This window comes from Coregonus lavaretus, assembly GCF_964263955.1.
Source record: "Coregonus lavaretus genome assembly, chromosome: 5".
NCBI classification, from domain to species: Eukaryota; Metazoa; Chordata; class Actinopteri; order Salmoniformes; family Salmonidae; genus Coregonus; species Coregonus lavaretus.
The window spans coordinates 8,820,305-8,964,483 of record NC_139992.1 but is presented as its reverse complement, the minus strand read 5'-3'; the positions used below and the strand labels follow the sequence as shown (position 1 = coordinate 8,964,483).

The 144,179-nt window shown below is 43.8% G+C and overlaps 3 protein-coding genes across 4 annotated transcripts; all 3 read right to left on the bottom strand.

Annotated features, from left to right (window-relative positions):
• Window positions 1–29,758: 29,758 nt before the first annotated feature.
• On the bottom strand, window positions 29,759–38,751 carry LOC311128854 (enhancer of polycomb homolog 2-like). Its single transcript, XM_084161074.1, has 14 exons — window positions 38,339–38,751; window positions 35,328–35,487; window positions 34,824–34,969; window positions 34,447–34,653; window positions 33,954–34,102; window positions 33,438–33,573; window positions 32,979–33,191; window positions 32,769–32,852; window positions 32,425–32,573; window positions 31,894–32,219; window positions 31,159–31,295; window positions 30,813–30,963; window positions 30,334–30,622; window positions 29,759–30,209 (listed from the first exon to the last, which is right to left on the bottom strand). The coding sequence occupies exons 1-14, from the start codon at window positions 38,489–38,491 to the stop codon at window positions 30,137–30,139; spliced, it is 2,373 nt and encodes a 790-aa protein (XP_084017200.1). The 5' UTR covers window positions 38,492–38,751; the 3' UTR covers window positions 29,759–30,136.
• A 462-nt stretch (window positions 38,752–39,213) lies between these two features.
• On the bottom strand, window positions 39,214–85,867 carry LOC311128881 (methyl-CpG-binding domain protein 5-like). 2 transcript variants are annotated; one of them, XM_084161101.1, is made up of 10 exons: window positions 85,528–85,867; window positions 69,742–70,418; window positions 59,893–59,995; window positions 59,515–59,689; window positions 56,539–58,683; window positions 52,182–52,438; window positions 50,990–52,048; window positions 49,877–49,953; window positions 43,702–43,777; window positions 39,214–43,537 (listed from the first exon to the last, which is right to left on the bottom strand). In XM_084161101.1, exons 2-10 carry the CDS (start codon window positions 69,852–69,854, stop codon window positions 43,475–43,477), a joined length of 4,068 nt encoding a protein of 1,355 aa, XP_084017227.1. In that variant the 5' UTR covers window positions 69,855–70,418; window positions 85,528–85,867; the 3' UTR covers window positions 39,214–43,474. The 2 variants fall into 2 exon arrangements, with proteins under 2 accessions (XP_084017227.1, XP_084017228.1); XM_084161102.1 differs by lacking the exons at window positions 39,214–43,537; window positions 43,702–43,777 and having other exon boundaries at window positions 49,884–49,953; window positions 51,222–52,048.
• A 1,812-nt stretch (window positions 85,868–87,679) lies between these two features.
• LOC311129733 (activin receptor type-2A-like) lies at window positions 87,680–133,510 on the bottom strand. The gene is made up of 11 exons (XM_084162150.1): window positions 132,303–133,510; window positions 113,705–113,921; window positions 111,581–111,693; window positions 109,541–109,695; window positions 94,770–94,913; window positions 94,213–94,356; window positions 93,700–93,845; window positions 93,326–93,440; window positions 92,922–93,060; window positions 92,120–92,250; window positions 87,680–91,040 (listed from the first exon to the last, which is right to left on the bottom strand). The coding sequence occupies exons 1-11, from the start codon at window positions 132,355–132,357 to the stop codon at window positions 90,846–90,848; spliced, it is 1,554 nt and encodes a 517-aa protein (XP_084018276.1). The 5' UTR covers window positions 132,358–133,510; the 3' UTR covers window positions 87,680–90,845.
• Between the last annotated feature and the right edge of the window lie 10,669 nt (window positions 133,511–144,179).

The following is a 144,179-nucleotide window of genomic DNA, read 5'->3' as shown; positions in this document are numbered from 1 at the left end:
TGATAACCCCTCTTTTTTCAAAAGAGTCCTTGCCCTGATTCCAGATATCTCCCATACTAATCTGGTCATTGGAGGGGACCGTAACTGTGTACTAGACCAATATTTGGATAGATCCTCTACCCGGCGAACCCCTACCTCCTATTCAAGCGAATTCTTGAATACCTACATAAAAAATTTGAACTTATTTGATATATGGAGGATCTCTAACCCTACGGGTAGGGAATACTCCTTTTACTCTCATGTTCACAATGTATATACTCGAATTGACTACTTTTTGGTTGATGCTAAACTACTCCCCTATACATGTAATGTGAGATATCATGATATTATAATCTCTGACCACAGTCCACTCACCTTCTCCCTGAGATTGGGTGACATCGTACCAAACGAGAGGGTCTGGAGGTTGAATCCTCAGCTCCTCACAGAACCAACATTCTGTGAACATCTTAAAGACCAAATTACATTTTTCTTTGATACCAACGACAACACAGATACTTCCCCAGCATTATTGTGGGAAACGCTGAAGGCGTATTTGAGAGGCTGTATCATCTCCTTTCAGACTGCCAGGAGTAGGCAAAACAGAAGAAAATTGGTAGAACTGGAGAGACAAATTCACTTACTGGATAGGGAGAATGCTAGACATCCATCTATGGAGAAACATAAAAAAAATTATGTCTTTAAAATTTAAATACAATCAGATCCTCTCGGCTAAAATTGCTAAATCTTTTCTCTATGCCAAGCAAAAATATTTTGAGTTTGGTGACAAACCACACAAATTACTCGCCAGACAACTTCGAAAAAATGTGAGTGACCGAATGATTCACAAAGTAAAATCTGCATCTGGGGAATTACTCTCCTCCCCCAAAGACATCAATGACAGATTCCGTCAGTTTTATAATAATAATAATAATAATATGAGACTCTATATACATCTAAAGCGGATCCTAACCCCTTAATTATGCAAAACATTTTGGAGGACTGTAATCTTCCGGCCCTGAACCAGGAAGACTCTAACTTCCTGAATAAGGAAATATCTCTTGGAAGAAATTAGAGAAACAATTAAATCTCTAAAGAGTGGCAAGACCCCGGGCCCAGATGGATACCCTGGTGAATTCTATAAAACATTCAGCAACATGCTCTCTCCCTACCTGCACAAAATGTTGGTCCGGGCCAATGAGGATGGAGCTCTCCCATCTACTTTGGATGAGGCGTTTATTACAGTTATACATAAGAAGGGTAAATATCTGGAAGAGGTAGGGTCATACAGACCAATATCCCTCCTTAATACAGACCAAAAGATTTTAGCAAAAACTCTGGCTAACAGGCTTAGCACATTAATTGGCAAATTGGTCCATTCGGACCAGACCGGCTTTCTCCCTAACAGAAACTCATTCTTCAATCTCAGGCGCCTCTTCAACATGATGTATTCTCAGAGGTTACATAACGTGGACCTTGCCGTTATATCTCTTGACACCGAAAAGGCCTTTGACCAAGTTGAGTGGCCCTATCTATTCAAGGTCCTACAGAAATGTAATATTGGAGATGGGTTCATAAATTGGATCCAGATTTTATATAGGAACCCCTGTGCGAGAATACTCACTAACCAATCACTGTCTCCCCAATTTAACCTTTACAGAGGGACAAGGCAGGGTTGTGCACTGTCGCCTATGCTCTTCGCCCTAATTATTGAACCTCTCACTCAAGCGATCAGATCTCATTCAGCAATACACGGCTATAATACTAAAGATACTCTAAATAAGATTTCCCTATACGCAGATGATATTCTCCTCTATGTAACAGAACCCCAAGCTAGTATTCCAGCTATTCTTGAGGTGATTAATTAGTTTGGTACCTTCTCGGGATACAGAATAAATTGGAACAAGAGTGAATTAATGCCCATACGGTTGCAAAACACCTCCTGGCTAGAACATCTTCCAGTTAAGTTATCTTCAGAAAAATGTATCTACCTTGGAATTGTAGTTACCAAACAATACTCCTTACTATTTAAAGAGAATTTCCCCTCTCTGATGCAAAATCTCAAGGCAAACATACAATTTTGGAGAACTCTCCCAATTTCTCTGCTCAGAAGAATTAATGCCATTAAAATGGTCTTCCTCCCACAACTGCTCTACCTATACCAGAACATCCCAGTATTCATACCTAAATCCTTTCATAAACAACAGGACTCTATTATCAATCCTTTCATCTGGGATTATAAAACACACAGGATAGGTAAAAAACACCTATGTAAATCCAAGATGGAAGGAGGATTGTCTCTCCCAAATTGTATATTTTACTATTGGGCCGCTAACCTCCGCGCTGTTACGTTTTTGCTGGATGACGCACCCCCGCCATGGAGCGTGAGGAGTGTCACCCCTTCTATATTGGTGCTGTGATTTTGTCACCTGTCAATCTGGAGATGTCACTTTACCGTAACAATCCAATTATACATAGCACAGTCCGAATCTGGAAGCAAATTAAAGTCCACTTTGAGCTTAGACCAATATCATTCATGCTCCTTGTTGCCAGGAATCCCTCCTTTGCCCCCTCTAACCTTGATAACACCTTTGAGCGATGGGGAGAGTTGGGGATAAGTACCATAGGGAATTTATATATAGGAGGGACCTTTGCTTCCTTTGAATTGCTGAGGGAAACTTATAACCTTCCCAGAAGTAACTTTTTCAGATACCTACAAATTAGAGACTATGTTAGAAAACACCTCCCAACATTTGGGAATGCTAAACCTTCCATGTTTGACGGATGCATAAAAATATGCCCCACCTCAGACAAACTGATATCTCGTCTATATGACGCTTTTCAATCTGTTAGCGCACCCTCTACTGATGCCATTAAGGCAAAATGGGAGGAAGAACTAGGGACTGACATTTCGGTGGCAGACTGGGAGGATAGCTTGGAGTATATCCATACCTGCTCCATTAACTCCAGACATCGTCTCATACAATTTAAGGTATTACACAGATTACACTATTCCAAAACTAAACTGCATAGGATATTTCCTGATACATCCCCTATGTGTGATACATGTCAGGCTGAGCAGGGTACACTACTCCACTGCTTTGCCCTATGCTCTAGCCTGTATGGTTATTGGTGTGGAATTTTTGGGGTCCTCTCTGAAGTTCTGGAGACTTCAATAGACCCAGACCCGCTTCTGATAATCCTGGGAGTGTCCGATTCCCTAAACAGATTAACCAACTCCCAAAAACAACTAATCTCTTACAGTCTCATTTCGGCAAATAAATTAATCTTGTTGTTTTGGAAAAGAAGGGAAGCGCCCTCTACCAAATTATGGCTCAGCGAATTGGCAAACACTGTACACTTAGAAAGAATTAGATATATTCTGAACAATAAATTATCAACATTTGATCAAATCTGGCAGCCTTTCCTCTCTTACTTGGACCAGTCGGCGCTGTGAATTTGTACTTTTTAACGCACTCTCAATTGTCATATTGTAATCTACCTTTGGGCAGCGTGTGCTGGCCCCGCCACCCGAGCAGTCGGGAGGGGAATAGGGTGGAATAAGGGGGGGGGGGGGGGGATAAAGGGGGGTATAAGTGGGGGGGTTACATCTACCCTTTTTCTTTATACCTGTCCCTGTTCTGTATGTCTTGTTTTGTAATATTTGTTTTGTGCCCAGAACTCTGGGTCTTGTTGTTCATGTCTGTTCTCTTATGTTTAGATAAGAACTGTACACGTGTCTTTCATACCTATACACCATTCTTGTGTGTGTTCAATAAAAAATATTTGAACAGAAGAGCTCAGTGACTTTCAACGTGGCACTGTCATAGGATGCCACCTTTCCAACAAGTCAGTTCGTCAAATTTCTGCGCTGCTAGAGCTGTCCCGGTCAACTGTAAGTGCTGTTATTGTGAAGTGGAAACGTCTAGGAGCAACAACAGCTCAGCAGCAAAGTGGTAGGCCACACAAGCTCACAGAACAGGACCACCCAGTGGTGAAGTGCATAAAAATCGTCTGTCCTCGGTTGCAAAACTCACTACAGAGTTCCAAACTGGCTCTAGAAGCAACGTCAGCACAAGAACTGTTCATCGGGAGCTTCATGAAATGGGTTTCCATGGCCGAGCAGCCACACACAAGCCTAAGATCACCATGCGCAATGCCAAGCGTCGGCTGGAGTGGTGTAAAGCTCGCCGCCATTGGACTCTGGAGCGGTGGAAACATATTCTCTGGAGTGATGAATCACGCTTCACCATCTGGCAGTCCGATGGACGAATCTAGGTTTGGCAGATGCCAGGAGAACGCTACCTGCCCGAATGAATAGTGCCAACTGTAAAGTTTGGTGGAGGAGGAATAATGGTCTGGGGCTGTTTTTCATGGTTCGGGATAGGTCCCTTAGTTCCAGTGAAGAGAAATCTTAACGCTACAGCATACAGTGGCATTCTAGACGATTCTGTGCTTCCATCTTTGTGGCAACAGTTTGGGGAAGGCCCTTTCCTGTTTCAGCATGACAATGCCCCCGTGCACAAAGCGAGTTCCATACAGAAATGGTTTGTCGAGATCGGTGTGGAAGAACTTGACTGGCCTGACCTCAACCCCATCGAATACCTTTGGGATGAATTGGAACGCCGACTGTGAGTCCCCGCAGCAATGTTCCAACATCTAGTGGAAAGGCTTCCCAGAAGAGTGGAGGCTTTCATAGCAGCAAAGGGGGGGACCAACTCCATATTAATGCCCATGATTTTGGAATTAGATGTTCGACGAGCAGGTGTCCACATACTTTTGGTCATGTAGTGCACATCACACACAGCATATAAACAAACCATTAATCAACAGGAATATGACAGCATTACCCCTGTGCCAGTCTTGTCCTTGGTGAAGGACCCACTATTCTAACAGATGAGCACTCGGGTTCTTACTCTTTTGTGTTGAGACCTTCCATTTGAGCTACTAGAGGACCACACAGCCACCAGTTGGATGTGTCACAGCAGTGACCATATGGTACATGTAGCCGACCCCAGCGAAGCTGGCACCATAGCGGACACCTAGCTCTGTGGGTTCTGTCACTAACACTAACACAGCAAAGAGCACTGGACTAACCCTCAGCCACCACGGCACCTGTTCCATTCACATTTAATATGGTACACAGAATACACTGCTCATACACCATCATAACATCTTAACATACATTCCCATATATTGACAAATCCTGCAAAATGATATCTTAACATAGACTATTTGCTCTGAAGGCAAGCTAACCTAAATGACATGGACAGTGAGCACCTAGTCCAGGGTTCAGAGGGGCCATGGTGTGTATTTTACCTTGATGTGGAACTCCAGGTTCTCGTCCATGGAGTAGATGTGATCCAAGATGTCCCTGGTGATACGGGTAATGATACCCATCTGCTTGGAGTCATGTGGCTTGCCCTGGGAAAAAGACACACTCCTGATCAAAAAACAAGATAGTCCCAAAAGTTGAAATGGCAAGTGGCAATACAGGTTCATTACACAGGGCAAAAGCATTCAACCAGTTCTCCTCACACACAAAGGTCTTAACCCTCTTAGCCTTCATAAGGCCTGGGTCCTCATATTAATATGAAATATACATGCTACCTCAAGGGGGTTTCATTACAAGCTCCATTGCCAGCCTGAACTTCCTTTACTTTAGTCCCCTCATCCCCACCCCAATTTCATTCAGTTTTACCCCTCCATATCCAGCCCAAACATAATAAAACTGATATTGACTTGACAATCAAAATGTAATGGACTATCATAGTCTGCCATTCGCCTCAGGGTTGATGTCCTTCATATGGTAATATGATGCTGGCTAGGTAGACGAGGATAGGGAGATGTATAATAGCATTACAGATTAAGCACATAACAAGGATAGTTTTACATTCTGGTCAGGCTGGCAGCGTGGAAGCTAATCATACTGCCACCACCACTTCCCCGCCCTTCCATTAGCTGCGGAGGAAACGTGGATCTGAAAGATGGAATAAATGTTTTTCCGATGTTATCCTGAGGCTTGCTGAAGGCTCTCTGGGCTGTTTCCAGGGCAACGGCTGCAGATGAATAGGAGGCTGTACTGTGTGTCTGTGTAATCACATGGTGGTACATCATGTGAACCGTGGCCGTCTGGCATAGGCAGTCAGCCTAAATAAAGGTATGCCAGGAAGGAAGACGCAGCAGGAGGGAAGGACTGTTGGGAATGTTCGCATTCAAGGAGAACCAGGAATTACCTTCCGCAACACAAGCATGAGAGAGATTTCTGCTGAAAAGTCTGTTGTTGTTTTTTTATTGTACATGCATGCTGCCTGACTGGCACCTCCCTTAAATGATGCAAACATGTTTGACAATCTCAAGTGTCTGCCGCCTGAGTAACCGCAGCACAATTTCAATCCGCCTGTAAAAAAACGTGTTTCTGCAACTCTCTCTGTTAAATCGTCTAAAACTCGCTTTTGAAACCATGTTACCATTATGACTGAGGTAAACAGCTTAAAGGGATAGTTCATGTAAAATATATGTGTTAAATTACCCTTACCTTGAGTTGTGTCTGAAGGCCCATGATGACAGAATCCACATTAATCCATGATTTACTTCTGGCTACAGCCTGGATCGTCAGATTTCATGAATGGAAACAGCCGAACCGATGTTAGCAAACCTGCACTGCAAGCTGAAACTTCTTTAAAAATGCTTCAAACTAAGTTTGGTTGAGTCGATACTCGCGAAGAACCTGTCCACGTTTTCTTCCACATGATGTTGTTATTTTGCAATAAAATTCAAATTTTTACCGGTTCCTATGTTTATCTGGAAAGCAATCTGCGTCTAAGTGCCTGCCCCAGGAGGACGACATCATCACTGGAAGACGCATACACATGCCCTGTGCATTGGCTATGTGTGTTAATAGTTCCAGTTCTGAGGAACCAAATTCCAGCGATTATTCTAGCAGTATGCACGTTAAAAAAAAGCCCTGCTAACTCCAGTAACTACCAAACTTAGTTTGAAGTGTTTTTGATGAAGTCTTGGCTTGCCATTCATGAAATCTGACTATGCTAACTCCAGGCTGTAGCCAGAAGTAAATAATGGATTATTGTGGATTATGTCACCATGGGCCTTCAGACACAAATCAAGGTAAGGGTAATTTAACCCAAATATAGATTTTGCATGAACTATTCCTTTAAACTCCAATTACTGCCAGCTCAGCCAATGGGTCACTAGACCACCTACAGATGATGCAGGCAGTGAGGCCAAAAATTAAACCTGATTATAGTCTGCACCTCTGGCTCCTCTTTATACGGTTTTACATTCCATGAGCCTCTCCTTTGTGCTGCTTGTAAAGCTCCATAAAATTAGCTGCTAATGGTCATACTTGCACAGTAGCTTCACTGAAGCCTAATGTCTGCTATCCTTAATCTAGTCTCTGAAATAACCTCTTTGGTTCTAGTGCAAATCCCAGTGAGGAATCCAAATGTCCTTCAGATGTACCTCCATGGTGTGGGTCTTTCCTGATGAGGTCTGGCCATAGGCAAAGATGGTTCCATTGTACCCGCCCAGCACATCTACAAAACGCAAACACTGGGGTTAACTCTTTCATAATAGGTCTGGAGCTGAGTTGATATGATGATGATGATGATGATGATGATGATGATGATGATGACGAGGTCAGATAAAGAGACTGTAGGACAGTTTGACGATCTGCTTGGCCCAGGCATCGTAGACTTGCTCCTGGGCTGTGTTGGGTGGCAGGACTCGGTCAAACACATAGGGCTTGCCCTGCAAGGGACAAAATAAAGAAACTGTCAAGAGTCTAATTTCACCGTTTGTCCATTCCTGAGGAACCGTTGTGAGTTATTTTCATCAACAAAACTGAATGTAAGAACGTGAATTAGGCCTAAACATTTTCAGTCTCAGACATTTCTCACTGTTAAATATTTTGACTGCAAGCAGGGTCTGACAATCTGACAAGGTAAGAAAATCGAGTCCGTATTACATCAAGCAAGGTGCCGTGACAGTGGTGACCTTGTTCCCTCCAGATCTCTTTCAGAGTCAGTGTGTCTAGAAGGTGTCACACTAAACCAGTGTCCTCCTGCTCTGAGGTACAGCCGGGGCAACTCTAAACTGATCTCAGATCAGTTATCCTGTCACAACAGTACGCCTGTCTGATTATTCACTTAATACAGGACAGATCACCTGTCTCATCCTTACACTGTGGGCCTGGAGGTTACTACATTACTTTGGAGACAGAGACAACCACAGATTTTTCTGTTAATCAAATACTTTTATGGATCAATGTTGTGGATCAGTGACCATAAATAAACAACTTCGTACAACAATGCCCCAGAAACCCTGGTACATAAAGAGCTATTGCCCAACATTAACAGACAGTAATATGAAGTTGAGGGCCAGCACTAAATACTTGGGTCTGAGAATTTTGAATTCCAAGTAGTACTGTTCAACTGTATGGAACATTGGCCTCCCCAGAAAGTAGGTAGACGGGAAGAGAGCGTTCTGAACTCATTAACATGTTTTACTCTCCTAGCTAGGTAGCGTGACATTAGTAGTGTTTCATCACAAAATCAAATCAAATCAAATTGTATTTGTCACATGCGCCGAATACAACAGGTGTAGACCTTACCGTGAAATGCTTACTTACAAGCCCTTAACCAACAATGCAGAGTTAAGAAAATATTTACTAAATAAACGAACGTTTAAAAAAAAAAAAACAGTTACACACTAAAATAACAACAATGAGGCTATATACAGGGGGAACCCTGACATTCCTATCGGCTTCCTGGCTGTAGCCGGCCACAGGGGAATTAGAGGTAGTGAAGTCTTCATCAACTACTGGGACACACAGTGGAGAATGTGAAAGCCAGCTCAACAGCTCATCTCTCCCTATGGGCCCAAGTTATTCTGTGGAATTCTACTGTATTTAATTTCAGTCAGATTTTAGGGCGAGTTGTCTCTAGTTGTCCAACATGTAATTTGTTTGTCATTCTGTTTACCAACTTTCTATTAATTTCAACTACAATGCTGACAAACCAATATAAACTAGACTACAGTATGTTAGCATTCTAGCTACATGGTCGTCTGCTGGACTCTCTGAAACTCAGTTGTTGTTGTGGTATATATCTATTCAAGGGCTTTGATGAACCTGGGGACTCTGGAGGATAGCTAGAAACCATGTTGCTTGATGAAACTGGGGACTCCTATCTATCTATCTATCTATCTATCTATCTATCTATCTATCTATCTATCTATCTATCTATCTATCTATCTATCTATCTATCTATCTATCTATCTATCTATCTATCTATCTATCTATCTATCTATCTATCTATCTATCTATCTATCTATCTATCTATCTATCTATCTATCTATCTACAGTGGGGAGAACAAGTATTTGAGACACTGCGATTTTGCATGTAGAGGTCTGTAATTTTTATCATAGGTACACTTCAACTGTGAGAGACGGAATCTAAAATTATGTCATGCAATAAAATGCAAATTAATTACTTAAAAATCATACAATGTGATTTTCTGGATTTTTGTTTTAGATTCCGTCTCTCACAGTTGAAGTGTACCTATGATAAAATTACAGACCTCTACATGCTTTGTAAGTAGGAAAACCTGCAAAATCGGCAGTGTATCAAATACTTGTTCTCCCCACTGTATCTATCTACCACCTGTGTAACTGTATGTGGGCCTGCCACATTCAAGCCCATCCTAGGATGCTCTTAAGACTGTTTTATCTCTGCCTCTCTTTGTTCTGGACCAGCTTTCTGACAGAAGAGCGACTTCTCTTTTATAGCGCAAGCAGGGGGTCAAGGACCCCAACAGTGGGAGAGAGAGAGCTGTTGTTCTAACATGGACCCGGTCGCCACGGAAACTGACTCCCACAGGGAGAGGCCTGTGCTGATTGGATGTCGGCCAGCTCCAGGTGTCCCTCAGCGAATGGAAGAGGATGGAAAAATGATCGCTGTTGAGTGATGCAGACTTCTCTCTCTCTTCCCCTCTCTCCCCCTCCCATTCCCCATCGTTCTCTCTCTCTCTCTCTCTCTCTCTCTCTCTCTCTCTCTCTCTCTCTCTCTCTCTCTCTCTCTCTCTCTCTCTCTCTCAATTCAATTGAAGGGCTTTATTGGCATGGGAAACATATGTTTACATTGCCAAAGCAAGTGAAATAGATAATAAACAAAAGTTCCAAAAGAATAAAGACATTTCAAATGTCATATTATGGCTATATACAGTGTTGTAACGATGTGCAAAAGTACAAAAAGGAAAATAAATCATCATAAATATGGGTTGTATTTACAATGGTGTTTGTTCTTCACTGGTTTCCCTTTTCATGTGGCAACAGGTCACAAATCTTGCTGCTGTGATGGCACACTGTGGTATTTCACCCAGTAGATATGGGAGTTTATCAAAATTGGGTTTGTTTTCGAATTCTTTGTGGGTCTGTGTAATCTGAGGGAAATATGTGTCTCTAATATGGTCATACATTTGGCAGGAAGTTAGGAATTGCAGCTCAGTTTCCATCTCTCTCTCTCTCTCTCTCTCTCTCTCTCTCTCTCTCTCTCTCTCTCTCTATCTTCCTCTGTTTCCCTTGCTCTCTCACTCTTCCCCCCTCTACCCCCTCCCCATCACTCTCTCTCTCTCTTAATTCAAGTTAAAGTACTTACATTGTCAAAGTATACATATAACAAAAATGGTGGGACCAACAGCAATAATAATAGTGGTAGTCTCTCTCTCTCTCTCTCTCTCTCTCTCTCTCTCTCTCTCTCTCTCTCTCTCTCTCTCTCTCTCTCTCTCCCTCTTTCAGTGACAGGAAGGCTGTGTGCTGTGTCTCAATCTCATGTTCAGTCAAGACCAAGATCCTCTCAGCATTGTTAAGGTACTGCTTTGTGTCCTATGAAGGTTCTAATGCCACAAAAACTGTCAAAGAGACAAGGTTGCCACTCTCAACCATTCCAATGTCTTTCTAAGATAACGTTTTCAATATATAATTAAATTGTAACATGTCTCCTATAAAGTCAATACACCCCATGTGTTCTAACTGACATATAAGCATTACTTCAGCGTAGCTTGAAAGACAAATGGGAAACTCATTGCAATATGGCAGCAATATGCAAGATTTACAAATGTGACCACACATACACTATATCCCACAATCTCAATAAATGATGCGTGGACACACACACACACACACACACACACACACACACACATACACACTTACACGGTCTAAATGCAATTTTTTCAATAATATATGTGTTGTCCCAAAGGAAAGCCAACACTCTTGCTCTGCTGGAGTGCATAATGTTTCCATCCCTGATGAAGGATTCAGTTCAGGCATGATTAAATCAACATGCTCTCATTGTGTGCTGTGGACATCACAATGGTGTAGGACCGCCTGACTAGGAATGTCTTTAGCAGAATATACCTTGCTTCTCTGTGTTACCTAGGGAAAGTAAAGGCAACATGCTCCTTTGGCAAACCTGATGCAGAGAGGGAGAGTTCATGTGCTGCTGTGGGAGAAAACAGCGTCAGATGTACACCTGTACAGCATACACTCTTCTGCTCTTTGTCAGGGTTTGCTTGTGTAAGAGCATGTGCAGCAACTGTTTGTCTGTATGTTTGTAATTGTTGATGATGATTCCAGCCAGTGACCTTCTGCTCCCCTGTCAATCATCTAATGACCTCCAGCCTCCAAACTGTGCTTCAATGCATTGATCCTGCCCTTGTTAGAGGGAACATGTATCAATACTAAAGAAAGAAACAGCACTATTTCACCCCTATAAAACACACAGACAGGAACAGAACTGAAACAAAGCTGAACTTAATACTGTAGAAAGCCTAATAACATATACATTGTAGTCTCATGTCATTGTTTACAACAATGTATTTTAAACTATAACACACACACAAATGAATCATTCATTAAATTCAATATAATTTAGTATATCCTCTGTATCTGTTTAATCATTCATGTTATTTTTATTTCCGCATTTAATTTGTGACCAGTGTGAGGCTGTTTGAGGCTTTGTAATTATATGAATGAAATCATCAGCTTCTTTCTGATAAGCAATTAGACTACTGCAAATCAATACCTCTAAATGTCAGGGCAGGAATAAGAGGATTACATGGTGCATTGCTTTATTTTACTTGATACTCTAGACTTCTAGTAAATATGTAATTTATTTCTTAATCTATCTATCTGATATAGTGGAACAGACAGTACAAACAAGACTAGGTCTAAATGTGTGTGTGTGTGTGTGTGTGTGTGTGTGTGTGTGTGTGTGTGTGTGTGTGTGTGTGTGTGTGTGTGTGTGTGTGTGTTTTAGTGGGTTACCTAACACTTCCCCCTTCCCCCCTTTACAAATGATCCATGCATTAATGTTCCTCTGTCTGGTCAGGCCATATGCAACCATACCCCCACACGTTCCCCTGGGTTAAGGCAAACACTGGTCAGGCCATATGCAACCATACCCCCACACCTTCCCCTGGGCTAAGGCAAACACTGGTCAGGCCATATGCAACCATACCCCCACACGTTCCCCTGGGCTAAGGCAAACACTGGTCAGGCCATATGCAACCATACCCCCACACGTTCCCCTGGGCTAAGGCAAACACTGGTCAGGCCATATGCAACCATACCCCCACACCTTCCCCTGGGCTAAGGCAAACACTGACAGCAGACTTAAGAGCAAAGAGAACCTGCCTTACAACCCATATTGAGGCAGATTGAGTTAAATGCAGTCACAACAGGCCTATAATACATGTGAATGCATTAGGATACTGTGTCCAGATCAACCCTGTGGCTCATCCATTGGATCTTCCAGCTAAAACCATGTGATGACTAACCCAACAAGTTGGAACAATAGCAGGGTCCATTTAAATAGCTATTCTAACCTATAGGCTAGACAAAACACTTTGACAGATCAGCAAAAACCTCAAGATATGGGTTATAAAAGCGCCAGTATTTGAATGAGCATATTCGTATCATTCGCAATGTATTTTGGTATTTGGTATTTTATTAGGATCCCATTAGTTGTTGCAAAAGCAGCAGCTACTCTTCCTGGGGTCCACACAAAACATGAAACATGACATATTACAGAACATTAATAGACAAGGACAGAACTACATCCATTTTTTTTAAAGGCACACATAGGCTATATATTAATACACACAAAATATCTAGGTTAAATAGGGGAGAGGCGTTGTGCCGTGAGGTGTTGCTTTATCTGTTTTTTTAAACCAGGTTTGCTGATCATTTGAGCAATATGAGATGGAAGGGAGTTCCAAGCAATAATGGCTCTATATAATACTGTACGCTTTCTTGAATTTGTTCTGGATTTGGGGACTGTGAAACGACCCCTGGTGGCATGTCTGGTGGGGTAAGTGTCTCTAAAACACACATGCACAGGTGTTGCAATGTTTGGGATTATAACCCTATGTGGTAGTGGGTGAAACCCTCACACGGTGGGCCCAACCCTATCGTCATTTCCTTTTCACTGACCACCTGTTCAGATGACCACATACAGTGTGTGAGTGAGCCCCAATGGCCCCAATGTAAGTCATCCATCTCTACAGTCAAATCCATAACATTACACCATGGCTGTTTTACTGCTGTCATCTTTCAGCCTAAGATGAGCTAGAGATCAGTGAGCCTGCCCTGGCACTGATCCTTGTATACTGTGTAGATCACCACCAGGCAGAGGATCTCTGGAGGAGGAGGAGGAGGTGGAGGAGGTGGAGGAGGAGGAGGAGAAGGAGGTGGGGGCAGGAGGAGGAGGCATGAGGAGGAGGTGGAGGAGGAGGCAGGAGGTGGAGGTGGAGGCAGGAGGAGGTGGAGGCAGAAGGAGGTGGAAGAAGTGGAGGTAGGAGGAGGTGGAGGGGCACAGCAGGGATGCTGCTAGCATATGGGAGAGGAGAGGGTATTTTGTATTTGGATCTCCATTAGCTGTTGCAGAAACAGCAGCTACTATTCCTGGGCTGGTGGCAGGGAAGAAAGATCTGGTTTGATGGCTTTGTGGACTTTACAGCACAGCTTAGCCTGAGAGAATTCAGACACTGGTAAACCTATCATCTGTATCCAGACATGTTTTCTTCTGCCATCCCTCCCTGGCAGGACATAGGTTTTCCATCGGTCAATGATGATGTCTCCATGGGTTTAGACAGGCCAAACTAAGACAAACTGGAGTGTTCCCCCTTTAATAGGCTCCACTCATGCAGCAGTAGTCTCATGCTGGGGTGTCAAGGTGCAGTACCTCAAATAGAATCAAACCTTGATATAAGGTGGCCACTAGGGCCTTTTCATTCAGATTTTAAACATGAAACAGCCAATCAAATTCTATTTATAAAGCCCTTTTTACATCAGCAGATGTCACAAAGTGCTATACAGAAACCCAGCCTAAAACCCCAAACATCAAGAAATGCAGATGTAGAAGCACGGTAGAAGGCAATTTTCCTTTTCTTTCATGTACTGACAATATAAGACTTCTCTTTGCTCTTCCAGTGAGCTTGTTTTACGATTCACTATAAAGTTTATATGAGATGAAGGGGACAGTCAGGACCTCTTCTTCTTCCTCTGTATGAGACCTGGGCCCGTATCCACAAAGCATCTCAGAAAAGGTCCTAGGAATCCTGTTAAAACCTGTTTTAAGACTAAAAAAACTCCCAGCTCAGAGTAGGTTTTAGGATGATATTAAGACACTGCCCTGATAAACTCTGAGCCATGAGTAAAATCAACTCATAAAAGTTTATCTCAGATGGTAACCAGGACAATTTGAGGTACCGCAAAGGAAAGATAGTGATGACGCTCAGTGACATTGTTGCAAATTATGGGGAATTACCAATCGCAATGAGGCATCACCAGCTGTGAACTCTATAGCTTGCTTCAGACAACCACGGTGAAAGTGACTAAAATGTTGCAATGTAAAAACGTTTGATATAATTTTCACCTGACACGATCACTTTGCCTTGTCTTAATTATCGCCTAATATGTTGGCATGCATAACCTTTTTTAAATTTTTTTGTACCAATTCTGATGGTTGTTAAAAGCATAATTTTGACAATATTACCATTACTGACAATAGTCCCCTGTAGCTCAGTTGGTAGAGCATGGCGCTTGCAACGCCAGGGTTGTGGGTTCGTTTCCCACGGGGGGCCAGTATGAAAATGTATGCACTCACTAACTGTAAGTCACTCTGGATAAGAGCGTCTGCTAAATGACTAAAATGTAAAAATTTACTGTATATCAACACACTTGTCACTCCCGTTTAACAACTCTAAATCACTTTGGCACAGTAGGTATCAAGTCACCTGCAGATAGTGTTGCATACAGGTTTGAAAGGTCTATAATTTTAATTGAACACAATCAAAATTAACATAATCCCTAGATACCTTCAATTGCCTAATAAATAGAGATGCCCAATTTAGGCATATTTTTCAACAACGTGATATTGCACTCCAAAGGGATAACTTCAAATATAATGTAGGTAATTAAACTATCAAAAGAAAAACATGTTTATTTATTAGCGTAGTGGTTATAAGTATTTAGGCATGTCATGTGAAGTAGGCCTCGTGTGAAATCATTGTCTAAAGCACAAGAGATACTGTTGCATGTAGGTGTAGATTATTTATGGATTGATCATGTAGAAATCTCAAAACATTCTTTGAACAACTCCAAAGCAATTGCATGTGGCGCAGGAACCACTGTCTCACTGCCTTTTTCTATAATCAAGACACTCTTAACTGGTCAGGATAGCTCATGAGGTGTCCTAAACATCTGTCGACTAGGTGGGACTCTTATGACTAAAGAGGCTTCATGCATAGTTTTTATTTGTACCCATAATAATAGGAGTAAAATATTTCTATTCTTAGCAATTCTGTCAAATATTCTACTCTGAGACACTTTGTGGATACAAGCCCAGAGTTTTTTCATCAGGATGGACTCTTGATGAGATTGAAATGACTAACCTTCTAAGAGACAAGCAACTTTCTTGAAAGTTAATGTTCCTCTACAGCGGAAGATGGTTATTGTGTAATTTAATTCAAATGAATGTGACTGATGTAGGAGGTTGGTAAAACCATTGATGAAAGCACACACTGACATCTCCAGAACGTTGGGGAAATGGTGCGTATTCTACCTAGTGACCACTAGGCAGTGTTTGGGAGTAGTGAACTACATGTAGTTTAACCTTTTACTGCAGTGGGCTAAATCAGGGTCACACAGACTGATTCTTGGTAGTCTTAAACACATCTACTTTGAAACAAAAGTATACACCTCACACACATGGTTATGGGCTTTAAAAAATGAAGACGCGTACCATGTCAGATATAGAGTTGAAATGTATTCCATTTTGAGTTTGCATCCAAATATTACACTTTATACACATCACAGAGGACTGAAATATAACAAAACTGTTTGATATAGAAACAACCGATTTTTGTCGTAAAAATATATTTGAATATATATTCTGATTTTTCAGGGGGTGCCTCAGCACTCCTACTTCTCGCTGCTATGCACACATCAATTCTCTGTAGCCTCTTGCATGGCGTTCGTTTCAATATTTGCCCCTTGGAACTGTCCCTAACCTTAACCTCTCCCGTCTCTCTATCTCCCTCTCCCTTACAGGGTTCCCAGGGGAACTATGAAACACAGGCACAGGAGAGAAGGGTAAAGGGATAACCTAGTCAGTGGCACAACTGAATGCATTCAACCGAAATGTGTCTTCCGCGTTTAACCCCACCCCCTCTGAATCAGAGAGGCGTGAGGCAGATGACAGGAGAAAAGAGAGAGAGAGAGGGGCTAGAGGGGAGGACAAACAGAAAAGAGGTGTTGCCCAGGGGATGAAGACGCATGCCTAAACCAGCCCCCACTCCTGATCTGAGGACACACACACATACACACGCTTAGTCTAAGCGGCTTAGAGCCAGCTATACCCTCCTGTAATTGTATATGCTTGCTTTCTACAGACTCGTGTAAGAGAGAAGATATATACGGTGTGTGAATATGATATAATATATATTTTTATGACTGACTTAATTTCAATCTTTGTTGAAATTGTTGATGTTATAGCTTGAAAAACATCAAACCCCGTGGTGCTGTACAGTAGGAGGTGGAGGTGGAAAACATCAAACCCCGTGGTGCTGTACAGTAGGAGAGGGAGGTGGAGGTGGAAAACATCAAACCCCGTGGTGCTGTACAGTAGGAGGTGGAGGTGGAGGTGGAAAACATCAAACCCCGTGGTGCTGTACAGTAGGAGGTGGAGGTGGAAAACATCAAACCCCGTGGTGCTGTACAGTAGGAGGTGGAGGTGGAAAACATCAAACCCCGTGGTGCTGTACAGTAGAAGGTGGAGGTGGAAAACATCAAACCCCGTGGTGCTGTACAGTAGGAGAGGGAGGTGGAGGTGGAAAACATCAAACCCCGTGGTGCTGTACAGTAGGAGTAGGAGGTGGAGGTGGAAAACATCAAACCCCGTGGTGCTGTACAGTAGGAGTAGGAGGTGGAGGTGGAAAACATCAAACCCCGTGGTGCTGTACAGTAGGAGAGGGAGGTGGAAAACATCAAACCCCGTGGTGCTGTACAGTAGGAGGTGGAGGTGGAAAACATCAAACCCCGTGGTGCTGTACAGTAGGAGGTGGAGGTGGAAAACATCAAACCCCGTGGTGCTGTACAGTAGAAGGTGGAGGTGGAAAACATCAAACCCCGTGGTGCTGTACAGCAGGAGGTGGAGGTGGAAAACATCAAACCCCGTGGTGCTGTACAGTAGGAGAGGGAGGTGGAAAAGACGTCTGTTTTTGCACCAGAAATTAGTATTTCATAGGGGATTTCAAAAGGCTTCTGATGTTATTTTGCCTATATTTGTATAAGTCAGTGAATTATTGCAGAAAAAATATATTTTAACTTTGTACTTGGAGAAGTGCTTAAAACCATGAATGACTCTTGCTCTATTCCAAATGGACACCTACCCCTAGGCACTTAAAGTAGATCCTCTCTAATCCAATCTTAGTCGCCTCTGAAATTATTGGCACCCATGATAAAGCAGTGATTAATTGAGAAAAAATCTACATTTTGCAATGGCCATCTTAGTCTTCCGACTTTACCCCCATCTCAAACCAGTGAATGTAATAGTCCGCAGCAATAGGATAAAACAAGTATTTTCCCCATCTTGTAGCTGGCATAATATGGGCATGTTATTCTTTGCAATGTTAATGACAATGGATTATTGATCTACACGTGTCATAAAACATCTTTAAACTGGCATAATATGGGCACCCTCAAAGTTAACTGTAATATAGAATAACCAATTATTCTACCCTATCTTTTAAGATGGCATAATATGGGCATCATATGGTATGCAATGGTCATCACACTGGATTAATGATCTACTAGTGGCACGCATCTCAAAGAAAGTCTACCAGCCTTTTTTACAGTGAATTCTTTTTTTTACGTAGCGGTCATCAAAGTTCACTGTAATATAACTACTTTTAAAATATACACTACCGTTCAAACGTTTGGGGTCACTTAGAAATGTCCTTGTTTTCCATGAAAACATACAGTTGTGGTCAAAAGTTTTGAGAATGACACAAATACTAATTTTCACAAAGTATGCTGCCTCAGTTTTGATGATGGCAATTTGCAAATACTCCAGAATGTCATGAAGAGTGATCAGATGAATTGCAATTAATTGCAAAGTCCCTCTTTGCCATGAGGGACTTTGCAGGTAGCTTAGTGGTTAAGAGCAATGTGCCAGTAACCGAAAGGTCGCTGGTTCTAATCCCCAAGCCGACTAGGTGAGAAATCTGTCGATGTGCCCTTGAGCAAGGCACTTAACCCTAATTGCTCATGTAAGTCGCTCTGGATAAGAGCGTCTGCTAAATGACAAAAATAAAATAATAAAAATAATGAAAAGGAACTTAATCCCAAAAAAACATTTCCACTGCATTTCAGCCCTGCCACAAAAGGACCAGCTGCCATCATGTCAGTGATTCCCTCGTTAACACAGGTGAAAGCCTTGACAAGGCTGGAGATCACTCTGTCATGCTGATTGAGTTAGAATAACAGACTGGAAGCTTTAAAAGGAGGGTGGTTCTTGAAATCATTGTTCTTCCTCTGTTAACCATGGTTACCTGCAAGGAAACACATGCTGTCATCATTGCTTTGCACAAAAAGGGCTTCACAGGCAAGGATATTACTGCTAGTAAGATTGCAACTAAATCAACCATTTATCGGATCATCAAGAACTTCAAGGAGAGAGGTTCAATTGTTGTGAAGAAGGCGTCAGGGCGCCCAAAAAAGTCTAGCAAGCGCCAGGACCGTCTCCTAAAGTTGATTCAGCTGCGGGATCGGGGCACCACCAGTGCAGAGCTTGCTCAGGAATGGCAGCAGGCAGGTGTGAGTGCATCTGCACGCATAGTGAGGCAAAGACTTTTGGAGGATGGCCTGGTGTCAAGAAGGGCAGCAAAGAAGCCACTTCTCTCCAGGAAAAACATCAGGGACAGACTGATATTCTGCAAAAGGTACATGGATTGGACTGCTGAGGACTGGGGTAAAGTCATTTTCTCTGATGAATCCCCATTCCAATTGTTTGGGGCATCCAGAAAACACCTTGTCCGGAGAAGACAAGGTGAGCGCTACCATCAGTCCTGTGTCATGCCAACAGTAAAGCATCCTGAGACCATTCATGTGTGGGGTTGCTTCTCAGCCAAGGGAGTGGACTCACTCACAATTTTGCCTAAGAACACAGCCATGAATAAAGAATGGTACCAACACATCCTCCGAGAGCAATTTCTCCCAACCATCCAAGAACAGTTTGGTGACGACCAATGCCTTTTCCAGCATGATGGAGCACCTTGCCATAAGGCAAAAGTGATAACTAAGTGGCTCGGGGAACAAAACATCGACATTTTGGGTCCATGGCCAGGAAACTCCCCAGACCTTAATCCCATTGAGAACTTGTGGTCGATCCTCAAGAGGCGGGTGGACAAACAAAAACCCACAAATTCTGACAAACTCCAAGCATTGATTATGCAAGAATGGGCTGTCATCAGTCAGGATGTGGCCCAGAAGTTAATTGACAGCATGCCAGGGCGGATTGCAGAGGTCTTGAAAAAGAAGGGTCAACACTGCAAATATTGACTCTTTGCATAAACTTAATGTAATTGTCAATAAAAGCCTTTGACACTTATGGAATGCTTGTAATTATACATCAGTATACCATAGTAACATCTGACAAACATATCTCATAACACTGAAGCAGCGAACTTTGTGAAGACCAATACTTGTGTCATTCTCAAATCTTTTGACCACGACTGTACATGAAATGAGTTTGAATAGGAAATATAGCAAAATGAATAGGAAATGTAGTTATTGACAAGGTTAGAAATAATTATTTTTAATAGAAATAATAATTGTGTCCTTCAAACTTTGCTTTTGTCAAATAATCCTCCATTTGCAGCAATTACAGCCTTGCAGACCTTTGGCATTCTAGTTGTCAATTTGTTGAGGTAATCTGAAGAGATTTCACCCCATGCTTCCTGAAGCACCTCCCACAAATTGGTTTGGCTTGATGGGCCCTTCTTACATACCATACGGTCAAGCTGCTCCCACAACAGCTCAATAGGGTTGAGATCCAGTGACTATGCTGGCCACTCCATTATAGACAGAATACCAGCTGACTGCTTCTTCCCTAAATATTCCTTGCATAGTTTGGAGCTGTGCTTTGGGTCATTGTCCTGTTGTAGGAGGAAATTGGCTCCAATCAAGCGCCGTCCAAAGGGTATGGCATGGCGTTGCAAAATGGAGTGATAGCCTTCTTTCTTCAAGATCCCTTTTACCCTGTACAAATCTCCCACTTTACCACCACCAAAGCACCCCCAGACCATCGCATTGCCCCCACCATGCTTGACAGATGGCATCAAGCACTCCTCCAGCATCTTTTCATTTGGTCTGGGTCTCACAAATGTTCTTCTTTGTGATCCGAACACCTCAAACTTCGATTTGTCTGTCCATAACACTTTTTTCCAATCTTCCTCTGTCCAGTGTCTGTGTTCTTTTGCCCATCTTAATATTTAATTTTTATTGGCCAGTCTGAGATATGGCTTTTTCTTTGCAACTCTGCCTAGAAGGTCAGCATCCCGGAGTCGCCTCTTCACTATTGTCATTGAGACTGGTGTTTTGCGGGTACTATTTCATGAAGCTGCCAGTTGAGGACCTGTGAGGCATCTGTTTCTCAAACTAGACACTAATGTTTTTGTCCTCTTGCTCAGTTGTGCACCGGGGCCTCCCACTCCTCTTTCTATTCTGGTCAGAGCCAGTTTGCGCTGTTCTGTGAAGGGAGTAGTACACAGCGTTGTACGAGATCTTCAGTTTCTTGGCAATTTCTCGCATGGAATAGCCTTCATTTCTCAGAACTAGAATAGACTGACGAGTTTCAGAAGAAAGTTATTTGTTTCTGGCCATTTTGATTCTGTAATCGAACCCACAATTGTTGATGCTCCAGATACTCAACTAGTCTCAAGAAGGCCCGTTTTATTGCTTCTTTAATCAGCACAACAGTTTTCAGCTGTGCTAACATAATTGAAAAAGGGTTTTCTAATGATCAATTAGCCTTTTAAAATGATAAACATGGATTAGCAAACACAACGTGCCATTGGAACACAGGACTGATGGTTGCTGATAATGGGCCTCTGTACGCCTAGGTAGATATTCCATAAAAAATCTGCTGTTTCCAGCTACAATAGCCATTTACAACATTAACAATGTCTACACTGTATTTCTGATCAATTTGATGTTATTTTAATGGACTAGAAAATTGCTTTTCTTTCAAAAACATGGACATTTCTAAGTGACCCCAAACTTTTGAATGGTAGTGTATATAAAGAAAAAGAATGTGGGGATAAACCAAGAAAATGTAGTTATTTAATACTTTTAAAAATGTATAATCTCTCTTTAATGAAATACAAAAAAAATACAAAAACATAAAGTTTCAAGTTTTAATGTCAAGTACAGTGAAATGCTTTCATTTTCCAAACCCAACAATGCAGTAATCAATGTCAATGTAGCACTAAAAATAACATAAGGTAGAACAAAGAAATAAGAATAACACCAGAAAATAAAAAGGGTCAGTTCCAATACCATATTTCCAATGTGCAGTGATACTGGAGTGATAGAGGTAGATATGTATAGGGGTAAGGTGACTAGGCATCAGGATATATGATAAACAGATTAGGAGCAGCGTAAACGCTGATTGTATGTGAGTGTGTGTGCGTGTGTGTGTGTGTAGAGTCAGTATAAATGTGTATGCATATGTGTGTGTGAGCAAATGATGAAGTGTGTGTTTGTGTGTGTGTTGGAATGTCACTGTGTGTGAGTGTGTAGAGTCCTGTGAGTGTGCATACAGTGTAAAAATAAAGTACAAGAGTCAACTCAAGCTCACTTAAATCTTTGCTGTGAAGTTGTGTGTGTGTGTGTGTGTTTGTATGTCATGACAGTAAACACATCTTGCTTTAACAATTGAACATTTGCTAAACACCACCCCTGCTAGGCTACCACATCATCTGCAGCCTCACTCTTCCCATGATCTCAAAGTAATTTCTGAGAAGGTGCGAAAATGAAATAAATGATTTGGTACAATTTTGATTATGGAAGATTGAATAAGCGTGCTTCAAACTGTTTGCTTGGAATTATTTGTAGCTATCTTTATCTGTGCATGAGAGTGCATCCAACTCAGTTTCCCTACCAGAAAACACGAGATACCATATAGTGTTGTGTATTCGAGCGCGCATTACATTTCAGGAGGAAACAAGCGCGGATGTGTGTCGGCTCACTTGACTTCAGTAAATTACTGGAGATGCTTTCATTGATAGCAGAGTTCAGGAATTATTTATAAAAATGTAGGTCCCTTTTGGCATTCAAACCATTATTCTTACGAACAAATTCCCATTAAGGGCCCAATGAATCACCACCCATGTTCATGATCAACTTGCACATCACGGTTTCTTTTGACAAACGGAATTTGTGAGTGAATTTAAGCACCTGTGCACCGTGGCTTTGTTTGTAGACTACATAACAATGAACATTAGGTCTATAATATATATCAAATTGTTTTGCTCACCGTTAATAATACCGTGTCTTCGCACTTGAATTTCGGGATGTATTTGTCTCTGTTGGTTTCAGAATAATTCAAGGTCCTGAATAGGCACATCACTTTTACACCACACTCAGCAGCGTCCGCCATGTCCACATCACTAGGTTATATACAACCAGATACCCCAAATAACTCTCTCTACTTATCGTGAAGTTTACACCAGTTTTCTTCGAAGAGGTGACGTTAACCACTCCTTTCCATTGTGGTTCGCTGAAATTCAATCTCGAGCGTCCATTCCAGTCAATTAAACAATTGGTGGTAGGCTGAATTCAAGTTTTTTTTTTTAAGAGCTTGATGAATGGTCTGTCTGTTATGGATTTCAGTTCCCCAATTCGTGGTGAAATATTAGCTTCAGACTTCCAGTATTCCCGTATCCACCGACGCGCCTTGCATCAGAACCAGCATCCACCAATGTGAAACTCGTCGCGCTGATGCTGTCCAGTCAATCCCACCTAGGTCCACCCAAGTGATGGGGATGCTGATGTTTCAGCCTATCACGTGCTTGTGTAACCGGTGCTGTACTGCACCACTGTAGCTATGCGTTGTGTGTGATTGCTAGTAACCACATGTTGAATTCAGAATGTTAATATCATCCTAAAAAGTACAATTACAATAGCATCTTAACAATACCATCCACTTATGAGTAAACTCCAAATATACAACATTATTCATGAACAAAACACTGTGTGTATGACTTTGTGCTTAAAGGAATCTAACATTTCTGAAGATGACAGAAAAAGCGTGCCTACCTCTCATAGCGCATCAACATTATTTGAGCAGGAGCACGCAGGGCAAAACGTTAAGTACACTCTCCTATTCCCAGGATGCAGGCATGCATAATAACAAATCAACATGCTATATTAATATATAAACCTGGTGAAATTCACAAAGTACTTTTAACATCTGTTACATTCACCCCTCCTGAATTTCACCAACCTTGTAAAACGAAACAAAATAATCTACCAAACTCAAGGCATAATTCTGAATTCAGCTCAAAACTGACCATAGGGTTCAGGGCAAGTGAAATCTGGTCAGGCCTTCAACTGCCCCTAGATGCATAGTGCCTCTTACACAATATCTACCTTCTTAGCCGTAAAAAAACGGTAATTCTGTACTATGTTAAACTTGCACCTTCTGGGGGATTGACTCAATTAGTCTCTTGACTGGTTTAACTACCCTCCCCGCCCTGTGCGACCCGCCACTGGGCTAGGGGCCATGGTGACTAACAGTGGTTCTGGCCTTAGATCATTGATCAGAGGAGGGTTTGAAGGAATCAGCTCCAGGATCTCAGAGGTGCTTCCCAAGTCATTTTCCTCAGGCAGGCGAGGTTCTTCTGGTTCTGTCTTTCCATCCGATGTCCAGAGCTCGGAGTAATCGCTTGAATCCTCCGCCATCCAAGATGCACTTTCCCCAGAGTCCTCCATGTCTTCCTTGTCCAGTCCATCGCCAGAGTGCGTGGCCTCTCCTGCATCTACATTGATCGAAGGTCCTGCAGCCTCACTGTCATTGAAGTACTCTGAATCATCAATTTCAAATGGCAGGAAGTTCACCTGCAGCAGTAGATTTCTGTGAACCACCTTCTCTCTGCCATCGCGGTCTTGGATTATGTACGTGTGAGTTTGTGGATGGACTGAAGTCACTGTGAAAATCTCGGGATTCCACTTGTCAGCCAACTTGCGGCGGCCCCTTTCACCCTTGTTGGCGATGAGGACACGATCCCCCATGGACAAACTGATGCCTTTAACCCGCTTGTCATACTCCCGACCTTGTCGTCTCTGTTGCTTGTCAGTGTGCCTTTGGGCAACACTCATAACTTCCTTCAGCCCAGTGATCAGAGTCTCGACATACTTGTTGCAATCCACAACACTGGAGTCGTCCAATACATTGTGGAACATCACATCCACTGGTAGCCGAGGGACCCTACCAAACATGAGAAAGAATGGAGCATAGCCTGCAGTCTCATGAACAGTGGCATTGTAGGCAAATATCAATGACTGGATTTGTTCAGGCCAATGTTCCTTGGTTTTCAGGGGTAGACTCCTGAGCATGCTGCCTAAAGTCCTGTTGAAGCGTTCAGTCTCTCCATTCCCCATTGGGTGATATGCCGTGGTTCTTGACTTTTGGACACCAGAGAGCTTAAGCAGTTCTGCTATTAACTCGCTCTCGAAATTTACACCCTGATAAGTATGGATCCTTGCAGCAAATCCGTAGACACAGAAGACATGATCCCACAGTTTACGAGCTACTTGCTTGGCTGTCTGGTTTCTGCATGGCCATGCATGGGCAAGTTTAGTGAACTGGTCAGTCACCACCAGAACGTCAACTGAGTTCTTCTTACTGTCTTCCGCTGTCCAAAAATCCAAACACACCAACTCCATGGGAGAGCAGGTTTTGATGCTCTCTAACGGGGCTCTAGCCGCTGGCTCTGGAGTCTTTGCTAGAACGCATCTCTGGCAGCAGCGTACATACTCCTTGATGTCTCTCTCCATTGCAGGCCAGAAAAACCTCTGTCTTGCCAGGGCTAGAGTTGTAGCCTGGCCTTGATGTCCTGCAAGGTCGTGAACGCCGGTCATCCTCTGTAGCTCGGCTGGTAGAGCACGGCGCTTGTAACGCCAGGGTAGTGGGTTCGATCCCCGGGACCACCCATACACAAAGAAAATGTATGCACGCATGACTGTAAGTCGCTTTGGATAAAAGTGTCTGCTAAATGGCATATTATTATTATTATTGCTTTGAGTCGCAACACCTCTGGTAAGACATACTGGAACTTTCTCTGGTTTGTGTGACTCTCCATAATGACACGATACAGAACTCCCTCTCTTAGGATCAAGCGGTCCGACTGCTTCATCAGCAACAACACTTTAGAAGAAACATATTGGTCTCGTCTGGTGGGCCGTTTCTTATTGAAGACGAAAGGGATGACCTTGGAAATCACAGAGTTTGCAGCTGGAGACCTCAAAGTTGCAGCTGTTGAATGTTGGAACCAAGCTGGATTGCTTGCATCTCCGTTGAACATTCCCAGTCGATATGGAACTGACATATAGCTTTCACTTCAGCAGTGGTCAAGGAGGTTATCTCCTGGGGATAAGAAGCCCACCGGAAGGCATCTTGGACATCATCATTCAGCGTCCCAACAGCCTCAGACAGAAGTGCTAGGTAGGACTCCCTCATCAGTCTCTGCACGACAGTCACTGCAAAGGGGTCGCGGCTCAGTGCATCTGCTACTGTATTCTTGCCGCCTGGGAAACGCTTCAAATCGAAGTTGTATGGTGCAAGCTTGGCAACCCATATTTGCTCGCAAGCATTCATCTTGGGTTTTGTCATGATGTACGTTAACGGGTTACTATCTGTCCAGACAGTGAACTCGTGCCCCTTAAGCCAGTGACTGGAGTTCTCACACACGCTCCATTTCAGTGCTAGAAATTCAAGTCTGTGTGCCGGATACCTTCTCTGCGACTTACTCAGGGTCTTGCTCGAGAATGCTATGGGCCTTGCTTTATCTTCACCTTCAGGCACTTGACAAAGCACAGCCCCGAGACCATCCAAAAATTGATGGTCCAATATGATCCTTGAAGGCACAGTGATGCCGAAACGTTGGTGTTCTACCCAGTAATTAATATATATAGTGTGCGACTTTTTTATAGCTTGCAATTTATTTGCCCTTAATCAGCACCTCTACAATAAATACTTTTCTCTGAGTGTGCGCCAGCTCATGCTTTTCATTAGACTGTTATGATCCTTTGAAAGCTAATCACTCAACCCAATGCTTCCCTCTAGTGGGTTTCCTATGAATGAGGGGGCCTCTGATGTTCCCAATGATGGTGATGGGTCCATTCAACCTGGCAGCCTGGGCTCATAGACGTAAAATAGCTGGGTTAGGGTTTAAGGTTAAGTTAAAGGGTTAAGGTTAGGGGAAGGGTTAGCTAACCTGCTAAGTAGTTGCAAAGTAGCTAAAAGTCGTTGCAAAGTTGCTAATTAGCTGTAATTGTCCATGATGATATTCAAACACGCAACCTTTTGGTTGCTAGATATTAGAATTGTACACCCGACCAACCACCCTAATTTCGTTTTTTGCCTCAAGTAACCTTGTCTTATGTAAACATACGGTGGGGGGGGGAAAGTATTTAGTCAGCCACCAATTGTGCAAGTTCTCCCACTTAAAAAGATGAGAGAGGCCTGTAATTTCATCATAGGTACACATCAACTATGACAGACAAATTGAGATTTTTTCCCCCAGAAATTCACATTGTAGGATTTTAATGAATTTATTTGCAAATTATGGTGGAAAATAAGTATTTGGTCACCTACAAACAAGCAAGATTTCTGGCTCTCACAGACCTGTAACTTCTTCTTTAAGAGGCTCCTCTGTCCTCCACTCGTTACCTGTATTAATGGCACCTGTTTGAACTTATCAGTATAAAAGACACCTGTCCACAACCTCACAGTCACACTCCAAACTCCACTATGGCCAAGACCAACGAGCTGTCAAAGGACATCAGAAACAAAATTGTAGACCTGCACCAGGCTGGGAAGACTGAATGTGCAATAGGTAAGCAGCTTGGTTTGAAGAAATCAACTGTGGGAGCAATTATTAGGAAATGGAAGACATACAAGACCACTGATAATCTCCCTCGATCTGGGGCTCCACGCAAGATCTCACCCTGTGGGGTCAAAATGATCACAAGAACGGTGAGCAAAAATCCCAGAACCACACGGGGGGACCTAGTGAATGACCTGCAGAGAGCTGGGACCAAAGTAACAAAGCCTACCATCAGTAACACACTAGGCCGCCAGGGACTCAAATCCTGCAGTGCCAGACGTGTCCCCCTGCTTAAGCCAGTACATGTCCAGGCCCGTCTGAAGTTTGCTAGAGTGCATTTGGATGATCCAGAAGAGGATTGGGAGAATGTCATATGGTCAGATGAAACCAAAATATAACTTTTTGGTAAAAGCTCAACTTGTCGTGTTTGGAGGACAAAGAATGCTGAGTTGCATCCAAAGAACACCATACCTACTGTGAAGCATGGGGGTGGAAACATCATGCTTTGCTGCTCTAGAGGAGATCCGCATGGAGGAATGGGCCAAAATACCAGCAACAGTGTGTGAAAACCTTGTGAAGACTTACAGAAAACGTTTGACCTGTGTCATTGCCAACAAAGGGTATATAACAAAGTATTGAGAAACTTTTGTTATTGACCAAATACTTATTTTCCACCATAATTTGCAAATAAATTCATTAAAAATCCTAAAATGTGATTTTCTGGATTTTTCTCCTCATTTTGTCTGTCATAGTTGACGTGTACCTATGATGAAAATTACAGGCCTCTCATCTTTTTAAGTGGGAGAACTTGCACAATTGGTGGCTGACTAAATACTTTTTTTCCCCACTGTACCAAACGTAACATATACTAATTTGAGTATCCAGAATTCACCTTTACTATGTTACGTCTAGTCTATGAGACCAGGCTGGTCCATTTGTCTTTAGTTGGCCTACACCACATAACTTAAACCTCACTATTGATCTTGTTCTGAATACATTTCAGACTACAGTGAAGGATAACTACTAAGCACAGTATACAATATTCTGAAGACTAAAACATAGCAACAGATGTAGCATACAATCACTTTCTTGAGACACAAGTAAAACTTCACTTAAGGCTAAATACATAACTCACTTTGGTGAAGAAATGGCAAACAAGAGGAAAGAGTTAGTATACTGATATGAATAGATATGTTTATTTCCCAGCATTTTTTCCGAAACCCTCCAAGAACAAGTAACAGGGAAACACGTATGTCTGAAGAAATAGTGCATGAACACTAGATAATAATTATTACCTAAACATATTTCTAATACCTGTACAGGAATCACTACATCAACTATACTAATCTACAGGAGAGGTCAAGCACTGACCATCAGACATCGTTTCAACATGTTTCTTGCCCCTTCACCAAGGGGAAAAAAAGAAAAAATCCCAAAAATATTGATGTGCACCCCCCAATCCAAAGGGGTAGTCGTTCAACAGAGTTGCCAAGTCACCTGCACGATTATACAGCGCAATACATTACAGATAGAATGGTAAGATTCCTATGTACTGTTCATTGACTCCCTACCCGTTTAAAAAGACAAATATATTATTTAAAAAAAAAAAAATGTTTTAATAATAATAAATAATAATAATATGTTTTCCTGCTTTACATCTGCAGATAGATTATATGATGCATTTATTTATTTGTCATTTCAACGTCAATTTAAATAAATAGGTTCGTATCGCGAATGGCACATTTGTAAGATTTCTTCACTGTTTTTGAAAAATTCTGCATCGAATGAAAAAAGAAAAAAAAGAAAAAAAAATTAAAAAGACAAATTCCTGTTACAACTGACAAAGTAACAGAAAATAATTGTCTGAAGGGGAAAATACCATTACTAATCTAACGTTACTTACAAAAAGACCATATCTATTCAATTTGTGAAACCAAATAAAAAAATCTGGATAATTTTTCCATCTTCAGAAAAAAAGCACAAGAATAAAATATGCTAGCAACATCGATGTCCACATTTTGCGGATTCGTTTCCTCTTTAGAGATACAAAAATGTAAACATTGCAAAATAAATAGTGAAAACGAGTGATACAGGATCTGTGGTTCATGCTCATGATCCCAACACAAACGTTTTATTTTTGCTTTTTTACATGTACTATTTTGTTTGCATTTTCAAGTGCAAAAGCATGATGACAAATTCGCTAGAATTCAAGTAACAGAAAAAAATAAACATACTAATGATACAAATATACTATTTTACAAGTTAGTGATATTCCCAATTTACAAAATGTACATTTATAATAGACAAATTTGTTATAATATTTTGATATGCTCGATTCTGTATAGGTCCTTGTATATGCTTGCCCTCTGGTGGCTGGGGCTTGCATTCTTCCTAGCGGAGGCGAGTCAGTTTGTCACATTCACCGGTCTGCGCAGAACGGGGATAAGGGGAGGAGGAAGGGAGCGGGTTATGTCACCTCCATTGGTACTGTGGTCTCTGATATACCGTTCAACGCAAGTCTCTCAGGTTCGTGATTATCCCTGAAAAAAAGAAGAAACATAGTCATTCATTATTCAAATACAAAGCAAATTAGTTTGCCTGGAAAATTAAAAGTTATGTATATCAGCCATTCTAAATGAAAGAACAAGAAATTAAAGGTCTTACCTGGCCATGCTGCCGATGGCGGGCGTCACCTTGGGCACGCGGTCCAGGCTGCTTGCGGCCATGGTGGCCAGCTTCAAGGCAGACGGCGAGGGGGCCGAGGGCCGGGAGTTGTGGTGGTGATGGGCAGGGGAGACAGCGCTGCCGTGGCCCCAGTGGTTGGGCAGAGACTGGGGAGTGGTGGAGTGGGAAGCAGGGAGCAGAGGGCCGCCGCAGGACGTGGTCCGACCTGACCTGTCCAACCCTGTGCCGCCCTGGGATGTGCTGGTGGAGTGAGGAGGTCTGGAGGTCCCTGCAGGAGAGGTGATATGACACCGTCAAACCAGAGTAGGCCTATTCCCTGAATAAGCACATATCTTAAATGTCAATTAATGAGGTGGGCTGGTCGTTTAGCAATGACTCAATTCCACTACGGAACCCAACAACAAAATAATATCTGAGAGTAGTCCATATTAAAATGTATGATATATTCTGAAGAGGACCTGAAGGCTGGACGACCCCGTTGACGCTGGTGTTGTCTGGTTTGTTCTCATTGTTGACCTGGCCTGGAGCACTGATCACAGCTGACGCAGCAAAATGGGCGCTGGCCGAGTCCAGAGTCTTTGATATGATGCAGTCAGTGGAGCCAGCAGTCTACAACACAATATAATGACAGTCTACAGAACGTAACACTGCCATAGCAGTCATCGAAACATACGCGGAGCTGTTTGAAGACTATCAACATATTAATGGAAATGAAGATGCATTCTGCCCCACCGACTGGACTGAAGCCATTAGGAATGCTGTGTATATAGTTCTCTTTGAAGGGGTGAAAGACAGTGTGTGTACCTGTGTGTGTTGTCGCTCAGGCAGTGAGAAATGCTGCTGGGGAGGAGGAGCTTTCAGCTGCAGTTGAGCCAGCTGCTGTTTCTGCATCTGGGCCAGAGCCTGCTGATGAGTCTGGTACTGCTCCTCTGTGATGCCACCTGCCGATACAGGAGATCAAGGGAAAGGCCATCAGAGAGGGAACGACAGAGATAAAAGAGAGACGAATACATATACTAAGGTGGAGTACATAGCAAAGAGGGAGGGAAGACAAGCAGATTGGAAATTGTAATAGTGCATCCTTGAAGGGAGGTAGGATATGGCGAGGAGATGAAGACTGCCTGCGGTGCCACTCCTTAACACTAGGGGTCATAGAGAAGCGGTCAAGGAAATTGCACACCATGTCAGGAGAGAGGCCAGTTCCTCAATATGCAAGCCCCTAACAATTTAAGTTACTCATGTTCAGTGGCAGTCTTTCCACTTCCCTGAACAAATCATTTCTGACTGGGAGTTGTGAATCAACCCTTCCTGGCAGTTCTGAGAACAGTTTCTGAAGAGAAATGTGAGGAAGACCAGGGGGGCTGACATGGGAAAACAAAGCCACAATGTGAAAACTAACAACAGAAAAAACAAATGTGTTCCACAAGCAGTACTATCACAATATAGCCAAGATAGAAACTGTATACAGTTAAATTATGTTTGGTAGTGGCTTGGAAAGTGGAAGATGGACTTTCACTACAGTGTTGAGGATGAGCTCACCTGAGCCACTGTTCTTGGTGTGGACAAACAGCCCCCCAGACAACCTGTTGTCCATGGAAGGTCTACCCGTCCTCCCTTCCCCACTGCCGTCACACTGTGTGGGCCTAGGTCTGAAACAGCGCCACCTCAGGGCCTGGATGTTGCTCAGGATGTCTGCCAGCGAGGAGGCAGAGCCAGGCATAGTTCTGTGGTTCTGTGAGGGGACCTGGGGATCAGAGAACTCTGGAGCCGCAGACAGGCCCCTGGGGAAGGAGGAGCTGAAGACTGCTGAGTCTAGCTGCTTCAATACTCCGTCCAGGTCTGATGACGCCCGATCCAACAGGACCCTGAGAGAAGAAGACAAACATTCATTCTGATAAATCATAATGCGAGTTAACATTTATCAATAGACTTAAATCAAAGTCACGATAAAAACATAACCTACAATATACCTAACCTATAACACAACCATCTGAACAGAAGACAGCCAAGTCAAATATTTCACAAGAGAACAAATGGACGGCAGAGTGAGAGAGGTATGCTGTGACGTACCTGCCACCTCGGCCCACCCTCCTGCGGGCCAGTCCCACACAGCGTTGGGGTACAGAGAGAGCGGTGAGGGACTGACGATGCCGCAGAGCATCCAGCCCTGCCAACTCAGGGTGATCCCACAGGAGCCCAGAGCTCTGGTCCACACAGGGCTGCAGAGACAGGCAAAGGAAACAGTTACTCGTTTAGGCTAGCTACCAGTGTCATACAGACAGGACCAAATACCATCTTACCCACAGACTAGACCCAATACCACAATATTACCACTGATACTAATAATGTGTGGAATTGCAAATGAATGTGAGAGAATATACTTTAATTGCACTTGTGATTGCAGCGAGACTCACAGCGAGGTAATGGCATCCTGCTTTCCTTCTGAAGGCAAACGTTCCATCTGGATCATTTTCCTCGTCCGGTTCTGATGGGGGAGACTGAAGGAGAAGACAAAACCAACACTATAAAATACACACTTGCACACAAACATAATGCTACATAACATATTAACTTCTTCATTATGATATTGTCATCATCAGGGCCCTGTTCTCAGAGGTACTGACCAGTGGGTAGTCCTCCTCTCCAGAGCTGTGGAAGTCATACTGTTTGATATCGGCCTTGTTGACGATGTGCTGGCGCTTGGCGGGCCTGCCGGGGCGGCACAGGGGTTCCCGCCTGGTGTACTTCTTCTTTGGTCTGATAAAGTCAAAGGGATCCTCGTCCTTCACCGAGACGTGGTGGTACCCATGGTGCTGGAGACAGCCTGACTTGTGCGTCTGAAAGAGAAAGACAGTGGAGTTAGAGGTCGTTAAGTGTCAGAGCCGGACAGACAAGATTTCTTCATAGTCAAATGATCAGAGTGAGAAGAGTTCATTGCTGCACTCCATTTCTTGAAATGTAATCAGTGTGCTGCAGGTTCATCCTACAGCATTCCCTATTCTGAACTGCTTGATTGTCAAATGTAAAACCCCCAGGTAAAACAAAAGAGGTAATGTTATGGTTGATAGAAGCCCTAATATTACCTTGATTTTGATCTCAGCTTTATGGTTATGGCGGTTCCCGTTGGTTAGAGTGATTGGAGCAGTGTAGACGGGCTTCTCAGCCAGAGGGGCCGTCACCTCACTGAGGACTTCACCCGTAAAGTCACCCATCTGATATCTACATGGAAACAACAGATAAATAATAAAGAAAACATTAATTCAATATACGACAGATAAAATAAAAAGCCAGCAGTAACTTCACCATCATTCATATTGACTGACAGTATTCACCATCAACATGTAAGAACAGGCTGAGAAAAGCTGTTCTCTTTTAGCACCGGGACTAGTAGTGTGTTAGTGTTAGAAACGACGTGAGAACTGCAATGACCACTCAGCATGAGCTGTAGCCTGCTCTGACCCAGGAAGCCCTGCTGGGCTACACCATGCACCACTAACAGGACACGGGCTACAGTCACACGCGCATTGTGAGAAACAGGGCACCAATAAGGCACAGACTACAATCTCACAACACCCCCCTCCAACGGTTTTAAGGCTCACCTTTTCTCCACCACCTCCAGGGTGAGGTGCAGCAGCTCTCTCTTGCTCTTCTCCCTCCTCTTGATCATCTCCAGGATGGTGACCGTCCGGCTGAACTCCCTCCTCAGCTTCAACATCTTCTCATAGGACGCCTCGTCATTCTTACGGTTCTGAACATTGAGAGACACGGTCAAACAACTACACTAACCCTCAGGATCATCAAGCCTACACAGGGGTCCTGACTGATTAAGGGTACAGAGAGACATGAAAATGTTTGGAGAGCACATTACAGGGGCGACAACATACTGTAGCTAACATGAAACAAATCACTTGCAACATCATTCAAATATTAATTAAATTGTGCGAGGCTCCAAGCCTTGATAGAATAGAAACAATGTTTTAACGTTTTCCTTTGCAATGCGAGTTGCTATGATGGAAGGTCATCACAGACTGAACGAGCAGCAAATTATTGCTTGATACTGAAACTCCATATAATCTAAGTGTGAGGAGACACCTTCCTGGTCTGCATCTTCTCTGTGCGTCGTCTGAAGGCCACGTAGGCGTCGTTGTTGGTGGAGCCATCCCTCTTCTCAGACCTGATGAGGGGGATGAGCGACGGGCCCCGGCAGTTCTTCCTCTTCCTCACCCAGTAGTCGTACACTGACTTCAGGAGGTAGTCATCCTCGTTCAGCAGCAGCTTGGCCTCTGTGATAGTGACCAGCTGTGAGCAGACAGAGATGGAAGTTTAGTTTATTACAACGTTTCCCTTGATTATTTTCCAGAGCGAAGCCTCTTCAAGCAACATTACACCCAGGTCAATCTTCTATTAACACAGAGAACCTTTTTTGATAACACAATTGCTGCTGGTCCAGACGGAGGGTGTTATGTTACCTGGTTTGCGCTGGCTTTCTCCAACCTGTCCACCATGGTCTCAAACTGTATGGGTTTGATCTCCATCTTGCGGTTGAGTCTGTTGAGGAGGGTCTCATCCTCTGAGTCCATGTCATAGTCTGGCTGCTCATTGTCCAGACCCAGGGCTGTGAGAAGAGGAAGAGAGGATAAGGTGAAGTCAGCAAAGGCCTTCTTGGTGCAAATGCAAGAGTGTAGGGCCTCTTTAACTGATTACAGTTGGTCGGCTGCTGGACAGATTTCATCTTGTGAAAGTGATGTGGTAACAACTGACATCAATTGCTCTATAACCTTGGCTAAAAGACAGACAGCCAAAGATGTGCTAGCTAGCTGGTCAAAGAGTCCCTATTCAGATTTGGCACGCAACATTTCAGAAACTATTTGATAGCTTGTCGACATTTGTCCTCTGAGTGAATATGCATGTGTGAGAGTTGGATGGGAGGGAGTCTAGCCTACAGAGGCTGGTTCCAAGAAAATGATACTGACGCTGGATGTGGAAGAGTTGTTTGGGGATCCTGAGCTCTCCTTTGTAGAGGCGGTCGTAGTAAGTGATGTTGCTTTCCGCCTCAGGCACCGGGATGACCATGTTCTCCTTCTTCTCCCTGAAAACCGACTGAGCAGAGATGGCCCTCTGGAGATGGTGCTCCTGAGAGAGGGAGAGAAAGATGTTAAAAGTTTTGTAACCGTGTTGCTTCCGTCCCTCTCCTCGCCCCTACCTGGGCTTGAACCAGGGACCCTCCGCACACATCGAAAACAGTGCCCCTTGAAGCACCGTTACCTGTCGCTCCACAAAAGCTTTTGTGAAACCCTATATTGGCACAATTCAGACAGAAAGCGAGAGACAAATCAAATCAAATTTTATTGGCCACATGCGCCGAATACAACAGGTGCAGACATTACAGTGAAATGCTTACTTACAGCCCTTAACCAACAGTGCATTTATTTATTTTTATTAAAAAGTAAAATAAAACAACAAAAAAGTTTAAAGAAAAAAAGAGCAGAGGTAAAATAAAATAACAGTAGGGAGGCTATACATACAGGGGGGGTACCGGTGCAGAGTCAATGTGCGGGGGCACCGGCTAGTTGAGGTAGTTGAAGTAATATGTACGTGGGTATAGTTAAAGTGACTATTCATAAATAATTAACAGAGTAGCAGCAGCGTAAAAAGATGGGGTGGGGGGGCAGTGCAAATAGTCCGGGTAGTCATTAGCTGTTCAGGAGTCTTATGGCTTGGGGGTAGAAGCTGTTGAGAAGTCTTTTGGACCTAGACTTGACACTCCGGTACCGCTTGCCGTGCGGAAGCAGAGAGAACAGTCTATGACTAGGGTGGCTGGAGTCTTTGACAATTTTGAGGGCCTTCCTCTGACACCGCCTGGTATAGAGGTCCTGGATGGCAGGAAGCTTGGCCCCAGTGATGTACTGGGCCGTACGCACTACCAGGCGGTGATGCAACCAGTCAGGATGCTCTCGATGGTGCAGCTGTATAATTTTTTAAGGATCTGAGGACCCATGCCAAATCTTTTCAGTCTCCTGGGGGGGAATAGGCTTTGTCGTGCCCTCTTCACGACTGTCTTGGTGTGTTTGGACCATGATAGTTTGTTGGTGATGTGGACACCAAGGAACTTGAAGCTCTCAACCTGTTCCACTACAGGCCCGTCTATGAGAATGGGGGCGTGCTCAGTCCTCTTTTTTTTCCTGCAGTCCACAATCATCTCCTTTGTCTTGGTCACGTTGAGGGAGAGGTTGTTATCCTGGCACCAGACGGCCAGGTCTCTGACCTCCTCCCTATAGGCTGTCTCATCGTTGTCGGTGATCAGGCCTACCACTGTTGTGTCGTCGGCAAACTTAATGATGGTGTTGGAGTCGTGCCTGGCAATGCAGTCATGGGTGAACAGGGAGTACAGGAGGGGACTGAGCACGCACCCCTGAGGGGCCCCCGTGTTGGATCAGTGTGGCAGATGTGTTGTTACCTACCCTTACCACCTGGGGGCGGCCCATCAGAAAATCCAGGATCCAGTTGCAGAGGGAGGTGTTTAGTCCCAGGATCCGTAGCTTAGTGATGAGCTTTGAGGGCACTATGGTGTTGAATGCTGAGCTGTAGTCAATGAATAGCATTCTCACGTAGGTGTTCCTCTTGTCCAGGTGGGAAAGGGCAGTGTGGAGTGCAATAGAGATTGCATCATCTGTGGTCTGTTGGGGCGGTATGCAAATTGGAGTGGGTCTAGGGTTTCTGGGATAATGGTGTTGATGTGAGCCATGACCAGCCTTTCAAAGCACTTCATGGCTACAGACGTCAGTGCTACAGGTCGGTAGTCATTTAGGCATGAGGCGTCACTACAGACTCCCTGGTTCGATTCCAGGCTGTATCACAACCGGCCGTGATTGGGCGTCCCATAGGGCGGCGCACAATTGGCCCAGCGTCGTCCGGATTTGGCCGGTGTAGGCCGTCATTGAATTTGTTCTTAACTGACTTGCCTAGTTAAATAAAAGGTAAAATAAAAATAAATAAAATAAATAGGCAGGTTATCTTAGGCAGGTTACAGAGGAAGAGAGAGAGAGGGAACCAGAGACAGTGAGTAAGGGAGCGAAAGACAATGATGCGATTGTAAATAACCTTTTTTTACTCCCATGTTTACATTTGCATGTTTGTATATCATGACTGCAAGGGGCTGCCTTTCATATAATGTACAAACGGTGAGCAGACAAGACGGTTTTGTCTGCAAATAACACTCTGTATGGCCTGGGTTCATAGGCGTCACAGCTGCACAGGCAAACCAACAGGTGATGAAACCTCACTGTCAAACCAGCATGGTGATGAAACCTCATGCAACAACTTGAAAGGTGTAGGACTCCTTTCATTGCTGTTTGACTGCAGGCAATACTACATCTTCACTGATGTAACAAGAATACCGATCAAAGACAGAAGTAGCTAGCTACACTACTAGTCTACAAGTGTGTCATGGTTATTTTATGGCGCCTTCATAGCCATTTGCCACCCACACATCTCCTGTTAGTTACTTTCTTATTAAAAAGACAGCTAGCTTGAGGCCAATGAATGAGAACCTAAGTTAACAAACCGTTAGCCAACCACTACTTTAGTTACTTTCTTTAGTTACCTACTTCAGACGTATATACAGTTGGATAAGAACCTCATTGCAAGTTAGTTAGCTAATGTTAGCTTCGCTAACTTGTGTTACGACAACGCACGCCTGTTTATTATCAATCACATCCAAGAAAATGTACGTAAAATCATTCACGTCACTAGTCGAAGAAAGCGCTACCAATCATACAAAAAACTCGTTCTTTACGCTATTTGAGTATATATTTGCGTAAAGACCACGATTTACTACGCAAAGAGCGTGAAATGAAGGACTCTCAGCATAGACAAAGAACTACGTACGCACAAAACGTTGCGTAAACGCATCAAGAATACAATCGCCCTGCTGTACACCTGAAATATTTTTTAAAGATATCTCAATATTAAAACGTTTTCTTACCGATTCTTCTTCTTTTTCCATCCCCGTAGGCATCTGTGGCACAGCCCGGTTGATCGAAACGCAGTCATTTAGGTCCGGAAGGTCTTTGTTGCGGTATATGGGGAGAGGTTTGGCGGCGTCTAGCGCTCGCGCTCGGAACGATAGTTTACTCATTGTTGGCCCCTTTCGCAATCACATTGAATGCGAAGAAAACATGTATCCCGCCAGAATTCGCTCAAAAACTCGGTATAAATCCACAAGGGACTCTGTTGTTTCCACAATAGTAGGATTCATTGGTTCCCATTCGGTCGAAATCCAGTGCGAAAAGCCATTTCTGGTCGAGTTCAACTGGATTTAGAAGCTATTTTTCTCGGGTGATTCTCTCCCAGTGCCATGGGAAACATGGCGGACATGTCCACAGCGCCTGAACAATCCCGACAGCCAGCGCGACACATCCGAAAAACATGGGCCCTGGTGTTGCGCGCGCATCTCATACAACATGCATGAAGAAAGCGTGTAACCTGGTTTTAATGTCTATGCACGCAAACACCACACTTATACATTTTGCCTAGTTAAGTATTACTTTTCAGTTGTGTTGGAAAAACGTATAACATGGGGATTGTTCACTTATCCCAAACACTCAGCCCAGTATGATCAATAACATTTTCAAAGGTTGTAGAGAGGGTCGTTGAACAATTTACAGATCACTTAAGTGTCCTTGTAGATACAACATATAATAAAATATATTTTGCCTTTAACTTGCACTGGCAATATAAAACACAGATGTGTTTGGATTTGCAGTGAATTAGGGTAGGTGGGTTGTAGTTAGTAGTTTGAAGGAGAAAATCTGATACATGGACTGGAAGAGACTATAAAATGACAAACCACAGTTGATAGAATACATTTTATTGCAAAACGAATGCAATACTTTGTCAAATTTGTACATCCCTTTGGAACAAACACAATGGAAAGATTTTGAACAAAGCATAATAGCCACCTTTCACTGCCTATAATTTCAGGCACACTTTTTTTAAATTGAAAAAACGTCTGCTGGAGAAACAGAAAGGGGAAATGCTACAGCTGTTATGTTTGCAGAAAGATGTATTAAAAACTATAAGAACCTCAAGTACAAAAGCTATTTCGACATTGGTGCCATATTATGTAATAATAATAATAATGTGACTGTTAAAATGCCAAATGACTTAAAATGAAAATATTTTCACACTGTAAAACCATAAAACCAATGTGGGCCACTTGGCTTATACCATATGTTCTGAAATAAAGATATTTAAAATATTAAATAAATAGCTAATTCAAACGATAAATATATATTTTTTATAGGACGGCAAAACATTTATTCCATATTAACAATCACTCAAGATCATTGCAACAGACAAAAAGTTGAAAATGGAAGACCTAAATAATTTTTTCGCAATGTAACTCATAAAACTTTCATGATAAATAGGCCTAGTATTAGGCCAAGTATTTTGAAACGGAATACAACAGTTCAAAATATAAGATGATTTACTTAGTCCATGGACTAGTGTTGAGCTCTTCATATTTTAGGAATAAGAGTGCAATATTAAATCATTATAAACAAGATGGATATAATGTTGATGACGCTCGTATTAACACTTGGTAACCTAGCTATTACATTTTAGGATGTCCTGTCGTTCTGTTAGGATTGAATACAGATTACTTGATATTGTATTTTAAATACAATTTTTTTTTTTTTTACAAACTTACCAAGAACATTTCTTAGTTTTACAATTTCAGATTTTCACAAGACTGATCAAATCAGAAGGTGCCCCTCCTGAGTCAGGGTATAGAGTACAGAAAATGAAGTTCACTCATTTAATATAAACATTTAAAAATGTCTTCAGTCCATGGGTATATACTCAGTTTTGACACGAGTAAGAAAATAAGAACACTATATGCACATACGAGTGTCCAAAAATGTACACTTCATAAATAAACACAAATATATAAATTCATATTTAGAAACCACCGACTGAATATTTATCCATATATAGGCTGTTCATTTGTTTTAGGAGAAAAATATATAATACTATAAAGGCTTTTCAGAGTGTACAACTCTTAGTATTATTGCTAAGTAACCACTGTATATCTACAAATAAATATGGGATTCATAAATAATAATAAGTACAAAAGCAACACAAACAATGAAAATCAACAAAATTAAGGCCACCTATTCAATAGAGTATTAAAAAGGTAAATAATATAAAGTAAAAGTCCCAACCTGTGATGGGGCATAGCTTTGGCAGCTGGGGGTTGTAGTATTGGATATAAGGCTCGAATCAAAGTTCACTCTCATACTTTCTTGGGTCGTTTAAACTTGCTTTGCAGAGCAAAGGAAACCAATGCGTATAATACTGATCTCTTCTGACCTGTAAATGTGCAGTCCATCCAATAAGGCATTTTGACACTTGAAATGACATATTCAAGGGTAAAAAAACAAAAACAAAAAACAGAGCAATGCTCAATTACATGATTTGAACCATTTAAATATTAACATAATTGTAAATTAAACACTAGTGACAGAACCATATATTACTACTGTTGATATTGAATACTTAGTTTCAGAATGCATGTACAGTTGAAGTCGGAAGTTTACATACACCTTAGCCAAATACATTTAAACTCAGTTTTTCACAATTCCTGAAATTTAATCCTAGTACAAATTCCCTGTTTTAGGTCAGTTAGGATCACCACTTTATTTTAAGAATGTGAAATGTCAGAATAATAGTAGAGATAATGATTTATTTCAGCTTTTCTTTCTTTCATCACATTCCCAGTGGGTCAGAAGTTTACATACACTCAATTAGTATTTCGTAACATTGCCTTTAAATTGTTTAACTTGGGTCAAACGTTTCGGGTAGCCTCCACAAGCTTCCCACAATAAGTTGGGTGAATTTTCGCCCATTCCTCCCGACAGAGCTGGTGTAACTGAGTCAGGTTTGTAGGCCTCCTTGCTCGCACACGCTATTTCAGTTCTGCCCACAAATTTTCGCTAGGATTGAGGTCAGGGCTTTGTGATGGCCACTCCAATACCTTGACTTTGTTGTCCTTAGGGTCATTGTCCATTTGGAAGACCCATTTGCGACCAAGCTTTAACTTCCTGACTGATGTCTTGAGATGTTGCTTCAATATATGCACATAATTTTCCTTCCTCATGATGCCATCTATTTTGTGAAGTGCACCAGTCCCTCCTGCAGCAAAGCACCCCCACAGCATGATGCTGCCACCCCCGTGCTTCACGGCTGGGATGGTGTTCTTCGGCTTGCAAGCGTCCACCTTTTTCCTCCAAACATAACGATGGTCATTATGGCCAAACAGTTCTATTTTTGTTTCATCAGACCAGAGGACTTTTCTCCAAAAAGTACGATCTTTGTCCCCATGTGCAGTTGCAAACTGTAGTCTGGCTTTTTTTATGGTGTTTTTGGAGCAGTGGCTTCTTCCTTGCTGAGTGGCCTTTCAGGTTATGTTGATATAGATACTTTTGTACCCGTTTCCTCCAGCATCTTCACAAGGTCCTTTGCTGTTGTTCTGGGATTGATTTGCACTTTTCGCACCAAAGTACGTTCATCTCTAGGAGACAGAACGCATCTCCTTCCTGAGCGATATGACGGCTGCGTGGTCCCATGGTGTTTATACTTGCGTACTATTGTTTGTACAGATGAACGTAGTACCTTCAGGCGTTTGGAAATTGCTCCCAAAGATTAACCAGACTTATTGAGGTCTACAATTTTTTGGCTGATTTCTTTTGATTTTCCCATGATGTCAAGCAAAGAGGCACTGAGTTTGAAGGTAGGCCTTGAAATACATCCACAGGTACACCTCCAATTGACACAAATGATGTCAATTAGCCTATCAGAAGCTTCTAAAGCCATTTTCCAAGCTGTTTAAAGGCACAGTCAACTTAGTGTATGTAAACTTTTGACCCACTGGAATTGTGATACAGTGAATTATAAGTGAAATAATCTGTCTGTAAACAATTGTTGGAAAAATTACTTGTGTCATGCACAAAGTAGATGTCCTAACCGACTTGCCAAAACTATAGTTTGTTAACAAGAAATTTGTGGAGTGGTTGAAAAACGAGTTTTAATGACTCCAGCCTAAGTGTATGTAAACTTCCAACTTCAACTGTATACCACACAAATTAGTCTATACTTTACAATAACTTACCCTTTTTAAAATGAACACAAAACACTCACTGTTAAACTCATTTAGCAGATATAACAGAAAATCTGTATCAAAAATATTCAGAGAAAATACATTTTTACTTTGGGAGTAAATATAATTTAACTTAGAGGCATTTTTTCTGACTCCTTCCCTTGATGGCTTTTTCTTTTCTTCGATAAAATTGATAAAAACAAGAAGAAAAAGGAAAAACATAAGAAAGTATTTGCATGTCTCTCTATGTTCAGATAGACCCACAGTATCTATTTTCAAATCTTCCAGTTTACTTTTCTTGGGACTCTGTATGCCTTTCCAGAAAATAGTGTCTGTTGAAGTTCAGATGTTCATAATCCTTCTATTGTTTGATGCTTAACAGCGTGTTTCAATAGATCTCTAGAAAACGCCTTTATGATGCTTTTCTTTTGAAAAAAGACATCTCTGGCCGCACCGTTTTGTGCAAAATAAAAACATAGATTGACAGGTACATTAGAAAATGAGCATTAGATCGACTCATCTATGATAATACTGAACAATATATACAATTAAATCACTCAATATAACGTTGTACTGTTTTCCTTTGTCAATTGTACAATAAATGCATCAGAAATATTTGTACCAACAATTTCCTCATATATAGAATCTCATTATTTTCCACAAGGACAAGCTAGCTGCTGCTACATCACAGCTATTATTTTGCAGCTAGGTTCCTCCATCCTTTCTTGTACTTCTTTCACTGTCAGTATCATGGTGGTGGTCAAGGTGGAAGGGGTGATGACTGATCGTTGCACCAATCCAGTTGGACTAAGTACCAAGCTGTTTAACAGAGTGGACAACGGTCGCTTCTAATGCACACACAGCTAACTAGTAGCAGTTCCACGACCGGCTACACTGAAACCCATTGGCTAGATGGACCGCTACCCAGAAGGCCACTGAAGTAACGGATCCACACATTCACTGTCATCTGGAGATCTTCCTCCTCTTGGGTTTAGGGGTCTTGACTTGTCGGTCTCTCTGTGACATCTGGTGCACCAAAGAAATGGGGAAAAAAAGGAAAACCATCTTTAGAGACTGTAGACAAACACATTTGGACACACAAAGGTCATGTCTATAGAGGTGTGTACGTACAGTACACGTAACCAAATAATATGAATCTACCCATGATGTTTAGATGTCAGAGTACTCACATTGCCTGTCATCTTATCCAGCTCGCTCATAGCCTCCTGTATAGCAGCTTCTAGGTGGTTATTCCATTTTCCCCCACTGTAAGAAAGAGAACGTATTTGTATTACTGTATCCTCATCTGATAAAACAATATCCAGGGACAGAATAAAGCATATCCATCTAGGGCAACAATTCTCAACTGGTGGGTTGCGACAAATTTGGGTCACAGGAGGTTTTGAATGGGTTGCGAGTGTGAGTAAAAAAAAAAGTATATATATATATATATATATATATACAGTGGGGAAAAAAAGTATTTAGTCAGCCACCAATTGTGCAAGTTCTCCCACTTAAAAAGATGAGAGAGGCCTGTAATTTTCATCATAGGTACAAGTCAACTAGGACAGACAAAATGAGGAAAAAAAATCCAGAAAATCACATTGTAGGATTTTTTATGAATTTATTTGCAAATTATGGTGGAAAATAAGTATTTGGTCAATAACAAAAGTTTCTCAATACTTTGTTATATACCCTTTGTTGGCAATGACACAGGTCAAACGTTTTCTGTAAGTCTTCACAAGGTTGTCACACACTGTTGCTGGTATTTTGGCCCATTCCTCCATGCAGATCTCCTCTAGAGCAGTGATGTTTTGGGGCTGTCGCTGGGCAACACAGACTTTCAACTCCCTCCAAAGATTTTCTATGGGGTTGAGATCTGGAGACTGGCTAGGCCACTCCAGGACCTTGAAATGCTTCGTACGAAGCCACTCCTTCGTTGCCCGGGCGGTGTGTTTGGGATCATTGTCATGCTGAAAGACCCAGCCACGTTTCATCTTCAATGCCCTTGCTGAGGGAAGGAGGTTTTCACTCAAAATCTCACGATACATGGCCCCATTCATTCTTTCCTTTACACGGATCAGTCGTCCTGGTCCCTTTGCAGAAAAACAGCCCCAAAGCATGATGTTTCCACCCCCATGCTTCACAGTAGGTATGGTGTTCTTTGGATGCAACTCAGCATTCTTTGTCCTCCAAACACGACGAGTTGAGTTTTTACCAAAAAGTTATATTTTGGTTTCATATGACATTCTCCCAATCCTCTTCTGGATCATCCAAATGCACTCTAGCAAACTTCAGACGGGCCTGGACATGTACTGGCTTAAGCAGGGGGACACGTCTTGCACTGCAGGATTTGAGTCCCTGGCGGCGTAGTGTGTTACTGATGGTAGGCTTTGTTACTTTGGTCCCAGCTCTCTGCAGGTCATTCACTAGGTCCCCCCGTGTGGTTCTGGGATTTTTGCTCACCGTTCTTGTGATCATTTTGACCCCACGGGGTGAGATCTTGCGTGGAGCCCCAGATCGAGGGAGATTATCAGTGGTCTTGTATGTCTTCCATTTCCTAATAATTGCTCCCACAGTTGATTTCTTCAAACCAAGCTGCTTACCTATTGCAGATTCAGTCTTCCCAGCCTGGTGCAGGTCTACAATTTTGTTTCTGGTGTCCTTTGACAGCTCTTTGGTCTTCGCCATAGTGGAGTTTGGAGTGTGACTGTTTGAGGTTGTGAACAGGTGTCTTTTATACTGATAACAAGTTCAAACAGGTGCCATTAATACAGGTAACAAGTGGAGGACAGAGGAGCCTCTTAAAGAAGAAGTTACAGGTCTGTGAGAGCCAGAAATCTTGCTTGTTTGTAGGTGACCAAATACTTATTTTCCACCATAATTTGCAAATAAATTCATAAAAAATCCTACAATGTGATTTTCTAGATTTCTTTTTCTCAATTTGTCTGTCATAGTTGACGTGTACCTATGATGAAAATTACAGGCCTCTCTCATCTTTTTAAGTGGGAGAACTTGCACAATTGGTGGCTGACTAAATACTTTTTTTCCCCACTGTATATATATATATATATATATATATATATATATATATATATATATATATATATATATATATATATACACACACACACACACACACACATATATATACATATATATACACATATATACATACACACATATATATATATATATATATATATACAGTGGGGAGAACAAGTATTTGATACACTGCCGATTTTGCAGGTTTTCCTACTTACAAAGCATGTAGAGGTCTGTAATTTTTATCATAGGTACACTTCAACTGTGAGAGATGGAATCTAAAACAAAAATCCAGAAAATCACATTGTATGATTTTTAAGTAATTAATTTGCATTTTATTGCAGGACATAAGTATTTGATCACCTACAAACCAGTAAGAATTCCGGCTCTCACAGACCTATTAATTTTTCTTTAAGAAGCCCTCCTGTTCTCCATTCATTACCTGTATTAACTGCACCTGTTTGAACTCGTTACCTGTATAAAAGACACCTGTCCACACACTCAAACAGACTCCAACCTCTCCACAATGGCCAAGACCAGAGAGCTGTGTAAGGACATCAGGGATAAAATTGTAGACCTGCACAAGGCTGGGATGGGCTACAGGACAATAGGCAAGCAGCTTGGTGAGAAGGCAACAACTGTTGGCGCAATTATTAGAAAATGGAAGAAGTTCAAGATGACGGTCAATCACCCTCGGTCTGGGGCTCCATGCAAGATCTCACCTCGTGGGGCATCAACGATCATGAGGAAGGTGAGGGATCAGCCCAGAACTACACGGCAGGACCTGGTCAATGACCTGAAGAGAGCTGGGACCACAGTCTCAAAGAAAACCATTAGTAACACACTACGCCGTCATGGATTAAAATCCTGCAGTGCACGCAAGGTCCCCCTGCTCAAGCCAGCGCATGTCCAGGCCCGTCTGAAGTTTGCCAATGACCATCTGGATGATCCAGAGGAGGAATGGGAGAAGGTTATGTGGTCTGATGAGACAAAAATAGAGCTTTTTGGTCTAAACTCCACTCGCCGTGTTTGGAGGAAGAAGAAGGATGAGTACAACCCCAAGAACACCATCCCAACCGTGAAGCATGGAGGTGGAAACATCATTCTTTGGGGATGCTTTTCTGCAAAGGGGACAGGATGACTGCACCGTATTGAGGGGAGGATGGATGGGGCCATGTATCGCGAGATCTTGGACAACAACCTCCTTCCCTCAGTAAGAGCATTGAAGATGGGTCGGGGCTGGGTCTTCCAGCATGACAACGACCCGAAACACACAGCCAGGGTAACTAAGGAGTGGCTCCGTAAGAAGCATCTCAAGGTCCTGGAGTGGCCTAGCCAGTCTCCAGACCTGAACCCAATAGAACATCTTTGGAGGGAGCTGAAAGTCCGTATTGCCCAGCGACAGCCCCGAAACCTGAAGGATCTGGAGAAGGTCTGTATGGAGGAGTGGGCCAAAATCTCTGCTGCAGTGTGTGCAAACCTGGTCAAGACCTACAGGAAACGTATGATCTCTGTAATTGCAAACAAAGGTTTCTGTACCAAATATTAAGTTCTGCTTTTCTGATGTATCAAATACTTATGTCATGCAATAAAATGCAAATTAATTACTTAAAAATCATACAATGTGATTTTCTGGATTTTTGTTTTAGATTCCGTCTCTCACAGTTGAAGTGTACATATGATAAAAAATTACAGACCTCTACATGCTTTGTAAGTAGGAAAACCTGCAAAATCGGCAGTGTATCAAATACTTGTTCTCCCCACTGTGTATATACATATATACATACACACACACACACACACACACACACACACACACACACATTTACATATACACAGGTGCAGCTCAATAAATTAGAATATTGTGGAAAAGTTAAGTAATTTCAATAATTCAATTGACAAAGTGAAACTCATATCGTGGATTAATTACACAAAAAGTGAAATAGTTCAAGCCTGTATGTTTTAATCTTGAGGATTACGGCTTACAGCTCATGAAAACCCCAAATTCAGTATCTCAGAAAATTAGAATAGTGAAAAAGTTCAATATTGTAGACTCAAGGTGTCACACTCTAATCAGCTAACTAACTCAAAACACCTGCAAAGGTTTACTGAGCCTTTAAAATGGTATCTCAGTCCAGTTCAGTAGGCTTCACAATCGTGGGGAAGACTGCTGACTCGACAGTTGTGCAGAAGATATTCATCAACACCCTCCACAAGGAGGGAAAGCCTCAAAAGATCATCGCTAAAGAAGCTGGCTGTTCACAGAGTGCTGTATTCAAGCATATTCATGGAAGTCGAGTGGAAGGAAGAAGTGTGGTAGGAAAAGGTGCACAAGCAACAGGGATAACCGGAGCCTTGAGAGGAGTGTCAAGCAAAGGCCATTCAAAAATGTGGGGGAGCTTCACAAGGAGGGGACTGAGGCAGGAGTCAGTGCATCAAGAGCCACCACGCACAGACGTATCCAGGAAATGGGCTACAACTGTCGCATTCCTCGTGTCAAGCCACTCCTGAACCAGAGGCAATGTCAGAAGCGTCTTACCTGGGCTAAGGAGAAAAATAACTGGTCTGTCGCTCAGTGGTCCAAAGTCCTCTTTTCAGATGAAAGTAAATTTTGCATTTCATTTGGCAATCAAGGTCCCAGAGTCTGGAGGAAGAGTGGAGAGGCACAGAATCCAAGTTGCTTAAAGTCCAGTGTGAAGTTTCCACAGTCAGTGATGATTTGGGGAGCCATGTCATCTTCGGTTGTTGGTCCACTGTGTTTCATCAAGTCCAAAGTCAACTCAAGCAGTCTACCAGGAAATGTTAGAGCACTTCATGCTTCCTTCTGCTGACAAGCTTTATGGAGATGCTGATTTCATTTTCCAGCAGGACTTGGCACCTGCCCACACTGCCAAAGGTACCAATACCTGGTTCAATGACCATGGGATTACTGTGCTTGATTGGCCAGCAAACTCGCCTGATCTGAACACCATAGAGAATTTATGGGGTATTGTCAAGAGGAAGATGAGAGACACGAGACCCAACAATGCAGATGAGCTGAAGGCCGCTATCGAAGCAACCTAGGCTTCCATAACACCTCAGCAGTGCCCCAGGCTGATCGACTCCATGCCACGCCGCATAGATGCAGTGATTCATGCAAAAGGAGCCCCAACCAAGTACTGACTGCATGTACAAGAACATACTTTTCAGAAGGCCGACATGTCTATTACATTTCATTTTTTCACTGGTCTTATGTCATATTCTAATTTTCAGAGATACTGAATTTGGGGTTTTCATGAGCTGTAAGCCGTAATCATCAAGATTAAAACAAATACAGGCTTGAACTATTTAACTTTTTGTGTAATTAATCCACGATATGAGTTTCACTTTGTCAATTGAATTATTGAAATTACTTAACTTTTCCACAATATTCTAATTTATTGAGCTGCACCTGTATATATATATATATATATATATATTTATTTTATTTATTATTTTAATGAAATATACTCCAGTCTGAACTTAAACGACTAAACCCAGGTAGAACGGGTGTAGAAATTAGAATGAACCTATATATTTTTTAAAACCTCTGAACAATTTTTCTTCAATCACAGTATTTTCAATAGTTAATAGCAGCGCTATTTAGCAGATTTGGTTGATTTTGTGGTCTCAAACCAGTGACCTTGACATTCTTCATCAAGAATATGGGCAAATTGGAATTATTGACAATGAAAAGATGGGACTGTTGTTCTCGTCATGTAATTGGTACATTTACTATCAATATTGCATTAAAGTTTTCCAGATTGCATTTTGGCAAAAATAATAAATTGTGATGTGAATATTGGAGCGCGACAGACAACCTGGTTCAATTTGGGTCCAGAGACAAAACCAGTTGAGAAGCACTGAATTTTTTTTTTTTTTTTTTTTTTTTTTCACCTTTATTTAACCAGGTAAGCCAGTTGAGAACAAGTTCTCATTTACAACTGTGACCTGGCCAAGATAAAGCAAAGCAGTGCGATAAAAACAACACAGAGTTACATATGGGGTAAAAAAACATCAAGTCAAAAATACAACAGAAAATATATATACAGTGTGTGCAAATGTAGCAAGTTATGGAGGTAAGGCAATAAATAGGCTATAGTGCAAAATAATTACAATAGTATTAACACTGGAATGCTAGATGTGCAAGAGAGTATGTGCAAATAGAGATACTGGGGTGCAAAAGAGCAAAATAAATAACAATATAGGGATGAGGTAGTTGGGTGGGCTAATTTCAGATAGGCTGTGTACAGGTGCAGTGATCGGTAAGGTGCTCTGACAACTTTAGGGTAAGTAACTTACTTTCTAGTTATCTTGTTTGCTTTGTGTAGTGTCTCCAGATCCTCTGTTAGTGTCCTCTGGAAATTGTCTGACTCTATCTGAGGGCAAGTAGAAACAACATTACCAAACACTGACCGGGGGAATAAAACCAAAACTTTACCAAAGAATCATCTGCATTGACAGTGTTAAACAGCCAACGGAAACCAAAAGAACATTACCCTGTCCTCAGGACAGAAGTTCTAAATGAGTTTGCAGAATGACTCGTGTCAAAGCAATGACTTCATTTCACACTCAATAATCACAATGACTCAACTTCAATAAAGCCTTATTGTCTGATGACTAACTTGCAAGCTACTTTAATTAACACAAGAAAAGACAAAAGAGAATTCAACAGTTTTCTACTTAAAAGAGACAGCATCTTCTCCTACCCTTCCAAACTGCTTTCAATTTCTGATTTACACAACACAAGGGGTCAGATTAATTCAAATAGCTGTCCACACATAGGCCTATACAAAAAGATGGGTGTGGCAAATTCATCCACCACTCCATATTATCTGTACGGTCAAACTAGGCATGAAACCAAACTGAAATAACACCTAGTCCAAATGTTCGCCTAAATAATGTGGGTAAATCCAGGAAAAATATAACAGCACATTCCCCCAATCCCAAATTGAAGTGCCTAGACAGTAGCTTTGAAAGTAACTAAAACAAAGCACAATAAATTCAAGCAATGGATGTCGACAGACGTGAAAATGAGGGTGAAACGACCTCTAATTCTTTGGCGTCTCTGAGGCCTTTGGCAGTGCCGCAGAGCAGAACTCGTTTTTGAATGCAGAACACCGGAGTTCTTCTCTCTCCCTGCCATGCTCTTTGTGAAGAATATAATATCCTTCAGGGACATGCCATACCTACTGTCTGCACATTTTAAAACTCCTCTCTTATACAAAGCATTATCTTGCCATCATTAAAAAAAACCTGCAAAGGTCATGTGCACAATAGTAGTAGCAGCAAAAGCGTAATGTAAAATTGTGTTGAAACTGAGGGTGGAATTGTGGCGGAGACCTCCACTTCCTTATGTGATGTAGTCATGTGACCAATCATAATCACACAACACTGACAATACAATAATCTCACTTTTCCCTGTATGCTGTTCACCATCCCAGGGGAGTACATGTGCCCCTCGCTCCCCATCTTGCCTGGCCATGTAGGGAAGCCTTTGCCCTGGCCCCAGAGCAGCTCTCCCGGGTAGTGGGTCTGAGTTATTGGCCTGTGGTGGAGCTGGAGACCCTCACTGGAGGAGGTTGAGTCCCCAGGCCTCAGGTCCTCCTCGCCGCTCAGGCTCCCGTTCAGGTGCCCATTGTAATACCTGTTGTAGCAGTGACCGTTGAGTTGGCCGTGGAGTTGGCCTTGGAGTTGGCCGTTCAGATGTCCGTTCAGATGTCCGTTGAAGAGGCTGTAGTCCTTGGTGCAGTGGCCCTCTGGTGGGGACAGGCTGGGGTGTCTGGGTCTTCCCGAGGTGCGGCCCCTACCGTTGCCGTTCATATGGGCATACAGGCCACTGGGGACCTGCAGTGGTGTTTGATCCTGGGGGCCTAAGTGGGCCTGACCTTTGGGCCTCTCTGGGTAGGTGCCGTTTCTGCTCTGGGCTAAGGAAAGCTGTTGGAGGAGCTCGTCATCACGCCACAGACCAGCCTGCTCCTGGCCCTCCGCCTCCCCATCCCATTGTCTTCTCTGGGCTCCACGTCGAGGTGAGCGGAATCTTGTAGGAGATTCCATGGCAACGGGGGAGAAGCTGTTGTTGTTCCGTTCAGGGGTCTTCTTGCGGGGCCGGCCCACCTTGGGATGGTGTCGGTTCTCCGGCACTGGCTCCTGATATGAGCGGAGGGGGCCGGTGTGGATGACAGAGTTGATCGCATGGGAGAGGTCGACAGGCTCGCAGACAACAGTAGCAGCGAAGGTACCGCTACCACCCGTTGATGTAATGGCATTAGACGTGCTCTTGCTGGCCGTGCCCATCACTGCCCTGTGGATGGGATCAATAACTTCTCCCCCACCACTGTGAAGACCCTGGGCAGCCTGGTATTCTCGATGACCCTCCTGTAGGCAAGGGGCACCGGGTTGGGACATGGACATAATCCCCGGTCGACTCATCATAGTTCTGTTGGGCAGTGGAATCCTCTCAGGCAAACCCCCCTGTAACAAAAAGAGAGGGAGAGAGGCAGTCACATTGACAACAATAATCATCCTTAAAATACAACCAACATCCAAATACACAGAAAGTAAGAGAAAATAGGACTCAAACAGATGGAGAACACATCAGACAGACCTGGAAGCTCTGAAGGAGGCTGTTCATGGGGTTGGAGGCAACACCATCAGGGAGAGGGGCATCAGGATGGGAGCCATGGCCCTGGAACCTGTGGTGCTGCTGGCCCTGTATGGAGTGCCGGCCCGGACCCTGAACAAGCTGTTGCTGCTGCTGTCTCTGTTGTTGCAGTGTATTGGCCTGGCTGCTCCTGATGAGAGACTGGAGACTCTCCTCTTGGGCCTGCCTCAGCTCACAGCTCAGAGAACTACTGACCTCAACTGTACAAAGGGAGGGAGAGAGAGAGAGAGGAGAGACAGAGGAGACAGGAGAAAGACAGAGGAGACAGTAGAGAGAGGTGTGAGAGATTAAAAAGAAACAAGAGGGGTGAGAAAATTGGGAGAATGAGGAGTGAAGTGAGGGAGAGTAGAGTAGAGGGAGATCTGATTATGAGGAGTGAAGTTAGGTATTAGGTGTGTAGAGTGAGATCTGATTATGAGGAGTGAAGTGAGGGAGAGTAGAGGGAGATCTGATTATGAGGAGTGAAGTGAGGGAGAGTAGAGGGAGATCTGATTATGAGGAGTGAAGTGAGGTATTAGGTGTGTAGAGGGAGATCTGATTATGAGGAGTGAAGTGAGGGAGAGTAGAGGGAGATCTGATTATGAGGAGTGAAGTGAGGTATTAGGTGTGTAGAGGGAGATCTGATTATGAGGAGCGAAGTGAGGGAGGGTAGAGGGAGATCTGATTATGAGGATTGAAGTGAGGGAGAGTAGAGGGAGATCTGATTATGAGGAGTGAAGTGAGGGAGGGTAGAGTAGAGGGAGATCTGATTATGAGGAGTGAAGTGAGGGAGAGTAGAGGGAGATCTGATTATGAGGAGTGAAGTGAGGGAGAGTAGAGGGAGATCTGATTATGAGGAGTGAAGTGAGGGAGGGTAGAGTAGAGTAGAGGGAGATCTGATTATGATGAGTGAAGTGAGGTATTAGGTGTGTAGAGGGAGATCTGATTATGAGGAGTGAAGTGAGGGAGAGTAGATGGAGATCTGATTATGAGGAATGAAGTGAGGGAGAGTAGAGGGAGATCTGATTATGAGGAGTGACGTGAGGGAGAGTAGAGGGAGATCTGATTATGAGGATTGAAGTGAGGGATTAGGTGTGTAGAGGGAGATCTGATTATGAGGAGTGAAGTGAGGGAGAGTAGAGGGAGATCTGATTATGAGGAGAGACGTGAGGGAGAGTAGAGGGAGATCTGATTATGAGGATTGAAGTGAGGGATTAGGTGTGTAGAGGGAGATCTCGTTATGAGGAGTGAAGTGGGGTATTAGGTGTGTAGAGGGAGATCTGATTATGAGGAGTGACGTGAGGGAGAGTAGAGGGAGATCTGATTATGAGGAGTGAAGTGAGGGATTAGGTGTGTAGAGGGAGATCTGATTATGAGGAGTGAAGTGAGGGAGAGTAGAGGGAGATCTGATTATGAGGAGTGAAGTGAGGTATTAGGTGTGTAGAGGGAGATCTGATTATGAGGAGTGAAGTGAGGGATTAGGTGTGTAGAGGGAGATCTCGTTATGAGGAGTGAAGTGAGGGATTAGGTGTGTAGAGGGAGATCTGACCATGAGGACAACACCGCTCCACGCTAACTGAGGTACAGACAACAACGGGAGACCTAATAGACTGACTCTGTGACGATCACAAAAAGCAGGGGATTCTCTGAGAGGAAGTAGTGAAGGGGGATCACTTGGGGATAGCACAATCACTCCAAATAAGACAATTACTTGTGGTAATTGAAAGAGGATGTGTTGAAATACAAAGAGACGGTAAAAGAGAGTAGTGTAGGTCGCAAAAACAAACAAGCCCAGAATGTACTCCCATTTACTTCCCTTGATTTGTGAGGAATTGATTGAACAAATACGAAAGGAAAACGAAACCGACAAGTGAGAAAATAAAGAATATGCTGTAATGAAAACTAAGAGGTCAACTGTGGTTCATTTGGGCTTTCCTGACTACAGACAAACTTCAGACCAATTATAGGTGTTTTAGATAAGATGGCCACTGACTCTTAAATCAATGGGGATATAAATCTTGAACGTACACTTCTAGAACTCGAGCAATAGGCCTAGATGGATATCCATACATTACCTCAACACTGTGTCAACAAGGATATGGTGTATAACAGGAGAAGTAGTCAATAATAGCAGTCAGTGACAACATTAGGAGTCTATTGCTATTGAAATAAAGGTTCATTTAACAAAAACAGATGACAAACCTCAACAAAGTAGCCAGTAGCCACCATGATCCGCTAACTTTGATGGTTTCGGAGAACATTTGCTGAATCCACAGAGCTTGGACAGGAAGTGAATGTGATCATATGTGTGGAGCTCCTGTATCGAAACAGAAATGCATCCCATGTTTATGGATGTGTGGCATGTCTCTCACTGTAAGGGCATTGGCTTGTCCAGGTGCTAGTGCTCCCTACTCTCTGGCAGATAGCTATTGACTTGACATTACTATGAAAGTGCATAAAATACAAGATTCCACCTACTGTAATTAGCTTACGCTAAAGGGTTCATCTGTCTAGATACATTTGACTCCTGATAATTGCACATCAAAGGAAATGCAATTTCCCTTCAAGGGGAGTGCAGCTCACTAGTCCCAATTCAAATTCTAAAATGTTTGTGGCACTGCCTGCTATCTGCATTCACAACAATCCCAAGCCGTTGCATACATCAGGAGTCGACTGTACGTCATATAATCAGACTAGAGCTAAGAGAATGTATCTAGACTAAATGCCATTACTAGCCTTTGCTTAGTACTTATCACTTCAAAATAAAAGGACAGAGACAATAAGTATCTGGTGGCAGAGCAGGTCTTCTAATAATCTACCCAACCACCTACAACCATTAAGATTAGAGCTGGGACGATACACCAAAAATGATCCACACCGACCATACCCATCACTTATCGCAGGCATTTTTGCTGATATCGTTCATTGCGAAAAGTAGCCTATCCTAGAGAAATGTGAAGTTTGAAATGAGTTTGCTAATATGGGTGATTGTTAAAGAGACAATTGATGTCTACAACCATCAAACCAGTAGTAGTAGTTTAAAGGATAATAATAAAAACTGTGGTCCACATTCTTGTTATAAACATTCTATTTATCATTACCGCAACAATTTATTGCAATACGGATTTTTATCCATATGACCCAGCTCTAATTAAGATCAAATCCCCATCTCAGGAATTCAGATTAATATTATATCACTTGTTTACCAGAGCCGCTGCTCTCATTTTCTGTGACCGTCTTGCCCATCCTTCGCTCTTTAAGCGCAGGACTGTAGGTTCCTAGAGGCTAGCTCGAGGACACAGAGACAGCGACATTAGCCAAGAGGACACACACAGCCGTCTGATACACGAACCAGTGACGCGTGGCTAGTGGCTCTTCTTGGGCTCTCTGTCACAGACTGTCACCCTTGGCAATGCAGAGGCCTGGCCGCAGACGACAGAGGACATTGGAAGGAAATGCATTCCACAACACTGCGGTCGCAGTGTAGATAGCACTAATGTAGATAGCAACTAGGCCTAATGTTTACAGTAGAACAACTTCTAGCATAATACTTGATAATCTCACTTGGTGAGTGTTGTTTTGTCTTCTGTCATTTCATACAATGAGAGTAATTACACTGAGGATTGTATACAGAGAAACACGTATCATGATCATAATAGCCAAGATGGAGAGTTGGGTGTCGGGTCAAAGCATTGTTGAAAAGATGACTTAGTTTAGCTGAAAATGGGTTAAAGAAATTAGAGCCAAAACAAAAAAGCATGAACAATAAGGCCTGATGTGAGAAATACAAGTTGAAAAACATATCAGAAATGTTTTATCTGCCTGCTTGTACAAAATGTTTGCCTTTAAAAGAAGTCTTGCACAGGCTTAAAATACATCACTTTTATTTGGCTATGCAGCAGAAAATGTTTTGCAGTCAGCTCTATGTTGAAAGCTTCTAAAAGAGCACAAGTGACAAAGACTGCAACAAAATGAGACTGAACTGAATGAAAAGGACAAGGAGTTATGCAAAAAGATGGTCATATTCACAAGGTAGCCTAATACAAAATAGTAGCTTTTTGCCCAAACATCTATATTGCTCACCTTGTGATCATTGTAATAAAGTAAGCTACTGTATATCCAAATATTTGAATTACTACGACAAAAACTATACCAGAGTTCTCCATAATGGGGCACAACACAAATTACTGTCCTTCGCGTAACCGCAAAAAAAGTGTAGGTAGAGACTATTGACTTAAAACGTCATAATATAAATCTATGATTTTGCTACAAAGGATAAGAGGACAAAAGTCAACAAAATCAAGAAGAAACAGCTGCTTACCTGACTTAGAGGGGGCTTGGACACTGCCATTGGACATCATGGGAGGCAATCCTGCCCTGCCTCTGAAGTGGGGGTTGCCTTGCGCCTGGGATGGTTTCTGATAATGTCCAAACTGCTGCTGCTGGTGAGAGTTTGGGTTGCTCTGCATTGACCCCATGGCTGCATGTTGTCCACCACCGTAGCCCAGCACCCCAAAGTTCCCAGCTAAGGCGGGTTCCTGCATTTGGTTCATTGGCCCGTTGAACTGCTCCATGTTTAGATCCTGGCCTGAAATCTGACCTTCACTGTTCATGTTCTGGAAGCCAGGGACCATCGCTCTGCCCTGGAGTTGAGGCCCCTGCAAGCTCTGCTGCAAAGCTGACATACGAGGCAAAGCTTCCTCCAAGAAGGGTGATTTGCCAGATCGGGCCAGGCTGTGGCCCACATGGCTTGGCCCATTATGGGCACTCTGGTGGCTCATGGATTGGAGCAGCTGGGCCATGGAGGTGTTTGGGGGCAGGCTACCCTGCTGCAACATTCTCCTCAAAGGCTCTGGAAAGCTAGATGAAATAGATCCAGAGCCACCCATCGGATGCTTGAGCACGTCGAAAGCCCTGTCATTGTTGATGCCACCACCGCTGACATCATTGGACAGTTTCCGCTTGCGATTCGCCTCTCTCTGCTGAGCCATACCCATGAGTTTGTCTCTTAATGCTGCTCTTCCGGTTTGACCCTCGCTCGCCAACGGCCCAGGATTAGGTAGATATCTCTGGTTTAAAGTGCTGTGTCCATCTAGGTTCCCACCTCTGCCTCCACCAACCAGCCCTGGGTGTCCCAAACTGCTGCCACTGTGAGCCTCTGTGCCTGCAGCCGCTGCGCTGTCGGGATGTTTGTTTTGATTTACTAGCTGTGCTTTGGCTGCGGCTGACAGAAGACTGCTGGCTGGGAAGGAAGCAGGATTCTGTTGATCTAGCATCTGGTTAAGGGGCATTCCTACCGAGTGATTCCTTTGAAGGACACTATCAGATCCGGGAGCTGGAGGGCACATGGAGTTGGAATGCCTGCTTAGACTACTGTTCATCCTCCCTGGAAGGTAGTTGGGGTTATCGTTCAAGTGATGGAGTTTGTCCATCTTATATGCAGAATTTGGGGGCATTGCAGGTCGAGGGGACCCCAAGGAGGCCCGAGGGGAGCGGGGATGTGGCTTTGAACCCCCACAAGGTACCTGGAGCCCCGTGGGGTGAGCAAAGCTCCCATGTTCAGAAGAACCGGAGGAACAACGTGAGCGGTGGGGTGACTCCTCCACCCTGGCAAGGACAGGCCCAGCCATATGTACCGGGGACACGATAGGTGAGGACGAGACAGATGGGGCAGGGTGGTGCTGGACCCTCTGGCCATGCCCAACAGGTCCAGACTTCCCAGTTGGCAAAGGCAGGTTGCTGGGCAAAGGGACACTGGCAGGGGGAATGTTTACATTCATTGGAGGTACCTGAGAATGACCAGATACGTTTGGCACTAAGGGACCCTGGCTTGGAATGGGGTCCAGGATACCAAGAGGGTCCTTCTCAGAGGAGGGAGGGAGCTGAGACAGGGACAAGTGTGACTGTGGGTGTGGATGGCATGCAGGCTGGGGCTTATGTTGAAAGTCGTTGTGGGGGAAGCTGCAGGAGGGCTTCTGCATATTGGGGCTTTTGGCATTGATGGGTACATTAGTCCTTCCTACTATGGGACACGAGGGCTGGGTGGCCGAAGGCGAGCCGTGGAGCAGAACACTAGGTGGTGAGAGAGGTGTAAAACGATCACCGTTCATATGGGTAGAGCCTGGGCTGCAAGCTCCATGAAAACCAAGCATGTTGGGGTCAGGACTCCCCAGAAGTTCAGTCCTTGGGGAGGGAGTCCCATCACCATAATGCTGTGAGCCACATGAGGTGGAGGACGAGTGGTTGAGCAGGACACTGCGGCTGCGATAGGGTGACCGTTGTTGGCTACTGCGATCACCTCCCCCCAGCCTTGTCCTGCTGTAACCAGAGTACGGATCTCTCTGAGGAGGAGAACCCAGTTCATGGTTATAGTACCGTTGACCAGACATAGCCATCTTGTTGGGTGGACCATCGTGCATATTGTTCTTTATTGCTGGATGACTCATGGGACCCACAGTCTTCGTACCTGCAAATCAGAGTAATATTGTTGATATTAGTCATCTCAGTTAGCAGGCATCTTAGTTTTGTCAAGTTTATATTACAGATCAAAATTTAGATGATTCTGAGTAATTCACTCTGCATTTTCCATTCTGACCTTGCAAATATACAAACAGTGCTGAATTGACAACAAACACCCTATATTTAGAGCAAACAGTTAGAAAACAGCAGCCAAGCAGACTGAATGTTATGGAAATATAATCTAGCTGATATGTGTATGCATGTTCAGACAGTGTCACATTTCTGCTTCTCTTTTATAACACAATGCTGACAGGGCAGAATGCAGCACAGCAGCAGTAAAAACACTGCACAGAGCAGAGCATTTCTGACGGAGCTGATCTCAATCTGTCATAAACATATTGTCTTTCATTTTAATTTCTCCATGGCATATGGAAAAATGGAACAAAACTTAATGAATGCACAGATGCTCATGTCATTATATCTAGTGACACCCATTGGAGCGTAAAAGCAATTGAATGGCAATCAAATGCTGTAAGATCTCAAAGCACTGGTGAGTATAGGCCTATTTCTGAAAGTGATTAGATATGAGATATTGAACTTCATTATCAACCAATAAGCTATATGAATGGTTTGATTTTTATAATATAAATAATAATAGCCATTTAGCAGACGCTTTTATCCAAAGCGACTTAGTCATGGGTGCATACGTTTCACATATTGGTGGCCCCGGGAATCGAACCCACTATCCTGGCGTTGCAAGCACCATGTTTTACCAACAGAGCTACAGAGGACCAGGGGGCTAGTTTGCCTCTCAAATTGAGAAACAACTTCCACATACCAGTGCCACCACCCTGACTTGCCAGAGCCAGCGAGGGGTGCGGTGACTCCATGTTCCTGTGCAGAGTTGCCGTGGCGATGATCTTCCTCTTGTGGAGACACAGCTTGGTGGCATCGGCTCGTGCATCCTCAGCCATCCTATGCTTGACAGCCGCCCCGGGGTCAAAGTTGAATATCTGAGGGGAGTGAAAGGTGTTAGCGTGTGTACGTGGCTACTCCTACAACATACACGTGTTACCTCTCTCCTCCAGCCCTGGCTACAGTTAGAAGTGGGTTAGTGTTCAGTAGAGTGTGCAGTGTATTTTCCCATGAACTTTATGACCCATCTACCAGGAGTGGCCCCATCACACACCCACAAAACACCTCCAGGCTGGCTCACCTTGTGAATGGTGAGAGGACACTCCAGGCCACACTTGCAGGTGCCATCAGTCAGCAGGTAGCGCTTCACCTGGTCCAGACAGGCTAGCACTGAGCCACTGGGACTGGGAAGCGGAAGAGGAGAAATTCTGTGACTGACCAATGTTTAACGGTATACAGTAGCACAACCATACAGCATCTACATAAAGACAGTCTGCATCAGAAATGGCCCCCTATTGCATACAGTAGTCTCCTATTCCCTGCAGTGGTTCTGGTCAAAAGTAGTGCACTATAGGGTAGCATATCGGACACAACCATTGACATCAAATTACATCAAAGGGCCTGGATAGAGTAAATCAGTCAAAGCAAAAAAGCAAAGCTCCCAAAACATAGGAGGAGCACATTAACATGACAACGGCTCACCTCACAATGACAACAAGAGTGTCATCCGCTTAAAAGGCTTGTTTCCTGAGAAGAAAACATTAAATTTACAAGCATGCGTCACAAAAAAAATAATCTTAATGAAAGTAAGGGAGTGAAAAGCGTCTGGCGTGTGGAATTATGGCGCCATAAAACACAGATCCCGACAGCGTTTCAGTTTTTCAGAGGACACAATTTTCTCTGTATGTTACAGTCACTGTTCTCAAACATGCTTCTCCTCAAGGCCATGTAGCCCAGATCTGCCCACCAGAGAGGGAATATACTTCATATAAAGAGAGGGAAGGAGGCAATATTAGACTCTCTGGAAGGGGTTGTGCTTGACTGGCCCTGGTATTGAAACGCTTCCCTTCACTAAAGCCCATGGACAGACAATGCATATAAAGGTATTTTTCTTCCTATCAATAAAAGGCCACAACACGGACTACGGCTTTATTGCGGTCAGCCTTATTAGGGTAAAAGATCGATATGACAAGTAGGAATGTGCATCTTTCCCATTCAAGACGATTGAACACGTATCTAGATACATGGTCTCCAATACAATATATTTTAGTTTGAAACGATTTGGTGCGATTCGGTTTGGTTAGAAAACGAATCGATGCGATGTGATATGATGCACTAACACTTGTTGAATAAACATGAAATTCCATTCTAAGTTAACATCTGCTGCTGATGGAGCTCATGAGCTGGACCTGTCTGAGCTGGACCAGTCTGAGCTGGACCTGTCTGAGCTGGACCTGTCTGAGCTGGACCTGTCTGAGCTGGACCTGTCTGAGCTGGACCAGTCTGAGCTGGACCTGTCTGAGCTGGACCTGTCTGAGCTGGACCAGTCTGAGCTGGACCTGTCTGAGCTGGACCAGTCTGAGCTGGACCTGTCTGAGCTGGACCTGTCTGAGCTGGACCTGTCTGAGCTGGACCTGTCTGAGCTGGACCTGTCTGAGCTGGACCTGTCTGAGCTGGACCTGTCTGAGCTGACTTCTGTGTGTGTGTGTAAATGATGTAAGTCCATAACCACATTTCAATCCAGTTTTTTATTTTATTTTATTTAACCTTTATTTAACCAGGTAAGCCAGTTGAGAACAAGTTCTCATTTACAACTGCGACCTGGCCAAGATAAAGCAAAGCAGTGCGATAAAAACAACAGAGTTACATATGGGGTAAACAAAACATAAAGTCAAAAAATACAACAGAAAATATATATACAGTGGGGAGAACAAGTATTTGATACACTGCCGATTTTGCAGGTTTTCCTACTTACAAAGCATATTGAGGTCTGTAATTTTTATCATAGGTACACTTCAACTGTGAGAGACGGAATCTAAAACAAAAATCCAGAAAATCACATTGTATGATTTAATTAATTTGCATTTTATTGCATGACATAAGTATTTGATCACCTACCAACCAGTAAGAATTCCGGCTCTCACAGACCTGTTAGTTTTTCTTTAAGAAGCCCTCCTGTTCTCCACTCATTACCTGTATTAACTGCACCTGTTTGAACTCGTTACCTGTATAAAAGACACCTGTCCACACACTCAATCAAACAGACTCCAACCTCTCCACAATGGCCAAGACCAGAGAGCTGTGTAAGTATATCAGGGATAAAATTGTAGACCTGCACAAGGCTGGGATGGGCTACAGGACAATAGGCAAGCAGCTTGGTGAGAAGGCAACAACTGTTGGCGCAATTATTAGAAAATTGAAGAAGTTCAAGATGATGGTCAATCACCCTCGGTCTGGGGCTCCATGCAAGATCTCACCTCGTGGGGCATCAATGATCATGAGGAAGGTGAGGGATCAGCCCAGAACTATACGGCAGGACCTGGCCAATGACCTGAAGAGAGATGGGACCACAGTCTCAAAGAAAACCATTAGTAACACACTACGCCGTCATGGATTAAAATCCTGCAGCGCACGCAAGGTCCCCTTGCTCAAGCCAGCGCATGTCCAGGCCCGTCTGAAGTTTGCCAATGACCATCTGGATGATCCAGAGGAGGAATGGGAGAAGGTCATGTGGTCTGATGAGACAAAAATATAGCTTTTTGGTCTAAACTCCACTCGCCGTGTTTGGAGGAAGAAGAAGGATGAGTACAAACCCAAGAACACCATCCCAACCATGAAGCATGGAGGTGGAAACATCATTCTTTGGGGATGCTTTTCTGCAAAGGGGACAGGACGACTGCACCGTATTGAGGGGAGGATGGATGGGGCCATGTATCGTGAGATCTTGGCCAACAACCTCCTTCCCTCAGTAAGAGCATTGAAGACGGGTCGTGGCTGGGTCTTCCAGCATGACAACGACCCGAAACACACAGCCAGGGCAACTAAGGAGTGGCTCCGTAAGAAGCATCTCAAGGTCCTGGAGTGGCCTAGCCAGTCTCCAGACCTGAACCCAATAGAAAATCTTTGGAGGGAGCTGAAAGTCCGTATTGCCCAGTGACAGCCCTGAAACCTGAAGGATCTGGAGAAGGTCTGTATGGAGGAGTGGGCCAAAATCCCTGCTGCAGTGTGTGCAAACCTGGTCAAGACCTACAGGAAACGTATGATCTCTGTAATTGCAAACAAAGGTTTCTGTACCAAATATTAAGTTCTGCTTTCCTGATGTATCAAATACTTATGTCATGCAATAAAATGCAAATTAATTACTTAAAAATCATACAATGTGATTTTCTGGATTTTTGTTTTAGATTCCGTCTCTCACAGTTAAAGTGTACCTATGATAAAAAATTACAGACCTCTACATGCTTTGTAAGTAGGAAAACCTGCAAAATCGGCAGTGTATCAAATACTTGTTCTCCCCACTGTATACAGTGTGTGCGAATGTAGTAAGTTATGGAGGTAAGGCAATAAATAGGCCATAGTGCAAAATAGTTACAATTCCGTATTAACACTGGAATGATAGATGTGCAAAAGATTATGTGCAAATAGAGATACTGGGGTGCAAATTAGCAAAATAAATAACAATATGATGAGGTAGTTGGGTGGGCTAATTACAGATGGGCTGTGTACAGGTGCAGTGATCGGTAAGCTGCTCTGACAACTGACGCTTAAAGTTAGTGAGGGAGGTAAGAGTCTCCAGCTTCAGAGATGCGCGTAAAATCATTAAAAAAAAGAAGAAAACTCACTACAGCTGTGATGGAAACAGGAAGTTTCGGTGTAATTTTATAAATGCCGACAGAATTTGTTCGTTCAAAATAGTGGGATCGTGTTATGTCCGTAAAATTAATTACGCCTGAAATGGCGGTGGAAAAACCTTAATGCGCAAATATTGATATAATAACAGTCATATCAAAGTAATTTTGGAGTCACACGATGATGTGGTGTATGGTCCTCCCCACTACGACTCGGCAGTTTATTAAACCCGCACTGTATCTGCCAGCTGTTGGCTAGAGAGAAGGTGCCCAGACCAGAGTAGGTAGGCACATTTGCTTTTTAACGCAACAGTTTGTGTGACAAAACTATCGGTAGAGTTGTAAATGCGATGGAAACACATGCAACTTTTTGATTTTTATTCGGCACATGAAAACATAAGTGGAGAAAGTACATTGTGTGCACTACGTCGTCACGCACTGATTTTTATACGCAACAAGTCCATTTGGTGGAAACATACCACTGGTGGGAAAATTTGCATATTTTCTTTATATGGATTCTAGAATATTTGCATAAAAATATACACTGCTCAAAAAAATTAAGGGAACACTAAAATAACACATCCTAGATCTGAATGAATGAAATAATCTTATTAAATACTTTTTTCTTTACATAGTTGAATGTGCTGACAACAAAATCACAAAAATTATCAATGGAAATCAAATTTAGTCATCAAAAGTTAAAATGAGGCTCAGTAGTGTGTGTGGCCTCCACGTGCCTGTATGACCTCCCTACAACGCCTGGGTATGCTCCTGATGAGGTGGCGGATGGTCTCCTGAGGGATCTCCTCCCAGACCTGGACTAAAGCATCCGTCAACTCCTGGACAGTCTGTGGTGCAACGTGGCGTTGGTGGATGGAGCGAGACAGATGTGCTCAATTGGATTCTGGGGAACGGGTGGGCCAGTCCATAGTATCAATGCCTTCCTCTTGCAGGAACTGCTGACACACTCCAGCCACATGAGGTCTAGCATTGTCCTGCATTAGGAGGAACCCAGGGCCAACCGCACCAGCATATGGTCTCACAAGGGGTCTGAGGATCTCATCTCAGTACCTAATGGCAGTCAGGCTACCTCTGGCGAGCACATGGAGGGCTGTGCGGCCCCCCAAAGAAATGCCACCCCACACCATGACTGACCCACCGCCAAAGCGGTCATGCTGGAGGATGTTGCAGGCAGCAGAACGTTCTCCACGGCGTCTCCAGACTCTGTCATGTCTGTCACATGTGCTCAGTGTGAACCTGCTTTCATCTGTGAAGAGCACAGGGCGCCAGTGGCGAATTTGCCAATCTTGGTGTTCTCTGGCAAATGCGAAACGTCCTGCACGGTGTTGGGCTGTAAGCACAACCCCCACCTGTGGACGTCGGGCCCTCATACCACCCTCATGGAGTCTGTTTCTGACCGTTTGAGCAGACACATGCACATTTGTGGCCTGCTGGAGGTCATTTTGCAGGGCTCTGGCAGTGCTCCTCCTGCTCCTCCTTGCACAAAGGCGGAGGTAGCAGTCCTGCTGCTGGGTTGTTGCCCTCCTACGGCCTCCTCCACGTCTCCTGATGTACTGGCCTGTCTCCTGGTAGCGCCTCCATGCTCTGGACACTACGCTGACAGACACAGCAAACCTTCTTGCTACAGCTCGCACTGATGTGCCATCCTGGATGAGCTGCACTACCTGAGCCACTTGTGTGGGTTGTAGACTCCGTCTCATGCTACCACTAGAGTGAAAGCACCGCCAGCATTCAAAAGTGACCAAAACATCAGCCAGGAAGCATAGGAACTGAGAAGTGGTCTGTGGTCACCACCTGCAAAACCAGTCCTTTATTGGGGGGTGTCTTGCAAATTGCCTATAATTTCCACCTGTTGTCTATTCCATTTGCACAACAGCATGTGAAATGTATTGTCAATCAGTGTTGCTTCCTAAGTGGACAGTTTGATTTCACAGAAGTGTGATTGACTTAGAGTTACATTGTGTTGTTTAAGTGTTCCCTTTATTTTTTGGAGCAGTGTATGTCGCCAATTGAATGGAAACCTTACTCATGGTGTATGTACTGTGTGTGTAAATGATGCATGTACTGTAGCCACCCCCACTTCGGCTCTGAAATCACCATCACCCACTAATTAACTTCAGTTAGTACAGTGAAATGCCTTTCTTGCTCTAAACACAACAATGCAGTAGTAATAAAAAGGTAGAACAAAAATGTATTAAAAAGAACACAAGAAAATTATACATTTACATTTTAGTCATTTAGCAGACGCTCTTCTACAGAGCGACTTCCAGTAGTCACTGCATACACCTTCAAATGAGTGGATTTGGCTATTTCAGCCACACCCGTTGCTGACAGGTGTATAAAATCGAGCACACAGCCATGCAATCTCCATAGACAAACATTGGCAGTAGAATGGCCTTACTGAAGAGCTGTGACTTTCATCGTGGCACTGTCATAGGCCATCTCATGCCACCTTTTCAACAAGTCCGTTTGTAAAATTTCTGCCCTGGTCAAACTGTAATTGCCGCTATTGTGAAGTGGAAACGTCTAGGAGAAACAACGGCTCAGCCGCAAAGTGGTAGGCCACACAAGCTCACAGAACGGGACTGCCGAGTGCTGAATCGCGTAGCGGGTAAAAATCGTCTGTCCTCGGTTGCAACACTCACTACCGAGTTCCAAATGGGTTTCAAAGGCCGAGCAGCCGCACACAAGCCTAAGATCACCACGCGCAATGCCAAGCGCTGGCTGGAGTGGTGTAAAGCTCGCCGCCATTGGACTCTGGAGCAGTGGAAACGCATTCTCTGGAGGGATCAATCACGCTTCACCATCTGGCAGTCCGACGGATGAATCTGGGTTTGGTGGATGCCAGGAGAACGCTACCTGCACAAATGCATAGTGCCAACTGTAAAGTTTGGTGGAGGAGGAATAAAGGTCTGGGACTGTTTTTCATGGTTTGGGCTAGGCCCCTTAGCTCCAGTGAAGGGAAATCTTAACACTACAGCAAACAATGACATTCTAGAGAAGTCTGTGCATCCAACTTTGTGGCAACAGTTTGGAGAAGGCCCTTTCCTGTTTCAGCATGACAATACAGAAATTGTTTGTCGAGATCGGTGTGGAAGAACTTGACTGGCCTGCACAGAGCCCTGACCTCAACCCCATTGGACACCCTTTGGGATGAATTGGAAAGCCGACTGCAAGCCAGGCCTAATCGCCCAACACCAGTGCCCGACCTCAATAACGCTCATGGCTGAATGGAAGCAAGTCCCTGCAGCAATGTTCCAACATTTAGTGGAAAGCCTTCCCTGAAGAGTAGAGGCTGTTATAGCAGCAAAGGGGGATTTTGGAATGAGATGTTCATCGAGCAGGTGTCCACATACTTTTGGTCATCTAGTGTATGTGTGTAGGAATCTCAGTGTGCGTGCGTGTGTAGGGCCCTGTGAGCGTGCATAGAGACAGTACAAAAATAAAATTACAATAAAAAAGGGTCAACTCAGATAGCCCTGTAGCCATTGTGTTAGCTATTTAGCAGTCTTATGGCTTGTGGATAGAAGCTGTTCAGGAGCCTATTGGCGTCAGACTTGATGCACCGGTAACAGCTTGCTGTGCAGAAACAGAGAGAACAGTCTTGGGTGGCTGGAGTCTTTAATGATTTTCCGGGTCTTCCTTTCACACCGCCTGACATAGAGGTCCTGGATGTCAGGGAGCTTGGCCCCAGTGATGTACTGGGCTGTCTGCACCACCCTCTCTAGCGTCCCTTATGCGATCGAGGGCGATGCTATTGCCATACCAAGCAGTGACGCAGCCAGTCAAGATGCTCTCAATGGTACAGCTGTATAACTTTGAGGATCTGAGGGCCCATGCCAAACCTTTTAACCTCCTGAGGTTGAAGAGGCGCGGTCGCGCCTTCTTCACGACTGTAGCGTGTGTGTGGACCACTTAGTGATTTGGACACAAAGGACCTTGAAGCTCTCGACCTGCTCCACTGCAGCCCCGTCAATGTGGACGTGCTCGCCCCCATCCAGTTGCAGAGGGAGGTGTTCAGTCCCAGGCTCCTATGCTTAGTGACGAGCTTGGGGACAATGGTGTTGAACACTGAGCTGTAGTCAATGAACAGCATTCTCATATAGATATTCCTCTTATCTAGGTGGGTGAGGGCCGTGTGAAGTGCAATTGAGATTGCGTTGTCCACGAATCTGATGGGGTGGTATGCAAATTGGAGAGGGTCTAGGGTGTCTGGGATGATGGAGTTGATGTGTGCCATAACCAGCCTCTCAAAGCACTTCATGATTACAGATGTGAGTGCTACAGGGTGGTAGTCATTGTGGCTTTGAGTTCTTAGGAACAGGAATGGTGGTGGTCAGGTTAAGACTGGGACAAGGAGAGGTTGAAAATTACCGTGGATATGCCTGGCAGCTGTTCTGCTCATGCTGAGAATGCGCCCTGGAATACCGTTGTGCCCCGCGGCCTTGCGGGTGTTGACCTGATTAAAGACCTTACTCATGTCGGCCCCAGAGAGCGAAATCACCCAGTCCTCTGGGTCAGTGACAGCCCGCACAGCCGGCACAGTGTCGTTGTTGTCGAAGCATGCATAAAATGCGTTGAGTTCATCTGGTAGAGAGGCATCATTGGGCAGATCACGGCTGGGTCTTCCTTTCTAATCCGTAATGGACTGTAGCCCCTGCCACATGCGGCGGACGTCGGAGCCTGTGTAATATGATTCCACCTTATTTCTATATTGTCCTTTTGCTCGTTTGATGACTCTGCGGAGGTCGTAGCTGGACTTCTTGTACTTGTTCCTGTCTTCAGCTGTAGCCTCAGGGTTATGTGCGGTAGCCCTGTGTGCGGTAGCCCTTTGCTTTAGCTTAGCACCAATCTCAGTGTTCATCCAGGGCTTTTGATTAGGGAAGCAGCGCTGTGCACTTTGGGGCCAACATCGCAGATGCATTTCCTAATGAAGTCAGTGATGGAGGTGGTTAAGCTCGTCGATGTTGTTGGTGGATTCTCAAAACATATTCCACTCAGCGCTAGCAAAGCAGTCCTGTAGCAACATTTCTGATTCTGGTCAGCTTCACTTTTAAACAGGAGTACAGAGTTATGATCTGATATGCCGAATAGTGGACGAGGGAGGGCCTTGTATGCATGCTTGTGGGTAGAATAACTGTGGTCTAGGGACATTACTGCCCCTAGTCGCGAAGGAGACGTGTTGATGGAAGTTGGGCATCGCGTGTCTTAGTGGAATTAAAATCACCGGCATCCAGAAAAACAGCCTCCAGATATGCATTTTCCTGCTTGTTTATAGCCTTGTACAGTTTGTTAAGTGCCAGCTTGCTGTGTGTGTGTGTGTAAACTAGTTTGTTAAGTGCCAGCTTAACATAGCCAATGAATATATAACTTTGGATTTCACCCCCACCTCAAAATCAAATGGTTTTGACCGTTTTGAAGTTAAAGGAGTGATCTTCTCCTTTCGCTTTGGCCATGCAGCGCGCCCCGCAAAAGTGACTGGTGTCCTCATTATGAAATGATTACCTTTTCCCTGTATATCTAAAAATGACCATATCAAAATAAAACGTATTGTAGGTCCCGTTCAGCAGGTAGCCTATAGCCAGATGAGTTGTCTCCGGTAGCTTCCTTTTATTCCGGTAAAACACAATATTCAACAGTGCATATTACATAGGTTGTCACTCAGCTAATAAAGCCTAATATCGCACAAGCAATTTTAGCATTTTTAATGCTGAAGGTGCCTGCAGAATAGATGTGTAAGATCAGGAACATGCCGCCTACCTCGAGTTGGTCAGCACACGAAGCTGTGCACGGTTTGACTAGGCTACTGACTAATGACTTGTAGATCAATGACTGTCAACACAGGTAAATGCTTAGTTCGACACTGAAGGAGAGGAACTGGACGCATCAGTTGTAACAAAATAATAAAAAATATTATTTAAAAATTGTATTTTTTGAAGGTAGAAAGAAAACCTAGATATGAGCAAAACATTTGAGTAAATCAGCGATTCGTAACGTTTGAATCGATTTTCTGACAGATGCTACATTTGGATCGGTTTGGGGTCCGCGGACTGATCATAACTTAAACATTTGAGTCGGGGACCGATGCGTATCGGTGAATCATTAAATCCCTAATGACAAGCATTTTTTTTTTTTTATCCTGTATGAAGGAACCTGTTCAACAAACACAGACAGTTACATGAAAATCTTCCTGTAGAAGGAAATAAATAATTAGCCTAAATACTGATTGGGCAGATGGAGGGACCCCAGGCTAGTTTAAATACAGGTAGAGTAGGTCTTACCTTATGTAGACAACCCTGCTCTGGGTGATCCTCCGCTGCCAACCTATAGGGACTTCAGCCGGGGGCGGCTTCCCCTCAGAACACAAACCTTCATACTTCTTTGTTCTGTTCATTGTCCACTCCTTAAGTCTGCACAACTACACCCTTGCAATGTGAGATATCACAAGTCTGTCAGAGAGCTCAGACTAGTATGCGTCATCCTGGGGTCTCTCAGGAGTGAACTGACCAAGCAAGAGATGTGCTACAACAGCTTCGATGGTGGAACTGCCAATCCCACCGTTGCCTGCTTCTTCTGGGACAGGTTCACTGTGGAACAAGACCTTCGAGGCCCTTTGTCCCCATCCTGTTTAAAATCACCATTTTCATCAATGTTTTTGTGAAGAGGCCATGGTAGTGGTGGGAGGACCTGGCGACATTGGGATGGGTGGCCTGAGGGAACTTGAAGTAGAGCTGCCCAGGCGACCTCTCTCACAGACCAATGTTTCACTTTCAGTTCACAGAAGCTGATATTGGACAAATCTGGATGGATCTGGTCATCAATGGTGATTAAGTGAACTATGGCTGATACTAACTGGCGCTGGCACCTTAAAACTCCTCATCGTTGTGGGTTACGTCAGCATGACATCATCCCAGAGTGAATAATGGATTAAAGCAGCCACTGTCCCATATATTCCAACCTGTAAAACAAGTAAAAAGTAACACGGTCAAATTTACTACAAAAGCTTTTAGGAATATATGTATAGTCTAATAGTAGGAGCTCATTGAGAAGAATATTCCTAAATATTTCCCACACAATACAGGCTTTGCATAACTTTTGCATACCCAACAATAATGTGTAATTCATTGTGCACATTTCAAAATATAGTTTTTCCTCTACTAAAACAATGACATCCAATCTCTCTTCAATGTAATTAGGACTAGTTGTAGAGGTAGGGGTCACTGTACTGTAGTGGTAACTAGCTGTACTAGACTCTCTATGCTGTGTGAATGGTCACAAAATCACAATACTGCTGTAAGGCTTACTGATACTGAGTCGCCACGGCGATAGGCCTGTCTACCTACCTTCCACCCCCTTTTTAACCAAGCCCTTCTTTATGATGAGATCACCAGCGGCAATAGGATGGGGATAAATATAATATATAATAATAATATAATATGCCATTTAGCAGACGCTTTTATCCAAAGCGACTTACAGTCATGCGTGCATACATTTTTTATTTTATTTTGTGTATGGGTGGTCCCGGGGTTCGAACCCACTACCTTGGCGTTACAAGCGCCGTGCTCTACCAGCTGAGCTACAGAGGACCACGTGTATTCTTTAGTCGTTTTGCATCTTCCACGGCCATTTCTAGGTGGGTGGATTTGGAGGACAAATAGATTTTTTTTAGCTATATTTTCATTTTTGTTGTTTAATTTTAACACAAGTCTTGCATTCTGTCATCTAAACTGTCAAATCTGTCTCCCATCTCTTACTGAAAGAGAGTAAAGGTGACAATGGGCCGCCCAGGTGCTGAAACACTCGATAGCCCTTTGTGTCTCCTGGACTGTGGGGTGCTCGTCCTCGCCACCAGGCCTGTCAGACCGACAACTTATCCGGAACTCTGGGGTGAAATAAAAACAGCAGCACTTTGATATTGCATTACAGGAGTGTGAATCACGCACGCTGAGCGTTTTCTGTGACGGATGACTCATCCACACAGCCAAGCGAGCACAGAAAACGCTGGGAATTAAAGCTAGGGCACCTTCCTTCGCCCAGATACCAATACAAAATGGCTTGGTATTAAATTAGAGCGCAGCACACACACACACACACACACACATCGAATTTCTCCATGTATGAGAGCAGCGGTAGTCAGCACTGTGCCACTGTCACAGCCACCCTTGGGATATGTCTGAAAGAGGACAAACGGAACAGCAAAGGCCAATATTCAGATCTGATTTTCAGCCTACCTACATTGTGCCTTCCTTTATTTTCATAGTTGACTGAAAGCCTGCACAATGTCAACATAATCAAAAGCATGGCATGCAGAACTAAAATCTAATGTTTGTGTAATTTGAGGCTTTATCGTGTTTTACCCTCCACAGTATGTGTGCCTGAAAGCCAGGCCCATTTGTAGACCATGATAGGCCTCCTGCTCCCTCCCACATGATAAATCAGCCACAAAACACATCATGGCTCTCCAGTGTTCTGCCACTGCTCCATAGCTTGGAGGGAAACAAGAGCGGGTTGAAAAATAGGCCAGGCTCTCTTGGATGCAAGGTAGCTGTCGCAAAAGGGGGGGGTGGGTGGGTTCAGCATTAGATTCAACAGCTCCAAATATTTTGGCAGCGTAGAGTTCCAGGGACACAGCGTCTCTACTTGTGATAATGTGAACAAACAATCCAACTCCATGCTTGACCCAGTGTATCAGAACGAAATGTAAAATGTAGCCTAAATATCCACACAGCAAAAAAATATTCCCTGGATAATAAAATGGCAAGCAGGTACACTACGCCTTAGGGCTGAGCAATATGGCCAAAATATCATATCACAGTATTTTTGTCATTGACGGTATGACGCCATTTGACGTTTCTGAATAATAACAGTTCTAAATACGCTTGATGAGTTGTGCATGACCCTAGGATGGCAACAAATTAATTCTAAGTGGTTTTAAATTGGCTTTCTCCGTTCTGATTGCTTTATACAGCTCAAAACAAACTTCAAACTAAAATAATAAAGAGGACATTACTGAAAGTGAAGTAGTCTTATTTGTAGAAGAATGCATCAAAATCCTATTTTGTAGCCTCAAACTCTGGTACTCGACCAATGGTTGCCATTTCTATAGTTATTTGTTCAATTCCAGCATTCACGTCCATCACTTTCTTCATTTCCTGCACTAATTTGTTATAATTTAAACACTGTCAAGTTTATTTTGTCTTAGTATGCCTCTATAAAAAAAATATAAAAAAAAGGAATATCAGAATAATTACTATCCTCTTTGACCACTTTCGGGTTAATTTGCAGATCTTACTAAGAGGGCAGTCGGACGATTTCCGGGGGTCTCTGCTCCGAAGTTGTTGACTAGTTGTGCTAGCATTTAGCTAGCAGTTCTCAGCTGTTAGCAGTTTCTTACTGGCGATAAAAACTGACAATTTCAAGAATTTGAGTCATTACTGAATCATTTAATTAAACAAATCAAACAAAATGCCATTAGAGAATGTACAGTAAAAATCCACACCGGTGTGTGTATCAATACCGGTATATAGTAAAATGCAATATATTAGGGATGTAACGCTTCAAATGTTTAAGATGCAAGTGCATAGGTCCGAGGAACCCAAACGATCCAAATGTAGCATGCATCGGTCAGAAAATAGATTCAAACTTTACAAAAATGTTTTGCTCATACTACTTTCTTTCCACCTTCCAAAAATACCTCATATTTTGTGACAACTGATGCGTCCTCTCCTTTAGGGTCGAACTAAGCACGCAACTGTGTTGAGTCATTGATCTTCAAGTCATTTTGCATGCCAAAACAACCCCAGGGAATATCAGTAGCTTAGTCAAACTGCGCCCAGTATCACGAGGCAGGCGGTACGTTCATGATCTATTCTGAAGGCACCATCAGCATTCAAATGCTAGAATGGCATATGCGTTATTAGGCTTTATTAGTTGAGTGACAACCTATGTAATTTGCTAGGTTGTTGTTATACATGCACTGTTGAAAATGGTGTTTTACAGGAATAAAAGTAAGCTACCGGAGACAACTCTCATCTGGCTATAGGTCTACCTGCTGAACGGGGCTTACAATATATTTTATTTTGATTGTTCTGGTTCGCCATCAGCAACAGTTTTGGTAGTTTTGCTTTAAAACAATCCGTTTTATGTGGTCATTTTCAGATATACAGGGTAAAGTTGATAATTTTATAACGAGGACACCAATCACTTTTGCAGGGGCACGCTGCATGGCCGAAGTGAGAGTAGAAGATCACTCCGTAAAAACTTCAGAATGGTCAAAACCATTTGATTTTGAGATTGGGTGAGATCCCAAATTGTGCTCTATATTCATTGGCTATGTCATAGCTAATTTGTAAACGATAAATATTGTTACATTACTAGCTCAAACGCTTAATCTGCAAAAATGACAAGTTAATTAGTGGGTGATGGTGATTTCAGAACCAAAGTGGGGGGACAATAAACATGCCACATTTGCCCCCCCTAATCTGATAGTGGTAGTGGGGTGGTAGATGCCTAGTCTCATTTACGGCTCAGCTCAGGGCTGGGCGATATAGTCTAGATTTATTATTATTTGTATTAATTTTTTTAACATGGGCGATTCACGATATACTGTATATATCTCAATGTTTTAAAACATTTCTCTAAATAAGCTTGGTTGTACAATTAAAGGTGAAATACACTGCATTTCAAACATTCAGCAATAATCTAATGATCTGGATTATTATTTTTTTAAACACATTTAACCATAACCATGCACATTCACTAATAATGACTAATTTCTTGTAGCAGGCATTATGGAAAATTAACACAGGTCTCAAACAATCTCTCAAGCACAAGCCCACATGCTAGTGAGTAGCCAGCTAGTCTTTATTGTTCAAGTTTAGCCAACTTGGATCTACACGGAACAAAAATAAAACGCAACATGCAACAATTTCAAAGATTTACTGAGTTACAGTTCATATAAGGAAATCAGTCAATTTAAATAAATAAATTAGGTCCTAATCTATGGATTTCACATGACTAGAAATACAGATACGCATCGGTTGATCAGATACCTTTAAAAAAAAGTAGGGGCGTGGATCAGAAAACCAGTCAGTATCTGGTGTGACCACCATTTGCCGCATGCAGCACGAGATCTCCTTTGCATAGAGTTGATCAGATTGTTGATTGTGAAATGTTGTCCCACATCAGTCACTGGCTTCATCAATAAGTGCATCGATGATGTCGTCCCCACAGTGACCGTACGTACATACCCCAACCAGAAGCCATGGATTACAGGAAACATCCGCACTGAGCTAAAGGGTAGAGCTGCCGCTTTCAAGGAACGGGACTCTAACCCGGACGCTTATAAGAAATCCCGCTATGACCTCCGACGAACCATCAAACAGGCAAAGAGTCAATACAGGTCTAAGATTGAATCATACTACACTGGCTCTGACGCTCGTCGGATGTGGCAGGGCTTGAAAACTATTACAGACTACAAAGGGAAGCACAGCCGCGAGCTGCCCAGTGACACAAGCCTACCAGACGAGCTAAACCACTTCTATGCTCGCTTCGAGGCAAGCAACACTGAAGCATGCACGAGAGCACCAGCTGTTCCGGACGACTATGTGATCACGCTCTCCGTAGCCGATGTGAGTAAGACTTTTAAGCAGGTCAACATTCACAAGGCCGCAGGGCCAGACGGATTACCAGGACGTGTACTCCGAGCATGTGCTGACCAACTGGCAAGTGTCTTCACTGACATTTTCAACATGTCCCTGACTGAGTCTGTAATACCAACATGTTTCAAGCAGACCACCATAGTCCCCGTGCCCAAGAACTCTAAGATAACCTGCCTAAATGACTACCGACCCGTAGCACTGACGTCTGTAGCCATGAAGTGCTTTGAAAGACTGGTCATGGCTCACATCAACAGCATAATCCCAGAAACCCTAGACCCACTCCAATTTGCATACCGCCCCAACAGATCCACAGATGATGCAATCTCTATCGCACTCCACACTGCCCTTTCCCACCTGGACAAGAGGAACACCTACGTGAGAATGCTATTCATTGACTACAGCTCAGCATTCAACACCATAGTGCCCTCTAAGCTCATCACTAAGCTAAGGATCCTGGGACTAAACACCTCCCTCTGCAACTGGATCCTGGACTTCCTGACGGGCCGCCCCCAGGTGGTAAGGGTAGGTAACAACACATCTGCCACACTGATCCTCAACACGGGGGCCCCTCAGGGGTGCGTGCTCAGTCCCCTCCAGTACTCTCTGTTCACCCATGACTGCATGGCCAGGCACGACTCCAACACCATCATTAAGTTTGCCGACGACACAACAGTGGTAGGCCTGATCACCGACAACGATGAGACAGCCTATAGGGAGGAGGTCAGAGATCTGGCCGTGTGGTGCCAGGACAACAACCTCTCCCTCAACGTGACCAAGACAAAGGAGATGATTGTGGACTACAGGAAAAAAAAGAGGACTGAGCACGCCCCCATTCTCATCGACGGGGCTGTTGTGGAACAGGTTGAGAGCTTCAAGTTCCTTGGTGTCCACATCACCAACGAACTATCATGGTCCAAACACACCAAGACAGTCGTGAAGAGGGCACGACAAAGCCTATTCCCCCTCAGGAGACTAAAAAGATTTGGCATGGGTCCTCAGATCCTCAAAAAATTCTACAGCTGCACCATCGAGAGCATCCTGACTGGTTGCATCACCGCCTGGTATGGCAACTGCTTGGCCTCTGACCGCAAGGCACTACAGAGGGTAGTGCGTACGGCCCAGTACATCACTGGGGCAAAGCTCCCTGCCATCCAGGACCTCTATACCAGGCGGTGTCAGAGGAAGGCCCTCAAAATTGTCAAAGACTCCAGCCACCCTAGTCATAGACTGTTCTCTCTGCTACCGCACGGCAAGCGGTACCGGAGTGCCAAGTCTAGGTCCAAAAGACTTCTCAACAGCTTCTACCCCCAAGCCATAAGACTCCTGAACAGCTAATCATGGCTACCCGGACTATTTGCACTGCCCCCCCACCCCATCCTTTTTACGCTGCTGCTACTCTGTTAATTATTTATGCATAGTCACTTTAACTCTACCCACATGTACATATTACCTCAACTAGCCGGTGCCCCCGCACATTGACTATGCAACGGTACCCCCCTGTATATATAGCCTCCCTACTGTCACTTTATTTTACTGTATATATAGCCTCCCTACTGTCACTTTATTTTACTTCTGCTCTTTTTTTCTCAACACTTTTTTGTTGTTGTTTTATTCTTACTTTTTTGTTTAAAATAAATGCACTGTTGGTTAAGGGCTGTAAGTAAGCATTTCACTGTAATGTCTGCACCTGTTGTATTCGGCGCATGTGACCAATAAAATTTGATTTGATTTGATTTCAATGGCTGTGTGAAGTTGCTGGATATTGGCGGGAACTGGAACACTGTCGTACACGTCAATCCAGAGCATCCCAAACATGCTCAATGGGTGAAATGTTTGGTGAGTATGCAAGCCATGGAAGAACTGGGACATTTTCAGCTTCCAGGAATTGTGTACAGATCCTTGCGACATGGGCCTTTGCATTATTATGCTAAAATATGAGGTGATGGAGGCGGATGAATGGGCCTCAGGAACGTGTCACGTATCTTTGTGCATTCAAATTGCCATCAATAAAATGCAATTGTGTTCGTTGTCCGTAGCTTATGCCTACCCATCCCATAATCCCACCACCACGGGGCACTCTGTTCACAACGTTGACATCAGCAAACCGCTTGCCCACACAACGCCATACACGCCGTCTGCCATCTGGTCGGTACAGTTGAAACAGGGAATTATCTGTGAAGAGCACACTTCTACAGCGTGCAAGTGGCCACCCAAGGTGAGCATTTGTCCACTGAAGTCAGTTACGACGCCGAACTGCACTCAGTTCAAGACCCTGGTGAGGACGAGCATGTAGATGAGCTTCCCTGAGACATTTAGATAGTTTTTCCATCAGCTGTCCATCTCGCAAGTGAAGAAGCCGGATGTGGAGGTCATGAACTGGCGTGGTTACACGTGGTCTGCGGTTGTGAGGCCGGATGGACGTACTGCCAAATTCTCTACGATGACGTTCGAGGCGGCTTATGGTAGAGAAATCAACATTCCATTCTCTGGCAAGAGCTCTAGTGGACATTCCTGCAGTAAGCATGCCAATTGCGCGCTCCCTCAAAACTTGAGACATCTGTGGCATTGTGTTGTGTGACAAAACTGCACATTTTAGAGTGGCCTTTTATTGTCCTCAGCACAAGGTGCACCTGTGTAATGATCATGCTGTTTAATCAGCCATAAAAAAACATGATTATTGTGATACAGGCATTTGGAATATCGCACAAAAACTTTTATTCGAATATTTTAGATATATCGCCCAGCCCAAGCTCAGGTGCATAGTACATACACCATTTACACACACACGTCAGCTCAGACAGATCCAGCTCAGAGGCCCAGCTCCAACAGCAGAAGATTTGATTTTAGAACGGAAAATGAATGTGTTTATGCAACAAATCTTAGCGAATCAATTCGTTCTCTAATCAAACTGAATCGCGCTGAATCGTTTCAAACTAAAAAAATGCATAGTTCCTGCATCGTATCAGAGACCATGTACAGTGGGGAGAACAAGTATTTGATACACTGCCGATTTTGCAGGTTTTCCTACTTACAAAGCCTGTAGAGGTCTGTAATTTTTATCATAGGTACTCTTCAACTGTGAGAGACGGAATCTAAACCAGTAAGAATTCCGGCTCTCACAGACCTGTTAGTTTTTTCTTTAAGAAGCCCTCCTGTTCTCCACTCATTACCTGTATTAACTGCACCTGTTTGAACTCGTTACCTGTATAAAAGACACCTGTCCACACGCTCAATCAAACAGACTCCAACCTTTCCACAATGGCCAAGACCAGAGAGCTGTGTAAGGACATCAGGGATAAAATTATAGACCTGCACAAGGCTGGGATGGGCTATAGGACAATAGGCAAGCAGCTTGGTGAGAAGGCAACAACTGTTGGCGCAATTATTAGAAAATGGAAGAAGTTCAAGATGATGGTCAATCACCCTCAGTCTGGGGCTCCATGCAAGATCTCACCTCGTGGGGCATCAATGATCATGAGGAAGGTGAGGGATCAGCCCAGAACTACACGGCAGGACCTGGTCAGTGACCTGAAGAGAGCTGGGACCACAGTCTCAAAGAAAACCATTAGTAACACACTACGCCGTCATGGATTAAAATCCTGCAGCGCACGCAAGGTCCCCCTGCTCAAGCCAGCGCATGTCCAGGCCCGTCTGAAGTTTGCCAATGACCATCTGGATGATCCAGAGGAGGAATGGGAGAAGGTCATGTGGTCTGATGAGACAAAAATAGAGCTTTTTTGTCTAAACTCCACTCGCCGTGTTTGGAGGAAGAAGAAGGATGAGTACAACCAAGAACACCATCCCAACCGTGAAGCATGGAGGTGGAAACATCATTCTTTGGGGATGCTTTTCTGCAAAGGGGACAGGACGACTGCACCATATTGAGGGGAGGATGGATGGGGCCATGTATCGCGAGATCTTGGCCAACAACCTCCTTCCCTCAGTAAAAGCATTGAAGATGGGTCGTGGCTGGGTCTTCCAGCATGACATCGACCCGAAACACACAGCCAGGGCAACTAAGGAGTGGCTCCGTAAGAAGCATCTCAAGGTCCTGGAGTGGCCTAGCCAGTCTCCAGACCTGAACCCAATAGAAAATCTTTGGAGGGAGCTGAAAGTCCGTATTGCCCAGCGACAGCCCCGAAACCTGAAGGATCTGGAGAAGGTCTGTATGGAGGAGTGGGCCAAAATCCCTGCTGCAGTGTGTGCAAACCTGGTCAAGACCTACAGGAAACGTATGATCTCTGTAATTGCAAACAAAGGTTTCTGTACCAAATATTAAGTTCTGCTTTCCTGATGTATCAAATACTTATGTCATGCAATAAAATGCAAATTAATTACTTAAAAATCATACAATGTGATTTTCTGGATTTTTGTTTTAGATTCCGTCTCTCACAGTTGAAGTGCGCCTATGATAAAAAATTACAGACCTCTACATGCTTTGTAAGTAGGAAAACCTGCAAAATCGGCAGTGTATCAAATACTTGTTCTCCCCACTTTGTGTATATATATATATATATATATATATATATATATATATATATATATACATACATATATACATACACACACACACACACACACTTACATATACACAGGTGCAGCTCAATAAATTAGAATATTGTGGAAAAGTTAAGTAATTTCAATAATTCAATTGACAAAGTGAAACTCATATCGTGGATTAATTACACAAAAAGTGAAATAGTTCAAGCCTGTATGTTTTAATCTTGAGGATTACGGCTTACAGCTCATGAAAACCCCAAATTCAGTATCTCAGAAAATTAGAATAGTGAAAAAGTTCAATATTGTAGACTCAAGGTGTCACACTCTAATCAGCTAACTAACTCAAAACACCTGCAAAGGTTTACTGAGCCTTTAAATGGTATCTCATGAATCTTTAGATTCAGTCTCTCACAGTTGAAGTGTACCTATGATAAAAATTACAGACCTCTACATGCTTTGTAAGTAGGAAAACCTGCAAAATCGGCAGTGTATCAAATACTTGTTCTCCCCACTGTATCTACATACACCATACATACAAAAGTATGTGGACACCCCTTCAAATGAGTGGATTCGGCTATTTCAGCCACACCTGTTGCTGACAGATTTATCAAATCAAGCACACAGCCATGCAATGTCCATAGACAAACATTGGCATTAGAATGGCCTCACTTAAAAGCTGTGACTTTCAGCTTGGCACCGTCATAGGATGGCACCTTTCCAACAAGTCAGTTTGTCAAATTTCTGCCCTGCTAGAGCTGCCCCGGTCATCTTTAAGTGCTGTTATTGTGAAGTGGAAACATCTAGGAGCAACAATATCTCAGCCGCGAAGTGGTAGGCCACACAAGCTCACAGAACGGGACGGCGAGTGCTGAAGCGCATTTTTTTTTGTCTGTCCTCAGTTGCAACACTCGCTACCGAGTTCCAAACTGCCTCTGTAAGCAACATCAGCACAATAACTGTTCATCGTGAGCTTTATGAAATGGGTTTCCATGTCCGAGCAGCTGCACACAAGCCTAAGATCACCATGCACAATGCCAAGCGTCGGCTGGAGTGGTGTAAAGCTCACCGCCATTGGACTCTGGAGCAGTGGAAAAGCGTTCTCTGGAGTGATGAATCACGTTTCACCATCAGTCCGATGGACGAATCTGGGTTTGGCGGATGCCAGGAGAATGTTACCTGCCCGAATGCATGGTGCCAACTGTAAAGTTTGGTGGAGGAGGAATAATGGTCTGGGGCTGTTTTTCATGGTTCGGGCTAGGCCCCTTAGTGCCAGTGAAGGGAAATCTTAACGCTACAGCATACAATTACATTCTAGACGATTATGTGCTTCCAACTTAGTGGCAACTTTCCTATTTCAGCATGACATACAGAAATGGTTTGTCAAGATCAGTGTGTAAGAACTTGACTGGCCTGCACAGAGTTCTGACCTCAACCCCATCGAACACCTGATGAATTGGAACACCTACTGCGAGCCAGGCCTAATCGCCCAACATCAGTGCCCGACCTCACTAATGCTCATGGCTGAATGGAAGCAAGTCCCCGCAGCAATGTTCCCACATCTAGTGGAAAGCCTTCACAGAAGAGTGGAGGCTGTTATAGCAGCAAAGGGGGGGACCAACTCTATATTACTGCCCATGACTTTGGAATGAGATGTTCGACAAGCAGGTGTCCACATACTTTTGGTCATGTAGTGTATGTATTGTTCCTGTATCGTATCGGAGACCATGTATCTACACTGAACCAAAATATAAACGCAACATGTGAAGTGCTGGTCCCATGTTTAATGAGCAGAAATAAAATACCCCAGAAATGTTCAATACGCACAAAAAGCTTATTTCTCTACAATTTTGTGCACAGATTTGTTTACATCCCTGTTCATGAGCATTTGATCCTCTGTCAAGATAATCCATCCACCTGACAGGTGTAGCATATCAAGAATCTGATTAAACAGCATGATCATTACACAGGTGCACCTTGTGCTGGGGACAATAAAATGCAACTCTAAAATGTGCAGTTGTCACAACACAATGCCACAGATGTCTGAAGTTGAGGGAGCATGCAATTGGCATGCGGACTGCAGGAATGTCCACCAAAGCTTTTGCCAGAGAATTGAATGTTCATTTCTCTACCATAAGCCACATCGTTTTAGAGAATTTGGCAGTTCATCCAACCGGCCTCACAACCGCAGACCACGTGTAATTTTGGCCATATACCACAAACCCCTGACATACCTTATTGCTATTATGAACTGGTTACCAACTTAATTAGAGCAGCAAAAATATATGTTTTGTCATACCTGTGGTATACGGTCTGATATACCACGGCTGTCAGACAATCAGCATTCAAGGCTCGAACCACCCAGTTTAGGCGGTCGAGCACAACTCTTTATTATCATGCGAATATCAACTCGGAGTATAGAAGAACATAGAGTGAGCACCTCTCCCTCCTTGCGTCTCAGCCATGAAGGACTCTCCCATAAACAGAATATGTAATTTTATTGATTTTGCTGTGCTGTTCAATCATTGGAAAGGAGTCCCCCTGTTCCATAAATCCCATATTTATGGATGTGAAGTAATAAGCGGTCCAGCAGGATGTATTATTGTGCTATGAGACCTCAAACTGACTCCCATATACTGGACTTTTAGTAATTAGACCAAGCCTATACCTTCATTATTTCAGTATTTCATTCATGCGCAGTAGTTTATAAAAAAATGGCCAGACCAGCTTGCATGGCTACCAAAACGCTACGTCACGCCCACGGACGTTAGTTTCTTCTCCGCAATGAGTCTGGATCTGAGTACCTCCTCGACTATTTCTAGAACGCTAACCTCAACCTAACGCAGCAGGCGTAGAAAGAGGAGTTTCCACTTCGGTAGCTTTTTCTGGTGACTCCGCATAGTCTACTAGAACGCAAACACATTCTAAGCGTTCTGATTGTTCCAAGAAACCGATGGGTTAGGGCAGAGTCAAAAGGGTTGGGCCAAAGCGGCGTTTTGAAAATTCATCATTGGCTTTGATACTCTGATTGGTTAGAGACGATCCAATCGCTGATGACCTTGTTTTGTACAACATCCCCCATTTTGAGGTCACCACAAACAACTTAAACGTTGGCAGTCTCAGACTAAAGTATGTAGCTAACATAGCGCAGCGGAATAATTTGGTTTGAGTCGTCAGGCAACAGACTAGCTCTCTAAAACCCTTCTTCACAGTATGAGGGTTTCAGCGGTTACTATCGCCCACATTTTGATCTGTGTGAACTACAATTCCGATGCTGTGTTTTAACGTTTAGAAACGTCAATAATCATCGCTTTCAAAAAGGTTTTCGAAACATATGCCCCTTATCTTTCATATCAGCGAGAAAGTATCTTTCAAATAAAAAATATACACTTACTGTAGCAGTTTTGCACAGATCCACAAGCTGAGTGTGCCTCCAGTTGACAAACTACACTTCCTCCCCAGTTACTCTTACATGCTGACCACACCGCCCACGTTGCATGTGCGAGCATTGCAAAATAAATGTATTACTGCTGGAGCGTGTCAACAAGCTTCTGCATAATCAGGCGCTAAAATAGAACTTGCTTCTATTTTAGATGCTTGATGCACTGCAAGTCCCACCTCTCCCATCTCCTCATTGGTTTTTAGGAGCATTTACCCGCGTGGGTGATTGAAGGATGAAGCAGGGCCACACACCAGTCCATTTGGTGGTGGTAATGCGCCTTAATGTTGGTTGCCAACTGCCATATAAAATCCACAAGGAGAAAAGCGAACTAGGTTTCCCCTTTTTATCTGTGGATTAATTGTCGTAGTAGAGCGCACACGATTTTGTATGACTCAACATGGGGTCCAAATTCTATAAAGATCCAGCTAATCCAGTTGGTTTTGGTATTTTAACCTGCATGTCATGAACGTTTTTGGTAGGGATAGACAAAATCAACATGGGCATGTTGGCGCACACAGACGTATGCCCAGAACCGGTTTGGTCAGCATGTTACACACAGGTGTTCAGAGCAGGCTAGATAGCCAATTAGCACAGGTGGCCGCCTATGTCTTCCCTTTTATAAATGTATAAATCCCTTTGATATATTTTTAATTATAAAAAGGTGTAGTAATTTTATTTATTTATTTATTTCACCTTTATTTAACCAGGTAAGCCAGTTGAGAACAAGTTCTCATTTACAACTGCGACCTGGCCAAGATAAAGCAAAGCAGTGCGATAAAAACAACAACACAGAGTTACATATGGGGTAAAACAAAACAAAGTCAAAAATACAACAGAAAACAATATATATACAGTGTGTGCAAATGTAGCCTTATGTTTATTTTTTATTATTATTTCTGGCTGATATCAAAGATATGTTCCTTATGTTTCCGAAAACGTACCGGCGCAAGCGATGCTTGTTAATGTTTAGACTAGCGTCGGGCTCTTAACAAAACTATTGTCAATAGGCGCTAAAGCAGTTAGCGTTCATGAATGGGGTAGCAACAGACCAGACACTAATGTATAACATTACTTTCAACTGAAATGAAAAGGAAAACCACAAACATCCACCAGATGTTGGGAAACAAAAAATTGAAATTTGATGCAACATGGTCATTTTTTGTCCTTTCCCCTATCTACGACACAACAACACAAGCTGCCATCATGTCAAATCTCTGGAAGACTGAAACAGGTTTCCCTCAAGAATTTCCCCGTATTTAGCGCCATCCAACATTCCTTCAATTCTGACCAGTTTCCCAGTCCCTGCCGATGAAAAACACGGATGGTATTCTCGTGTGGTGATGAGAGGTGTTGGGTTTGCGCCAGACATAGCGTTTTCCTTGATTGCCAAAAAGCTCAATTTTCGTCTCTTCTGACCAGAGAACCTTCTTCCACATGTGGTCCTCTGTAGCTCAATTGGTAGAGCATGGCGCTTGTAACGCCGGGGTAGTGGGTTCGATCCCCGGGACCACCCATACGTAAAAATGTATGCACACATGACTGTAAGTCGCTTTGGATAAAAGCATCTGCTAAATGGCATATTATCATCATCATCACCCCCCTTGAAAATAAGGTTGACAGTGCAGCAATACTCTATTCTGTCTCTCACAAATTAATCTCTGCTGAGATTTCATTCTCTGTCCTATGGGATGTTTGCTGGTGGCCTATGCAGAGGGACTGTTTAACATTGCAAACAGACCAGATGCTGAACAGGCATCTAAACCCATACGAACATCTGCAAAACCATAATTCTGGTCTGCTAAATGGCATATTATTATTATATTATTATTACAGTACAAAAAAAGTGTTACGGATTGCGATCACTATCCACGATATATGAAGGAACCAATTAGGCCAGGTACAATATTACTGTGCCATAGCCGCACTCCTCTGAAACCACAGTACAATACAGCATTAGTAGTTACATATTGATTACATTATGTCGTGTGTGCGTGTGGTAGGCAGCACGCGCACTATTTTGAAAACCATGCACGTTGTCGGTTGCTGATTTGACTGGCAAAAACAACCTACGTAGATAACTAACTGTTACGGTAACTAACTTTCTTGCTAACTAATTAGCTAACTAGTAAGTATAATGTCAATTGCAGCTGATAATTGGCCTCTAGGGATAGCATGCTATCTAGCTAGCTACCTAGCCTTACTTAAGCTTCCTACTGGTGGCTAGCTACGCTTACGAACCTGCTGCTATTGACGATGTCATAACAAACACAGTACGAGCAATTTCACAGCCAAGCGACACGCTTGGTGCAGATAGCTACAGCAGTAGTCCTGTATGATAAAATAACGGTTTTTTGTTGTTGTTTAACATATTTTGTTGTGTTACTAGTCGCTAGCTAGCCATTTAGCTAGCCAGCTAGAGTTGCCTAGTAATGTTTTCTTAAATGTGTTAACTAATATAGCACTCTTACCTTTATAGCTTCCCATTTCAGAAGACAAAAACACGACACGGAGAATTTTGTTCAATACCAACATGAACCGAAGCGCTTCTTTGCAGAAATGTCAGTCGAGCCAGGGCCAAAATTGAGACAGAGACCAAGCAGAGGTCTGTTGCTGAGAGGCTGGAGTCAGAAATAAGGTTTAGCATATCCCAAATACCATGCCCTCCATTTCAACAGTTCACATTTTGCTTTTCAGGATTATGTGTAGAGAAATGTAAAATAAAAATAAAAAACGAGGTTCAGGTTAGCTATTCCTTTGAAAATCTAAATTAAAGCGCTCCCACGTACAAGTGCCACTGCTAGATTTCTCTCCAGTTTGTTGGGAATAGAGAGATGAATAGCGCATGCGCCACAGCTGGAGCCTGGAAAATCTGTCCCAGCATGCAACAGAATGTAAAAAGATCGCAAGGTTTAGAAAAGGAGACATGTTGAAGCGTTCTAGTATCTTCAAAATTATTATGGTGCATGCGTGCCATAATGCAGGCATATTCTGATTATTTAATACATTGTGATTATTTTATGTGCTTATCGTATACTACTGCTGGACAGTTCATAATACATCCATTGAATGTATTTCATTTGAAGGATTTCCCCCACAACTTTCACTATCACAATGTATAGCGTTATTATAGCTTCTATAGGTAGTGTAAATAATGTGTATACATTTAGATTTGAGTCATTTAGCAGATGCTCTTATGCAGAGCGATTTACAGTTAATAATGCATTCATTTTAAAGGTCGACGTTGGGCACGAAAAACGGTCCAACTCCGCCCCTTTTTCAATTTTCGAACATAAATGGGGTGTGCCTTTCTTTGGTGATTTGTCGATGTGTCATTCTGGTCATGCGTGCCGCGACCTACGTAGCTTGTTCGTTGACTAAACTAGCCACTTCAGCTAGCCAGTGATGGTGCTTTCAAGACAAATGGGAACTCGAAAAAAAAAAAAAAACGAGGTTAAATCATGATGTCAGTGATCTTCAGGTTGGAAAGTCGGAACTCTAGAAAGATGCCGAGTTCCCGACTTGGAATTCCGAGTTGGATGACCTTTCATAACGTGCTTCCCAGTCTGAGCTATTTTATCCCGAGTTCAGAGTTGTCTTGAACGCACTGAAGTCGAAGATTTCCGAGTTCCGAGTTGTTTTGAACGCGGCATAACTCTTCCAGTATGTGTTGACATCATTTCCAAGTATTTGTGTTTGGACGGAAGCTGTAGAAATAGGTAAGAAATAGCACTTCTGTAGCCAAATGTCTTATTCATTCATTTTTGTTTTTAAGCATTAAATGACCTGGTATGATGGTGCATTGATCAGTTAGTTATACAGTTTTGGTCCAAAGTCAACCTTTAAGATAGTTAGGTGAGACAACCACATATCATAGTTGTAGTAAGTACATTTTTCCTCAATAAAGAAGTTAGTGCTAGTAGGCAAAGAAAAGTGTACAAGTTTTTTATTTATTTATTATACATACATCTTAAGTGTATGCATTATCATACATCTTAAGTGTATCAGGCCCAGCATGTTCAATTCACTGTAGGGGCCTTGATGCAGCATCTGGATCATGCCTCCATCCCAAGGTGTGAGAAAGGGAATCTGAGATGCAATGGGCTTTGCTGCCACCTAGTGACCAGATGGAGCTCTCCAGCTCCCTGTGGTGCTGAAATCTACAGTACCATACAACATTCATACTGTACTTCAGCACTGCATCAGAAATTCTGCTAGCCGGATAGATGAAGGACTGCATGAATCGGTCCAATTCTCAAAATCCAAATCCTGAATTGTCAGCACTGTTGTGACATTCATTCAAAACCATACACACATTCATGGGTTTGCACAGGTGGTGGATAATATTATGCCATTTAGCAGACGCTTTTATCCAAAGCGACTTACAGTCATGTGTGCATACATTTTTACGTATGGGTGGTCCCGGGGATCGAACCCACTACCCTGGCATTACAAGCGCCATGCTCTACCAGCTGAGCTACAGAGGACCACATTGGATATACATTGGATGAATGTTGTTGCATCTTTTTAATTTCTCCCAGGATAGTGCGCCTGTGTTTTTATGCTCGGAACTGACTCCAACCCTGCAGTAGAGAGATCACAAACAGACCGTACACGTTGTTCAGAGCAGTCACTATACTTTATTTTAGGGGGAGAAATAGTATACAATTTCTTCTGTACAATATTTAACTATCACTTCCAACCAAGCCCTGAAACTGTTTTGTTAAATACTTGCAAAACAAAGGAAAAGATGGTATGTTTATTTTGATAGCAGGATGGCCATTTATGACTATGGTGAAAATATCGGCAGGTAACACAAACCTCAGTTACAGTGACACCAATTCTATTGTGATGACGAAAATAATGTGTCACCATAGAAAATCTTAAATGAAAAAGAAAAACTCCATAACTTGTCAAATCTCAGGTCATATTCCCACAGCATTGTTAACTACACAAGTCTATGGTTGCACCATACAATCTGCCTTCAACACTGATAAATGTTGTGGGAAAGTTGAGTGACAGCTAGGATGTCTGTCTGATTAGTCTGAGGTAATGAATGAGCCAATCCAGGGAGTCTTTGCTAGCCTACAGACATATAATAACAATACTTTTTCGTTTGAAAGAGAAGTGAGCATTGTCTGGGCCTTGACATAAATTAATAAAACCATTTTTCTTACAATACAATTACATATCAAATGAACATTAAAATCTCTTTTGGAATATTATTAACATGATAAAGGATTGTTTTCTTTTTCGCCTCGAGACCATAAAAACAACCTCATGCTAAAATCACTATCTAAAACAACATTCATATGTACATACTGTGCATTTTCCATCCAGTCATCTGCTAATGTCATAGAGGGGTTTGGCTTTTGTTAAGGTGTATACTAGAATGTAGGCGAGATGTAATGTGTACCTCCTTAAGAACATGATGGTGTCATAGAAGTAGCTTGTTTAACATGAAAGAAAGCCTAGAAACCTTCTGAGGCCAGAGGGGGAGCATCTGTTTAGGGAGATAGAGCATTTGCACAGCAGCAGTGTTCCTAAAAAAGATATTGTGGAACAAAGTATGGATGCAAACAGATTGGATTTGACTTTCCTCTTTAGCGTCAGTGCTAAAGATAATACAGATACTAAGTGTATAATATCAAAATGGCAGCAGTTGCAAATCTGCCTCCCCTGTTTTTGAAGATTGCTCTTCTGTTGGCTCCCCATCTCTACACTCCTGAATCAGAGTGGCTCCGGTTAGAGAGGAATAGCAAGAGTAGCATAGATGTCAGTCAGTCAGAGAATAAGAAACCCTCTGAGCTACAGGCTATTAGTCCTACAGATGCTGTGACCGCTTTAAATCCATAACTTATGCACCATCGAGTTGGCATACAGTTCTTGCCAGAGAGGATGTACCGGTTTTAAGTCTGAGAATAAACAAAAACAGCTGATTTCATTGATTTACAAACAAACGCTACATAGAGGGTTAAAGAAAGTTGGTGCCATGGGCAAGAAGCCACTGTCAGTTCCAACTTAGATTGCATACAGTTAACACGGTAAAAGCATGGTGTTATTATATCCCTGAACATCTCTCTATGTGGTAGGATATAACTAAATCTGTCTGACGGAGAGAAGCACAGAATTGAGTCACCAGTGTTTTAGGATTACTAAGAACATAGAACATATTCCGGTTAGAATCTGAAAGCTGCAATTGGCAATTTGAATCTGTTATGTGTTGTCTAAAGTAGCACATAGCCAAAATGGTGGACATGCTGTTAGTGATGGGGAATACAAGATTGAGGGGGAACAGGTATAGATTTTTTTCATGATGGCTACATTAGCAATGTAGAATACCTGACATGATCTGAATAACCCGTCTAAATGGACATCTACCTGAAAACCACAGAAGCTGTAAAGACCTCAGGTATGCACCCCTCGACTAAGTTCTCCAAAATAATGACATGAGAATGAGTCAGAGCCTAAAAGCAAAGAGAAGGGGGTCTTAGAGTAATGTATGCTTCCTGAGACTTATTGAAATATGGTGAAAATAGCAGACTACAAACAGAAAACACCACAAACAGGGCAGGGAGAAAGAGCAATACAGTTACAGTGGATTGTAGACATTTCAGTTTAAAATCAAAAGGGGGTTTCAAACAACCGACACCAGTGTCACACTTTTACATAGAGGCTCAAAAACAAAACAAAACAACAAAAAAAGGCATGCGTTTTAAATATTCTGTGGACACCGCAAACCTAAAAGGGAAGTGCTTTTTAAATATTTTTCCTCAAATATATTCATATTTTCAGGGATGTTCAAAAGGTCAAAACATTTAGGTAAAAACAACAACGCTCACAGTCATATTTGAATAGCAAGGGCAACATAGAAAAGACACAAAATACACAGAGAAATAAAGAAGGCAGGAACACTGGTTTGTGAATGGCCATTTTTGTTGGCATACTCCATTATTTGAAAAAGCTTAAATACCAAACATGTCATCTGAATGTAAATGTCCTGTAGTGGTTTTAGTGTTACAAAGGAAAACATCATTATTTGTAGGATGTAAAACTGAGGTATACCTTGTTGAGAGACTCAAGAGGTTGATGGTTATTTGTATAGAAATGCTGTGAGGCAGGTCCGGATAAATAACCTTGATTACGCTGTTCTCTCTCTCTCTCTCTGTCTGTCTCTGTTTCTTTCTGTACAGCAGTGATACACAGACATTCAGAAGCTGTTTCTTATTGGCATTACAATAGTCATTCAGAGGAACACAAACAGCAAATGTGTTTAAAAACCAAGTTGCCCTTTTTTTTTATACTGAAATGAAATTAACTGTGTGTCGCGATTCTTCTTCTCTCCTGTTCCTCCTTTTCTTAGAAAAACAACTGAAGTCAGTCCAGGAAGTACATTTTCCTTTATTCTACCAAAAAATGGTAATGTCAGCCAAAAGGTCAACTTTAAAATGACTTTTTGTTTATTGTCAAGGTGCTGAACAAAAATATTTGTTCAGTGAGGGGTCTAGATGATTGATTGTCTCCCCCTCTTCCCCCCCATCATGCCCTCCCATTTTAAAGGACCCAGGCATGAGCAAGTCTTTAGGTACACATGTAGCTAAACGCAATAGGAACCAGTTTTGAACTGGATCATTCTCCATGAACCCAGGTCCACTAAATGATTTTGGCGCCACCTTGTGTATAATCCCAGAGTTAGTGACAAACGTTGGAACGAGTCCTGACCCTCTGCTCAGGGAGGCGAGTCTCTTTGGGGTCTGTTCTCCTGTTCTGTGTTAACTCATACGCCTAGTCATAGGCTGGATTCTTTGGGAGGGTAGTCTACATTGGTCACCATGGTGACGACTGTGATGATCTCCTCGGGCGCGGTGACGTTGTTGAGTCGCTGCATCTGCACCATGCGCTCCTCCACACACCCCGCCGACAGGCGCGCCTCCGCCTCGTGGTCCCAGCACTCCTCGATGGTCTCACACAGCATGGTCAAACCCTGGAACACACACACACACACGGTTACCCTCTGCGACACAAGGGCACAATGACACACAGCGAGCAAGGCCCGTGGGGTGTCATGGTACACAGAGAGAGACCAGACACCATTAAGTTAACTAATCTACTGTTACAGATCCACAAGAGAGGAAATAGCCTGGGCGAGGCTGGAAACAGATCCGGTAGGAGAGACTGAGAAACTGTGAGGATGAGGCCACTGGAGACATTTCAGACAGAAATGGCCGCTATCTTCTAGACTGGAGGGAGAAAAATCTGGCCACGAAGAAGGTATCATTCTAGGATCAATAAGAGTCTGAGTTGGGCTCGTGTTAGGATGCTCTGGAGACAGTAGCGATTCAGACAAACCGTCTTAGTTAAACGTAGTCAAGACATAAACAGATGAGGTAAGCAGTGCCCTGGGTCATGGTAGGAAGAGACAGGCTTATACAGGGAAAAGCATGGAGCTATATTTAGCTATAAAAGCCTATTGTCATGTTAATGTTAAAAGCTGTTCAGTGTTTGTACTATTCTCTGGGATATACAGTGCATTCGGAAAGTATTCAAACCCTTTGACTTTTTCCACATTTTGTTACGTTACAGCCTTATTCTAAAATTGATTAAATAAATAGAAATCCTCATCAGTCTACACACTACCCCATAATGACAAAGCGGAAACAAATGTTGCACAATTCAGGTGTGGAAAGCTTAGACTTACCCAGAAAGACTCACAGATGTAATCGCTTCCAAAGGTGATTCTAACATGTATTGACTCAGGGTGTTGAATACTTATCTATATATATATATATAGTGTTTTATTTATTCATAAATCTTTTACACATTTTAGAATTTTTCTTCCACTTTGACAGAGTATTTTGTGTAGATCACTGTCAAAAAATTACAATTAAATCATTTTCAATCCCACTTTGTAACACAACAAAGGGGTGTGAATACTTTCTGAAGGCATTGTACTGTACTTCCTGTCCTTACTGTTGCATGACGATGGGTTTAGGTCGTTTGTAGTTTGGTAGTTTGTGGTAACCCCTGATAGGTTAAGATACATGGTGTATATGATCTACTCACAGCATGTTTCTGCCAGCACTCCCTGAGCGTGGGCCTCAGCTTTTTGTGGACCACAACATCCTGCATGTCCTCCAGGGACGGGTGCTGGCCAATCTCCTCCTCAAACGGCAGCATGTACTCATCCACTGGGCCTGAAATAACACACAGTAGACTGTTACCTCAACACCACAGTGATCCATTCCAACAAAAAAAAAACATTAACAAAATGCAATCAATATACCAATCATTACTTTGAGCTAATAAAGAAAATAAAACAGTGGTCAAAACACAATCGGTGATCTCTGAGTTTTTTAAAATAAGGAATTCAGAGCTGATGCTTTGTGTGATCTAACAGCTCTTGGCCAGTGGAGGTCTCCCTCTGGGCCGTGGTGGTGAGTTGCTCTGACCAGGCTCTAACCCAGAGCTGACCTCCAGTGATAACCACAGAGGTCATGCAGGGCATTCCACATGCTGACCCCCGACACAACAACCCGGGTTAGGCCAGGTGAATACAGCTCCATGGAACCAGACAGACAGAATCCATAACAACAAACTAAACCCCCTGGTTCTCTGGTTAGACAGTGGTGGCCCGTGACCAGGACTATGGTAGTGCTATGGCAGGAAAGGACAACCCTCCTTCTGGAGAGATACTGGGCATGCAGCCTTCTGCTCCAGCCCTACACCTGATTTAGCTAATCAAGGTTCAGAGTAAAGCTGGAACAAAAATCCTGCGGCAGGGTAGCTCTCCAGAGAGTATGCTAGGAAGACAGGAGGAGGGTGGGCCACCCGTACTCTATGGCCCTTCCAGGGAGTGTGTTCTTACCATCAGCAGCCTTGCAGCGAGCGGCCAGCTCCCACAGAACCAGTCCCAGGGCATACATGTCTATCCTCAGGAACGAGTCCCGCTGGAAGTTGATGGCCCCCTCCAGCACCTCAGGGGCCATGTACCTCCGGGTGCCCACCTGGAATGAACAGACACACACATACTGGTTAGACATCAGTCTCAATCGGGGGTCCTACCTGTTTTGGACAATTCACATGTAATTGTGTCAATCTGGCATGAGGGAATACAGAGTTCTGCTTGTGCAAAACAGATTAACAATGTTGATGTTTTTTTTCTATGTAACATGAACGTCGAGGTATGCTGACGTTCTTACAGTCATTTAGAACATCATGGAATCTGGACTACACCTTCCACAACCATTCCTTCCATCAATCATCACTCACCTGTCCATGCGTGTCCCCAGCTGATTTCCCAGCCTCAAACCTCTGGGCCAGGCCAAAGTCAGCGATGCAGGCTGTCAGGTTAGACTTCAGAAGGATATTCTTACTCTTGATGTCCCTGTTGATGACAGCATAACAGAAAGACACCAATGAGACAACAGACAGTGTGGGAGAGGAAAGCTGCCCATCATTTACCATGACAAATGCTGTATACTTTCTGGAAGCAGAGATATAGATTTTGGGGGGGGTAAGTGGAGGAAGTCAATGGACAGAAAATAATAGAATGTGTATTTATTGGCAGTGTAATGATAGAGGAACACCAACACATAGAGAGATAGGACAGGTGACCAGGGAGGATGGGAGAGCAAGGAGCTGACCTGTGGGCGATGGCTGGCTTGTGTCCGTCCTTCAGACCAGGGATGTCTTCATGGAGGTAGGCTAGGCCTCGAGCCGTGGTCTGGGCTATGTGACACAGCTCGCTCCACGACAACACGTTGGCCTTCAGATAGTCTGTCAACGAGCCCTGGAAATGGAGGTAGACAACCAGTTAATATAACAGCACCTAGCAATGTGGCTCACCTTGAAGTCAACATGCCACCACAGTCTGACATAATGCCAGCTCATTGTCTACCTCTAACCACTAGAGGGCAGATATATTCAACACATAAAGATTGTTGTAGTGTTCTCTGAAAAAGCGGAAGAAACAGCTCTATCTTGGTCATCTTGTTAACGAATACTGGACCAGTGTTGCTACATAGACAAGCATTTTCACAAAGAAGGTTGATGTCTTGGGATAAATGTTAAATTCTAGCATGACAACATTGAATCAGTAGTGATTTAATTTGCTTTGTTTGTGCTGTGGTCCTCTGGCCTGCAGGGGGGGGCTGTACCTTCTCGTGGTAGGCTGTGATCAGCCACAGCTCTATGTCCATGTTGGTGCCCCTCTTCTCTGCTCCCAGGAAGTGGAGAAGGTTCTCATGCCTCATCCCGCTCAGGTTGTAGATCTCATACTCATTCTGCCACGACTGCTTGTCCTGAGGACGCCAAACGCACAGAAAACTATTCACAAAGTATTCAGATGTACAATATCAACAGAGAATGGGTTTTGGATTCCTATTAGATAGCAGAGTAGGAATGGTTGAGGGGAGGAAAATTATGTCCAGAGTGTCCAGTATGAAAATAAAAAAACACCAAAAAACCCATTCTTTAAAAATAGTATGATAATGTATGTTCTGTCATGTCAGTTGATGCTCAGTGATCAATCAAGGCCACTATGGGCTTAGTGATTGGCCTCTAAACTAGGGGGCTGGTCAGCCCAGGAGGATTAGTTAGGGCCTGGAGCTCTAAGACTGACGACGCTCTCTTCTCCCTTCCAAAGAAGCAGGGAAAGCCTCCACACAGCCCTCCGTACTTCTACTCGTGGTGGTTAGTGGTTACAGTACTGTACCTGAATGGGGAAGATTTTGACAGCCACGTAATCATTGAGCAACTGAGCCTTCCACACGCAGCCGAAGCGCCCCCTGGCTTTGATCTCAATCAACTGCAGTGGCTTCTGTCCCAGGATGGGGGAGGGAGGCATGGGCCCCGGGTCCTGCAGAGGAGAGGAGAGAGAAACACACATCAAACTCACTGTTTGTTACACAGAGACCAAGCATTAAGTGGGACACTTTTCACATAGTTCTACTGCAGTACATTGAAGTAGGATCCAAAATGGCTTCCATGTTCCAGGGCCAATGGTTGGGCTAGGGCCTCAAGTCGGGGAAAAAGGGAAACTTTGGAGCAGCTGCTGGGCTGGGTGCTATGAAGCTTTGACAGAGGGGGCTTATGGGGGCTAGGGAAGTGGTGAGCTTGTTAAACTTAATCACCAACCTCTGTCTCCTCTCTGGACTACTGGATGACGTCTGACCTACTTACCGTAGAGTAGCAGGGAGGAGCTGACTGACTGACTGACTGCTGCAGCACACCTACACAACAGGGATGCTCAGTCCTGGTCTGGAGGGATATCTATACTCGATTTACACTATAGGGCCAACCAGAACCATTCTGTTCTTTCCAGCTCGGTTTGGCCCAGTAGTGTTAAAAGGATATACCAGTCCAGGTGCTACAATAACCCTTTGAAAGACAACAGAGGTGGGTTGATTGTTTAATTTGAGGTAAAGTTATGGGACTAGAGTTCCTGGTCTGGAACTAGGAGTTTACATGGACTACTCCGGGCCTTTCATATGGACTGATCTGCACTGGAGCCATTTATATATACTGTAGATATATGGCTCTGGTCTGCTACATGGCTCTGATCTGCACTGGAGCCATGTATAGGCATATGCTCTGCTCTACCTATAGATCATGTTTTATGGGCATATCCATCATAGCTCCAGACAGTAATAAAAACAGACCTTTACCTCGATACCATCAAGGAAGACAACTACAAAGGCAGGATGATGATGATGATGACAGACTGATTAAGACCATGACCTTCCTGTGTCTACAGACTGGTATAGGTCTATACAGATGAAGGATCTTACATTTAAACCAGTTTGCTACAGCAGGAAAATATTCCTGCAGCAACAGGGAATGTAAATTATTTTGTGGATTATTTTGTGGCGCAGTGGTCTAAGGCACTGCATCGCAGTGCTAGCTGTACCACTAGAGATCCTGGTTCGAATCCAGGCTCTGTCGTAGCCGGCCGCGACCGGGAGACCCATGGGGTGGCGCATAATTGGCCCAGCATCGTCCAGGGTAGGGGAGGGAATGGCCGGCAGGGATGTAGCTCAGTTGGTAGAGCATGGCGTTTGCAACGCCAGGGTTGTGGGTTCGATTCCCACGGGGGGCCAGTATGAAAAATAAAATGTATGCACTCACTAACTGTAAGTCGCTCTGGATAAGAGCGTCTGCTAAATGACTAAAATGTAAATGTAAATGTAATAATTAATGGACATTTTTTGGGGGGTTGATACATTTTTCGTTAGGGCAAATCAAGTCTGAAATTTCAAAAGTGGAAATTACAAACTTTAGAAGCTTTTTTAAAACTCAAATACACTATATGTTTGCATTTCCTGCCAAGCAGGACAATTCTCAGAAACAAAAATGTGATCAAATTAACATGCTACATCTGTAGACTATTGTATGTTGAACCTTGTTTTCCTGTCTGCAGGTGTAGGTGGGCTGGTCATGTGGGTGAATGGGGCTCCGCAGCACCTATATAATGACCTTTACACCAGCCTTCTGTGTAAACCTGCTGTGTGGGGTGGTGGTGGGTCTCTTATCAACATCTCTGCTGCTCAGCTTCAGAGTTAGACCTGGAGGGTCACAACGGCTACAGCCTGCAGATCATGTCCTAGTATTGTGAAGGCTGCTTGCCTGCTTCAAGACACGTTGTGCATTAGAGGGCCTCTAATGGTTGAGTTGAATAGCAGGGAAGGTAGCCTCTTTAATGTCAGAGAATGTTTATCTTTCCCCGTAGGTTGTACACATAATGACCTGCATGCTACTGTATACGTACAGTCACAACAGGAAGAGAAGAAAGAATATACTGATGAATGACAGCAAAGGGGGAACAGGAAGGAGGGAAGAGGGAAACCAAGTGAAAGAGGGCAGCATATAGGGCAGGATACATAGCCTGGGCCTAAAGCATGCAGCTCAGACCTAACCCCAGCCACACCCTGCACCTCTAGCTGCCTTCACAGTGTTCAAGGTCATGTTTACCTTTCCATTCTCTCAAGTGATCAATCATTGCACAGGCACTCGTAAAAATGAAAACAATGTCATTTTTATGGTCCAGCTGTCCCTGTAGGCTAGGACCGGGCTGAGAGGCCTAACATTCATCATCTGTATGACACATTCTTTTGTCTTCAACAGGAGAATCAATATTGATGTTTACAAGCTACTGAGAATGGTTATCCTTGTACTGACTTAGCTATACTGCAAACCAGCAGGTGGTGGGTCGCTTCTGTTCAAAATGGTTATTATATTTAAGTAGCCTATAACTGTGTGTGTGTGTGTGGTTAGCCACCATTCTCCCACCCCACATTGATATAAGACCCCATATCGATAATTTCACCATCAGGTTCTTTGGCTGCATTCATAGCATGCTCAGACTCTTGCATTCCAACCACTGAGGCATCGGTCCATGCACTTCACTCCTGCTGCTGAATCCCAAACAGGACAGTGGGTACAGCGTATATCCGTGCACATCAAAAAACCATTAAGGAGCATCACAAAATAAAAATAATAGTGCGCAGTTACGACTCAAATAGACATGAATGGTGTATCTGAGGAGGTGGCAGGCTCAAGCTTGAGGGATATGATCAATCATATTCACAAGAGATGCAGAAACTAATCCAACCAATAAACAGTCCCTGTGAACAGACAGAGAGACTTCTCTTACCTCTATCATAATATGGAAGGCGTGCTAGTTAAGGAAAGGGGTGTAAAGAAAACAACATTTACAGCATGAGAGGCAAAACAAATGACAGCTGAGCTGATGACCAACGGCCAGAGGATATATTAATACCACTCCTGACCTAGGATCAGGGACACCATGGGTTTGTCCTGAGAGTCAACCGTGGCTTCAACGGACCTCAGTTCAGTTCACTGGGAGCCGTGGAGTTGAACAATAACAAGAGTGGGCCATCGTTACAAAGCAACATCTGGAATGAGTAACCAGTATATCTGCTCTGCTCTGCCCTGCTCTGTCCTGCTCTGTCCTCTCTGCACTGCTCTGCCCTACTCTGCCCTACTCTGCCCTACTCTGCCCTACTCTGCCCTACTCTGCCCTGCTCTGTCCTGCTCTGCCCTACTCTGTCCTACTCTGTCCTACTCTGCCCTGCTCTGCCCTGCTCTGTCCTGCTCTGCCCTACTCTGTCCTACTCTGCCCGCCTGAGAAAGCTTTCTCTTTCTCCCAGCACCGACTGACTGTAAACCATGTTACAAAACAATCCTATTCAATCTCCAGCCAATTCATTCCTGTTTCCACCATTCACACACCATTGATGAGGCAATAGGGGCGAAGGGAGTGACTAACAAAACTCCTGTGGCAAATCAGAATTAATAATGGTGTGTGTGACAATGGTAGTATGTTAAGCGTATGTGAGGAGAGAGGTTGCTGCCTGCCAGGTTTTCAAGCAGAGCTCTGAGTTCAGCCTGAGGACACTGTAAAAAGGACAAGCTGACGGGAAGCATTTCAGCGGCTGCCAACAATTCCCTCAGAATTTAGCAATGGCTGTTACAGTGTGTGATTACGCTTCTGGTCCCTTCCCTCCCCTGACACACCGCCAAGCAAGCACACACTGTTCCTTCACACACACGCATACACACACGCAGCTAAATGCTACTGTAACGTAAATTAATTTGAGTGAGTGTGTGTGTGTGACTCGGAGTGAGCGAGAGAGCAAGTGATGCATGTGTGTGAGTACAGATGTGTGTGAAAACAAGCAAGAGCTTGCACAAGAAAGAAAGACCATGAGAATGTCAGAGTCAAGACGGTAGGATAAATAAGAGTATAAAATGAAATCTCAGGCAGCAGTAACACCTGCACCTGTGAAATAAAGCTGACCAAGGACTTAAAAGGACCCAGGTGGCATTAAGCAGAGTATGCCAAGACACTTTGTGCTGAATTGTCTGTCACTCCAGTGAGATGTTGGTAGTGCAGGGAAAGCAAGGGTTGTAGTAGCATTTTCCCCCTCAGGAGACTGAAAAGATTTGGCATGGGTCCTCAGATCCTCAATTTTTTTTACAGCTGCACCATCGAGAGCATCCTGACTGGTTGCATCACCGCCTGGTATGGCAACTGCTTGGCCTCCGACCGCAAGGCACTACAGAGGGTAGTGCGTACGGCCCAGTACATCACTGGGGCCAAGCTTCCTGCCATCCAGGACCTCTATACCAGGCGGTGTCAGAGGAAGGCCTTCAAAATTATCAAAGACTCCAGCCACCCTAGTCATAGACTGTTCTCTCTGCTACCGCACGGCAAGCGGTACCTGAGTGCCAAGTCTAGGTCCAAAAGACTTCTCAACAGCTTCTACCCCCAAGCCATAAGACTCCTGAACAGCTAATCATGGCTACCCGGACTATTTGCATTGCCCCCCCACCCCCACCCCATATTTTTACGCTGCTGCTACTCTGATATTATTTATGCATAGTCACTTTAACTCTACCCACATGTACATATTACTTCAACTACCTCAACTAGCCGGTGCCCCCGCACATTGACTCTGCACCGGTACCCCCCTGTATATATAGCCTCCCTACTGTTATTTTATTTTACTTCTGCTCTTTTTTTCTCAACACTTTTTTGTTGTTGTTTTATTTTACTTTTTTATTAAAAATAAATGCACTGTTGGTTAAGGGCTGTAAGTAAGCATTTCACTGTAATGTCTGCACCTGTTGTATTCGGCGCATGTGGCCAATAACATTTGATTTGATTTGATTTGACTTGAAGCTGAATGCACTGAAGGCAGCGAGTGAACGAGTGAGGAGAGACAATAAGGAGGGTTAAAAGGCTGTGTGCCCTTTGTCCCTCCCTTCATATCTCCCTCCCTATCTGCCTCCCTCTCTCTGCTGAAGGACATGCTTACTCAAAAGGTGCCTTTACAAGGCTGATGAATAATTAACAAGCTCTCCTCCCCCTCTCCACTCCACTCCTCCCCCTACTCTTCTACTCTCCTCCCATTCTCCTCCCCCTCTCTACCCTCTTGTCCTCTCTCCTCTCCTCCACCTCTCTACCCTCTTCTCGTCTCTCCTCCCCCTCTCCCCTCCCCTCCTCTCTTCTCTCTTCTCCTCTCTCCTCCCCCTCTGTGTGATATATAGTAATGTATCAGTATTCATAGTCAGTGTAAATGCATACCTTGACTTGTTTGGGAAGAATGAAAAGCAGAATAAAATCACAGTATCGAATCGCAATAGATATAGAATGGTGAGAATCCCAATACATATCTAATCGGCACCTAAGTATTGTGAGGTCCCTGGCAATTCCCAGCCCTAGTCGGCAAGTGATTTTGTTTGGCCCCCCAAAGTTTTTGGTAAAAAAGAAAAAATAATCACCTGGAATTCAGCTAGAAAACGGATTAATTTAGGAAATCTGTTCACCAAGTATTCCCACAAATAAAAAAAGACATGTAATTGTGTCTCAATGTAATCAAGGTATGACATGATTGTTATTTTCAAATACAATCTCTTTTTGGGCTTAGTTGTGGTCAATTTGCAGTGTTCAAATTATTATCATTATGTTCCGCCCCCCGACCATCCGCTCCGGCAAAAATCGGACCGCGACTGAATCTAGTTGCCTAGCCCTGCTGTAGATGGTCCAGTAGATAACAGCAGAGAAAGAGAGCACTGCTGCAGCATGGGAGTGGTTAGGCAGCATTAACACTAGAACCGCTAAAGCACTCATTTTGACTGCTCATCATTTTATTAATCTGCCATTTTGTAAGTCATGCCCCCCTCCATCCTTGACTTTTCTTAAATAAATCTATATAACACACTGTCAGTGTTGAAATCTTAATATAACAAACAGAACTGGAGTTATAACCAGTTTTAGGATGGCATGTCATTTTTTAAAATGGTTTTCCCCCGTTGCCCCTCCTTCAGACAGTAGGGCCTGCTCCGCTCCTTCTCCCAACAGTAGGGCCTGCTCCCCTCCTTCTCCCAACAGTAGGGCCTGCTCCGCTCCTTCTCCCAACAGTAGGGCCTGCTCCGCTCCTTCTCCCAACAGTAGGGCCTGCTCCCCTCCTTCTCCCAACAGTAGGGCCTGCTCCACTCCTTCTCCCAACAGTAGGGCCTGCTCCCCTCCTTCTCCCAACAGTAGGGCCTGCTCCCCTCCTTCTCCCAACAGTAGGGCCTGCTCCACTCCTTCTCCCAACAGTAGGGCCTGCTCCACTCCTTCTCCCAACAGTAGGGCCTGCTCCCCTCCTTCCGACAGTAGGGCCTGCTCCCCTCCTTCAGACAGTAGGGCCTGCTCCCCTCCTTCTTCAGACAGTAGGGCCTGCTCCCCTCCTTCTCCCGACAGTAGGGCCTGCTCCGCTCCTTCTTCAGACAGTAGGGCCTGCTCCGCTCCTTCTCCCAACAGTAGGGCCTGCTCCGCTCCTTCTTCAGACAGCAGGGCCTGCTCCGCTCCTTCTCCCAACAGTAGGGCCTGCTCCGCTCCTTCTTCAGACAGCAGGGCCTGCTCCGCTCCTTCTCCCAACAGTAGGGCCTGCTCCTCTCCTTCTTCAGACAGCAGGGCCTGCTCCGCTCCTTCTCCTGACAGTAGGGCCTGCTCCTCTCCTTCTTCAGACAGTAGGGCCTGCTCCCCTCCTTCTCCCAACAGTAGGGCCTGCTCTGCTCCTTCTCCCGACAGTAGGGCCTGCTCCCCTCCTTCTTCCGACAGTTGAAAGTACAGTGCCCCAGCTGATAAATCAGCCTGATAATTGCCTCGAAACTGAACCTAATCTATACCGAAACCAATTTCACACATATAACAGATTAAATAAATTAAGTATGATGGGGAATTATGCATAATTATGTAATTACCAATTGTAAATGAAGAACAGGGTTCGCCATTCTATTGTATTGATCCATTCTAATTATAATCTTAAAAATGGTATGTACCCTTTATCAGTCCACTGAATCAAAGCATTATCAGTCTACTCTGGCCTACTTGGAGTAGGCTACACAGTGAAGGGTGTGTGTAATTGTACATGCTGAACGGCTTTCAAAATCTGGGAAAATATCCACATGGGGCAGCAGGTGAGCGAGTGTCAGAGAATGTGGTGATGAGGCTTGTGGAACCATGGACAACTTCTAAACTTGACTGTCATTGGCGAATAAGTTGCTTGCAAAGAAAACAAGTCTGGCTTGCAAAGAAAACAAGTCTGGCTGGCTCCCTCCCTCTGTGCAAAATAAGGCACCTGCACAGCCGTTGTACTCCACAACGGTGCTGAAGAATGATGACAGGACACAACAAAGAGACAACCAGCGACTATTACGCACCACAACCAAACCAAGGTGTGTCAAGGTGTGTCAAGCAATTGAAAGTTACGAAAACTGTGTCAACTGTTAGGACAAGGGATAACAGCTAAATTAAATCCAACTGTTAGGACAAGGGATAACAGCTAAATGAAATCCAACTGTTAGGACAAGGGATAACAGCTAAATGAAATCCAACTGTTAGGACAAGGGATAACAGCTAAATGAAATCCAACTGTTAGGACAAGGGATAACAGCTAAATGAAATCCAACTGATGCCATTGCGTGAAGAAGCAATACACAAACACGAGCTGACAATAATTGACTATTTTTTACTGCTGTCCTATCAATACATTCATTATAATGCCATTATTGCTTTTGTGCCGAATTTCACTATTTATCAAGGCCACTTGGCGCTTATAATTATGTTTAGGCTACTGATGTTTTCATCATTTGACCATGCGTCTTGGTGGTATTTTTTTGTACATATGCTTTCTGTTTCATAGTTGTAACAAAAGGTACTCCACAAATACAACCTATTGAACACTTGAATTAGTTTTTTTGTGTGTTTTTGTTTTTACATATAGCCTAGTAACATAAACGAATGAAAATGATATTGTAATGTAATAAAAACAGTATTCTAAATGTTACCGAAGACCTTCATAAACACAACCAAATGATTATTTTTGAAATAGCATATATGAAATGGATTCATTACACTGTAAGAATGTTGCAGTCAGAATGACTACTAATTAGCTTGAAGGGGGGTCCGTCGAGGCCCAGCTGTTCTAGTGTTAATGAAAACATGGCTTGTTATTGATCAATATCAGGCATGTCTCATTGACCTGCGTACAGCAAGCTTTTTTATAGCCATAAGGGAAGGGGGAGGAGAAGAGGGAGAGAGCGAGGGAGGAGAAAACGGAGAGGGAGAGAGCGAGGGAGGAGAGGGAGAGAGTGAGGGAGGAGAGGGAGAGAGCGAGGGAGGAGAGGGAGAGAGCGAGGGAGGAGAGGGAGAGAGCGAGGGAGGAGAGGGAGAGAGCGAGGGAGGAGAGGGAGAGAGCGAGGGAGGAGAGGGAGAGAGCGAGGGAGGAGAGGAAGAGAGCGAGGGAGGAGAGAGCGAGAGAGGAGAGAGCGAGGGAGGAGAGAGCGAGAGAGGAGAGGGAGAGAGCGAGCAAGGGAGGGAGGAGAGGGAGAGAGCGAGGGAGGGAGGAGAGAGCGAGAGAGCGAGGGAGAGAGCGAGGGAGAGAGCAAGGGAGGAGAGGGAGAGAGCGAGGGAGGAGAGGAAGCAGAGGGAGAGAGTGCGCTAGAGAGAAAATAAAGTGAGAGCATGCATTATTTATCCACCCTCCCCCTCCCCCTCTCCTCTCCTCTCCTCTCCTCTCCGAACGAGCAAATGCTTTCCTGTGCTCAGTGTTTTGTGGTGCTGGCATTGACGAGTGGGCGAGGACCACACACACACACGCACACACACACACACACTTCATTGCCCTCTTCAATCCACCTCTCATGATTATCAAGCACCGTACTTGCATAGGACGCCCATACTGAGAAAGGACCACACATCCTAGCTAGTCCTAACCAGCTTTTCTTCTATCTGACTCTAACAGACAAACACTGTACACCCATACCAAGCAAGGTCCATGTACAGCATGTTGATCGGTCATCTGACTATTATAATACCAATGCAGGAGTGGACATTGGTTCTAAAATCAGCCCTGATGTTCTTATGTCAGAGAAGTGGGTCTCATTGTGAAGAGAGGTCGAGTGCCCCTTGGCTCAGGAGCCTCAAAAGGGGTCGAGGTGACCTCTGAACTTGAAGAGATAATCCACCCCAAACCACTAATTTCTATGATTAACAGTGTTAAAAAGTGATAAATAACACTAATATGTGAAAACAATATTTTTGGTGAACAACTGTTTCATTTTGTCATTATAACAAGGTTGGTAGCAACATGTGGAAATCGTTGTGGAAATCTGTTGCAGCTCAAGTCGACTACAAAACCCACAATGCAAAGCTCTCTCTGGGCTGGCTGACTAGCTAGCTAGCTAGCAAACGTAGCTACACACAATAATACCAAAGTCAATATCAGCATGTGAAGTAGCTAGCTAGCTGTAAAAGCGCCTTAACAAACTGCACTATTAATTTAGGAGTCTCTCATCGAGTTCAACTTGCAGTTCGTTTCGAGTGCAAAGTACATTGCTATAGCAACACTGGCCCTTTCCCACAGACACACAGGGCACATTGCGAGATGGTACTTGAAGGAGAACTGAGTTGAATAATTTGGTACACTGTTTAGATTGAGCACATCTAAGCTAAATATATACGTTGTCATGACAATATAAACGGATAGATGTGTTCTAGACAAGTATGCCCATACCAACTATTAGCTAATTTGGTGATCTGGAAGCAGGTCATTGTTTTAAAAGCGTTATGAAATGCGATTGTGTGTCGTCCCCCATCTCCAGTATTGAGAACCATGTAGCTATGACGCGTTCCTACAGACGGACGACTTAGAAGATAAATCATGGGAAAAATGTATATTTTACCCACTGTTAGAACATAGGCTTTCACCAAATTGACAGGAGTTTCATGACTTTTATTTCTGGGGGTGGATTATCCCTTTAAGGAAAAAGGCATCACTTTAACTTGAGACTGTTGCTGTTTCAGCTGTGGCACATCCTCAGGAACATCAGAAGGGATGCCTGCCTACGTAGAAATAGTCAATAAAGATGAGAAAATAACATTAAATAACAGCATGGCTCCTCACATCTACTTCCCAGCTCAGACTATGTCCGACATGAGCACAATACACTGGCTTGATGCCAACTTATACAACGGGTGGATCTAATCCTGAGTGCTGATTGGTTAAAAGCGCATTCCAGCCGGTGTCTATTCAACAAGTTACCACCAGCTAAATCTATGACGTTAAAATGCCGATTTACTCTTTTCCACCTGACAGCGCAATCCACTGTTTCATCAGCCCAGCTAGGCAAGTTATAAACTTGATCTCCACTATAAAAAGCATCTAGACATGTTCTCACATAAACTTTTAGACTAACATTTAGTTTGTTTTCAACAGCAGAGATTTGTATAAACCTTGCTGTCTGTCTCTCCGACATTTGCAACATTGTTTCAATATTCAAATATGATCTCCAGCTGTTCCATGGTAATGAACGTGTCGGGACGAGACAGACAGGCAGACAGCGTTTCTCAGCCAGTCGAAATCATGAATCAGCTGGCATCATTTTTATAGATATATACAAAGAAATGTCAATTGAAAAAAGGTAAAATGAAACAAAGTGCAGCCAGTTTGCAGTGTTTACAGCTTCAGTTTGAAGTAATTGTGTTAGCTGTGTTGTCGGCTAGCTCCTCTGAACAATTAGCTCATTGTTATGGATGTATCCAAATAAATGTAATTAGAAAACAGCTTAAACAAATGCAAATGCAGCTACTTTGCTGTTATTCTGGCTGCACTTTTTGACGTGACCTTAAGTTAGCTGTAGTTTGCTAGCTAGCAAGCAATGGATAAGAACGTTGCCAGCCAGCATGGCAATGGAACATTTAGAACGAATGACTGGGTCTTGTCCATAAATACAGAAAAAAAAATTGACTGGGTCGCGTCTCTGGGAACCGAACCGACAGAACGAACGACCAGCCGGCTTGGGTAGCAACCCTAGATTTGTGTCGGGACTATATCTTGTGGAAGGATGAAATAGTATGAATAAATTCATTAAAATAATGTTTTTAATTAAAATATGTCAATCATTATGTGAATATGTTGGTAAACCATTGTATAAAAGTGATTATGCCCTTGAAGCCTGTGTTTCGAGGATATATTGGCACGGTTTGCCGCAATTTATCCTCCAAACACCGGCTTCTCTGGCATTATCACTTAACTGACCATGTGCCAAAGGTGTCCGTACATTCATGCCTACCGATCGAAACTAAAGGCCGTAAAGAGGGATGATAATGTTATGTTGTTGTGAAACAAAATATGATTCCTTACTTTCAGCAATGTCTTCCATTTATTTTCAGACCAATATATCCAGTCATACTTGTTAGTTAATGAAAGGGAAGACGTTCTAATAGGAAAATGTTCTTAGAATTCACTTTGAGCCATTTACTACAACTGCTGCCAAACTGCCAAGTATTTGGGGCCTAACTTAGCTTTGGCACAGCCAGGCTTTCAAAAGTATGTGGACACCTGCTCGTCGAACATCTCATTCCAAAATCATGGGCATTAATATGGAGTTGGTCCCCCCTTTGCTGCTATAACAGCCACCACTCTTCTGGGAAGGCTTTCCACTAGATGTTGGAACATTGCTGCAGGGATTTGCTTCCATTCAGCCACAAGAGCATTAGTGAGGTTGGGCACTGATGTTGGGCGATTAGGCCTGGCTCGTAGTCAGCGTTTCAATTCATCCTAAGGTGTTCGATGGGGTTGAGGTCAGGGCTCTGTGCAGGCCAGTCAAGTTCTTCCACACCGATCTCGACAAACCGTTTCTGTATGGACCTCGCTTTGTGCACGGGGGCATTCTTATGCTGAAACAGGAAAGGGCCTTCCCCAAACTGTTGCCACAAAGTTGGAAGCACATAATCGTCTAGAATGTAATTCTATGCTGTAGCGTTAAGATTTTGCTTCACTGGAACTAAGGGGCCTAGCCTGAACCATGAAAAACAGCCCCAGACCATTATTCCTCCTCCACCAAACTTTACAGTTGGCACTATGCATTCGGGCAGGTAGCGTTCTCCTGGCATCCGCCAAATCCAGATTTGTCCGTCGCACTGCCAGATGGTGAAGCGTGATTCATCGCTCCAGAGAACGCGTTTCCACTGCTCCAGAGTCTAATGGCGGCGAGCTTTACACCACTCCAGCCGACGCATTGCGCATGGTGATCTTAGGCTTGTGTGTGGCTGCTCGGGCCATGGAAACCCATTTCATGGGTAGTGAGTGTTGCAACCAAGGACAGATAATTTTTAAGCGCTACGCGCTTCAGCACTCAGCATATCTGTGAGCTTGTGTGGCCTACCTGATCTGTTGTTGCTCCTAGACGTTTCCACTTCACAATAACAGCACTTACAGTTGACCGGGGCAGCTCTAGCAGGGCAGAAAGTTGACGAACTGACTTGTTGAAAAGCTGGCATCCTATGACGATGCCACATTGAAAGTCACTGAGCTCTTCAGTAAGGCCATTCTACTGCCAATGTTAGACTATGGAGATTGCATGGCTGTGTGCTCGATTTTATACACCTGTCAGCAACGGGTGTGGCTGAAATAGCCGAATCCATTCATTTGAAGAAGGGGTGTCCACATACCTTTGTATATATAGTGTACTTTGCAAGCATTCATCTGACAGTGCGTGTGTGTGTGTGTCACTGGCAGAAAGGCACAGTAAAAGCTCTGTCTCATCCCATCAGAACGAGTTGCGTTTCCTGAACAGGGACGGAGGAAAGAAAAGCTGACTCCAAACTCTCAGCCTACCAACAGCATAAGCTCAAATACAGTAAGCATATACAACCCATAGCAACTGATCGGTTTCATACAGCTGATTCAAAGTCATAGTACTTCTCTCACAGTATGCCTTGATGGAGGAAAGGTTTATCAACAAAGCGGGCCGCAGTAAAAACAAAGAGGTGTTGCGTCTACAGTGGCATATCTGTAGCCTCGGTACTAGTCTCTTTACATAATCCACTCCCTGTACTGCATGCACTGAGGTGACTCCATGTCATGTGCCAAAGAGACTGGACTTTCTGCCAGTCAAATATGAACATTCTATCATTAATGAGCTCGAGGAGAAAAGAGGGTTTGATCCTGATTCGATCACCCTCACAGCTATCCTCCAATCACAACGATTATGCAAATATTGGAACTCCATCAGTTTTTTTTCTCTCCAGAGAACATGTTGGTATCCGGTTGCTAAGCAACAATGTTTTGTTTGTCCAGAAGAAACCAGTCTGTCAAAAGTTGCTAGCTCACATCTAAATTCTCTAACGAAATACATACTGCAATTCCAACCACAAAACCTCTCAGTTTTTATGCGTCAAAATACAACAACTTGCCTAGCTAATTCAAAAATGTCCTTGCCCCCCCAGCAGGCAAATCGATCGCTCTGCACCTTATTGTGACATTTTATTCACAACGACCTATAAAACGTCACAATACGTTCAATTTGGCTGCTTGGGGGCAAGGAGACCCCCAGCTCCGCTAAAAACATTGACAACTATGTGCTGTTTTTAAGTGATTGTTAAATGTTACACTACCGGTCAAAAGTTTGGACACACCTACTCATTCAAGGGTTTTTCTTTATTCTTACTATTTTCTACATTGTAGGATAATAGTGAAGACATCAAAACTATAAAATAACACATATGGAATCATGGAGCCTACCTAGCGAAGTTAGCTAACATTATCCCCTTTTCAAATTTGTTTTATGAGTTTAATCGTGATTGCTGCTGACAGACATGACAGCCTACATTGATTGATGGACCACCTCAAATTGGCTAGCTAGCTAATAACAGATCATGTCAATATGGCTGGTTAACAAGCTAACTTTCAGGGGATAAAGTAGATGGCTATATTTGCTTGTCATCTATGGTGGTGATGACGGACTCCAACTTTTTCCAAAAGCCTAATCTCTGATGAAGCAAGCTAAATGACACTTGTTTTGCCTAATGGAAAGGCTACCGTCACGTAACTGAAATGACATGATCAATTGATGTTATCTGATCATGAAAAGCATGCAGTCACTTGCTGTATAACTCTGATAAGAGATAAATGTGCGCAATTGCTTTGCATGGAATAATCGAAAATGTGTAGTTCTGTCTATGCTCTTCAAGAGGTGATGATATTACAACCAAATAGATAAAATATATTTAACAATCCTTGAATCCTTGAAAACGACACGCAGTTGTCAATGGTTTCAGCGGAGCTACGAGTCTCCTTGCTCCACAGCAGGCAAATCCAACACTTTGCACCGTATTGTGACGTTTTATTGATAACGACTTGTTGAACTTTGAGATTGCCAAAAGGCTAGTCTCTTTGGCAATGACAAGGAGTGGCATGTTAGCTAAAGAGACTGCTACTCAGACTAGCATATCTGTGGACAATGTGAATACCTTGCTTGCACCATCCAACCAACACAGATCAAATGCTAGCTACAAGTTAAATTAAAATGAGAACAACACTCATTCATATACAGCAGCTAGCCTATTACAGTCAGTGCGTAGATAGCTACAACTGTTATTGTAACTAAAGAGGGTTTTGTGTGTTGTCATACCTGTGTGGGCACCAGGACTGGCGGGTATGCCAGCTTGTGATGGCGGTACATCCAGAACGAGAAGAGGATGATGGCAGTGATGCCTATGATGGGCACCAGCGAGTACATCAGGGTGGTGAAGACAGGAGGCTTCTGGGTAACCGGGTTCGACGGTGCTATGGAGAGAAGGGGAGAGAGAGAAGAGAGGGAAAGATAGAGAGAAAATTAGATCAATCTAGATTATGCCTGGACAAAAGGTCTATTATAGGATGTACTCAAAATAAAGGAGTGCTGAAAGAGGGTTTTGTAAGAATGACACCACAATAACTTTGCCAAGAATGTGAAAAATAATGAGTTACGTGTTGCAGTCTCTGTGTTCATAATATAGAGCTGATATGGGCTCAACTCTAGCTGGCTGACATTTTTATCAAATGCATTTCTAGCTATCTATCTAAAGCATGTTTGGTTTGCAGGCTCCCATCCTGGCACAGTCCCTGTACAGGGCTTCATGAGAGAGAGATAAGACTTGATCGTGCCTCGTCGCCAAAGCAGCAGCCCCGGCGCATAATCGCAACACGCACTCGTGTCACCGCTGCGGTGGATTTCCCTTCCCTTGCCTGCCAGCATGACATCCAGTGTGTGTGTGTGTGTGTGTGTTTGTGTGTGTGTGTGTGTGTGTGTGTATGTGTATGTGTGTGTGTGTGTGTGTGAGAGAGAGTGCCATTGCTTCTCTATGTCGGTGACCTCAGCTGAACTGGCATTAGATAGCAAAAGTGGGACACTGTTCGTGATGCTGCCTGCCTGCCACAATCCCCCATGCTGTGCCCCTCCTCCTACCCTCTCCCCATCGCTCCCCTCCCCCTCTCCCAGCTCCCTGCCCAGTGCTCCATTTTAGCTGCAAGCGGGACAAGAACCCGGATTAGATTTGAAATGTAAAACACAGCAGTCCCAAACCCCCATCCTCTCCCCCCTGCTCCCTTTGCCTGCTGCATGCATCCTCCCCTCCTCCCCACCTCCCCACTGGCATTAGGATCACCACACGGCACATGCCACTCAGGCATGGAACCGCTCCGGTCAGCAGGTTACGCTCTCTCCCGCTCTTTATCCAGCCTAGGGCCTTATAAAATCTACGTTGCGGAGAACACGGCCGGAATCACAGAAATCAACAATACAAATGTTTTTTTCTTGAACTAAATGTATTGAAGACCTGAACAAAATGCATCAGTGATTTGTATTTTCCTGCAACTTTCTGAAGCGACACAGGTCTGTGTGTATGTCTGCGGTGCACGCGTATATCTACACTGTGTAGCCGTTAGCGATGATGCTAATGATAACCTTCTTCTGGTAGAGATGGAAAGGCTTTCCCAAAAACCTTCTCAATTAAATGTTAACTACAAAGTAGCCTATGTCTACCTGGCAGAATGATATCATGTGTATTTTCATCAATCCAGTGGCTATTTGTTTAACAAACTCTGTGTTTAGCTGTGACTGTGTGTGTGTGTGTGTGTGACTGTGTGTGTGTGTGTGTGTGTGTGTGTGTGTGTGTGTGTGTGTGTGTGTGTGCTGCCCCTGTCGCTCGATACGATAGTCAGGCTCCGACCTAGCTTTTTGTTCCAAATATCCAGGGCATTCCACATCTAGTGAGTCACTGCTGCAAATACATGTACACGTTCGGTTGCACAAGCGGAGGGAGAAACGCCCTTCCCCCACACCAACCCAACGCTTCAATACATCCTATTGTATAACCTTTATCTGACTCCAACTGATTTTCCCCATGAATTAACAGGACTATTCTGAAAAGGGCATTTCTGTTCATTGTTGAGCAACAATTGGGCAACTGGAAAAGAAGTTTCCCAACCACAACATTAAGGCATTTCTGAACACTGATTAGTTCTTTCTTTTCATCATATTTTAATGAAGAGGTAATAAAAAAACAACAGTTTAGTTTTTTATTAATTTTTTACAACAATTACGAGAAGAATGTAACCAGCACTAAGAAAAAATATGCACACGCGCAGACACATGCACATGTGTACGCACACAGACAAACACAGAACTTACTCTGAACAGCTTGTGTGTTGTCGGGAGCGTAGACAAACTTCTCATTACACATGTTTCCTTCACAGCAGCAGAAGAACACGTCGGGGCTTTCTTTCTTTTCCACACATTCAGTACTGAAAAACAAGAGCAGAGACCATGCTATCAGGGTCACAATAATGTTGGAAAGACCATGGTCCCCTCCGGCCCCCAAACATGCCCTTTCTAAACTTTCGTCATTTATTTGGTTTCTTTGTGTTATAGTTTTTTCTTTCTTTCAGAATTTGGGAACTATCCTTGAGTTTCAGACCTGAGCGATACAGGCATAGTAATATAATGGATGTAAAAAGAAAAATGAAGTTCAAGTGCTTTACCCTTATGATACTGTAGTTCATGTTGTTGTAGGTACAGTATGTTATTTCCTGTAAACAAGTCTATTCTTTTGTGTTTCACCAAGTTTGGAACTCATTCAAATCAACAAAAAAGTTAGAATTCTATATTAACTGACAAACTTACATTCCATGACAGTTAAACCACATCGAAGCAACACCCGAATAGATAAACAAGCTTATTAGCCCAAGCAGAAACCAAAAGGAGCAGTGTTCACTCCAAACTGTTTGTTTGGACAAGGAGAAGAAAAGCAGCCAGACCGTTGTTTATGTTTGGCCGTTGTTTACATGTAGAGCAAGCACCTGTCGGTCAGCTGCCGCACGGCGCGGTCAGAGAGCAAGCACCTGTCGGTCAGCTGCCGCACGGCGCGGTCAGAGAGCAAGCACCTGTCGGTCAGCTGCCGCACGGCGCGGTCAGAGAGCAAGCACCTGTCGGTCAGCTGCCGCACGGCGCGGTCAGAGAGCAAGCACCTGTCGGTCAGCTGCCGCACGGCGCGGTCAGAGAGCAAGCACCTGTCGGTCAGCTGCCGCACGGCGCGGTCAGAGAGCAAGCACCTGTCGGTCAGCTGCCGCACGGCGCGGTCAGAGAGCAAGCACCTGTCGGTCAGCTGCCGCACGGCGCGGTCAGAGAGCAAGCACCTGTCGGTCAGCTGCCGCACGGCACGGTCAGAGAGCAAGCACCTGTCGGTCAGCTGCCGCACGGCGCGGTCAGAGAGCAAGCACCTGTCGGTCAGCTGCCGCACGGCACGGTCAGAGAGCAAGCACCTGTCGGTCAGCTGCCGCACGGCGCGGTCAGAGAGCAAGCACCTGTCGGTCAGCTGCCGCACGGCGCGGTCAGAGAGCAAGCACCTGTCGGTCAGCTGCCGCACGGCGCGGTCAGAGAGCAAGCACCTGTCGGTCAGCTGCCGCACGGCGCGGTCAGAGAGCAAGCACCTGTCGGTCAGCTGCCGCACGGCGCGGTCAGAGATACCTGTTGCTCTACATTTAGTAATAACATGGAAGCACGCCACACTTCAAAAACACAAGAATCCGGTTGCTGCAGGTGGGAGGTAAAGGGGTTCAATGGCATGTTAAGACAAGAGGACCAGGTAACTCAGCCTTTCTGGGGCTCTGGTTCAACGGCAATGTAAGGAAAGAGCCGCCAGGTAACTCAGCCTTTCTGGGACTGGGCTCTCTCATGCTATAAAATAAAATGCTTCTGGTAAAGCTAGGCTAGCTGACATGTAGGATGGATAGCTGAGCCGATAACATCACAGCATGTTTACACCACTGAAGAGAGGCTAAAGTGCTACACTTAAATACAATTCATCTCTATCTCGGTCTGTTCTGGATCAGAGGGCAATATTTGCAATATGCAAACATCTAGGCCTAGCTTGTTTTAAAAAACCATTGCAGGTCTTAAAATCAGTTGAGAAGAAGCTCAATTGCTTATCGCAGTAGTGCAGCTGTCAGAACAAGTTGAGATGGCTGATGCTGCCATTTTAAAACAGTTGGCATGGAATCAGGTTCATGAAGATTCTTCTTACTCCCCATTGGACATCTTTCACATCATATTCATGGAACGACCAAGTCCTCACACAGAATGGAGATCCTATATAGGCCTATAAGAATAGTTTCACTGATATACTGATAACATTTGTGATCCATTGCAACACACCAATGACACACTTAATCATTCCACCGTGTCATTGGTGTGTTGTAACAGATCACAAATGTTATACAACCCACCACCACAGAGCCCTGATGCAATAGGCCCTACCTGTCGTAGCAGTTGTGATCATCCAGCCAACAGCCCTGCTTTACAATCTCTACGATTCCCGACACGTTCCTCCAGGTGGCGAAACAGTGTCTCCGCTTGTCCTTCTCCCCGGCACACGTCTCGATGCCACTGCGGTTCCCCCGGTTCTCCTGGATGGCAGCAGGGTTGTAGTTGTAGTGGACACACTCCTGTGTCTCCGACCGGCCCAGGATCGCCCCTGAGAAATAGAGAGATGGAGACACCAGATCAGAAACGGTCCTGATTTCTTTAGGTGAATGTTGAACAGCAGTCCTGTTTTACGGTAAATGGGTTGATGTAATAAATCATTTTAAAGAATCGGTTTAATGGAGTTCAAACACAGAAACAAGGTCGAGGGAGCACATAAAAGATGCCTACTGTTGGGCCAGTCTATTTGTTTTGTGCTTTTAATCTACTACTAATCTATTGCTCTCATGAAGCAATGCATGGATGATGTCCCTCTCTGCCCAGTGCGGGAGCACTACAGGACAGAGCCATTAAAGGGCACTCCAGTGCTGCAGTGATCAATAACACAGCCATCTCCCCCCACAGTGTGAAGCCTTACCCCATCCCTGTAATTAACCAGCGGTGACGAGTGTGTGCCTCTAGAGACTGACACAGTCTTCAAATGCTGTGTGAGAAAATCTCTGGCCCTAGCAGGTCGTGACATGATTTGTTAGTGATTATGTTTGATAGGTCCAGGAGGGTAATATAATAATAATATAATAATATGCCATTTAGCAGACGCTTTTATCCAAAGCGACTTACAGTCATGCGTGCATACATTTTTGTGTATGGGTGGTCCCGGGGATCGAACCCACTACCTTGGCGTTACAAGCGCCGTGCTCTACCAGTTGAGCACGGCGCTTGGGACAGGACAATAATTTAGCCCACTGGCCTAGGCCTGACAGTATGCTCTGAGCTGTACAACACACGCTACAAACAATTGCCAATAATGTACAGTCACGCATATGGTCAACCATAGGACAGATAGGCTGTAGAACAGGTAGGCTATAGAACAGGTAGGCTATACAACAGGTAGGCTGTAGAACAGGTAGGCTGTAGAACAGGTAGGCTGTAGAACAGGTAGGCTATACAACAGGTAGGCTATACAACAGGTAGGCTGTAGAACAGGTAGGCTGTAGAACAGGTAGGCTATACAACAGGTAGGCTGTAGAACAGGTAGGCTGTAGAACAGGTAGGCTATACAACAGGTAGGCTGTAGAACAGGTAGGCTGTAGAACAGGTAGGCTGTAGAACAGGTAGGCTGTAGAACAGGTAGGCTGTAGAACAGGTAGACTATACAACAGGTAGGCTATACAACAGGTAGGCTGTAGAACAGGTGGCTGTAGAACAGGACCGGTAGTCTATAAAAATGGGTAGGCTGTAGAACAGGTAGGCTATGGAACAAGACAGGTAGGAATTATGATTTTTAACGAGTTTACGAGTTTTAATCACTTAATAATTGATTTTTTAAATGATATCAGTAAAATCACTATAACTAATTGATAGGTCGACGGTAAAACTCGTAAAAAGTTGTAATTGCGGAAGAATATGATAGTCTACCATTACTTGTTACTTTTGTAAACTTTCATTATCCTCCCTCCTCATGAGGGAGAGAAACTTAAAAATATCTTAAAGATACGTGGGCTTTTGGTAACGGAGTTACAAGACACAAGGCAATATTTCTTAAACTTACAGAAGGTAAACAATTTCTCCAAAAATATTATTAGTTGGCAGCGGTCTTAACGTCAACTTGATTGTGTTTTGATGTATTTCTGAAACTTTTAAGACTTTCTCCTAGATGTTTTTCTTTCTTTCATCTGTTTATCCAGAAATCAAAGCCTTTACCTATGCCTCATTTTTAAGATGGAAAATGGTTGAAAAATGTATCTATGCGTTCATTTCCCCCAAAATATACACTCGTAGCTTTCATTTGACACCCAATTTGATATGTTCCTATGAACTTCACATGTTGGTGCTCATGGGTCTTTTTACATGGAAATGATCTAGATAATCTCAAACACCAAAAAGTCCAAACAAAAATAATGTATATTTTAAGTATAATCCTTGACACTAAATCTTATCTAAATAACAGGGGAAAGGATTTTGAATTTAAAGTAGAAAACACAGCCCAAGGGTCCCATATGGTTTATGAAATATCATGAGCTGGTTTTGTGGTTAACCCTGACAAAACCTCAAGAGGTAGGCCTAACACTGACCGACAAAAACAGGCTTATTCAGCTAAAGGATGTGGTGGGTGTGGTTTGACAACTTCTTGCTAAGACAGAGTACAGAGGCTCTGACACACCATGTGCATGTAAAGGCCTCTCTCTCTCTGTGTGTACCAAATACAGGAGAACTAACAGTTTAGGCATAGAAAGCTTTCTATAAATAGGTTTGTCGGCTTGATTTAGCTTAGAAGGGATAAAATGCCACTGTTTAGCCTACGTATCGAATCTATTCTAAGACTATTCTTAAAACATGTTGTGCTTGGGGTTAAAAAGACAACACGTCCTTAGTTTAAAATAACCATTTATAATTTAAAAAGTATAGAGAGATATTTTGAGAGAGAGACAGAAGGAGAAAGAGAGAGAAAATACAGAAAGAGAGAGAGATTTCTACCAGATCCCAGGAAGCAGGAAGTCAGGACCTACAGAGACCTTTGGCCAAGGGAGTCAGGACCTACAGAGACCTTTGGCCCAGGGAGTCAGGACCTACAGTGACCTTTAGCCAAGGGAGTCAGGACCTACAGTGACCTTTGGCCCAGGGAGTCAGGACCTACAGTGATGTTTGGCCCAGGAAGCAGGAAGTCAGGACCTATCGTGACATTTGGCCCAGGAAGTCAGGACCTATCGTGACATTTGGCCCAGGGAGTCAGGACCTATAGTGATGTTTGGCCCAGGGAGTCAGGGCCTATAGTGATGTTTGGCCCAGGGAGTCACAACCTATTGTGATGTTTGGCCCAGGGAGTCAGGACCTATCTTGATGTTTGGCCCAGGGAGCAGGGAGTCAGGACCTACAGAGATGTTTGGCCCAGGGAGCAGGGAGTCAGGACCTATAATGAAATTTGGCCCAGGAAGCAGGGAGTCAGTACCCACAGTGACGTTTGGCCAAGGGAGTCAGGACCTACAGAGACGTTTGGCCCAGGGAGCAGGGAGTCAGGACCTATCGTGACGTTTGGCCCAGGGAGCAGGGAGTCAGGACCTATAATGAAATTTGGCCCAGGAAGCAGGGAGTCAGTACCTATAGTGATGTTTGGCCCAGGAAGCAGGAAGTCAGGACCTATAGTGATGTTTGGCCCAGGAAGCAGAAAGTCAGGACCTATAGTGATGTTTGGCCCAGGAAGCAGGAAGTCAGGACCTATAGTGACATTTGGCCCAGTGAGTCAGGACCTACAGTGATGTTTGGCCCAGGAAGCAGGAAGTCAGGACCTATCGTGACATTTGGCCCAGGAAGTCAGGACCTATCGTGACATTTGGCCCAGGGAGTCAGGACCTATAGTGATGTTTGGCCCAGGGAGTCAGGGCCTATAGTGATGTTTGGCCCAGGGAGTCAGGGCCTACAGTGATGTTTGGCCCAGGGAGTCAGGGCCTATAGTGATGTTTGGCCCAGGGAGTCAGGGCCTATAGTGATCTTTGGCCCAGGGAGTCAGGGCCTATAGTGATGTTTGGCCCAGGGAGTCAGGACCTATAGTGATGTTTGGCCCAGGGAGTCAGGACCTATCTTGATGTTTGGCCCAGGGAGCAGGGAGTCAGGACCTATAATGAAATTTGGCCCAGGAAGCAGGGAGTCAGTACCCACAGAGACGTTTGGCCCAGGGAGCAGGGAGTCAGGACCTATCGTGACGTTTGGCCCAGGGAGCAGGGAGTCAGGACCTATAGTGATGTTTGGCCCAGGAAGCAGGAAGTCAGGACCTATAGTGACGTTTGGCCCAGGGAGTCAGGACCTACAGTGATGTTTGGCCCAGGGAGCAGGGAATCAGGACCTATAGTGATGTTTGGCCCAGGAAGCAGGAAGTCAGGACCTATAGTGACGTTTGGCCCAGGGAGTCAGGACCTACAGTGATGTTTGGCCCAGGAAGCAGGAAGTCAGGACCTATAGTGACATTTGGCCCAGGAAATAGGGAGTCAAGACCTATAGTGATGTTTGGCCCAGGAAGCAGGAAGTCAGGACCTATAGTGACGTTTGGCCCAGGGAGTCAGGACCTACAGTGATGTTTGGCCCAGGAAGCAGGAAGTCAGGACCTATAGTGATGTTTGGCCCAGGAAGCAGGAAGTCAGGACCTATAGTGACATTTGGCCCAGGGAGTCAGGACCTACAGTGATGTTTGGCCCAGGAAGCAGGAAGTCAGGACCTATAGTGACGTTTGGCCCAGGAAGCAGGGAGTCAGGACCTACAGTGATATTTGGCCCAGGGAGTCAGGACCTACAGTGATGTTTGGCCCAGGAAGCAGGAAGTCAGGACCTATAGTGACGTTTGGCCCAGGAAGCAGGAAGTCAGGACCTATAGTGACGTTTGGCCCAGGAAGCAGGGAGTCAGGACCTATAGTGATGTTTGGCCCAGGAAGCAGGAAGTCAGGACCTATAGTGACGTTTGGCCCAGGAAATAGGGAGTCAGGACCTATAGTGATGTTTGGCCCAGGAAGCAGGAAGTCAGGACCTATAGTGACGTTTGGCCCAGGGAGTCAGGACCTACAGTGACGTTTGGCTCAGCAGGGAGTCAGGACCTACAGTGACGTTTGGCTCAGCAGGGAGTCAGGACCACAGGAGGTTGGTAGCACCTTAATTGGGAAGAACGGGCTTGTGTTAATGACTGGAGCAGAATCAGTGGAATGGTATCAAATACATCAAACACATGGTTTCCAGGTGTTTGATGCCATTCCATTTGCTCCGTTCCGGCCATTATTATGAGCTGTTCTCCCCTCAGCAGCCTCCTGTGGTCAGGACCTACAGTGACATTTGACCAAGGGAGCAGGAAGTCAGGACCTACAGTGATGTTTGTGCTGACAAACAATTATGAGCGACAACACAGAGTGCCAGCTAAACATCAGGGCTTGACATTAACGCTTGTCCTGTTGTCCAGGAGAAGTTAACAAAAAAATAATAATTGTTGGACAAGAAGAATATACTGTAGAAGTTGTCTGAATGGAGAAGTAAAAAACGTATAATCACACAAAAATCACAATATCAAACAATTACTCCAATCAGAATTGGATCAGAGGCCAACATTGGAATAATATTAAAAAATCTCTTGTCCAAACCGATGCTGACATGAAGGAGGCGCCAGAAAATGTAGCCAAACTTTAATGAGACTTTTAATTACATAAATATAGGCTAATGAAGGACAATTAACATAAAAGCTTGATTCTGTCAACATACTCGAGGCACGGTTCGCTCCGATTAAATGGCCACAAGACCGGAGAGTAGAGGACAGTCCCTGTTCTGCACCGCATCACCCACCTTGAATCTCAGCATTTTAAAAACTATTTACCCATAAACGTTATTGTTTAAAACCATCTTACCTTGTTTTAAAGTAGCGGGAATTATTTTATAAACATAATATACCATTTTCTCATGTTCTATTGGTTTTCAAATCAACTTTATTTTATTGTACAGCAGCCAAAGACAATGGGACATCTTAGACACTTATTCCGTAACATGTCTTCACATTGCTAAATAGGCCTAAACCTATGATGACAATAACAACCTCACAGAGATCAGTGCTGCTATGTGGAAGAAGATAGCATCTGACTGTATGCATTTGAAAATAGCAAACAAGAGGAAGTGGTAGAAATAAATACCCAATTGTCACACCTTAACAGAAAATGACTCAAGTAAAAGTGAAAGTCACCCGGTAAAATACTACTTGAGTAAAAGTCTAAAAGTATTTGCTTTTAAATATACTTAAGTATCAAAAGTAAATGTAATTACTCAAATATACTTAAGTATATTTCTTAAGCAAACCAGACAGCCTCATGTTCTTGTTTTTTATTTATTTACGGATAGCCAGGGGCACGCTTCAACACTCAGACATCATTTACTGTGATGCGTGTGATAGAAGGAGTCAGGCACAGGAGAGTAATACGCATCCAAAGAGTTTATTCCGTCGATAAACAGTTGCGCAAGCATGCGACAACAAAACTCAGGCACAGGGGAAATATCTACCCTGGCAACAACAAGGTAAGGGTAGCTCAACCGAGCTACACACAGCTCACTACAAACAATCACCCACACAGACAAGGAAGCAGAGGGAACACTTATACAATGACTAATTGGGGATAAGGACCAGGTGTGTGTGATTAATTAGACAAGACAAGTGGAGTGATGATAAATGGATCGGCAGCAGCTAGTAAGTTGTGACGACAAACGCCAAAACCTGCCCGAACAAGGAGGGGAGGCAGCCTCGGTGGAAGTCGTGACATTTACAAACGAAGCATGTGCTTAGTGAGTCCGCCAGATCAGAGGCAGTAGGGATGACCAGGGATGTTCTCTTGATAAGTGTGTGAATTAGACAATTTTCCTGTCCTGCTAAGCATTCAAAATGTAACGAGTACTTTTGGGTGTCAGGGAAAATGGATGGAGTAAAAACTATATAATTTACATTAGGAATGTAGTAAAGTAAAAGTAGTCAAAAAATATGAATAGTAAAGCGGAGTACAGATACCCCCAAAAAACTACTTAAGTAGTACTTAAAGTATTTTTACTTAAGTACTTTACACCACTAACAAGAGGCCACTTTGCTTACATTGAACACATCAGATCCGTTTCTCCATTACTCATGGCCTTAGTCCAAGAAGTTCATTCATATTCATCTTAGTGTAAACAATGTTAAAACAAGAACAACATAATGGCTCATTAAATAAACTAATGGTGCTCTGCAGTCTGTGGCGGCATGGATGAAGAAAATGATTTTGGGGGGAGAATTAATTAGCTAATTGCCCCTCGGTGGGGATAAATCCTGGGGATTATTTCCGAAGACACAAGTCGCCATTATCAGGATTACAGGGAATCTGTCGGAATTACTGTCACATCCATGCCTGGTGGAGGAGGAAGAGGAGGAGGAGGAAGAGCAGGAGGAGGAGGAGGAGGAGGACACAGCCCAAGATGTACATCATCTGTCGGAGCCCCTATGCCATGATTACAGATCTGGGCCAGCAAATTGAAACAGACAAATTGACCCAGGCGCTTAACACAAATCACAAAGGGCCTTGTTCAAAAGTCACAGTTCGTTTATTGACTAATGGGGGATAGTTGGATTGGGTAGGACCTGCGATAATGCTGTACGGACTGGGAGCCAACACAGAAAAAACATATTCTCTATTAGACTTGACTAGACTCACTCAACCCCTAGCCTAAACGTTATTTTGTCTCCACTATAGTCCTACTGCTCCAAATACATGGCCCGGAGAGGCATTGGCAATCACATCGGAGGCAGCAGGGTTACTCTATTGGTCCAAACAGGAGGTCAATATATAATCAAAATAATCTTTCGAAACCCTTACTGAAAACAAAAGCATTTCACAGCAATACAATTGACCCTACGCTAAGCCCCGCACCCCTTGGTTACTGTTGCAACTTTGGACATTTTCCCGAAAAGCCTAATTCCCCATTCAACCACTGGCGAAATCCCCTCCCAATGATCTCAAACTGTGTTTCTAATACCACAATGAAATTAAACACAGATGACCTCTTGCTAATCACGAAACTCTTGGGTATGTTGTGGTGGACCTGTAATTGTTTCACGGGAACCTGGTAAAATTATGTTTGTAGTGTGTCTAGCTACTGAATGGCTCTGAATTCACTTTCAGCATGCAGTCAAAGCTATCATCACTTTCGTAGCTAACTAGTGCTCTCGAATCGTATGATGACGTCGACAGCAGATGGGAGTTGTATTCATAACATTGCTAACTTAGCTAGCTAAAATATAATTCGAAAAAACATGTTATATTAAGTGGCTAGCTAGCTAGCGTTAGCAACGTTTGGTGGTCAATGAGACAGAGCTAGCTAACAATGCAACAAAAGTATCATTTCGGATTCGAGAAATACTTTAACAGGCTCTGCATTTCAGGAATCACAGTAGCAAGTACTCCTGGTGCACTGTTCAATTATTTAGCCATTTAAACAATGTATTTTTTTGTTGTTGAAGAAAACATTCAGTTTTTGCCATAGCTCTCACTGGCTTTCCTGCAATTTAAACATGAGCTTGTCCGAGGTGTCAGACTCAACGACAGTTGCTATCCATTGGAGCGCTGCGTTTGGTTGCCCAACATTATGGGGCCATACAGTAGGCATATTCTTTAGATGTGGTGTGCCACAGTCACAACCAAGATGGCTTTAGAAACCCAGCTCATCAAGCCTATCTGTAGCAGACTCCTCTGATTATCTTGTCTAGTCCAGCGCGGGCCGGGGCAGCCCGGATTAAGCGGGGGGGGGATGTGCTTTGAAAAGATGCCAAAGGGGGAGCAAAGCCACTTTCTCTTGTGCTCCATCTCCACAGGGTATAACAGGCACTCCCCCATGGATGTGAAACAAGTGCAGTTATAAATATAGCTCGTACTTAATTTCACACGTGTAAGTTCAACCAACTATTGATATCAGATTGATGAACAAGGCATCCAATGGATGACACATTTCGTGGCTTTGATAACTTCATCAACTATAAAATTAGACCCAGGCTATGTGACACTACAGACGTTAGAGTCTTGGTGGAATACTAATAGTTCAGAAATCCAAACAAGTAGGCTCCATGGAAGTCTGTGTAGTAGCTGTGCATTCTTTTGTCATCCAAGCTAAGTTTCAGTTAATATCACAGCATTTGTATGCAAAGCGCTCTCCTCATTTCTGAACATTTAGGTCTAATTGTTACTCCTGGGCCAAATAGCTTTGTTTAAAGTAAACTGTAACAAAACAGCACTGTTTCCAGCTGAAACTGTGATTGTTTCCCCCTGATCTCTGTCAGAGCACATAATGTCACACTTCGTCCAGTTGGAGTGATAAGCAGCAAAACTGGTGCCGAGACCCAGGAGGCTGCTGGAGCTGAACGGACATTCCAGCCAGGATTAAGGGATCTGACTTCATCACTGTGTTTAGCTGTTTTACAGTACGAATGAATGGGCCTGCAGTCTGCAGTCTTTGTGTCTGACGAACAACATTAGGACAACACAGGGTTTAGAATGCGCCATTTGTTCCCCCCCCCCCCCCCTTTGCTGATTACTAATTTATGGAGGGAAAGTGTACTTACTATGCCTGTGATATGTGGTTGTCCCACCTAGCTATCTTAAGATGAATGTACTAACTGTAAGTCACTCTGGATAAGAGCATCTGCTAAATGACTAAAATGTAATTGTCTTTGTGTATGTATTCTGAGTCGCCACATTTCCAGGAGATGCAGTCTGTGGGGATATATATTTGTTCAGGTGTGTTTCTCTGTGTCTCTGTGTGCCCGTGTGTATGTGTGTATGTGTCTCTGTGTGTATGTGTCTCTGTGTGTATGTGTCTCTGTGTGTATGTGTCTCTGTGTGTCTGTGTCTCTGTGTGTATGTGTCTCTGTGTGTCTGTCTCTGTGTGTATGTGTCTCTGTGTGTATGTGTCTCTGTGCCTCTGTGTGTATGTGTCTCTGTGTGTATGTCTCTGTGTCTCTGTGTCTCTGTGTGTCTGTGTCTCTGTGTGCATGTGTCTCTGTATCTCTGTGTGTATGTGTCTCTGTGTGTATGTGTCTCTGTGTGTATGTGTCTCTGTGTGTATGTGTCTCTGTGTGTATGTGTCTCTGTGTGTATGTGTCTCTGTGTGTATGTGTCTCTGTGTGTATGTGTCTCTGTGTGCATGTATCTCTGTGTGTATGTGTCTCTGTGTGTATGTGTCTCTGTGTGTATGTGTCTCTGTGTGTATGTGTCTCTGTGTGTATGTGTGTATGTGTCTCTGTGTCTCTGTGTGTCTGTGTGTCTGTGTGTCTGTGTCTCTGTGTGTATGTGTCTCTGTGTGTATTATTGTGCTTGGTATCGGAGGCCTTTAAAAACAGTGCCCACTTGTTTTAAGGCTGTTGTTGAAGAGGGTCCCAGACATTACACACAGGACGGGGTTGCCAGAGACTGACAGCTGATAATGGGTGTTTGGGATACCCCTTTGAGACTTTCATACTTGTTGGTGGGCTAATTACTAGCATAGGGATTGACTGTGATTGCTACTCCAGTGCTGTTGAACTCCATGTCTGGCTGGATGTCCATAGGGTACATAGAGTTAAGTGCCCTACTTTTAAGTCCCATCAAACTTCCTCTTGTGAATTGAGCCTGGAACTGCCAGCCCATAGAGCACTTCCCCATAGAACCCATCCCTGTGCATCTTCAACTGTTGTGTCACATTTAGTCCCAGTGTGTGCTAAGGGGGCTGCAGGTTGAGCCTGATGTGTGTTTAAAATGCCATGCTCTTTTGGGATTCATTCTCTATTCTAACTACAGATGAGAACAGAATGTTCTCACTCTGACCTGAGGAACAACAGGAGCATACTTGAGGAAACAAGGCATTGTACAAGGCGTTTACCCTTTACAGTGAACAATCTTGACTTCTCAGCTACAACTGATGAATGTAAATAATTCATTCACCCATCTTGGCTACTGTAATCCACCTCAGTGAGCACTGCAAGAAAATAAAAAACATATCATATTCCAATTTGAGGTCAAAGTGTTTAACAGGTTATGGAACCTGCCTGAAAAGTAAGGTCAATAAACCAGTTCCAGAAGTCATCCTTGCATCTTTTTCATTTGTGAAATTTGCCATTGAGCGCTGGCCCACAGAGCACACTCCAAGAGTTCTGATAATGATCTGAGGAAACAACAAACAAGCCAGCCTGTACCATTGTCTTCTATTTGTTATGGCAACTCTTTCGCGTGCTAGGAGTGGGATGGTGGTTAGTTCTGTTGACTGGGAGGCCAGGTCTTTTGTCGTTCAAGCATCCTTTTTGTAGATCACAACCTGATATTTATGTGTAGTTTTAGAGTTTTAAAACTCTTTTTTTTTTTTAAGGAGAGAGCAAACAAACCCCAGGAAACTGACCACGAGATGGGTGCTCTATCATAGCATATGTGGTAAAGAATAGGGCTGTCCCTCGTCTGTTCTTTTGACCAATCGATTGGTTGAAAATGTTAAACGTGTATTTGTCCATATATTGACACATCCTATGCGCTTTAATCAAATCAACTATATTCACTGAGCTTGTCTGATGCTTTAGGCAATTGATTTGATTGTGTCGGGCCGGGCTCAGACTTTCTGCGCTTTGTTAAAAAAAAAAAAAGACTGCGAGTGACTGTGACTAGCACCCGTTGTCGCTCTCTCCTCCCTACTGCAGCGACCACCACAGATCATCAAAGTGTATTATCACGCTGTCCGTGTTGCTGAAGCTGCAACATAATTACAGCCATTTCTGACTGAAAAGTTCTGTTACTGAAATCCCTCATTTGTTTAGGAAACCCTTGCTCTCTTTACGTGACACACTTAATCGCATGGGACTAGTATTACTAGAGAATGTTGGTTATGTAATTATTACTCCAGAATGTCGGTTATTCCAGAGGACGATTCGGATGGGATTATTTTTTTCCAAACTGCCCCCCCTGTAATTCTTATTTTTTTCCCAATAAATTGACAGTTATGACTGAAGCCTGGAGGTTTTTATTCTATGCGTGAAGATATAGTATTTGAACATGTCCAGGTGATAGGGTCACACTGATAACTCAAGCTTGGTTCCCAAGTTTCTAAACCATACCAAACCATCTTTCCTATAGCGTCGCCATAATATTTGAATTGAGGAAGTGTGATCATAATCATTAGGATATTTTAGCGGTCTGCTGTACGTTCTAAATGCCCCCCAGCCTTCAGATGTGAGCTAAACAGTGCAATTGCACTTGAGATGCATTTTAAGGCTATGGATGAGAAAGTTAACTTATCATTTCCAAACGTTTAGGTCAGTTGTATGCTGCCTTGCGATCTATTAACAGCAAGGGTTGCATTAAATAGGCTCAATACTTTTTACTGATGCATTTGGCAATATTCAATTCATACGCACAAAACATATAAACAAAAGCATTCACTGTTAAAGTTGATAGGCTACATTTTGGCCATTCATATATAGCTTATGCGCAGCACTTAGTTCAATTTATCTAATCAGTTATAGTTTTCTTGCGCAAACCACGAACAACACATTTCAAACTCAGACATTTCTCTCAAAACACAGTGATGTCGATTCGCAAGGGACTAGCATTATCAGAGGACCTTGGCTGGAATTGTTACTCTCCTGCCATGTAAAAATGACAGACATGGCAGACTCGGACGGGACTAAAATGAAAGACGTGGTGTTTTGTGCTTGTGCACATAATTACATTACCCGACCTCCCCCAGTAAAACTAGTCCCGTCCGAATAGGGCACATTAAGGCCTGACCTATAGCATCATAATCACATCAATAAATTGGTTATAACAAACTCTAAACACCGTAACACATGTGACAGCAAAATGGATGCAGAGGACTTGACAAAGTCGAAACGGGGGAATGTTTACTGGTTGCTCAGGAGGTAAAGGGGAAGTCAGATGTGGGGAATAAATGACTAGTTGTGGAAAATACTGGAGATCAAGAAAAACAAGGTAAGGAGCGCTGCTGCATATTATGTGTGCCAAACAGGTGCTGTATAGATTACAATATAATTTTTCTGACCATTTGGAACAATGTAAAAAACACTAAATAAAGTATAAGCGTACCAGAGACTCTGTTGTAACGTTTTTCTGTTAAGCCTTTATTACAGCAAAGACTAAAAACAGTCACATTCATTCGTGAATGCAATTTACAAAATGGAACGGTTTATTTATTGTTTAAGCTAATCATTCAAGGCTCGCTTTATTTTATTTTAAAACTAAATTGCTTGATTGCATTTCAAATCATGAATGACTCGTATGCTGTGTGATGACATGAACGAATGAATGATTGATTGATACAATAGCCTATATAAGTATTGAAATATAGGCCAAAGTAAGTTACAGTATTAAGACTAAACAGCATGTGCTCTTAGGCCTACAGCTCAATGGTGGTTATACAAGGCTGCTATACTAAGCCTACTAATGATAATGACATTATTTAGAAGAAGAAGAAGAAGAAGAAGAAGAAGAAGAAGAAGAAGAAGAAGAAGAAGAAGAAGAAGAAGAAGAAGAAGAAGAAGAAGAAGAAGAAGAAGAAGAAGAAGAAGAAGAAGAAGAAGAAGAAGAAGAAGAAGAAGAAGAAGAAGAAGAAGAAGAAGAAGAAGAAGAAGAAGAAGAAGAAGAAGAAGAAGAAGAAGAAGAAGAAGAAGAAGAAGAAGAAGAAGAAGAAGAAGAAGAAGAAGAAGAAGAAGAAGAAGAAGAAGAAGAAGAAGAAGAAACATTATTATTATTATAAATATTACTTTTCCGAGGCTGTTCGAATGAAAAAAAAGTCTAAAGCCTTTATTACAGCAAACTCAAAGATTAAAAACAACCGAATGTGTTAAATTGTTTACTTTACATGTTGTTGCGTGAGGCTTGGTGCTGACGGAATCAGTAGGCTATTAAACAAACACTCAAACAGGCAATCTTATTTCTGTAGATATATTGATGATTTATAAAGCCAGGCACATTTAAGTTAGGCTATTGATTATAGACTTAAGTTTCTCTCCTCACTTTTCTTAGACAATAAGGCGAGGGCTGTTTTCTCATCTCTTCATTCTGCTGCTGCCTCCGCCGCATTGTTCTCAACACCAATTTGCTGGTTAACTTTTCCATTATGCACATAGTAAAATGGTCTAGGAAAAGGCGCCAATTCAACAGCGCACTGATGTGTTTCAGAACCGTGGACAGCAACCGCTATCCAACGAGGGAGAAAGCCCATTTGTTATAAAATAATATTACTTTTATTAGTGTTGCACCATTGTTCTTACATAATATAATCATATACAATTTCAGCAGCACATGTCTTAGAGTGATGGACTGTGCAATGGATCAGTCCACTCAGACAAGTGTCTTGTACACCATTATATTATTTTTGTTGCTACTGCCTGACTAAAGAAATCTTGTTCGACCAACAGCCTATCAACCAAACAATCGTCCAGTCGACTAAATGGGGTCAGCACTAATACAGAGGCAGATAAACTTCCATCAGAGAGCCATTAATGAATCATGTTGAGGCAGGTCACACAGAAAGATTATATTTGGCTAGCGACCACATGGGGGTGGAAGGATCTTTCTGTAATTAGGGTGAGGTACAGTACAGTACACCAAGTTACACCTGACAGTAAAGGGTAGAAAGATGTGGGAAACAACCTAATATCACCCAAAGGGGAGATGAACAAAGACAGTATGGCGCTAGTTCTGTTCCCATCTTCTGCAGCTCAGTTGGTAGAGCATGGCGCTTGCAATGCCATTGTTGTGGATTCGATTCCCACGGGGGACCAGTATGAAAATGTATGCACTCACTACTGTAAGTCATTCTGGTTAAGAGTGTCTGCTAAATGACTAAAATGTAAATCTTAAAAACCCAGTTTCTACTGTAGTTGTTTTTAACATTAGCCTTGTTTTTAACATAGCTAGGCCTAGTCTTTACTGTAGCTTGTAATCACCATTTCTACTGTAGCTAGTCTCTCTACTCAGTAACTGTAGCTTGATTCTGCTGCACCTCGTCTCTACTCTAGCTTGTTTCTGGCTGGTGGCCTTGTTTGATCATTTGCTTGAAGGCAACAATAAATGGAATGGGGTGTTGCTTCAGTCCCCTGCTCACGATGCAAGGTTATGGGGTCTTGTTGCCTAATGTGACCAGAGAACATTTTACATTTTAGTCATTTAGCAGACGCTCTTATCCAGAGCGACTTACAGTTAGTGAACGCATACATTATTTTATTTATTTTTTCATACCCCCTGTGGGAATCGAACCCACAACCCTGGCGTTGCAAACTGAGCTACATCCCTGCCAGCCATTCCCTCACCTACCCTGGACAACGCTGGGCCAATTGTGCGGCCGGCTACGACAGAGCCTGGATTCGAACCAGGATCTCTAGTGGCACAGCTAGCACTGCGATGCAGTGCCTTAGACCACTGCGCCACTCAGGAGGTTAGCAGTACACATTCTAATGATGCTCTTTTGAGGGCCCCCTCTTGTAAAAGCTGCAAAGGGTAATGCAATAATTGTAGTCGAAGACAGGAACTGCTTAAAATTCAAGAGGGCGGGATTTTGGGGCTTTTGTTGTGCGATACAGAAGAACATTTACATGTGAAGCAGCGGGGGACTATGAGTGAAATTGGCATTTTGTGCATAGAAAAACCAGCTGGTCCCAGCACTTCAGAGTATAACAACCAGTTCAATTTCTATGCCCGTTGCTTGGTTGTTGGCGGATTGGTGCAAGGAACTTGGTTGGGTAACCCTACAATGTCTTGAAAACATAGGTCTACATCAGGAATATAACAGGCACAGCAAGTTATCTATGACAAAACATAGCCAACCTCCCAAATACCAATTGTGTTTTTGCCAAAGACTAACAACAACCTATTTGTTGTACCACTGACAGATAAGAACATATGTTAAAACAACACACCATAACAATGTACATATCACCCTAATCCCCTATAATTGAGGGGTTCAACAAATGCATTAGGGCTTTCCATCCAATCAGGCATCAGTATGGATTCTGTGTGATTGTACAAAAGGGGAGCTTCTTTGAAGGTTAAGTGTGTATTATCCTCCACCACATCCAAAAAAGTAATCTTTGTTTTAGGGGATTTGTGACAGAAGTGGTGTCGCTCTCTAATGGTCTCCAGCTGAGCTGTCTGGATGAGTATTACTATGCTGGGGATGATGAGCAGTGAGCACCCTGGGCTGCGTCCCAAATGGCACCCTATTCCCTTTATAGTACACTACTTTTGACTAGGACCCATAAGGCTCTGGTCAAAAGTAGTGCACCACATAGGGAATAGGGTGCCATTTGGGATGCACCCTGGATCCCCAATCCAGATCCAGCTGTGTGTGACTGGGCCCTGGGACCTTTGGCCTGAGTCTGGCAAGACTAGGGCCAAAGCAGGTAGCCTAATGCCCATAGACACGGCCCTTCTGTCAATCCTTTGAACATGCATCATGACTTAACATGCCATAGCCTAGTTGTTGTATTCATTGTGAGTGAGTGAGTGAGTGAGTGAGTGAGTGAGTGAGTGAGTGAGTGAGTGAGTGAGTGAGTGAGTGAGTGAGTGAGTGAGTGAGAGAGTGAGAGAGTGAGAGAGTGAGAGAGTGAGAGAGTGAGTGAGAGCGTGAGAGTGTGAGAGAGACAACTCCCTTACTACATTTTAACAAAGATACCCCAAAAAATAAATTCTGGACTTAAATCTGAGAAACTGTCATAATTCAATAGACAACAGGGTTTATTTCAAAGTGTGAAAGCAACCCATCAGACTGTCCTTCCTTTTTCTTCCCTCCAATCACATTTACAACCAGATTCACCAGATCAAGGGGGAGTGTAATTAACCTTGCTCCAGGCACCCAACTAGCTTTGGTCCACTCAGCACAAGCAATCTGTCCGTGTCACAACCTCGACAGGCCACCCACATTCCAACCCACTTCGATTAAACTTTAGGCCAGGGCTGTGTTCAGTAGGACACAGCATTGTGGAGTATTCAGATAGGAACAGGCTTATATTATGTGGAACAGAACAGATGTCAGCTACTCTATTGGTGACATTTCTATCTAAAAAGGTGGTGAACGTTAAGGCCCAGGCAGTCAAGCAATGAAACCTGCCACTTCCTCAAAATAACATCAACATACTGTGCTACATACAGCTCAAGTAGCATTGAGGTGAGCTGTGTAACTGACAATCACCCTCTATTGAGGTCAAAGTTCTGCTTGGTGGAAATCCTATTCGGTAAAGTGAGCAGATTGCTTTAGTTCAATCTCCTCTTATGTGGCTTGGCTAGGCCCAGTTTACTCAACCTGGCCTCAGATCCATACGAAACATACTATACGTATTTCTGAGAACCTCCAAGACATATGACATGTACTAATGGTCTAGTTATTTTAGACAGAAACAAAAGTAGGGCGGTTGGTTCACCTAACCTGCTACGTAAATTATCCTAACATTTGTCGTTAATTCTCCTAACCACCAACATAAATTCTCCCCATAATTCATGTTTGTTGTTAAGACGCAACAATCAACCTGGTCTGAGAGAAAGAAGTATAATACTAGACGTCCTCCAAGATGTGTGATAAGTTACATCATCCAATTCCTATGCTATTGTATGACCAGGTAAGACGCATGATACTATACATCCTGTAATTCGTATGATATTGTACGACTGCTATTCCATTCATAATGTATCCTTGTGTACATAATAAAATGGAGGGTTCAGAATTTACATACCAAATCCTATGAATTGCACTGAGACCAGGTTGGTTTACTATGCACTGACTGCACTCTGCCTGATGCTAAGTCAATGGAGCTTTGACTCGGGAGATGACTGGAGTCTTTGCCCCCCCACCTCCCCCCTGCTCTGTGCAAAGGGGCTTTATTGGAGTGCAGAGTGATAAGCACAGATGGAAGACTGTTTCTCAGGGCAGGCGCCAGCAGTACGTGCCTCAGTTCAAACAAAACCGCCACACACACTGAATCCTTGAGTGCCAACAAGCAATCTTTTAAACAGGAGACAAACTTCCTTTTGGTCCAACTAACTGCTTTGGGATGTACCAAAAAGAAACAAGTATTCATGTTGTTGTTTCATTTAAACAAAACGAAATAGTGAACACTACTGTACAACAGGCCATTACATAGACCTAGGCCTATGCATAATGCTATGCAAATAACATGCAGTACAGCAGCTATACCTGAATGTATCAGAATGCATCTATCTACATAAGAAAATATCTAGGCTGTACAACTGTCATTTCAGAGCCGAGATCAGAATCACATCATAAGCAAACCTAGAATGGAACAACATCAACCACACAACAGGGTCAACTATAACCTCGTCAGATATTCCCTTCTTACATCACAGAAATACTCAAACGATCTAGTGGAGAGGATTCTCGCGTGAATAATCTTCATGAAATAAAATATATAGCCGTTTTGACATTGCATGAAAAGCACACAATGCATTAAATCATTGCAACATATGCATTATTATAGGCCGACAGCTAGCTGCTCTCAATCAGAGGCACACGTTGCCTCCTCTCTCCACATGAGGCCTACTCTACTACTGTATTCAATCCTCCCTCTCATCTCGCTATAGTGGCTGGAGCGATGGCTATGGCAGTATTGGACTAGACAGAAGATTAACATCAACATGAACTAATGTACAGTCAACTCCATTCAAAAAGCTGTTCAGTTTCAAGTGCGATGCTGTACATTCGAATACGTTCCCGCGTCATATGACCCACGGCAGCGAGCGCAAATAACAGTGACAGTAGGCTCTGTCGTGCACGCAATAGGATAGGCTATAACATTATCATTGGCCTATAATGTGATATGGATGCGTGTGAAGATATTCTGACTATTGCATGCATGAACATGTGATCACTGGTCGATATTTGAAGACTGCTTCCTATCGAATACCCACCTGAGGAACATGAGATCAGAAAGACGCCGAATGCCAGTTTCGTTGCTGGTCCCATTTTCAATCAAATGTCAAATCCTTTTTTCGAGTAAATCCTGGTGCCACGAATCCTATGGGATTAGCGTCCAAGCTATCAGAGTACCTTTTTATAGCAAATGCATCAGGTGACTGACTGATTGAAAGAGCTGCAATGCCAGTAACATAGAGCATTAAAATATCCACTTCAGAATCCTTATTGTTTATTGTATTCTTGTGGCATGTGACATGGTTTGAATCACATGTTAAAAAAAAAATATATATATTAAAAAAACTAAACTACTGTAGAAAGTTAGTTACACCAAAAAAATACCAGATTAAACCGACGAATAGTTTTTCTAACTACTGGATAGTGTACTTGCAGCATGGTGTATGCATTCTGCACACAATAATGAAACATTGTCGCATTTTAGAAACAATGTATCGCGCTAGAGTATTTCCCAGCAAAAATAATCACAAACTGTTAATTTGTTGCAATTTTTCCGACTATCTAGCGATAATCTTTCAGCTGGACAGCTATAAGGCATCACCGTTAACATTAACCGGATTTGCATAGGTTTAAGATTGCCAACATTGCTTACTGGTTACCTCAATAGTTATATCCCCAATTCAATGAGTCGAGTTTGCGTAATTACACCTTACTGACCAAGTTACACTCTTGTACAATTGTTCCAGGTAGCTTGCCCCATGCAAACGTTACACTTTTTCCAAATCACGCGCGATCAAATCCAAAGGAAAGTTCACGCCGGAGAAAACATTAGCCAGGCATTCTACCGAAGGATGTGTGTATTCCAAACGTTCTAACTATGTTTGTCCACAACATGCAAATAACGCAATATTGCCCCTAGCTGTCTTCAAAACCCGAATCTTGAATCACAGAAACCACATTTCGTATCTTAGATATGTAAATCGAGAAAGGATTGTGCAGAAGATCTACGCTGCTGAAGGCAGCTACGAATCCCGTGAAGCGATCCGGATACGTTAACTACTGGCTGGTTTGGTTGGTATCGATTCAATCAGTGTTCACTCGCGCGAACGGGAAGTGTGGCATACAAGAAAAAACGAACTAGCGAATCGTCTCTTTCGTCGAGCTTCCTTGGTTTAATGTTGACGTTTTTCTTGAACGACTCGGTCGTATAATTCTCATCCCCTCTCCCAGTGCACACTGTACTCAAGATGGCTGCTTGCACGGATTGTTTTTGATTTTTTTCCATACTCATCTGTCACTACGCGGTTAAAGCTGTGACTGACACGAATAACGGCCAATAGGGAACGACAAAATATCACTATGCGCCCCAGCTTTACAGCTCTACCAATCCTGTGAGGCATTCTCTTGCCTTGTATCCATGAATGAGAGGCAATAAACACGCCCAGGCGAGTGTACTGTTTTAGTCAATGTTTCCTATGAGACCCTAATTAAAGGTCACACATGCAAAACCTATAAAACCACGTTCAAGTCTAAACCGTCTAAGCGGGCATCCAAACTCTGACGTCACGCCATTGACCTTTGGGACGTTCCAACTCTGACGTCAAGCCACCGTGGTAGCGGGTTTTTCTAGGCAAAATGTCAATTTCTTTGGTGAAAAATTGTCTTTCCCAGCGTTAAAACTCACCCCTTGCCTAAAGCCTTCTTGTCTGTTTGAGAAAATAACATATACATGGCATGTAGATGTAATAATTTAGTGGAGATAGAAGCCATTCTCCAACAGATGGTAATACAGCCTATAGCTCAGTTGGTAGAGCATGGCGCTTGCAACGCCAGGGTTGTGGGTTCGATTCCCATGGGGGGCCAGTATGAAAAATGTATGCGCTCTCTAAGTCACTCTGGATAAGAGCGTCTGCTAAATGACAAAAAAAATATATTCATTAATATGGATCAACCAGTCTAATGAGCACATGGATGTAACATGGGAGCTAATTTATATGCATTATGAAACCAAGATACTGGATGTAACCTGTACTGCTGAGGAGCTTTGGAATTCCCCTGGAATTAAAGTGTGGTTGTTCCAAATTTACATTTGAAGTGGAATTGAAACAAGTCCAACCTGACTGTCAACCTCTGGAAAGGATTCCATCAAGAGGATTAGTAGTTTCTAACATTCTAGGTTATAGTGAATTATGTAAAACTGGTTATTAAATGCATTATGATTAAGTAAATTTGGATGTCAGTTAACAATTTGAGAACTGTAAAAAGGCTGCACATTAGTGTCAGTGTAAACATAACACTTTCCATGAGCTGCCTCTGGAATTAGGTAACCTGTTCCAGAATGAGATCCATAGATGCAATGTCACATTCCCATCACTGTTGACACTTGACCTCATACAGGCCAGGTCACTTGACCCAAAGAAAAGAGCTGGCGCTTATAACCTAAGCTTCAGTAAGCATGTGGAAAATATCAAGGACACTAAGAGAGGATAGAACGCCAGGATTTACTCACATCTAAACATGGCTAAGGAGCCCTACAGAAAGAATACCGGTATTGCAATGGTCTGCAATGGTTTAGTCTACAGTGGGCCTATTACCTGACAAAGACAATTATGGTTGAAACGTTGTTGTACTTTCTCAATATAGCTTGTGCTTGGCAGTGGCAAACCCAACAGTGTGGACATTATCATAAATGGGATTAACATGAATGAAAGTCATCCTGAACTCAAAGGACTGCTGACCAACACTAACCCCAAGACCTGTCTCTCCCAACCTACTTATGAGGCTATTAGTCTATCCGCTAAATAATAATAATAATAATAATAATAATATGCCATTTAGCAGACGCTTTTATCCAAAGCGACTTACAGTCATAAATCACTTCAACACTCTACTGAAACATGGGTAGTATTTGGTTTTGGGGTTCTATGTATCACAGGAATACCCAGGATGCCAGGCATTCCTCCCCTGGATGAGCTCATTAACTTTTAATCAACGTTCTAAAAGTGCAAGAGATTATCCCGATGGATATCAAAGAGTTTGTGTGAGATGTCAGGCAGATGTCAGGAGACATCTGTTAGAGTGCGTCGTCCCTGTCAGGCTGCTAATGTCCTTGAGCAAGTGTACACGTGGCTTTCTTCCGTGAAGGTAATTACTGTACCATTTCCCAGGATTCAGTTCTTCCAAGTAGCCTAGGCCCTATTGTACCCAGTACAAAGTTTAATTCACTTAAAATGACCACTGTGCTTTGACAATCTGGTCAATCTTATTTGAGTACTTAAAAGGCAACTCCCACATTTAAAATGACACATTTGGGTTCATGTAAATGTCAACTCTAACCAATGTAATGCTAAACCACATACTTGCACAACGTAGGCATACTTCTCCCTAGCTCTTGTGAATAGGTAATAACTTGGCTTATGCACTAGTCAATCACATTACACCCTGTCCTCTTAAATCACATTACACCCTGTCCTCTTAAATCACATTAATGTTGAGCGTTGGCACATGTTAAGAATAATATCCCATTTCATTCACAGTAAGACAAATTAAGCATTGTCATATACAGTTGTCTTTTATTTACATTTTAGTAATTTAGCAGACGCTCTTATCCAGAGCGACTTACAGGAGCAATTAGGGTTAAGTGCCTTGCTTAAGGGCACATCGACAGATTTTTCACCTAGTCGGCTCGGGGATTAGAACCAGCGAACTTTCGGGTACTGGCACAAAGCTCTTACCCACTAAGCTACCTGCCGCCCTTTTATCATCTTACTGCCAGTCCATACAGTGAGGGAAAAAAGTATTTGATCCCCTGCTGATTTTGTACGTTTGCCCACTGACAAAGAAATTATCAGTCTATAATTTTAATGGTAGGTTTATTTGAACAGTGAGAGAGAGAAAAATGCATGTCAAAAATGTTATAAATTGATTTGCATTTTAATGAGGGAAATAAGTATTTGACCCCTTCTCAATCAGAAAGATTTCTGGCTCCCAGGTGTCTTTTATACAGGTAATGAGCTGAGATTAGGAGCACACTCTTAAAGGGAGTGCTTCTAATCTCAGCTTGTTACCTGTATAAAAGACACCTGTCCACAGAAGCAATCAATCAATCAGATTCCAAACTCTCCACCATGGCCAAGACCAAAAAGCTCTCCAAGGATGTCAGAGACAAGATTGTAGACCTACACAAGGCTGGAATGGGCGACAAGACCATCGCCAAACAGCTTGGTGAGAAGGTGACAACAGTTGGTGCGATTATTCGCAAATGGAAGAAACACAAAATAACTGTCAATCTCCCTCGGCCTGGGGCTCCATGCAAGATCTCACCTCGTGGAGTTGCAATGATCATGAGAATGGTGACACACGGCCAATGCAACAAAGGAGTGGCTCAAGAAGAAGCGCATTAAGGTCCTGGAGTGGCCTAGTCAATCTCCAGACCTTAATCCCATAGAACATCTGTGGAGGGAGCTGAAGGTTCGAGTTTCCAAACGTCAGCCTCGAAACCTTAACTTGGAGAAGATCTGCAAAGAGGAGTGGAACAAAATCCCTCCTGAGATGTGTGCAAACCTGGTGGCCTACTACAAGAAACGTCTGACCTCTGTGATTGCCAACATGGGTTTTGCCACCAAGTACTAAGTCATGTTTTGCAGAGGGGTCAAATACTTATTTCCCTCATTAAAATGCAAATCAATTTATAACATTTTTGACATGCGTTTTTCTGGATTTTGTTGTTGTTATTCTGTCTCTCACTGTTCAAATAAACCTACCATTAAAATTATAGACTGATCATTTCATTGTCAGTGGGCAAACGTACAAAATCAGCAGGGGATCAAATACTTTTTTCCCTCACTGTATAAACCAGCTTTTATCCTTGCACTTTTTACTATTTACAATTACTATTTAAACCATTGTTTGTGCACCATCCCTGCATGATTGAAACCTCCATTGTCCCAATAACCATCATATTACAATTTCCATCCCTGTTTGACAGCTATACTGTAGACCTTTGCTAACGTAATGTTGTGCTATGAAACTGCATGTTAAATTGCACTGGCAAATGGCTGCCAGATGTATATGATCACTCATGAGGTCGCTATGCTGAAATTAAGTTAGCCATGCATACAGAACTGTGTGGGATGTTCATAGCAGAAACACTCTTTAATTTTGAATCATTGTCAGGGGACAAGCCACTAGAGGGGGGGAGCAGCAGTAGCTTCTCTCTAGCTACTTCACTTGCTATTGCTGTTATGACAGGTTATACAAGCATTATTGCGCCATTCATTACAGTATCTGGCACTGGTTAATGTGCGTTGGCAATGCAAAGCTCCCTTTCACCATTGGAAATCAACACTAATTGAAGTTGAGAGGAGAGGAGAGCTGAGGGGTGTGTGTGTGTGTGTGTGTGTGTGTTGCGCTTGGTGGCAGAGGGAGTAGAGGTGACGGCAGATTACCAGTGTGACCTGGGCAACTATGACATCCCTCCCTGCTCCACTAATCTCATATCCTCCCTGACGTTACCTACGCTGCAGTGTGTATGTGTCACTGAGGTTGAAGGACGGGTCAGACCAAGGCGCAGCGTGAAATGCATACATGTTTATACAACGATAAACACACGAACAAAACAACAAACCAACGTAACGTGAAATCCTCAGGCTAAACAAAAAACAAGCCTACACATGGAACAAGATCCCACAACTAATGATTCAAACAGGCTGCCTAAGTATGATCCCCAATCAGAGACAACGAGTGACAGCTGTCTCTGATTGGGAATCACACCCGGCCAAACATAGACATACAACACCTAGAACGAGAACATAGAAAATACAACATAGAACTCCACACCCTGACTCAACATACTAGAGTCTCATAAGTCAGGGCGTGACAGTATCCCCCCCCAAAGGTGCAGACTCCGACCACACCAACCTTACATAACAGGGTAGGGTCCGGGTGGGCATTCCGCCTCGGTGGCGGATCCGGCTCCGGGCGTGACGACTACATTCTCTCAGCCTCCCCGTTGTGCCCCTGGTCTGGTCTGGACCTCGGCGCGCTGCTTCCCCTCTCCTTCCTCCCACGATGTACCAAGCCCTGTCTGGACCCTGGTGTGGGAGACCCCGAATCTGGAGAGGGGCTGACATCTGAGTCTGGACTGGAGCCGCTGACCGTAGCTGGACTAGGCAACGGTGGAGCGGACTGCTCTGGCTCCGGTGTGGAGCTGCTGACCGGAGCTGGACTGGACCCCGGTGGAGCGGACTGCTCTGGCTCCGGAGTGGATCCGCTGACCGGAGCTAGATCAGGCACCGGTGGAGCAGACTGCTCTGGCTCCGGAGAGGAGCAGCTGACCGGAGCTGGACTGGGCACCAGTGGAGCGGACAACTCTAGCTCTGGAGTGGAGCAGCTGACCGGAGCTGGACTAGGCACCGGTGGAGCGGACTGCTCTGGCTCCGGAGTGGAGCCGCTGACCGGAGCTGGACTTGGCACCGGTGGAGCGGACTGCTCTGGCTCCGGAGTAGAGCAGCTGACCGGAGCTGGACTGGACCCCGGTGGAGCGGACTGCTCTGGCTCCGGAGTGGAGCAGCTGACCGGTGCCGGACCAGGCACCGGTGGAACGGGCACGGGCCGTGCCGGACTGGACACACGCACCACTGGTCTGGTGCGAGGAGCAGGCACGGGCCGGGCCGGACTGGGAACACGCACCACTGGCCTGGTGCGAGGAGCAGGAACGGGCCGGGCCGGACTGGGAACACGCACCACTGGCCTGGTGCGAGGAACAGGAACGGGCTGGGCCGGACTGGGAACACGCACCACTGGCCTGGTGCGAGGAACAGGAACGGGCCGGGCCGGACTGGGAACACGCACCACTGGCTTGGTGCGAGGAACAGGAATGGGCTGGGCCGGACTGGGAACACGCACCACTGGCCTGGTGCGAGGAACAGGAATGGGCCGGGCCGGACTGGTCAAACGCACCACTAGTTTGGTGCGAGACGCAGGTATGAGGTGTACCGGACTGGGAACTGACGTTAGAGATCTCCGACTGTACCAGTCTTTCACTCTCCGCGCCCAGTCCTCCTCCCGTGAGGACTCCTCCCTGAGCCCCCACGAGTGCAGTGGTCGGGGCTTTTCTCCATCGATCCCCGACCACCCTTTTAGCCCCCCCAACATTTTTTCTTGGGGCTGTCTCTCGGGCTTCCTCCTCGGCCGGCACCTTCTGTGTTGCCGTTGCTCCTCTCTAAACCGGGCCTCCACTGTCTCCTCCCAAGGACGGCAATCCATCCCAGCCTGAATCTCCTCCCATGTCCAGGATCCCTTTCCGTCCAGGATCTCCTCCCATGTCCAGGATGTCTGCTCCTGGGCCCGCTGCTTGGTCCATGTTTTGTGGGATCTTCTGTCACGTTCGTTTAAGGGACGGGTCAGACCAAGGCGCAGCGTGAAATGCATACATGTTTATACAACGATAAACACATGAACAAAACAACAAACCAACGTAACGTGAAGTCCTCAGGCTAAACACAAAACAAGCCTACACACGGAACAAGATCCCACAACTAATGATTCAAACAGGCTGCCTAAGTATGATCCCCAATCAGTGACAACGAGTGACAGCTGTCTCTGATTGGGAATCACACCCGGCCAAACATAGACATACAACACCTAGAACGAGAACATAGAAAATACAACATAGAACTCCACATCCTGACTCAACATACTAGAGTCCCATAAGTCAGGGTGTGACAGTATGTATGTGTGTGTGTTAATGTTTTAAAGATGTACTAGTTGATGTAGCCTACTTTCTAACTAAGGCAATGGCTGATGCTAGTTAGTAGCTCTAGTTAGTAGCTCTAGTTAGTAGCCCTAGTTAGTAGCTCTAGTTAGTAGCTTTACGGGGAGCCCATTTTGAAGGTCTCATGTTTTAATGACGTACAATGACGTACAGTACTAGTGGCTACACTGTCCTTGCTAACTGAAAGGCACTTAATATGGGGCCAATTCAATGTCGACTACTTACCATAATATTTTGCAAATCAACTTTCTTTATCAGGCATTTTTTGGTATTCCCTCTCCCCCTCCCCCTCCCACACCCTCATATCCCCCATATCTCACTGTGAAACAGGAAACCCAGAGGAATCAGATCATACCTCATTAACCCTGCCGTTCTAACTAATTTCTACCAGCATGTTAAATGTGCAACCAGAGGGAAAAAAAACTCTAGACCACCTTTACTCCACACACAGAGACGCATACAAAGCTCTCCCTCGCCCTCCATTTGGCAAATCTGACCATAACTCTATCCTCCTGATTAATGCTTATAAGCAAAAAACTAGGAAGCACCAGTGACTCGGTTAATAATAAAAAAAGCTAAACTACAGGACTGTTTTGCTAGCACAGACTGGAATATGTTCCGGGATTCTTCAGATAGCATTGAGGAGTATGCCACATCAGTCACTGGCTTCATCAATAAGTGCATCGATGACGTTGTCCCCACAGTGACCGTACGTACATACCCCAATCAGAAGCCATGGATTACAGGCAACATCCGCACTGAGCTAAAGGCTAGAGCTGCCGCTTTCAAGGAGCGGGACTCTAACCCGGACGCTTATAAGAAATCCCACTATGCCCTCTGACAAACCATCAAACAGGCAAAGAGTCAATACAGGACTAAGATTGAATTGTACTACACTGGCTCTGACGCTCGTCGGATGTGGCAGGGCTTGAAAACTATTACAGACTACAAAGGGAAGCACAGCCGCGAGCTGCCCAGTGACACAAGCCTACCAGACGAGCTAAGTCACTTCTATGCTCGCTTCGAGGCAAGCATCACTGAAGCATGCATGAGAGCACCAGCTGTTCCGGATGACTATGTGATCACGCTCTCTGTAGCCGATGTGAGTAATACTTTTAAGCAGGTCAACATTCACAAGGCCGCAGGGCCAGACGGATTACCAGGACGTGTACTCTGAGCATGTGCTGACCAACTGGCAAGTATCTTCACTGACATTTTCAACATGTCCCTGACTGAGTCTGTAATATCAACATGTTTCAAGCAGACCACCATAGTTCCTGTGCCCAAGGACACTAAGATAACCTGCTTAAATGACTACCGACCCGTAGCACTCACGTCTGTAGCCATGAAGTGCTTTGAAAGGCTGGTCATGGCTCACATCAACACCATTATCCCAGAAACCCTAGACCCACTCCGATTTGCATACCGCCCCAACAGATCCACAGATGATGCAATCTCTATTGCACTCCACACTGCTCTTTCCCACCTGGACAAGAGGGTTACCTACGTGAGAATGCTGTTCATTGACTACAGCTCAGCGTTCAACACCATAGTGCCCTCAAAGTTCATCACTAAGCTAAGGATCCTGGGACTAAACACCTCCCTCTGCAACTGGATCCTGGACTTTGTGACGGGCCGCCCCCAGGTGGTAAGGGTAGGTAACAACACATCTGCCACGCTGATCCTCAACACGGGGCCCCTCAGGGGTGCGTGCTCAGTCCCCTCCTGTACTCCCTGTTCACCCATGACTGCATGGCCAGGCACGACTCCAACACCTTCATTACGTTTGCCGACGACACAACAGTGGTAGGCCTGATCGCCGACAACGATGAAACAGCCTATAGGGAGGAGGTCAGAGACCTGGCCATGTGGTGCCAGGATAACAAACTCTCCCTCAACGTGATCAAGACAAAGGAGATGATTGTGGACTACAGGAAAAAAAAGAGGACTGAGCACTCCCCCATTCTCATCGACTGTAGTGGAACAGGTTGAGAGCTTCAAGTTCCTTGGTGTCCACATCACCAACAAACTATCATGGTCCAAACACACCAAGACAGTCGTAAAGAGGGCACGACAAAGCCTATTCCCCCTCAGGAGAGTGAAAACATTTGGCATGGGTCCTCAGATCCTCAAAAAGTTATACAGCTGCACCATCGAGAGCATCCTGACTGGTTGCATCACCGCCTGGTATGGCAACTGCTCGGCCTCCGACCGCAAGGCACTACAGAGGGTAGTGCGTACGGCCCAGTACATCACTGGGGCCAAGCTTCCTGCCATCCAGGACCTCTATACCAGGCGGTGTCAGAGGAAGGCCCTCAAAATTGTCAAAGACTCCAGCCTCCCTAGTCATAGACTGTTCTCCCTGCTACCGCACGGCAAGCGGTACCGGAGCACCAAGTCTAGGTCCAAAAGGCGTCTCAACAGCTTCTACCCCCAAGCCATAAGACTCCTGAACAGCTAATCATGGCTACCCGGACAATTTGCACTGCCCCCCCACCCCAATCCCGTCCCCCTTTTTTACTCTGCTGCTACTCTGTTGATTATTTATGCATAGTCACTTTAACTTTACCCACATGTACATATTACCTCAATTACCTCGACTAGCCGGTGCCCCTGCACATTGACTCTGCACCGGTACCCCCCTGTATATAGCCTCCCTACTGTTATTTAATTTTACTGCTGCTCTTTAGTTATTTACTTACATGTTTTTTGCTTAACACTTTGTAAACATTTTTTTACTTTGCATTGTTGGTTAAGGGCTTGTAAGCAAGCATTTCACTGTAATGTTGTATTCCGCGCATGTGGCAAATAAAATTTTATTTTATTTTAATAGGAAGTCTCAATGCCTTTAGGAGGCCATTACTTACTGCAAGTCAATCCTTGTCATCCACCAGTACTCCCTAAATCAAGGATACCGACGTGATAGAAGTTACTCTAAACTAGGTTTCCAAATTAACTTATTTGGCCAACCAGTAATAAAAATGCTGGATCTATAATTTATGACATTCTAATTTGATTCCTCTGGCAAAAACACAGGATGGTGTTTTGTAAACACAAACACTGCAGCCGTTTCGAGAGACCCAATTTCCTACAACATCCTCTCTCTTCGTATGTTATGTAACCCACAGTAAACAGGACTCCATCAGGGATACACGTACTGTACAGCCTGTGGGGAGTTATTCTGTTTGCTAGGGGGACCTATGAGACTTATTCTCCAGGCAAGCTTAGCTTCAGGGGATGTTTGAGAGGAATAGCATTTAAAATGAAAGCTTACGGTACAAGCTGTTCCTTCCGGTTCTCTCTGCCTTTATGTAACAATTGCGTGTTCTTCAACCACCATGCTCTATGTATGGTCTCTGAGGTCCAGGATGCACAAGTTATGTTAGGACTGTCAACAAGGCAGTGTTACATACAAAACATGAATCAATGTCTCAACAAGTAAGTAAATTCTGACCCGCTTCTGCTCTTTAGTGTGTGTGTGCGTGCGTACGTGCGTGTGTGTGCGCAGGCACGCTCGCTCGTGAGAATGTGTGGGCTAGTTGGTCGATGAGGACTGTCATACATCCCAAAGTAAAGAAAAAACATTATAATAATTTCCACTTATAACTCAGACGTTGAGAAGGTGATCATATTCAGATCAATCTTTCCCATGGAAGCCAGCCTGCTAACGTCAAGGAGGAGTGATGCTAACCTAACGTCAGCTCCCATCCGGCTCTGTGGATTTAGCCACTCGCCCGTGGATGAAATAAAAAGTGGAGGGCTCCTGCCAAGTGGGGCAGCGGCCAAGGACCGGCAGCTTGGCACAGAGGAGAAAAGGCAGTGCATTCCTCACACTAGGCATTCAACTGCTCGTCTGATACTCCTCTAGTACTGCATGGCGTCATCATTATCTTAAGTTCTATTGGAATTAGAACACCTGTAAGGGTTCGGAATTGTCTATTGTGTTCTACCTGCTGTAGGGATTCCCCAGAAGTAGTAATGGTGTTGGTTAGTCAATAGAGCTCTGATAATGAATAGTCTCAAAACATATCAGTTTAATGTTATATTTTGCTAATCTAGTAATCAACATAGATGTGACAGCCAGTGTGTCCTTCATGAAATATGCAAAGGCTTTGTTGTGTTAGAAATGGCTTTTGAATGT

Coding starts and splice junctions, on each gene's coding strand:
- LOC311129733 (XM_084162150.1), bottom strand. CDS start 132,357: ATGGGACCAGCAACGAAACTGGCATTCGGCGTCTTTCTGATCTCATGT. Junction 93,846..94,212: donor TCACAGCCTACCACGAGAAG/GTACAGCCCCCC, acceptor CTCCATTTCCAG/GGCTCGTTGACAGACTATCT. Junction 91,041..92,119: donor AGTGCTGGCAGAAACATGCT/GTGAGTAGATCA, acceptor TGTGTGTTCCAG/GGTTTGACCATGCTGTGTGA.
- LOC311128854 (XM_084161074.1), bottom strand. CDS start 38,491: ATGAGTAAACTATCGTTCCGAGCGCGAGCGCTAGACGCCGCCAAACCT. Junction 34,970..35,327: donor ACAACTCTTCCACATCCAGC/GTCAGTATCATT, acceptor CTCTTCTCACAG/CCCTGGGTCTGGACAATGAG. Junction 33,192..33,437: donor AAGCTGAGATCAAAATCAAG/GTAATATTAGGG, acceptor TTTCTCTTTCAG/ACGCACAAGTCAGGCTGTCT.
- LOC311128881 (XM_084161101.1), bottom strand. CDS start 69,854: ATGAACAGAACAAAGAAGTATGAAGGTTTGTGTTCTGAGGGGAAGCCG. Junction 59,690..59,892: donor GTCCTCTCACCATTCACAAG/GTGAGCCAGCCT, acceptor CACTCCCCTCAG/ATATTCAACTTTGACCCCGG. Junction 52,049..52,181: donor GCCTCCTTCAGAGCTTCCAG/GTCTGTCTGATG, acceptor TTTTTGTTACAG/GGGGGTTTGCCTGAGAGGAT.